Raw genomic sequence first — 142,825 nt, 5'->3', positions numbered from 1 at the left:
AAGTTAATGCAGAGCAGGTATGAGATGAGCATGATGGGAGAATTGTCCTTCTTCCTAGGACTTCAAGTCAGTCAGAAGCCTGACGGTATTTTTATCTGCCAATCTAAATACATCAAGGATCTTCTGAAGAAATATGGAATGGAAGAAGCATCTCCTGCCAAAACCCCTATGCCAACTGCTGTCAAACTTGATCAGGACAAATCTGGTAAGTCAGTTGACATCACGAAGTATCGAGGTATGATTGGCTCTCTCTTATACTTAACTGCTAGTAGACCAGATATCATGTTCGCAACTTGTTTATGTGCTAGATTCCAGGCTGATCCTAAAGAGTCACATCTTATAGCTGTTAAGCGTATTTTTAGGTATCTTAAGGGAACCCCCAATCTAGGGATTTGGTACCCTAAAGATACAGGTTTTAATCTGGTTGGCTATACAGATTCTGACTTTGCAGGATGTAAGATTGATAGGAAAAGTACTTCAGGAAGCTGTCAGTTTCTTGGACGAAGGTTGGTGTCATGGTATAGCAAGAAGCAACACTCCGTGTCTACGTCTACAGCGGAAGCTGAATACATAGCTGCTGGAAGTTGCTGTGCTCAAATCTTGTGGATGAGGAATCAACTACAAGATTATGGACTCATGTTGGATAAAATTCCGATTCTGTGTGATAACACGAGTGCCATTGCCATTGCCAACAATCCTGTTCAACACTCCAGGACAAAGCATATTGATATCAGGTATCATTTCCTTCGCGAGCATGTCATGAATGGAACAGTAGAGTTACACTTCGTACCTACTGATCAACAAATTGCAGACATCTTCACTAAACCACTAGACGAATCCACTTTCTCTAGACTGGTTGGTGAACTTGGGATGTTAAATATGTCTAATTAATTAGACAAGAAATAACTGCAATTTGTTCGTAAGTTCACAAGTTTTAAAATGTACATATTTTCAGGACTTGTGAATTTACAAAGAGCATCCAGTATTTTACATAATTATCTGATAATTAGTTTTAATTATTTGCCATGACTTATATGATATGCATGACTTTATGTGATTATGTGATTAATTGTTAAGTGGTAGATATTTAGAATTAATTTTCTTGAATCATTTAAGTGCTTATATTCAATTAATGAATATTAGTATTTCTTTAATTCATATTTTAATTAAATTTGATTAATGGATTTGAAGCAATTCAGATTATATTAAGTTTCCATTAATTAGATCTTAATTAAAATAATTGCAGCACAATTTTTTATTAATTATTTAACTACTTATTGATAGTTAAGTATTATTAATATTGTTGTGAGTTATCTTATCAATTTAATAGATTATCTCGAGTTAATCGAAATATATCCATTAGAATGATACTTTGTTATTCTGATTCTAAGAGAATTTTGATCAAATTCTCTAAGTGACTGAATTGGGATCTAAGCGCAACATTTGACCTTTTTAAGTCAAACGTTGCGCCTTGCTCATATTCCTGCATATATATGGTCTGTCTACTTGGGATTTTCTCCAAGTACAGGAGTTGCGCCTCTCATACATAGTCTATGTATGAGGGGTAGGTTTGTCATTTCCATATTGGCGCCTGGCATCTCCACCTGTATACAGTGGAGGGGCAACTTGGTAATTGACCAAGTTGCGCCAATTCACCACTGTATACACTTGTCTCAAGTGTGTTTTAAGTCGTATAAGTTGCGCCTTGGGTTATCTGTATGCATAATAGAGGGCAACTTGGTAATTAACCAAGTTGCGCCTCATATTAATCCATATATGTGCTCTCACTTAACCTGTTTTTGTTTCATCTCTTTTCAAAAACTGATACACACATATATACACACGCAACTTCACCTCTCCCCACTGCTTCAAAATCCACGAACTCGTACACTTTCAAATCCTCAAAACTCACATAAATCCTTGTCCATTTTGATTTCTGAGACCTGTTTTGAAACCCCCTCACCGAGAGCTTTCATTTTATACCAAAAAATCAACGATCCATCGTTATTTTTCGTTAGGGCTTTTCGAAACTCTTGATCTTCTAGGACAGATTTCTACGTGATTTTAGCATCGATAATTTGCGAAACCGATACCATTATTCTTAGAATTTCAAGAAGTACAACATACTTGAATTTCATCGAATTCTAAAATTCTTGGAATTAGGGTTTTTCGGAGCGTTATTAATTAATTATTTTCGTGACATAAAGTGAATATTTGCTCGTGTTTATTCGTGAAACGAAATTTATAATCATTTTTAATTCTAAATTAAAAATGGCTGCAAATTTTGATATTCCGAAAACAAATTTCACAATTGTTGAGAATAATAATTTAATTACGCAAGCGAATTATCGACGCTGGGTTCGATATATGTCTGAATTTTCTTTTGCTAGGTTTGCTATGACAGAATCAGTTAACCTTAACAAATCTCTTCTACGAGAGTTTTTGTCTTCTCTTTCTGTTGTAAATGCAGGACAAGTACTTGGACTTACTTGCACAATTCAGGGACGTACACTTTCTATCACTGAGAATACCCTGAACACTGCACTCCAGCTACCTACAGAGAATTTTGAAGCTGTTCCTGACAGTGCTGAGAGAGTTAACTTTTTCTTTGCTATCCACTGTCAGAGGGAGCAAAATGGTAATCTTCCAGCCAAATTGTATGTCAAGCACTTACCTCGGGAATGGAATTTCTTCTTTAATTCCATATCTCATGTCTTTGCACCAAAGACTGGAGGGTTCCATGGGATTACCAACTTCAATCAAGAGATTGGGATTGCAATTGCTCAAAACTCAAGAATCAATCTAGGACATATGATTATGGGAGCTTTTCAGGACTCTCTGAGGAAGAACAGACATGTACTGCTATATCCTCGTTTCTTCCAGATTGTGCTGAATCAGCTGTTGACATCTGCTGAACTTGCTGTCTATCCAAGAATAGACAATGTCATCTGTTCCTTCATGACTACAAGAGTGATCTCAATGCTGGAGAATCATCAAGGGTACACCAACAATGAACCAGTGGTGATCACTGAGGCCATGCAAGCTTTTCTGAATCAAAATGTGCCTCCACCACCAATTCAACATGTTGCTGCCCCTGTTGTTGCTGAAGAAGTCCCTGAAAAACAAGATGAACCAATCCCTGAGCCACTCATTCAAGAAAACATTCCTGAGGCTCACAATGTTCCTAGAGAGGAAGAAGTGATTGTGGAAGATGCTGCAGATGACTCCTCTGAAGCAAATGATCAATCTGATGGAGAGGATTCACTACAGGACAATTCTACTGACTCTGAGGATGAAGCAGACAGTCCTGTCCAATCCACTGTAGCTGCACCAACTGATGATGTGATGGTGGATGTGGATGAACTCTTCACCAATACATACAATCCTCTGCATTCATCAGGTATACCTTCTGACTCTGACAACTTGTCATTTAGTGCACCTGATGATTGGGTCCAGAATTTACTGGATCTTAATCCACTCACTCCACTTCCTCCACGTGCCAGTGAATTTGAAATCCCCCAAATTCATAACCAAGGCACCACTTCCCAAACACTTGAAGCAGAAACTACTCTACCCCTCAGCCAACCACTTATTATTTCTGAGAGAGAGGGAGAAAGTGCCTTAAGTGCACCACACAAGGAGTTTGTTTCTGAAACTGCAGCTCTGTCTCCTAGTCAAGAAAGGAGAATAGAACCTGAGACAACTGCAGAACTGTCTATTTCTTCACCACCTCAGCCAAATATTACTTCAATGCACAGTGAGGTTGCACACACGATGGAAGAATTGACGGTTGCTAACACTTTGTCGTCCATGTCAGGGATAGACACTGTTGTTTCTGATCCTTTTCAGGGTCAAGTGCCTTCACAGGCTTCTGGGGGAAACTTGGATGATATGCCACATTCTACATCCTTGTCTACCCCCCTGGGAGGAACATTCCCAGATCCTTCAAAGGACTCTTCACCTCTCGAAGGTGAACGGCAATCTGTTTCTGAGCCCTTCGTATCAGGAAGTGTGCCAGTTACAGAGGACTTGTCACAAAGTCTTTCGCCGTCAAAGGCAGTTGTGGGAAACCAGGGTGCTTCGCCAGTTCAAGGATCACATCCTTCGAGCCCTGTGTCTACCCACCCTGAGATTCCAACTCAGGATCCATCAAAGGACTCACTACATTCAAGTAGTTGGCAACTTGTTTCTAATGACTCAGATTCATCTGACGAGGAAACTGAGGACGAAGGCTTACGAACCTTCATTGCACCTTCTGTGACCTCTCTAGAAGAGGCTAAGAAGATTTCTTCTGCAGGTACATCTAAGGATGCTGGAATGACTTTGAGTGAGAGGGAAACACCAACAGAACTTGCTATACAGAAACCCTTTGACCCACTGAGTGTTCTAGCATTGAGTGAAACGAGAGAAACACCTACAGAACGCACAAGTGAGAACCCTGCAGCCCAACCTACACCACTTCCAACTGTATCTGTGACAGAATTTGAAGCTCTGAAATTCAAAGTTCAACACTTAGAAGCTGAGAATCTTGTTCTACGGGAGGAGTTGGTAGAAATCAAATCAACAATGGAGCAAAGGTTGGCTGCCCTGGAGGCTAAGTTGCTGGCATCTCAACCTTCCAGAGAGGATTACTCAACTGAGGGGGAGAGAGCAGCAGAAAAAGCTAAAGGAAAAAGGGTGATAACAGGGGTGTCTGAAGAACTGATTGATTCTGCTCTTAGGCATCAATTCAGTTACACTCATGATGAATACATCCCTGAGTTTGTGGATGACAGGGTGATTAGGATGGTTGGTGCTGAGAATGAAGATCTTGAAGAAGGAGAAATCCCAGATGCTGAAGTCTTTGCTGATGAACTTGCATATCACAATGACATCTTTCCTGCTGAAGAGTTTGAAATTGCAAATCCACAAGACATTGCTGATGTTGCTAGGGATTATGCTGAGCAAAGGAAAGCAAGGGAGAAGTTAGAAAACCAAAGACGGATTCGAAGGGAAAGGAGACTTGCCAACTTACATAAAGATGGAGCTGAATGGGATGCTGCTAGATCTGTGTTTGACTTTCCAGAGGTCACTCAAGATAATGATGATAACGAAGTAAAAGATATCTTTGACTCCTTCAGGAACAACTACAAGGATTTACATGATTATCACGAGGTGTTAAATGATATCATTTCTACTGTGTCTGTTGCTGTTCTTCCCAGGAGAGGATGGATGGTGAACATATCATTTGAGCTACAGAGAGAAGGCCATGGACTCAAGCATGTGTCAAGTCAGTTTCTCAGAGATCTTTCTTTAACTGAGCTGTTTGTGGTAAGAAACAAGATCATCTCAACCGGCAGAAAACATAATGAAATATTCAGAGATATGGTGGAAGAATGGATCACTGATATTGGAGTTGAAATTCATGACAAGCCCTCAGTTATTAAGTACTTCAAGGATGGTATGATTCAGAGTATAGGACTCACTAATGAAGCACTATCAACATACAATCCTCGTATACTGAAATATCTGGAAGCTCAAGTCAGGGAGAAGTGCTCAAGGACTAGCAAGGGAAGATTAACTGCTGAATTGTTATATGCTTATCGTCTGAACTTTGCTGCTCTGAGAGATTTAGACTTATCAGCCATCAATCGTCAACCACCATATCCTCTGCCTCCACTCAACCCTGAAATTCCTGAAAATCCAAATGCACCTGTTGTTACTTACAATCCTACATCTGTAATATTCAAGAAGAAAAAAGACTCTGAAGTCACTGCTATACCACTCACAGAGATTGGGAAACTCAATTCCAAAAGAATCACTCGTGCAGTTGCAGCTGTTAAGTGGTCAGTGGTAAAAGAAGACAAGAGTGTGCTCAAAGATTTGGTTGATCTTCTGGAGATAAGAAAAGCTGTAGAGACTGTCCACAACACTTCTAGAGTTCGTGCTCATCCATCAAGGATCATTATGAAAATTGAAGGAATGGAGATGAATGTCACATTTAAGAAGTTGAAGAAGATGGTTCACCTGCAAACTTTAGAGAAGATGAAGAAAAATCTAGAGCAACCTCCACCTGAGAATACACTGGAGCAAGTGGCACTGAGTACCATTACAGCAAGGATTGAAGAGATTGAAAACAAGCTTACTCAGAAGAGAGTAGAAGAAGCTGCAAAGAGGAAAGCTGAGCAGAAGCTGATTAATGCAAGAGCCAAGAAACCAAGGAAAGATTAGTTCAGGCTAGAGGAACAATGGCTGCTTGTATTTACTTTTGATTTCTGGAAATTGTAAGATATAATCCAGACTGTACTTAGCATTATTTCCTGTTTAAAATAGTATGCTTTTTCATTGTGTCAGTTGAGTTATCCTCTTAAAGGATTTGCTTGTCGAACTCTAACAATCAAATAGGGGGAGATTGTAAAGCATAATGTAATGTAACTGTAATTACGATAACTCAACACAACAAAAGACAGGAAACAATACGTAAGTATGATACAGGAATCTACAGGTTGGAGATTCGATACGAACGGACAAAGACAATCAAGATATCTGAGACAAGCATCCGTCCACTGAAAGAAGTTCATTAATATGTTCAAGCCTCAGTGAAGAATAAAGTTCAATGTGTCTGCTATCAAGATTGCCTGAAGATCAAGTATCAAAGACCAGAAGATTCCAGTACAGTTCATTTGATTATTAATAATCAAATTTATCGAAGCAACATCTAACCCGGAATGACTGATCAAGTATATTATCAAGCAAAGAATTCAAGGGATTATTTCAGTTCGAGTCGTTCGTGAACCAGACCAGTGCACAGGACGTCAGGACGTACGAAAGTATTCAATGGATTCGATCAACGAATTAATTGATCAAGTCAATCGAGCTGCTCCAGGATTTATTGCCAAAGGAAATTATTAATTAGATATATATATATATATATTAATTGTGAATTATTTGAGTTTAAATAATTCAAGTAATTAACTTAACACAATTAATTGTATATATATGTATATTTAATTATTGCACAAATGAAAGACCTGTAAAAAATGTCTAAGTACATCACAGGGAACTCAGTTGCATTTAGGCGCAAACTTTGACCATGAAAAGTCAAAGCTTGCGCTTCATACAAATGCACAAGACTTATGTGCTAGAATTTCTAAGTATGGTACAGGGACACAGGGGAACCGCTCTTGAGCGCAACCTTTGACCAAGTCAAAGGTTGCGACTACAAAAGTTCATCTAGCGCAAGTTCACTTAAAAGTTTCTAAGTCACAGGGGTTCACTTCCTGAAGGGGCGCAAAGTTTGACTATGTCAAAGCGCAAGGTTTGACTTAGTCAAAACTTGCGCTTGACAATCAACTCTGTTTTGTGGCTAAGTGGAGATGTACACTCTCATCCTCCTGTATGGCGCAACCATTGACTTAAGTGGCGCCAAGTTTGACCACAGGTGTGTATACATGCATTTTGGGGCGCAACTTTGATATATATATATATACTCACATATATGTATATGAAAGTGGCGCCACTCCTAATACATTCTGTGTTAGATTTATTTTTGTAAATCTAAGTCGTCCTGGACGAACTCGTTAACCATGGTTAGTTGTTGGAAAGTCTATAAATAGGGCTTTGTGTTTTCACTTGAAAATAACTACACACTTTGTAAGTGCACACACTATACACGTTCTCGAGAGTTCAATTAGAAGATCGTATTTATCGAGAGTTTGTAATAGAGTGATTGTAGTCTCTGCAGCCGACACTTGTGTTGGAATTTGTAGCACCCGAGGATTATTTCTAATATAAGAATATTCCCCGACTTGCTGGAGTTATTTATTTACGATTGATTTAACATGGACTGAAACAAAGATTATCCGCAATTAAATTAAATCGAAGAAATTGGTACGACGTATTCAACCCCCCCCTTCTACGTCTGATTGGACCTAACATATATGTACATATATGCAACGTATATGACCATCATCTTCATCCAAATCGTAATAATGGACCTCTTACCACCATTACCAGACGTTTCCATGACTTGCCACCATTGTCTATCATCACCAATAGTCACATACACTTTTCATCATAGCTTACAAAACTAACGACTACTTCCCATCATCATACAACTTCTCTTGCGGCTTCCTACCGCCAAGAACCTTCCTACGGATGAAATTGATCATCTATAATCGATTATCAATAGTTTAGATAAGTAGATTTTCTCAATTTTGATAATAAAAATCGTTGTTTACATACTATATAAAAACAGTGATTAGTGCAGTATAAATTAGTGGTACCCGTAGTTATAAATAGTGGTAGGAAAACTGGTTTCTAGTTTTTATTTTAAGAGTGGTTTCTATTTGATCATCAGCCTATATATATATATATACATATTCGAAGCAGAGGTTGTTATAGACCGCTATGTGGGAGTCGACAAATCCAAACACGGGAGAAGAATATAGTCTTGACATTATATTAATGGATGATATCAATAAATTAACTATTAGTGATGTATGTTTGTTAGTTATTTTTTTATAATATTTGTTTTATTCATCAGACATGTTTGTTGTTGTTAATTTTTATATGATTTACTTTGTACACAGGAAAATATTATTCACGCATTATCTGTTTGCTCCGTTCAAGCAACTTTTAAGTGAAGACTGTTCATACAGTATTAAAAAATAAAGGTTGTTACAAGCAAGGATAGTTATAGACCGTTATCTCATGGATTTTAGTTAGATATTTTTGTGCACAATCAATCCAAAAAAATGGGAGGAAGGTGACAATGTAAGAACATGATTACTTTTTTTAAAAAAACACAAATAAAATTAAGATTCGTCGAGCTTTAAATTATTAATTACGTGTAGAAATTTATTTTCATTTTTTCAACATGAATTATAGTCCAATTTTGCAATTTTATATATTAGTATTGGTATTACATCAAGATTTTTATATTATAAAATTTATTTTATCCTACAAATATTAAGTTTTAATCATTAATATACTTTTAATAGACAACCACAAAATTACTGCATTCTACAAATATTAATATTAAATCATTAATATAATTTTTATAAGCCGCCGTAACGCGCGGCTTCTCAACTAGTTTAATATAAAATTAAGTTATAGATCCTCAAATAATGTAGGTGTTTGGGTGCACTACTTATGGGTTTAAAAGTATCATAAGCCCACTTCTACTTTTTGATGCATGTTTGGCGAATTGATCGAAGCACTTAATTATCTTGAAAAAAACTCATAGAAAAAGCCGTTTGATGCATGTTTGGTGAATTTATCGAAACACTTAATTATCGTGAAAAAAGCTCATAGAAAAAACCACGAAACGTAGCTTTTTCCGAGCCTCAACTTCTTGCTTCTTTGCAATTCATGACTCGAGATGCATAATAAATCTTAGATTTATTATAATATTATTTGATTATTGATTTTTTCTTTTAATGCAGAGTTTAAAATTTTGTATTTGTAAAATATTTCATGTATTAATAATAAAAAGTCTTATATTATTATAATTTATTTTTAAAAGAAACAAATTATTATATTATAAAGTTACGAAACTATACCAACTTATAAGTTAAGTTATCCAAACACTTAAAAATTTATAAGTCACGGTATCCAAACACTTATATTAGCTTATAAGTCAAAACTAATTTTTCACTTCTAATCCACTTCTTTACTTTAAACAATAAATCACTTCTTTTAAGTCCAATCAAATACCTACAGCTTAAAATTCTAATTTATAAGTAAGAACAAAGTCAAACGGTACAAAAAAGCTTATTCATACTTATAAGCATAAGTCTAGCTAAACGGCCCCTAAATTTTCGCATGAATATTGACCTTGTTTATGGACCCAAACTTGACTTTGGATGAAACTATCGTCCAGTTTAATGTTGAAGAATAAGCGGAAAAATGGTTATTCGAATTCAAATGTAGCTGAATATGTGTAGAGAGTCCTATAATAAGATCAAGATGATGATGATAACAAGAGGGAAACTCTTGACAATAAAATCAAATTACACACTTACAAATTTGACTTTGGATGAAACTATCGTCCTGTTTGATGTTGAAGAATAAACGGAAAATTGGTCATTCGAATTCAAATTTAGCTGAATATGTGTAGAGAGTTATATACTCCCTCCGTCTCATTTTATGTGGGCTGCTGTTTTGATTTTCACGGAGATTAAAAAAAAGATAGCAAATATAGTTGAAAAGTGGGTAAAGTGGTGAGATTTATCAATATTTAGTAGTAATAGATTTGAGATACCGGAAGAAAGTGGTGGGTGTAATAGTGTTATCAATCAATCAATCAATATATATATATAAAGGAGGATGCGGGCGGCTCTAGAATTCCTCGATTCAGTCTTCTGATTTTTCTTAAATTTCGGAGAAAAATATAGTTATAATTCAAAAAATCATGTTTAAGAATTCTAAAAGTCATACAATTCTTTTCTTATTGAGTTCCAAATGTAATACAATTCTTTTTCCAATTCAGGAATCATAAGGTAATACAATTCTTATTGTTAATTATATATTAATATAAAAATTATTAAAAAAGTACGATTCTTATTCTCAAAAGTTATAAATTTATAAATTTTTTTGTAATTTTTTTTCAAAAAGTAGTGATTGCAATCTTCTCATCTCTATCGAATATTTATTTATAATTCAGTTTTTTTCTTAGGTATCCTAAAAGTAATTAATAGGATTATATTTATTCAAACTAACAATCATAGAATAAATACTATTTATATTTCCGATTTATTCTAATAATTTTCTTAAATTTCAAATAAAAAAATTTATAATTTAATTTATTTATTGAGCACCGGCGGCGACCAAATTCCCTCCCAAGAAAGTGAACCTGACGATGTCGTTTTATTGACGAAGTAATATTCACTTAAAACCTAGACAATCCCCATCTCCATATAAACCCCTCCTCCCCTCATCAACGGCGCCTCAGGGAGAGATCCCGAGAGAGATAACGGATCGATCAAGATGTCGAAGCGAGGTACGAACATGTAATTAACAACCTCCATGCGTCTAATTTCATCATTTTCATTAATTATCTCTTTCAATTTCCTCTCAGATCGCGGATTATCTTAAATTTCTGAATAGAAATAAAAGATTGTAAAGATAATAATCATAAAAAAAACTAATAGCAAAAAAAAAATAGAACCATAAACGAATAATATTTTTAACTAATAAATAGAAATCATAAAATAAAAATAATAAATAAAGAAAAATAAGATATAAAAAATAGGAATCATATATTGATTTTATGATAATGTAAAATGATTCTCGATTAGTATTGTATTTGACGGGCACGGGAGGCGGCCCATACTAATTTTTATCTATAATTTTTATCCAATTATAATATTTAATTTTATCATAATTAGAATAATTTTTATTAGTATTGTTTTTGACAGTAAAGAGACTCAAACTAATATCTAAATTATAAAGTTTTGTTATTAGTATTGTATTTGACAAGAGAGAGGCTCAAACTAATTTCGATCTAAATTATAATCTTTAATTTTATCATATAAATAATAATTATGGATTGATATTGTCTTTGACGGAAGAGGGTTCGAACTAATTTTATTATTAGTATTGTGTTTGACAGGATGACCACTTAAACAAATTTTTATGTCAATTATAACATTTTTTATTTGTGATATGTTTGACGGAAAGATGACTCAAAATAATATTTATAATATTATAATACGGATTCATATCTAAATTTATCACGCCGCCGCGAAGCGCGGTTTTTTTCACTAGTATATATATATAAAGGAGGATGCGGGCGTCTCTAGAATTGCTCGATTCAGTCTTCTAATTTTTCTTAAATTTCGGATAGAAACTATAATTATAATTCAAAAAATCATGTTCAAGAATTCTAAAAGTAATACAATTCTTTTCATATTGAATTCTAAAGATGATACAATTCTTTTCTTATTTAGTATTTCGTATTGAATTCTAAAGTATATAAAGGAGAATGCGGGCGTCTCTAAAATAGCTCGATTCAGTCTTCTGATTTTTCTTAAATTTCGGAGAAAAATATAGTTATAATTCAAAAAATCATGTTTAAGAATTCTAAAGATCATACAATTCTTTTCTTATTGAGTTCCAAATGTAATACAATTCTTTTTCCAATTCAGGAATCATAAGGGTAATACAATTCTTATTGTTAATTATATATTAATATAAAAATTATTAAAAAAGTACGATTCTTATTCTCAAAAGTTATAAATTTGTAATTTTTTTTGTAATTTTTTTTCAAAAAGTAGTGATTGCAATCTTCTCATCTCTATCGAATATTTATTTATAATTCAGTTTTTTTCTTATTTAGGTATCCTAAAAGGAATTAATAGGATTATATTTATTCAAACTAACAATCATAGAATAAATACTATTTATATTTCCGATTTATTCTAATAATTTTCTTAAATTTCAAATAAAAAAATTTATAATTTAATTTATTTATTGAGCACCGGCGGCGACCAAATTCCCTCCCAAAAAAGTGAACCTGACGATGTCGTTTTATTGACGAAGTAATATTCACTTAAAACCTACACAAGCCCGATCTCCATATAAACCCCTCCTCCCCTCATCAACGGCGCCTCAGGGAGAGATCCCGAGAGAGATAACGGATCGATCAAGATGTCGAAGCGAGGTACGAACATGTAATTAACAACCTCCATGCGTCTAATTTCATCATTTTCATTAATTATCACTTTCAATTTCCCCTTAGATCGCGGATTTTCTTAAATTTCTGAATAGAAATAAAAGATTGTAAAGATAATAATCATAAAAAAAACTAATAGCAAAAAAAAAAATAGAACCATAAACGAATAATATTTTTAACAAATAAATAGAAATCATAAAATAAAAATAACAAATAAAGAAAAATAGGATATAAAAAATAGGAATCATATATTGATTTTATGATAATGTAAAATGATTCTCGATTAGTATTGTATTTGACGGGCACGGGAGGCGGCCCATACTAATTTTTATCTAAATAATAATAATTTTTTCTAAGAGTATTATTTTTGACGGGAAAGTGGCTAAAATAATTTTTTATCTATGTTATAATATTTTTTTTGTCACAGTTCAAAATATTTTTTATCCAATTATAATCTTTAATTTTATTATAATTAGAATAATTTTTATTAGTATTGTGTTTGATAGTAAAGAGACTCAAACTAATATCTAAATTATAAAGTTTTGTTATTAGTATTGTGTTTGACAAGAGAGAATCTCAAACTAATTTCGATCTAAATTATAATATTTAATTTTATCATATAAATAATAATTATGGATTAATATTGTCTTTGACGGAAGGGGGTTCGAACTAATTTTATTATTAGTATTGTGTTTGACAGGATGACCACTTAAACAAATTTTTATGTCAATTATAACATTTTTTATTTGTGATATGTTTAACGGGAAGATGACTCAAAATAATATTTATAATATTATAATACGGATTCATATCAAAATTTATCACGCCGCCGCGAAGCGCGGCTTTTTTCACTAGTTTAATAAAAAGAGAGTATAAGATGAGTTAGTTGATTTTGGGCGTGTAATAATGAAAAATAATGTTAAAAAATAATAAATATTATAGGTTTATTCTTTTTGAGACGTCCCAAAAAGCAGATGACATCACATGGAGATGGAGGGAGTAATAAGATCGAGATGATGATGATCACAAGAGGGAAACTCTTGACAATAAAATCAAAAATACCCACTTACAAATTTAACCAGGTTTATACATGATCGGAATAAATAATAATTATATGACAACAAAGAATAAGTACTGTTTTTTTAATTTAAAAATTAAAAGTCACATACAAAGTTTAATCTAAACTTACTGATTGGGCCCATACTGATAATTTTGAAGTCCTGACGAGAATGCTGTGTGGAATAAAATTTAAATTCATTAGCAGCCAAAAAGGTAACGACAATGTTTAGCTTGATTTTAAAGAGGATAAATTATAAGATAATATATTATATACGAATGAACATTAATTTTTAATTTATTTATTTGAATAATTTATTAGTAATCTATAATATATTAGATTTAAAACTAGTTAATATCAGATTCTATCTATTAAAATGATAATACGTATTTTTATTGGTCAAAATTCAAAGAAAAATGAGTTAGGTAAAAAAATTAGTTTTTTTTACGAAAAGCGAAGAATTCAGTAAAGTACTAAAATCCAGTTGGGAAAAAATCTCCAACCGTCAATTATAACCTGCATGTGAAACAAAAAATGAGCTATTCTTTTCCCAGATCACTTTACACATATGATATCTAAATTTTTTAATTTAAAAAGTATTACAATTATGTCTCAAGCAATTCAACTTATATTCGTTATGAAAGTGATAACATCACAATTCACCTTCATGTGACTATCATCAGAGCATCTCCAATGAGAGGTTGGTTATAAGCGATAACTAAATTGAACCTGTGCTCGATAGTATTGTCTATATTGACTATAATTTAAAAATAATATGTTATTAATATTTAAATTATTACAAATAAAATATATAAGTTTAATGTGGTAATAAATTATGTGTGATCTTTTTACAGATTTCTTAGTGCATCTCCGGCCATTAGTTTGAGTCGACATACCAAAAATATATATATAATATAGTCAACCTCTTCAAATCATACTCCAACCAAAAAATCTGTAGAAAAATTGCAAATCATTTATTACCATACTGAATTGAGATTTTCTATTTTAATAATTTAAAATATTAATAATATACTATTTTTAAATTATAACCAACTAACATAGCCAGTACTATTCAAAATGAGAAGTTGTCAAATAAATAAGGCTGAAACTAGCCAACAAATACATATCTCTACAAATTTTGGCAATAACCATCCACGTCGAATGGGCCCGTAGACGGATCGGATTTGGATCGGATTCAATTAAATCTAGATCTCAATTTATTTAATTTTATCGGATTCAGATCGGATCGGATCATAAGTCGAATCCGGTCCATTCGGATCGTGGATAATCATCCGATTCACTAAAAATTATAAAAAATATTTTTGCGACATGTATTCACCTCTATAAAAAGAAAAAAAGTGATGTTTTGAAGTTATATTAATTCATGAATTTTAATTTAACAATCAGAAAAAGGAACTAGTAAAGCAATATAGTAAAGTCTACAAATTCATGTTATTAACAAAATTATAATTGAAGAACTTTATTAATTGTTTTTAGAAAACCTTCAACATAGAATGTATCAAGTGAATAAAAAAATAATAAATAAGTTGCTTGATACGTAGGGTGGAAACAAATTATAGTATGCTCGGTTATAAGAAAATATGATATAATCACAGATCGAATCGGATATCCGATCCATTTACATGCCTAATCTCGAGAGGAACTTTTTCGAACTTCCGGGTGTTATGAAAAATGAAAATCAGAATTAATCTTCATTGATAAAGAGAACAAATAAATATTAATAAAAAAATTACATAGTTAATTTTTTTTTTAAAAACAAATTACATAGTTACTCCCTCAGTTTTGAAATATAGGTCGCTTAATTTTTTTGCACGCAATTCTAAGTGCCTTGACTGCATGCTAAAAATCATTATTTTAAAATTTTTTTTAATAAAAATATGTGATATATATTTTTATTCAGAAAAAAAATTTTAAAAATAATAATTTTTAACATGAGGTCAAAAGATTTCGAAATACATGCAAAAAAGTTAAACGACCTATATTTCAAAACAGAGGGAGTAATCTACTTATCTACTTATATATATAGTAGCCCAACAGGTTCGTGTCAAGCCTCCCTCCTGAGCAAATAAATTACCTAACTCCGAACCTAAGCCTAACTCCGAACCTAACTCCTCCTCATAAATATAAAAAAAAATGTCATTCATTGGAATTGAACCCAAGACCTCTTGAATACAAACACAACACTCAGACCACTTGAGCTACGCAATCAATTACTTTGTTATTCAAAAGCATTAAGTACATACATTAAAACTGTTTTATTTATATTCTTTTCAATATATTATTTAATTGAGATAACTTATTATTTTAGTGAAGTCTCATATATAGTTTACATGATAGATTAATATCTATAAATTAATTATTTACGTAAATAAATTTAAAATTGAAAAGAATCTTGATAATTGGGCTCGAACCTTGATTCATATTTCTAAAAATATATATAATTAATGTCCGAATAAAAACGAACGGATTCAAATCTAACTTAATAGTTTAAACGAGTACCAATACAATATTATAGAAATTTAAGTCATGAATGTGATAAATAAGCACAAAAACTGAGATTTCAGTGAGCATCTTTGAAAGGGAAAAGTTGATGGACTTTCAACATGGACTATGTCATATTAATTTTTTTTCTAATTATAAAAGGTGATTTATAAAGAGATTACAATATTGTGGAGAGAAATAAGTTATATATATGTGTGTGTGTGTGTATTAAAGTCTTAAAACTATAATTTTAATATGCCATACATCAATATATAACATACCAGTTAAATAAAATGATTCAAACTATAATTAAATTAATTAATCATTTACTAATTATACTAATAAAATATAATTAATTCTGAACCGGATAATCCGACGCGATACGATGAAAACTAATATCTGATTAAACAGGACTAGAACAAGAAGAGTTTTTCCATAATCCAGAATATCGAACGCCTGATTTGATCTTTAACAGTTGAACATTCCTCATCCCTAAGAAATACGAGTATCAAAAATTTTTAAAAATGTGAGTTTGCACAAAACTAAAAAAGTAACTACACGACTAACTAAACTAAATATTTCATGTTTTTATGAACTTCATGGGGCCTAACTCATATCTACACTCTTTTTACTACTTGAAATTTCAGAAAATCATTTTGAGATCTGATTTATAACAATTACATGACAAATCATTAAAAGTCTTAATCAACAAGCTCAGACAACTAATGATAAAAAAAGTAAAATTTTATAACGAGACAATATTATAACACATTGTGTCAAAGTAATCATCTAATGTTTTAAATTAACAATAAAAATCTAAGACACTGAAGTACTATATAATTGATATGAAAATTAAAAAGGTAAGCCACATCAAACGTGTCGGAATTTTTTGGTACAATTATAAGGTTAGTAGTTCGATTGATGCTTATATAATAAAATAAGGTATGAGTCTTTTTACATACAACATACGTTTCAATTTCTATTTATACAAACTATGTGCAACGTATGCTAAAAAAGAATGTGTTGATGATCCGCACATCATGTATCATTTAACTATTACACAAACGTACGTTCGAAAAAGAAGAAATAAATGTAAAACAACGCGGACCACACATCTTCATCTAATCATGATTTAGCATATCGTAATTCACATGTCAAGAACAAGTTTTCATCAAAATCATGGTTATATTAGATGAAATAATTTAATAATTTTCAACAAAAAATTACAAATATTTTTAATGAGGTATAATTAAAATCTAAAAGTTCCAGAATTAGTTTCGAACATAATTTTGAACATGTAGATAATATAGTAGTGACATCTATATCCTAACGAATTTGAATATAGAAAAATCAAGCCAAATGTAGTTTTTGATCCATAATTTTTTTTAAAAATATAGTACTTATTATTATTATTATTAATGCTATTAGGTTGCAAATATTACATTTCATATTTACATATTTTGTCAAAAAATAAAATCTAATAATTATATTCGAAATAATATGATGACACATGGATATTATCTAAAACACAACACAAACTAGAGGCCCGTGCCTCGCACGGGCTTTTATGCTAGTTAATTACTGATAATGTAATCAGTTCAACAGACAGGACATGATTAATAGATAATTAATCGTACTTTTGGAACATTACTTCCCGTAAAAACCTGTGTAAAATACTATTAATCTCCCATAGATTAATATAAAAATAATGCAAGTGAAAACCATATTTAATCATGTGAGTAGGCCATGAACTTGGAGAGACTGCAGGTAGGGACATTTGTAGGTGTTATAATTGTGGTTTAGTTGGCAGAAACAAGCAACAAGTACTCCTAGTAGATGAGAACGAACCAAAATCTAGTGGATGTCTGAAAAATAAAGTGTGTGTGTTTTGTGTGTGAGAGAGAAAAAGAAAAAGAAAGGGTAAAGGCCAGTTGGGCTGCAGAAGCAGCTGCAATGTCTCAGTGCCTGAAAAGATTCAGTGGAATCAATTTCCTTGCTTTCCCCTAATCTTGCAACTTGTTTGCTTCATTTTAATTAATGGGCTTCTCATTTTCTTGATTTTCTTGAACTTTCTTGAATTACCCAATGTGTGTGAATGGAATCCAAAGATGAAAGACTTGCATTAGGGTGAGTTTGGTTTGATGGGTCATTGTTATTTGTTGAATCCCACCTCTCTTTTTGATAAAGTTTTGATTTTTATGTGTGTACATTTATATGAGTGTGTAAATGTTTTCTCTTTTTAACAGAGAGAAATCAGAGGAAGAAGGGGATTGGTGGAAGCAGGTTTAGCCATCAGAGTTTGGCCAATGCTGTGTTTGATGTTATCCATAAGCCCCCCCACCCCCCTCAGTCAGGTACTCAGTCCTCTTCTCTCTCCCCCTTTGCTCTCTTTCATGCATCACTCCTATTATTATATCATATGTTTATCTATATAATATTGTTTGTATGTATATTGGTCCTATCATATTGTTTTGCTTCAACATGTGACTATGCTGGGTAATGTTATTGCTATGAAAATTATTCACTTTCCTCTTTCTTATTTATGTTTTTGAATTTATGATTTTTTTTTGTTATTGAGGAATTATTTTTTTCTTGTTGAATTTGAAATATGGATATGTATTTTTTTTTTGGAGGGAGTTGGAAACTATAGGAATGGAGGTTAGGAAAATTAGAGGTACAAGATAAGGATGATTGATATAAGAGAAGATCAGAATGGAGCGGATGATCATGCTGAAAGAAAATGACGAAATTTGTGATAATTATAGAGTACAAAAATAGAAAGAGTCGGTTTTACACACAAATAACGTAGTCTAGATATGAGTTTAGGAATGGATAATGTGCTTTAATATTATCCAAAAATTTTGGTAATTCATTTCATTCTGTCATTGCATTTCTTCCAACCAAACACTATCTAAGGTTTGAGATGTTCGAGTTTTTCCCCTTGTCTAAGACTTATCTTTTCTTGTACCTTGGATATGTGTTCGCATTTGATATTAGTTGTTTAGTTGTGTGATATATAGATTTTGTTAACAGTGCGACTTACTAATATATTTAGATTGTTTATCATCTTTTTAAATAATTTGTGATACTCATTTCTCCCCTTAGGTGATTATAATTTTTAAAAACATGATGTACCATTTCTGGAATATGCACTTTTTTCATCCATAATCAAACTATCTGGTTTTTCTTGAGGCCTTAGAAAGTTTTTTTTTATTATTATTATTACTTTTTTTTGCATATATGGGTTTGGTAAATAATAATTAGAAATCATCATAAGTGAATTTTTGCCACGAGGAAAGCCCTTACGTATACATTTTTTCAGTTGTAGATAAGTGTTGGTTTAAGCTCATGAGTGTCAAAATATCTATGTCAGCAAATTTTCTAATTCTTTTCTCTCTTATCCGTGCTGGAAAAATCTGATAAGATCATAAGATGTAGGAGGCCAAGTAAGTAGAAATAAAACAAAAGGATGATGTGTGAATGGTAATGGTAAGTTATTTTATCAATTGTAGTGGTGATGCCAACGTATATTAGAGTTTTGATGATGCAATTTCATGGACTTGTTTGTTGGTTATTATCAGCCATCATCCATAACAATTCAAAATGAGACTGGATACGCCTCTAACAATCAATATTTCCATTATTTTTAAGACTAATTTACTCCATACGGGAAGACGGTTAATCAAAATCATTTAATTTGTACAAACTATCCATATGTACATGTTGCCGCCTACCTTTATCGCCCTAAATTTATGTGTGTGTATTTGCTTACATATTCATATAGTAGGACCCATAGATATACACATATTCAAGTGCATATGGCTTGTGAGTAGTTTGTTGCAGTCTAGTTGCATCGTTTTTGGACTAAAATTAGCAGAACCCTCGAAGTTTTGAGCTAATTTTTATTGGCTATTTCTAATTAATTAGAGTATCACAGGGCATCACTTTTATAATCTGAGTCCTAAGATATCTTTTAGTGATTAGCTCTGTAATCCGACCGTGATATGTACTAGAGACTTATAAATGCCCACCGCACTCTGTGCAAACTTTATTATCTTTCTTTTGCTTCTCCATTTCCTCTTCTGATCATATAAATGCTATAGATGCGCATACCAGAGGCACATGCATACAGGCAAGTGTTAAAGGACCTCATGGACCTGTATAGTGGAGCAATGAATGAAAACAATGGAAAGAAACCAGTTGTAATCGCAAGTAGAGTGGTCCAAGCTTGCTTGGAGCCTCTAGAGTGAGAGAAATTTTGAGTTTTAGAACAATGACTTTGAAGAATCTATCAAAGTTTATAATGCAATAATTTTAAACTATAGCACCCTACATGATTATAGCCAACACTTAGACAGAGCTCTATTGATTTGTGCAGTACCTTTAAGTTGTAAAAGAAGTAATCAGCTACTTACATTTCTTATCAAGTTAGATATTGATTTAAGATAGGAAATCATAGTATATAGCTTTTCAGAAGACAATGCACCTAGGGGAGACCACAATTATTTAGCTTGTGCTTAATGAGTTAGTAACAATCGCTAAATAATTGCCTTGATTAATTTTAATCTATAGCAATAGTAGTAAACTACTAGGGATTCTTTACTGCTCCTTTTCCCATTTCTAGATGCAAGGAGTTGCCACGTGAAGGGTTGTGGAATACAACAGTTGATAGTGATTCTTCCTACTTAGATGGTAGTGCACCCTTTTCGATTAGGTGTTTTATTCATTTACTTTACTGATCAATTCTTGTTCGTAGAGTCAATGTTATGGTATGGATACTTATTATTAGCATTTAGAGGCAAAGAACCTAATTTTATACCTTACATACTTTAGTACATCATCCGCAAGAACATGCCTCCACTATCAGTCATTGACATTGTGCCACACTCAAGCCTGAGAAGTTTCGACACCACTAGGACATAGATCTTTTTTTGCCATTTTTACCACTTTTACTGTCAATGAATTTTGTTAAATGAGTTGAGCACCAATCACTCTCAGCTCCAATCAGTGTTGATTTTGGTTTGGAAGAAAACAGCAAGAAAATAAAGAAATTCTGAAACGGAATAGAGAGGGGTATGGGGCTTTTCTGTTTTTAGCAGGCCGTGTATTTTTTAAATAAAGGGTCCAAGTTCTCTGTTTCCTGACCGGACTATAATCATAGCATCTTCAACTATTCAAAAACAGAAATTGCTGGATGTTTATCTATAGGAGTATTACTATAGTCTATATAGTTTCTGTATGTATATATATGTATGTATAGAAGGAAAGAGGGTTACAGCAGTTATAGAGATTTGCATGTCAGTTTCTATAGCCTTCTGCTGAGGTTTCAAGAGCTGGTCCCATCTATAGATTTACAAACAAATATATTAAAAAAATCATAAATATTCTGCGGGAAAGATGCCCTCCTTGTGGTAGCTTTCACACATGGAAAGATTAACCCATGCATGCGGAGAAACATTCATAGTTTCTTTTCCTATACGAGAGTTCTAATCAGTGAATAGAAAGTATTGTTTTTAAATGTATAGGGTTATTCTCGTAGTTACTTTGTCCAAGGAGCATGACCATGGATTCTTGGTGATGTTGTAGCATAATACTATTGTTCTGTAAGTTAATGTGGGTTTAGTCTTATGCAATTTGTAAAAGCTATGGGGGGAGTAGATCCTAGTGCAAGTTGTTGTACCTCCTGGTTCGTATATTGGTTTATATGTCACATTCTTTGTGCAGTTAGTTAGGGACAAAGACTTGAAAGTTATATGTTGCATATAAACGGAGATATGGAATCTAAATCTTTCGTAAACAACTACATATGGCTTTTTTTGGGCGGGTCGGGGGGTTAAACTCTTGTTTTCGCGAAATGAAAAAAATACTCAAAACTTTTATTGCTTTAAACATGTACAGATACTGATGGGTGTGAGCAAGGGTGATTATATAATTTGTGGTAAGATGTAGTTAGGTTGTGCATCTTAGATTGGGTATTTCTGGCTTAATTTCTACAAGCACAATTAGAAAGCTGTGCAAGAGCTTTAGCTCATTTGGTAGATGCATGTGTAAGTTGTGTCGGATTGTCGGACAAACTTAGGTGGAGGAAGTTATAAGAATATTAGACGCTAGAGATCGAAAGATAATTTCACAAATAAAATAAACTATTACTTCTTTATTTTAATTAAATGTGAATCTATTGGCAGAAGCAAAGTCAAAGTACTAAGGCTCAGTTATGATACATATATGCTATTATAGGCAGGGGAATGGATTAATATTGACCATTTAACCAAACCAGAAAAGCAAGGAAAAGGTGATAAAGAAGGCTTTGGAGTCTGTTATTTGGTCGGAAGCTTTCTTGGTGTACTTACGCCACCTGCTGAGTGCTGATTCTTGCCTTGGATAATTTATTATCTGTCATTAAGTCAAAATCTATCGTTCTGGATATATTTTAATGATAATAATTATAAGTGTAATTTTCTATTGAGATTAGGGAAAAGAAACTGACAATAACAAAGTATGTACATTATTACAGCAAGGAGGTAAAGAGATTCCAATCCACTTCTATAAGAATGAATATAGACTTACACAGGATTGTATTATAAATTATATATGAATAAAATAATATATTTCTAATGTTCAAAATGATAGTACAGAAAATAATATAAAATCTTCATGCTGAAAATGATAGTCATAACTACTAACACTGCAAAGTTTCCATTCGTGCCACTATAAATTGTGAGAATTGATACCATGTCAAGGAACCAGTTACTCTAAAACCTCAAGGTGTTAGAGGAGGCCCCTTTATGGATCTTATACCTTATATTTCAACACTCCCCCTCACTCGAAATCCCATTATTTGGGTTGAAGAGTGGATCACGGGCTCCCATCTTTGGGGCATAAATTGCCTTCGTGTCCATTTTAAATGTGAGAATATTGGGGGGTGGCAGGGCTCGAACCCGAGACCTCCTGCAAACCTGAGCTCTGATACCATGTAGAGAACCATTCCCTCTAAAACCTCAAGGTGTTAGAGAAAGGCCCTTTTCAGGATCTATATTCTAACAGTTATAGTGAATTTGGGTTCACAATTGACCTGGCTTTAGTTTGATATATATGTCTTAAATTGGGGTAGTCAAGGAAACAAAGGATGTGTAAATTTAAGTAGAAGTAATAAAATATTTACAGTGTCTATCTCAACTACCTATTTAAAGCTCTGAAGGTAAACACTACATAATAAATAATAAATTATATTTTACCAAAATAGGAAAATTCCTCAATAATTTAAAATCTTAAACTATTCCCTTCTATATATATCATCCATGAGACTCAGCTGTCCTTGCAATTGTAGTTTGTACTTTGTCTATCACATACACATACTTTCCCCACCTGGCCTATTTTTTTCATACCAACACCCCATTACCGTCATCCTTGAAAGTTTGCCTATGAGAAAAGAGGGAAGGAGAGGCCAACTTTAGTGATAGATATGAGAGGAAGATCTTCAAAACAAGGTAGTCCAAAAAGCGAAGTGAAAACAGATAAACATCTCCCTAAAAACACACAAGAGCCTCACCTCTCAGGAGCTTACATCCGTAACCTTGTCAAACAGTTAACTTCGTCCCGAGGAAAAGATACCATGAATCAAAAAGAGCACCTAAGTTCATCTCTGGTGCCTGATGGACTTGATGGAGTTGCTAGCCAACATCAAAATTTAGGAGAATCCCAAGAAACACAATCACCTCAACCACCACAACACAAAAAACAAGTTAGGAGACGTCTTCACACCACTAGGCCCTATCAAGAAAAGTTCCTCAATATGGCTGAGGCAAGACGAGAAATTGTCACTGCACTCAAGCTTCATAGAGCCTCTATGAAACAGGCTAATGAAAATCACTCACAACCAACTTATCAAAATCGGTCGGAACCATTGCAAACCTCCCCTCCACCCCAATTAAAATCCAAATCAAGAAGAAATTCTAGAATTTATGCCTCTAGCAGTAATAATTTCTCAAATAATTTAGGCAGCCCCTCTGGCCAATCTTTCCCTTCTCAACCTGCTCGAACTTCTTACTCATGGCCTATTTGCAGTTCTGCTCCACCTCCTATTCCGGAGAACTTCAACCTCATGCTGCCTAACCAACCCTTGGGCTTAAATCTGAACCTACAAGATTTTAACGATTTAGACACCACTATTTTCCAAAACAGCTACATCCCTTCATACTATTCACCCTCATCCCCATCAACTTCTAGTTCACCCCCTCTTTTAGTGACCAAAGAAGAAACCCCATACACAGGGTTTTCACAAGATCTTTCTGTGGCAGATCCTAGCATCATCCATGAAGGGGACCTAGGCCTCCATCACGCCATGGACGATGAGGAAATGGCTGAGATCAGATCAGTAGGAGAGCAGTATCAAATTGAATGGGATGATACCATGGATTTGGTCACCTCGGCATGGTGGTTTAAATTTTTCAATAACATGGAAATTGAGCCAAATGGGTTTCCATCCTTCGATGAAGGCATGGAACTCCCACCTTGGTTGAATGCAAATGACAATTGCTTTGCACAGATAGATGAACATGACTCTGGTCACTATCATCAAGATCCTATGTTGCCGCAGTAAGCTTGCTTTCTTCATTAATCTTCATATTTCCTTAATAATCAAATTTGTGTGGAGGTGTTTTATGTTCCTAGGATCCTTATCCGTACGGTGTCGTATACTTTCTTCTGATAATAATCATTATTATATTATTCTCGGTATTAAATACTGTAAAATACAATAATACCCAACAAACTCTCTGCACCCATTTATGTCCCCCATCATGTTCATGTTTTATATATTATTATAGCTTTGCGTAGAGATTTAAAACTGCGGAGGAACATAAAGTTTCATTTTCGTGTGATTCATGCAGGATGGACATCGGAGAAATTGAAGGAATGGATGGAGAATGGTTAGGTTGAAGAATTGATTACTTTTTGTATGATCAATTTGATGGGGAGTTTTCTGTTTAGTTTGTTTTTTTGTTTTTGTTTTGTTCGTTTTTGTAATAAGGCAGGCAGGCTAAATCTTTAAAGTTAGAGCCATTTGAGAAAGATAATCAGGCAGCTGTTGTATTTTGAAATTTCTTGCAATGTTCTTAATATATTTATTTTCATATTTTGAATTGTTACATCTATTGTTATGCAATTGTATTGTTTTATTCTAATCGAAAAACGGAAAATGTTAGAGCAGCCAAATTGCTCCGAAAAGTCGTTTGTGATGCATAATAATATTGCATGATTTGTTAGAATTTTCATCAAGTGTATTGCTGTAGAAATATATAGTTACTGGACGAATAGATATTTTGGTTCGGCATTAGGTTCGGTTCAGTATTCGGTTAACCGATTCCGAAACAATATGCTTTGTTAATGAGAATTGAGAACTTATTGTTATCCTTCTACGAGGATCTGCTATAATGCTATTGCAGGTGAAGCTCTGAAGGATCAGGACTCTATAGCTTAAGCTGGTTAACCAGGTACAGAATGTCATCGACGTTTACCGCGACATCAAGCAATTTCCGGCTAAGCATCGACGTTATAGTCCTATCGACATCTTCCAGTGCATTGTGGCACACTTGTCCTTGCAGCCTCATCGCCTCATTCATCGCGGTGTTCAGCTGCTTTGAAGTCGACAGAAGATGGGGCATTGTCTCATCATTTAAATGCCGTAACTTGGTAAGCCTAAAGTGAGCTACAGTCGCGTTTCCTACTAAGCCTGCAACGCAATCTTTAAGTTTTTCTAGCTCAGCAGTGCTTTTTGGAAGGCTTTTGAGTTGAGGGATGGTGTTGATGAATCTTATAAGGTCGTGAATGTCGTGAATGGTTTGGTCAATTGCATCGCGAGCAACTAGTCGTTTGTTGTCATAGCTTTCCTGGATGCAATTCTGGTTCTCAGAATTGCCCGGAAACTGAGACATGACTACATTGTTCGGAGCAATAAGCAAGAAGATGATCAGTGCAACTGAGGATGTAACGATTTCTCGGGTTGCCATTGATCTTGTAATGGAGTTTTCTTGGTTTTTCGGATCACAGTGGCGTTCTGGATTGCATTTTATAGCTGAAAATTGTTTGTTTTAAGTTAGAAAACACAAGATTCTGGGAGCCAGATGAGGGAGTACTTTTGGTGTGTCTCAAATCATGCTCACAACACTTGCGCCTATGCTCAACCAACATTCGACGCCGTTTTCTATCCTCGGACATTTTTGTATCGTTACGTTCAATTGCATCGAGTTTTAGTAGATAGCAGAGTTCTGCAGAATTCTAAGCAAACAGAACATGATCTGCAGTGAAAATGTGGATAGAACCTGATAATATGAGTACATGAAAAAAAATCGCGATAGAAGTTCTTACTAATCACCAAATTACGGGGGAAAAAAAAATTAAAATCAATCCAAACTCGAGTTCTTGAGCCTTCAGAACTTGAGGTTTTTAGCTGCAGTCTGGGGAAATAATCAAAGCCAAGGATTCCTTAAAGGCTTCCTCACGCGGCGCATTGATTTCCAGACAGCACTGTTACATTTAAACCCTGATCCATACGCGAGCTGCCAGATCCTGTCGCCCCTTCTGACGCGCTCATTCGCTTCCAAGTAAGCCAGTTCATACCAAATGCTGCTGCTGGAGACGTTTCCAAACCGCTCCAATGTCATCCTTGAGGGTTCCATGTTCTTCTCACTGAGCTCGAGGTTTCTCTGGAGCTCATCCAGAACCACCTTGCTTGCTGCGTGCATGCAGAAGTGCTCAAAGGCTAGCTTGTAGTCCGGAATATAAGGCTTGGAGGACTGGGACTTGGTCCCTGAGCCCCCTCCAAATAAGTACTTTCTCAGCAGTGTCGTGAAGAAAAGAAGCTGCTCTGAGAAGGGCAGCACCAGGGGGCCAAGAGTTGTGATGTTCGTCTTGATGGCCTCAGCCCCTATCTCCACGATATCTTTGCTGATTCTTAGCCCCTTACAGCGCTGATCGTCTTCTTCCTGATAAACACTCCTGGTAACATAAAAACATCGAAAATTAATCTATGGTACTTAAAGAAAGCAAGCATAGTGAAATTAGAACACTCACCTGAAGCTGCGATCATCTGCACCTTTGTGAGTGCGCACAATGTGCTCAAGCCTATACTTTGCCCTTGCAAAGTCACGACGACGATTTGACAGGAGCACAGCAGAGCACCCCATTCTGAAGAAGCAATTAGGAATGAGCATGGACCGGTCTTTTCCAGGGTACCAATTGTAGCCTACCATCTCAGTACTCACCACCACCGCGTAGTTATTAGGATTGGCCTGTAACATGTCTCGGGCCAAGTCCAACGCGATGATCCCAGCACTACAGCCCATCCCTCCAAGATTGAAGCTCAGGATGTTCCCCCTCATCTTGTAGTGATTAATAACCATGGCAGAGAGCGATGGCGTCGGGTTAAAAATGCTGCAGTTCACCACCAGGACTCCAATGTCCTTAGGCCTTAACCGCGTCTTTTCAAAGAGCTCATCCAGGGCTCCAAAAATCATCATTGAGGCCTCTGCTCTGCCTTCTTTCATGGTACTACATTTCTCTCCAGCCATTAAGGCTTTCGGTATATAAGTCTCGTCTCCAATCCCTGATGATCTCAGGATCTTTTCCTGGAACTCAATGCCTGATTCATCAAATTTCCCTGAGCTCCGCGCTAGCTCAATGAACTGATGCTTCGAGACCTAAATGTTTGCCTTTTATTGTCAGCATTATTCCTAAAAATCTAAAAAAACGTCGTATCATACTAAAATCAATCACAAAAATGACAGACAGAACATACCTTGAGCTCATCATCAGGCTTGTAACACGCGAAATCAAGAAGATAAATAGGCCTAGGCCGCGACATGAAGTAAACAGAGATTGTGAAAACCAGGACACCGAAGAAAGCCAGAACAGTTGCGAGATCATATAAGGCCGTGACATTCCAAATCTTGTCCCAAATTTCTTCCCTGCCGAGGCTCCCAACCTCAGCTCCAAACAAAACCACAAGTGCAGGCAATGTGGCTAAATAAATCCCATGATTTATCAAATAATGGTACCCTAATTTCACGTACTTAAGCTTAACAGACTGCAAAAAGTCCGGTAAGCGTCTCCGGACTCTAACAGAGAATGTCATGGATCCAGCATCCGGTCCTAATGCCTCTATCCCCCGGTTCACAATTTCCGTCGACAAAAACTCCTGTTCCCCTGCCATGACCCTCTGCATGCACAAAAATAATCTCGATAAATTAATATAATTTTGTCACGGGCTCGGGTTTCGAGATTTAAGTGCATGTACAAGGGGGTTGGGGGGTAGAATTTAAACAAGAGGGCAGAGGAGTTATTGAGAGGCATGCAAGGTGGTTAGTGTAATAAAGAAGGGAGAAGTTGGCTTTAAATTTGTGAAGAAAAATGTTTTGGTGTTACTAATAAGCATGTTACTTTTTGTTTCTCCTCTGCCGAAACATTAAATTCAACAGAGTTGTGAATGCGAGCTGAAAGCTTGGTGCTTGCTGGAGACAACCAGGCTTTCTTGTTGCTATCTTAACTTCGAGAAGTACTAATAAAATTCTTGAATTTTGAAAATATTGGTTTATGAAGGTATAGTCATAGTAAGCTTTTCTTGTTTCTTTTTTGAACAAAAGGGCTTATAAGCCTGGAAAGTAGCATTTGTTATAGTGATGATTGTCGGGGAGAGTAGAGTTAACCCAGAAATTTCGGATACTAAATTTGGTTACAGGAGGAACCTTCCGTCTCATTCTTTTAGACTTGTTTTTTTACGAATTTCACAAATATCAAAGAAATTTTAGAATTTAGATGTTCGTAAAATTTTGAATATCCGCATATATTTATTGTATTAAAAATTTAAAGTTTAAATATATTATAAATTTTTACATATCTATCCATATTTGTTATATTAACTTATAAAAAAACTACATCGGAGATGTTACAGATACTCTCCATGTCTTAATTTTTTGTTTGTCTTGTTTAACTGTTTTTATGATGAAATTTACCAAATATTGCACAAAAAATATAAATACAGATTTAATAAACTTTATACCACTAAAATATATTTTATCTAAATATGTATTTTCAAGATATAAATACAGATTTAATAAAATTCGAGATTATTTTTTTATTTATATTTTGTAAATAATCTACTGACAAGAATTCTGTCATAGCTGAGTGAAGCTATAAAAACCTTAAAATCCTTTGTTTTAAGGTCAGAGGTAAAAGCTCCTGCATGACTAAAAGTTGTGCCATTTAACTGGAAAGAAGGTATTGAGCTCACAGTTGAACAATCCTCTTTCCATAATATCATCAACATAGCAGTTGATACAATTTTTTGAACTCTGTATCATTATCTTTCTTCCATGTACATTTTTACAATCAATGAGTACTCGTATAAGAAGTAAATAGCATGAAATATTAGGTTAGTAGTCACAATAACCTGCAAAATAATAAATTTCTTGCCATCTTCATTCGCCATTATTCACGGAACTCTCAACACTACTATGTAACATGGGATGCCTATGCTGTACCCAAGTTGTTCATTACTCTTGTAGAGTACAGGCTGATACAGGTAACATATACAGCTGGAGAAGAATTACTCGGAATTTTATCACTGAGGAGAGGAACGTAATATTTACTCCTACTGATCGGAGTAAACTTCAATATCAAGATATGAAACTGTTCGGATAATAAAATTTAGGTATATTAGCGAATTCTGGTATAGGTAATGGATCACCTTGTAAACATGTCCATCCAGCAGATGGACTGGTAGAGGCTTAGAGCCAGTTAGTACAACAGCATCATCGATGAGTTATTGATACAGACATAGGGAGGTACAACATGTAATTCTGACAGTATGGGGCGGCTAGAGCCAACAGATCAAGAGGTTAGCAGAGAGATCATGTTATCTGATGACTCTTGTCCATGATTGTTTACACTGGGGATAATATTTGCCGGAGATATGAATTTAACAAACTCTTGCAGCTCTGTGAAGCTACTATGCTCACTGTACGGTACTTCATACCTGCAGAAAGACAATGCAGTCAAGGTTATGTAATTGGATCACTCCTGTTCAGGGAATAGTCAAAATCTCGATCACAGTCCTTTGTGAAAGATTGGGAATTGATTGTCCAGTCCTATGATAGGTGCAATAATTGGATCATTTATTGTGGCATCTACTACATGTTCGCATACATAAATCACAGATGAATGCGCATATACACTGGCAGCTATTAAGTAATTAAATCGTTATGTTGTTGGCAAATGCATGTGAAGAGTTTGCAAATAGTTCGGCTACAATTGAATTTGGTAGGAGAAAAATTGCAGTTGTAGGGAAAGAGGCCAAGCAGATCAGTTGGGAGTAACAATATACTGAACTATTAAGTTGTCAAGAACAGGCTAGTGGACTAATTAAAGTATTAGGTACGAAAAAAAGAGTGCAAACCTTAGAGAGTCGAGAGGTTATAACCTTGCAAACATTGTCAAAGAGAAAAATGGGTGCAAGTTTTAAGTGTATGGAAACAATTACACAGAAAAAGAAGAAGAGGAAGAAGAGGCTGTATGTTTTCGAGATCTGACTAGAACTTCATCAACAGTTCTGCGAAACCGAGTGCAGTTATTTTTTAAGAAACAAAGTGTGAGTTTAGGGCAAGGTGATTTTGGATTAATTGATATAGAATAGAGTTTTATTTTGAGCCCTTTGATTTATTGATAAAAGATAATGACACAGGACAGACTAACTGGAATTGAAGTCAAACTACTACAATAGATTATATATCCAGCTCGCTGCTCGCCTATGTTATATAATTTAAAAACAAGAATATGAACCATAGAAAAAACAAGAGTGGTGTCACCTCACAACGGTACCCTTTTGCCACCTTCGTCCAGGAGACTTTTTCTTTCCTTTACCAAATGTCCAGCCAGTTGGAGAGAAAGCAACTATAAGACTGTATCGAGCCTGAACAACAGGATCAAAGATAAATTGGGGAAGTAGCAAGAGATGAAAATTTTAGATATGTAAACAGTCTTTATATATAAATAAATCCTATTTCCTAGATAATCATTGCCATTGATTAGGCTTTGCATATGCTCTGTGGCTACGAGTGAGGTCCAGCCGAGAGTTATCAGTAGCATATGTTACTAATAGGAATTCACAAATTTGGCACATAATCACATATATACAAATTAAGACAGTAAAATGTAAAAACATTTGAATAATGTAAAATTTTATCAATTTTACTAAAATTTTCAAGAGAGTCTTTGTAATTTGTATGCAGCATAGAATTATATTGGTTAGAACAGTCAGCAGTATTCAATTCAAATCCTGGTAAAAAAAAACATGGAAGTGTATAAAAACTCTCCCTGGTGAAACATGCAGAATGTAGAATGATGAAAGAAAATAAGTATGGAATGATTGATTTAGATTTTTTTATAACTTCTAGAAAAAAACAACCTTTTAGCTTAGTCATAACGTATATAAAATCCATCTAACACAATCTGTATGACCCAATCAATAAGATAGTAGTTTGTAGCTTCTTCACAAAAGCTGTAAAAAAGATGAAAGGTAAAATAGGTATTTTGTACGTTTATTTAATCATAGTAATTATCATATAAATGGAATAATCAGGAATGCAAACTGAAAGAAAAGATGCTAACTTCTAAGAGCAACAAATTAATCAATTTCTAAGCTAAAAAACTACATAGCACAATACAGTAGATAATCTTATAATAACTTGTTGACTTGCAATTTCAACAATTTTCTTTAAGTTATTATGCTGGTTGAATTGTTTTACGCAAAATGAAAGTTCTGATACAGACACGCAAAGATTTCACAATGAGTTCGTTTAACACAATCAAGGTCACAAGTTAGCTACAATAACTGAACACATAGCTCAAAAAGTTCTGCACCTAAATACTCTTTGTTTCAGTGAGAAATTCGAGGGACAAGTGCATAGGGAGGCATAGACTGTAAGACTCCTACAACTGCAATAGAGTACACTATTTCACCTAAATCCTAATCGATTTTCTTCTATATTCCCTGACAATTATCATTCAGCTAAACTATTTGCTGACTGACCATTTGACATGTCATGCTGCGATCAATTCAGATCAATCACAATGAACACAGATGGCATCCAACTTAACATTCCTCAAGAAAATCTGCAGTCGATGTCAAAACTAGTATATGGTATTACTGTATAACAGTACTACATTAAACATTTGCAACTACTCACCATATACTGATTAGATATATGTTTCAGTCTTTTAAAGCTTGCTAGTGTCCACATAGGCACAATATGAATGTGGCTCTCCTGTTCATTAGTTGTGAACCACTGCATATCTTCATTGGGAATCCCTAAACATTCCAAAATACGCAGCTTTGCAGCATTAATAAAGACTTTCTTGCGTAGAACACGAGCTACCTCTACATATAATCTTTCTTTTCCTATTTCCAAACAAAAATAATCAGAAGGCATATAATTAGATATATCTTTGGAGATTAGTAAACTGGATAACAATATGGAATGAGCTTGGATGATTGAGGCCTCAGTGCAAGCTGAGAGAGGGAGGGGATAGTTACCAATTGTATAGCTACCAATCAAAAATAGAGTTTTTGGATTGAAAGCTTCAGCTTGTATAGCCTCGATAACAAATTGGATGACTGCCTCCTGCTTTGGAAAGTCATACTGCAATTAAAGTTTATAAGGTTTATGCTGTTCTTAACATCTTCCGAGATTAAATAAGATCATCTGCTTATAATATGTATATAATTTGATGATGAATAATTACTGTTTTCCAACTAGTAGTGGCAGACTGGCAGGGAGTACCTGGGGATCACAATACGTTGTATCTAGAATAAGCCTTTCAACACGACAGTTCTGCAGAGCAGGAATCTTGGTCATTTCCTCGTCAAAACGGAAATCTCCGGTGTGTAAAACAGCCTACAGGAATGAAAAAAGCTTAGAGCTAATTCAAAAATGATGATGAATGACATCAAAAATAAGTAAACAAGCATTTCATCAGAACACACCTTACCACTGGGAGGTTCAAACAGTATTATGATGGAACCTGGACAGTGGTTTGCATCAAAGCACGTCACATCAATTCCAGCAATGCTAATCTTCTGGTTAAGGGGTAGAATATGTATATTATCCCAAGAGATACCAATTTTCATATTTACAAGTTTTGCTGTAATCGAGGAGCAATAGATCTTCCCGTGACAGAATGACCTTGTAAGGCCTTGGTAATCTGCAGAAGAGTTGTGAATCTAAAGTAAGTAGTGCTCTTACTATAAACCAAGTAAGCTTATATGAGTATAAATCTAACACCATCTCCATTTAAATACAGACATGGCTCTTCATATTAAGAAACAAAATTGCAGTTCATGCCATCTCAAAATATTTGTACTAGGATTTTTTGCCCGCTACGCATGGGTAGAGAGATGATTTTTTTCGCAAAATTAATTGTGACCTAATTCTCAAAAATACTGTTTGCAAAATTAATTGTGACCAAATTCTCAAAAATACTGTTTGCAGTTCATGCCATCTCAAAATATTTGTATGGATGAACAAAAAGAGTGATTGTATTCTAGTTTAAGCTCAACTACAGTTTTCAGGTAAACAAACCTTTTTTTTTTTTGCCACAGGTAAACAAACTTCTAATTATCAAATTATCTACTATCTCTTAATAAACTTTATAACCCTAGGGAACAAACAAAGACTAAACCAGATAAAAGATACAAGCTTAATAGACTGAGAATAAACTATGCTTTGTAATGATAGTGATTTAATTTGGAAGCAGATCAAGGACTCTGAAGATATTACTTATTTGATCACAGCAAAAAGTCGATCCATGTATAGATTGGAACAGAGCAAAAAATTAATTATTCTGTATGCATGGAGATTATAACACAATTGCCTTTCTTGGTATACTCAACTACATAAGAACAAATTAAATGCACTTACGATCTAAGTGAAAGTGGGTAAGAAACCAGTGTGAGCAATCTCTTCTTAGATATTTAAATGCATCCTGAAAATCAAAAAGAACTTGGAGATATGACCACATTGTTGAAATCATAATAACATAAAATATACATGTAATAATAGTTTTGACATGTAGAAGTAAAATTAGTGGTGCCAAGTTTACTATAAGGTAGGAATTGCATTATCAATAAGGAGATCTTCCAAGGGTCTGTGACTTGGTATGTTATACTGATGCTTATCAATGAAATATCTTGTAACACAGAACATCAGGCCAGTACATACAAAATTTTTAGACTAGTATATGGTCTTTATAAGTATAAAGAATAATGTGTGATATTGTTTGACGGAATTTACCACTCGAAATGGCGTCTCTGGTATGCAGCACCACACAGGGATATCCCTGAGTTTTTCTTTTCTTGAATTATTTTTCACAGCAGAACGTGTCTTTCTAGTGTTTGGACGACTCTTTTCCACTTCAATCCTCCCACCAGGAGTACTGTTTTTATTTATTTTCTGACCACCAAAGCCTGGAAAGAAATCTGTGATCAATTTGTTTGCAGCTATTTTACTGCTATCATCAGCTACAGTTTTGGAGTTTCTTGTGTCTGTATCTACTGCATTGTTGTTTTCCTTTCTAAGAGCACAAAGAGCATGGATAATCTTTTTCCTTGGGCCAAGTGCAGTAACACCTATGTTAATTAGATCCTGCATGTATTATCCAGTGATTAGATAAAGTAACAATACAAAAATGGGAAGGGTCTTCAAGATGATCGAAGAAGTGACTTGTGAATCCAACTGAATTAATTAGTAAGAGATACTATAAAAACGGGGAAACTATACATTTCTACCAAAATATACTTTTCTTTTATTTAGTCAAGCTACACCACTGAAGATCAGCAAACAGGTAAGGGTAGAAAAGAATATCCTCGTAGAATGAAAGTCATAGTAGGTAGTAGCCTTTTATCGACTATGGGATACATAGATAGCATCACAAATTAGTGTATAACTCAATTTATTTCTTTTAGATGACACTCAGTCAGCTGATAATTTGAATATCTTCTCTAATAAATATAAAGATAAAGCTACAGAGAATTAGAGAGGAAGCAACAAATTCAATCCTATTTACGAACTCCATTTTACCTCCTCTGTCAGCCATTGTAGACTGTCCCAGTCAATTTCCTCTCTGACAAAAATTTCTTCATATTTGGACAATCCCAGACTGCGTAACCATTCCGAAACTGGAGAGACATCTACAGGTTTTTGTGGAGATCGGGCTGGTGAACTATTAAGAACTTGCCCAGGACACTGATGCCCTGGGTTATCATTTGGAAAGACCGGCTGCAAAGATACCAAATAAGTTTCTTCATTAGTATTAAAAAACATTTTTCCTAACAGTAAATTGATCTTCGATTCATTAAATGTTCTTATACCATTCTTATAATATATTTAATCAGCTTTCAGCTAACCTTATGGACTGGATCGACACAAACACTTGCAGACACTGAGCTCTGATAAAAGGTAGGCTCAGATTAGCCCGATATTTCATGTGTGATACCAAATGGTGGTTTCGAACTTCAAATGGTTCTTCATGGTGTAGCATTGTACAATTAAGCCTCAATTTAAACAGAAAAAAGTTGAAACGTAAACTACTGGTTTATTCGGCAACAGATAACCTAGGATGATAGTCTCATAACATATTCTTGGGCTTGATTTTGATCAATTTTTTGTTAGACTACATTTTATAAAAAAGCTAAAGTACCAACACAGTCTTAGTTTAATCTAGGGTGTGCAAGCATTTTAAGAGTATATATATCTTGTATAGCTCAAAATAAGTGTTGTGGGCAGGCAAAAATAAGTACCGAAATTACAAAATATCGTTGTTGATTAGATGGGGAAATGATATCAATTTTAACATCATCGCACTTCAATCAGAAGCCTGTACAACAAAGATGCAAGATTAAGTTATATACCTGACACGCAGCATCCCCTTTGTCAAGGCATTTGTCAAGGCATTCATTCGTGTGAGCCTGCCTTAACTCATCACTCAAACCCGAAATATTAACATCACAAAGTGGACACCTAATCAAACTCTCACTAAAATCATCTACACTTCTTCCATCAACCAACTCATCACCTTCTGAACACAAATTAAGCAACAAATCAAGCTCACATTCATCCTCCAATCCAACCTCCCCAGATCCCCCGTCATTTTCACAAACACTTGGCGCGCAATTCCCCCTAGACTTCAACAACCTTGCCTCAATCGAATTCGAATCATCCATAAAAACACCGCCTTTTGCCTTCAATTTCATTTCCTCCACAACATCCTCAACCCCAACTTCACTCGAACCCGAAACACGATCCACATGACTACAACAAATACTCGAATCAACACAATCCAAATCCAAACTCACCTCACAACTATAATCATCCACTAACTGAGATTCAATCTCCACTGGACCAATCTTTTCTTGATCAGAAGCATTAAAGATTGTATCTTTATCACGCTTCAGGCCTTTCGGCTTTCCGGGCCGATTGAGAGGCTTAAAAGATTGAGAATTGGAGGGTTTTAGGGGTTTTCTTGAAATGGGTTTTTTAAAGGAGGCTTGACTACAAATGGGGTTTTCAAAATCATCATCATCATCATCTAAAGCACAAAAATAAGAAGATGGGGTTGATGTTTTCTTCATTCTCTTGATGTCTGAACAAGCAGCTTTTTTGTGTATAATCTTGTTTGTGTTGAATGTATATCCTATTATAGTGGTCTGGTGGGAAGATATTCAAATTTGTAATGGAGGGAAATATGGTGTTTCTTTGGGCCTGAATTCAACACATGGGCTTTATTCTATTCCTGCTGATCCATGTATTTGTTTTCTTTCAGTCCTTAGTCCATGTAATGGAGTGAATTATAGTGTTGATTTGGGCCTCAAATCCAATGTATGGGTTTTGTTGGACAACCATTTTCTGAGTAAGATAATTATGACTTCCATTCACAGATAAACTTTTCTGCTGATCAAAATTTTCGATCTAGGTATATAATTATTTTTAATTAATTAAAATTTTTTCTCCTAAAAAGTATTCGTCAGTGTGTGACCGTAAATACAAGCACAAAGAACATAACTGAATATTAAGTAATTAGTTAAAAAAATGCATAAAACATGACAAGGCTGCTACCGTATCACAATCTGAAATACAAGGCTCTTTTTTGTTTCTGGTGTAAACTAATTATTTTTAATTTTTTTGCTAACAAAAATGGTTCAATTCCCAAACTGTATTCGTTAATTTTCTCCCATCCTTTCCCTAACCGATCTCAAAATCTTACATACTTCTTAAACAAATAATCTGGTGCTAAAGTAACAAGCAATCAAGAAACACAAGCTTTTTAAGGTATTTTTCTTACCATTTTAAGGTCATGTGCATGTTCTTTGATCAATGTCATTCATATTTAGTTGTTAATGATGATCACAATGTGTTGTTAATGAATGATGATGATTGATGATCAGTATATATTGTTTGTAATCTAGATTTGACCATCATTAGCAATGCATGCATGCCTTGATTTAGCTATCATTATATTGAAATTGTTACACATTTTTTTATAATTTAATGCACCCATCTTCAGTTTGACAAGATTCGGATTCTCGACCTCACTTACGGGGAAAATGAATGCTTGTTAACATAATAATCTTATATTAAGAAAATACAGGCTTTTTTTAAGTTCCTGCTAGTTAGGCAGTGAATCACACATGTATTTTCCAATGATATGTGTGTGTTTGCAGGAGAGGTAAAGAAACAGAAGGAAAATGTCTGCGCCAGAGAGATGGTGTGTAGTGATAGGGGGGAGGGGGTTTGCTGCGCGGCATTTGGTGGAAATGCTCATCCGTTATGATATGTATTCAGTTCGTATTGCGGATTTGGCACCTTCTATCAAGCTAGATCCCTACGAGGAGAAGGGAATCCTTGCTGATGCTCTTCATAGAGGACGTGTTCAGTATGTATCTACTGATCTTTGTGACAAAGCCCAAGTATTGGAAGGTTAGATATTCCTGATTTTCCTGCTTTGAATGACAGGTGCATCTTTTAGTCGTTTTTAACATGATTTGATGTAGCTTGATAAGACGACATAAAAAAAAAAAAAAGGTTTTTCCTAGATATTCCGACTCAATGCAAGTGAGCCAACTAAGATTAAGGTGTAGGTTGCTTAAATCTAACTAGTTCTGTGAATCATTATGGATGTAAGTTCAATGCCTGCAAGGTTTTTGGTATATGTTATGTAGTATATGCTGATATAAGTTAATGCTATCACTGAACTAATAAAACTAAAACCCTTCCACTGTTTATGACTTGTACTCATTTTACTACAATTTTAACTTATAATTATCCCACTAACAAATTCAGATCAGTTTCTGGTTTGTTTGGGGAAATCATTTTATACCATCCTCTCAATAGGGTTTAAAATCCCATTGAGCTGAACTGTAACATAACTAAAATCTAGTCCATAGACGATAGTTCTTTAAAATTAGAGTAAATAAGCAAATAGTGGATCACTGGATCATAATCCTGTGAATAATACATGGCCTAAGTGGATAGTGGCAGTTAGATAAATATTTGCAAGTTCTTCTTCTGTCAAAATTTTTATGGTAGAGCATGTGCATGGAACTTATAATTAATCGTGGCAAGACCCTGAACTTAGGAGTAACCTCTATCTTGAACTGCATTGATTTTAATTTATCCATTTGATGATGTAGGTCTTACTTTACATAAATAATCGACCATATTCTTCTTGCATACTTATCTAACACAACACAGCATAATCAGATAGACGACTAAGACATTAATCATTTATATACCAAACACACTCCATATACTGTTTTTCCCTCTTATAAGGTGAATAGCCTAACTCCTCACTACATATATAATATCAACTGAAATGGAAGATTGTTTAAATGCGTCAGCCTGGAAACTTATATCCGATGTCAACATGTAAAGCATGACAATATCTATATGTCTCCAACCAAATCCTTCTTTTGATGTCTGTTTGATATTATGGCACGTCAGTGATTTTTTTCTAATCAAAGCACAACCTATCATCTTGCAATCTTGTAATTAAGATGATGATGATAGCCGAATCTATGCTATGAACTTATTAAGCGAAGCCTACTACTATTTTACTGTATGCAGTTTGCCACGGAGCTGAGGTTGTTTTCCACATGGCCGCTGCAGATTCATCCATTGATAACTACCAGCTCCATCAGCCAGTGAATGTGCAAGGTTGTTTATCATCCACTCACATACATTATAATGTTATCTTTTTATGGGTCTTTGAAATATGCTTCTCATCTTTATGTCAACTAATTCTTACCCTGACATAATATTTTAATGCTAATCCATAGGCACTGTGAATATAATTGAGGCTTGTGTGGAGCATAAAGTCAAAAGATTAATTTACACTAGCTCTCCTAGTGTGGTGTTTGATGGAGTAAACGGAATTTATAATGGTGATGAATCACTTCCCTATCCTACTAAGGTATTGAATAAAAATCAAGGTCCTATAACATCTTTATTGTTAAACTGCTATTTTCAGTCTGTTTCTTCGTAGCTTGTTAAAATCGCTGTTGGTGAAGTATTTTTATAGATTCCCTATCCGGATAAGGTGCAGAATAAACATCAAGCTCCTTCTTAAATTTTTTTATCATAGAACTACTATTCCCAATCTGTTTCATCATTGTTTTGGAAAATCACTGGTAGTGAAGTTCCCTTTTCTTCTTCATTTTTCTGTTTCTCCTTTCCAATTTTGCCTTTGACTTGTGAAATGGTGTCCAACTTGCCATCATAGTTCTTTTCATTTTCAAATTCTTCATAAACTAGTCTAATTAGTTTACTGTTATTCAGTTGAGTTGATGTGATCTCTATAGTTTCAACTGATTTATAGTACAGCTTGAGCGGAGTTATTGTGATCACTATATTACAAGCTGATGTCTCAAAAGTTGTTTAAGTGCTCTTGAGTTTAGTGCACTTTGACTTTAAAGAACAAGTCACTGGTCGGAAAACTGTTTATTGTTTGAGCAAAACATAATTTAGTACAGAATTACCAGAGTGCATGATCAGTGAGTAATATTCGGTCAGTCCAATGGTTTGGCCAATGAACACTCCGGAGGGTCGCGAGGGGTGGTGCTTAAAAGCTCCATTCTTATAAAGGATATACATAAACTATCGAATTGCTTGCAGTTATTTTCAATGACTTAAAGAATTTGGTCATTGCTACCAAGTTTTGTGTATGTATATGTTTGTGCGTTATAATGCATAGTACCTGTTTCAGCACAATGATTCATATTCTGCAACTAAAGCTGATGGAGAGGCACTAATCCTCAAATCCAATGGTGTTAATGGGCTTCTTACATGCTGCATTCGTCCTAGCAGCATTTTTGGTCCTGGCGACAAATTACTTGTTCCAGCTATTGTTAATGCTGCAAGGGCGGGAAAGGCCAGGGTAACTACCACTTCAAAACATCTACTTATGCTTCCATGATCTCTGTAATGGTTATCATTATAATTTTTTTCTTTTTAAATTGTCACTTGTGTTTCTAGTTAGATGGAGCAGACAGATTCTTATAATTTGTAGTATCTCTCTGTAACAAATCTTTAAAAGTTACGCCATAGCTGAATTATCATCCGTTCAGATTGCTAGTAAATGACTAGAATTGATTTCAAAAATTATATAAAGAAAATGTGTACATCTTTTTCTATACATCAACTGAGGGTGACCCAGCAAGCTATTTATACGTAGTCCGCCATAAGGAAAACAACAAGCCTTGTAATTTAGTGGTCTAATTCCTTATCAATCGGATAAGTAGTCTGACTTCGCATACTTTGTATATTCATAGAGTGACTACAACTAAAACGACTACAGCAACAACTTGAGGTTATAATGGTATATTCAAGAGCTTCTTCCCGTACTATTGAAAGTTGAAACACATCAGGTTCATAAATCAATACAATCTGCACAGTAAATAATAGGTGCATATCCAGAGATGCCCTTTAAAATACCTAGGTTAGCTCTTTATTCAAAACATAATTTTTTTGATTAATGTAGTGAAATGGACTGCTATACTCATGATAATTTGAAAACTTGATGTTCTCTTGATTGCTCTTAACATGCTTTTCGTTCATTGTTAGGTTTCTGGCTAATCTTTACTCTTTAATTTCTCCTCCTTTTTTTGGATGATCAGTTCATCATTGGCGATGGTAAGAACATGTATGATTTTACCTATGTTGAAAATGTCGCACACGCTCATATATGTGCTGAAAGAGCTCTAGCATCTGGGGATAAGGATGCAGAGAGAGCTTCAGGCCAGGTAAATTGACCAAACGAGCAGGAACTTTGTTTTTCTACAGTTCTTGATATAGCAACACGACCTTCAATTGTTATTTGAGTTTTAGATGTAAGATATTTTTTAAGTACAAAGACAAATCTACATATGTTTAAGCCATTGTATTCAGCCTAATTTGAAATGTTTTAAACACAACCAAATTCGCAGGCATACTTTATTACCAATATGGAGCCGATCAAGTTTTGGGATTTTGTCTCTCTTATTCTTACTGGTCTTGGCTATAAAAGGTACACCAAACCCCTCTTTCAGTGACAGAGCAGGATTCAGCCTACAATTATAATTGCAGTATATTACTTCACAAATCATCAACAGTTGTTCAACGTGTAGTACTACATTTCCTTGGTGCCAAGTATGTAATCACATTAATGTATTCGTAATGCACATGATCGTTTGATCTGATTTTATGTAGTTTACAGGCCACGCTATAGAATTCCTGTCCGCATTCTGATGCCATTTGCGCATATGATGGCGGGAGTATATACTGCTTTTGCCCAGTATGGGATGAAGGCTCCTCATTTTACACCTTCAAGAGTGAGACTCCTCTCTTGTAATCGGACATATAATTGCGCAAAAGCAGCTGACAGACTTGGCTACACACCAGTCGTTCCACTTGAGGTTGTCACCTCCCATGACATCAGTTAACTTTGCTAGATCTAGTTTATTGGACACAAAATACTGGAATTTCTTAACTATTATCTTCTTTTGGGGTTCCAGTTCCAAATTATCTCTTTTGGGTTTCCAAATAATCTAAATTCCATTGCATAGTCACCATTTACACTCTACTTTCTCATTCCATTGTTTTACTGTACTAAAAATAAATATACAGGAAGGTATCAACAGGACAATAAACTCATTCTCGCACCTGAAGGCTGAATTGCATCGAAAAGAAGGTCCATCTAAAGCTTCAGTATATCTTGGAAGAGGAAGGGGTACGATCAACATACTGTACTGTTATTGTAATGTGTTCAGATTTTTGATTTTATGCATATGGAATAAACAAAACTCGGTTAAATTTGGCAATTGTAGTTTCTTCCATGTCATAACTATTTTCCTTTCTATCTTTATATATTTGCGGTATTAATAACCTTTTCTTACTGATAATCTAATTTCAGTTGCTGACATACTTCTTTGGAAGAATAAAAAGCAAACGCTTGCCACATTGTTGGCGCTGTTTGTCTTTTACCTAAATTTCATAGCACCGCGCTATACCATAATCACTGCAGTTTGCAAAATACTATCATGGGCAGCAATCTTCCTGTTCATCCATGGAAGAATACCGAAGAAACTGTATGTTTTCTCATACTCACCATTCGATGGAGCATAGATGTAGGAGTGGGGTCACTTGACCCCTCTGGACATGCAAATACATGTACATATACTGTCATACTGAATATATTTGAATTAAAATTTAATCCCTGATTAGTTTAAAATTTTAATCAAAATATTAAGAATTTTGCCCCAGCCAACATAAATTTTCTGGTTGGTGTGCCCCTACTTCTGTGTTTGCTTGTAGACTGAGTTTGTAATCCTAGTCTATATTCATGTGACAGTTTGCTCAGTAGTTCGGATTTTATATCCAATGAACCAGAAACTCATTATATATTAGTAGTACAGGTGTTGCAATCTAGATATGGCTTTGTTTGAAAATATGTATGATATATTAACTAGCTAACAGAAGCTAGAAGTAGTAACTCCCAAAATGTTATCTAATATGACTTTTTTTATGCAGATCAAAATATACAGTTGAGAAAATTCCCGAGTCCAATTTCCATTTGTCAGACGATTGGCCACATAGAGCTGCTTCAGCAATGGCTTCATACTGGAATTCGGGAGTTAATAATTTAAAATCCCTTTGCTGTGGAAATGATTGGAGCCTGTGTCTGAAGGTACTTTTGCTAAGTGCTAAAATTCATATCTTATCATTGATGTACTTTTAATTTGGTTGCTATGGCCTATGAGAACTAATTACTCGACCATTAATGGATGAGAATGCTGGTTAGTTCCTGCCACAATTCAAGTCAAGTAATTAAAACAATATATATTGACAAGTTTCCATATGATATGGAGGAACTGTCTCTTGTATTTACATATTCAATAACACGATATGTATGGGATCCCTAATCAAGCTATTCTCTAATCCACAATCTTGTCTAATTTTCGTAAACTAGCCAGAACCTAGTGATCCTACCTGAGCTCTATCAGCTACGAAGATGATTCTAATGTTCGACTTTTATGATGGAATATTCTAATAGTTAATAGAGTCAGTATTAATGTTGAAGAATATTGAAGCTTTCAGATTCGAATATGTGATTCAGTATCCTTTTTAAATGTTACATTCTCATTCTGATTTGATTTCTCTTTTATTCTCGTCACATTCTTCCATGTCTTGTGTGCCTGGTGCTGGAACAGATGGTAATCTATCTATTAGTTCTGCGCTTCCTTGCATCCACATCACCGCTCAGTCTGTTCGGAAAAGGTTTGTAATCTCTATCTGGTGCTTCTTTCACCATCATCAATCGCTGAATCTGTAATACGAGACAATATAGCATTCTAATACCAGTTTCAATTTACAAAGATTCTGCAAAGCACTCTTATCTAGATCCACCAATCAAGACTCATATGAATTTTACCATTGCAGCACTTCCTTTTGCGTTTGTTGCATTCTTTCTGTACGAATTATATGAAGAAGAAATCGATAGTTTGTTCGTACACTGCTTCTCTTTTGTGTACATGGTAAAGCCGGACAATTTGCAGAAGCTGAGTCCGATCAAAGTTGGCAAAAGTGAGTAATCGATAGCTGCGGAATCTACTATTCAATGACAAGGACATGTATTCTGCAGATCAAGCTAGTTTATGTAGAGGACTGCCAGTATAATATAGCTGTGTATATAATCTTAGAACATAGACCATTGTTTCTGTATACTCTCCTCCAATTCTTGCATGTTAGAGTTCTTGTCAAACATGGTGACATGCAATGGCCTTTGTCTTAAAGTTGTATTTTTTTAAAACTTTACTCCCTCTCTGCTATTTAATTCTATACGTTTTTTTTTCACCGCTCGACACGCACTTTAATGCTCTTCTAAAATATAGATCTATAACTTATTTTTTAAAATTTTTTTCTGAATAAAAATATAACATTCATACTTTTATTCAAAAAAAATAATTTAAAAATAAGTTATAGAACTATACTCTCTCCGTCCCAATGAATTATATACATTGGGATTGGACACGGAGACCAAGAAAAAGTGTAAGAAATGAGTAACTTGAGATGGAAAGTGAGTAAAGTGGTGGGACCCATATATTTTTTAATAATAGATTTGAGATAGTGGAGGAAAGTAGTGGGTGTAATAGTGTTTTTATTATTATAGAATGGAGATAGTGGGAAAATGTAGTGGGTGTAATAGTATTTTATATTATAAAAAGTTGCTATTTTGGGAATGTATAGAAATGATGGGACATCCCAAAAAGTAAACTGTATAGAATTGATTGGGACGGAGGGAGTACTTTACAAGAGTATTAAAGTCCGTGCCGCGTTCCCGTCCCCAATGTATATAACTCAGGGGGCGGAGGGAGTATTAATTTATACCTACAGTAGTTCTTTTTTTGAAAAAAAGGAGACAATTCAATAAATAATGGCCATACGGCATCTATAAGAATGATCGAGTCGAACAAACATAGAAAAAATTAACATGCCTGTCTTCATACCCAAGATGAGACAAATAAGCGATGTTGAAATTGACGATGGTACATGTATAGATTCTTGCTCTGTGTTCAGCATTTTTTCCAAAAATTCCGTTTGAGCTATCGACCACAAATGTAATTCCCGAAAGGCTTTATCTATGAATCCAAACCACTCTCACAAAAGAAGGAGAGAAAAATCACACAGTCTCACCAGGGAGAGAAATCAAACTATAATCAAAACAAACTAATACAATTAGATCTGCACCACGACGCTTAGGAGATAATCGATCCACTCACAAATCCAAAAAGGCCTCTGGAAGCGAATAAGAACGAAAATCGAAAGTTTCGGTGATATAGATCTAAGAAAACTTTCCCCGAAGATGGAGATTTATTAAGAAACTCAATGAAAAAGCAAGAACAATCAAAAACTAGCAATCAAACGAAAAGATTTGGGGCTTTCCACCGGAAACCGATGGAAGCCCCGTCGGAGATGAAAAGAGGAGGCGGCTAGAGAGAAGAGAGAAAAAGAAAACTTATAGGGAAGAGTTTTTGTTTTTGTTTTTGAAATGACATACCTACAGTAGTTCTTGAAATTTAGTTTTGATAGTATTAATAATTTCAAGAATATAAGATTTGATACGGGGGAGAATATAAATGTATCAAACAAAAAAAATTTGTAGTACTTTTTGTGTAAATAATTTATTAGTCAAAATTTCAGAAGTTCAATCTTATCTTGTTTTAGTGATTTATCTTTATTTTTAAAATTCAATTTTATATAAATATATCAATTATATATTAAAAAAATGATTATTATATTAATAATTTGTATACTCAATAAATTATAAAAACTTTTACAAAAATTAAAAATCACTTATTACATGTATTATAAGAAGTGAAAGTTGGACTTAATAAGTGGAGACACGGAACAAGTATTAATCATGAATTAATTGGATTGATTGATCAGAGATTACTTTGATAATTACTTAAATAATAATTAAATATTTTAATTAATTTAATAATTTATTGAATAAAATTAAACGAGGATTATTCGTGATTAAACCAATTTTTTTTTAGGAGGGCTCGCAGCTGATTTTAATCGATTTGATAATTTATCAAACCGACGGCCCTTCTCCAAAAGCGATTCGATTTTATTATTGTCACAAACCAGCCATCAGTGGCGGATTATTTGAATTGAATACTCACAGATCAACAACCTTCCTTCTGATTATATTCATCTGTGTTCTTCACTTCTTACTCAAACCCTTCTTTTTCACTCAGCTTATCCACATCTGTAATAATTCATATTAGATGTAATTTTAATAACCCATTTCAATCTTTTGGAGTTTTGGTTAAATATTGCCTCTTTTTTCAATTTCTCATCATGTTTTGAATCAATATTGAATCTTTATCGCCCCAACTATTGTACGTGGGAAGAAGTACTAGTAGGTTGTTGAAGATGGGCGGTGGGAGAGAAGTTGAGGTGGTTAATAGTAAAGGGTGTTCAAGACTACTTGTGAATTCAATTTCTCCTTCAGTGAGATTGGTTGGTGTTCAAATGTCTCATGATTCTGCTTCTGTTTCAACTTCTTCTACTCACCCACATGCCCCTTTTTCTGGTCTTGTCATTTGTGTTACTGGTCTTTCTAAAGGTATCATCTCTCCCTCTCTCTCTCTCTCTCTCTCCCTCTCTCTCCCTCCCTCCCTCTCATCTCTCTCTCTCTCTCTCTCTCTCTCTCCCCCCCCCCCCCTCCCTCCACTATCTCTCACACATTTCTTATTCATTATGTTGCTGAGTATTTGAATTTGCTTCTTATGATGTTGATACTTTTCTGTTATTTCTCTTTATATATTGGTTAGCTTAAAATGTGTATGTGGTGATGTTGCATCTTTTGATATGTGCAAGTTTTGTAATGTATGTCCATATATATTGACTAACTTGCAGATGGAAGGAAACAAGTGATGGATGTGACTAGGAGATTGGGTGGCAAATATAGTTCGGATTTGCATCCTAAATGTACCCATTTGATAGTTCAGATATCCTTTTTCTTAATCCTGCTGTAGAGTGGAGAAAGTGCCACCATTTTCTAATCATTTAAAATTATCTCTCATTTGTTGATGATAGTTGTTGCGTGTATGTAAATCGCCATCTGTAGTATATCATATTATGTAATCACTCCAAGTTGTATTGAAGATTGATCTTTTTAATATTATGTAATTTCATATCTTACTTATGTAATTGCATTTCGCACTCTGGCACTTGATTGTGTAAACACTTAACCCACTTTACAGCTGTCATGGACTTAAATACGAGCATGCCCTCAAATATGGATCAAAAAACGGTCTCTTCATTGTAACACTAGGATGGTTTATGGATAGTGTCAGAAGAAATGGTAAGAGTTATTTTTTTGTATTGTCTATTTAGGTTTTGTAAGTACATCATAAATTCAAGGCTGATAAACAGGTTCATTTATCATTTATTTGTTCTGTTTATTTTGATTAGAAAATCTTGATCATTAAGAGCTCCAGTTTTATGTATTTTTACTCCATGTTTTTCCCCTGAGTATGTTTACCTAGATCGTATAAAAGTTGTAAGTGAGATCTTACGTTTTAATCATAATCTGGAAGATCTAGTTGGTTTAAATTATCTGTAACTGATATGCATTTCAATGCCTGTCAAACTTCTTGCAATAACTATCATACTTCTGCTTGCTGAATTGAACTATCCTTGATTAAAAGCTGAGTTGGCGCCTGTTTCCAAGCATGCAAAGTATAGTGAATAGGGATATAATTCTCTCTGGAGTGTGTCATTATGTGGATATCCCAGGCATACATCAGGCTTCAGTTATAAAAATATCACCTTCTTTCATATCAGTGTGAATATTCTAAAAAGTGGTAAGCTGAATCTGAGTAGACTATTAACTCACATTTTTTAACATTATCACTAATCTGTTTGTTGCAGTGCGGTTGGATGAATCTCTTTATGGTGTTAAAAATGTTGGGGAGAATGGGATACTTAGAGATGATTCAAATGGGCTTTCTCGTTATGCCAACACAGAAAATTACTGTATTCCTGTAGGTATGCTTGAACACTTTAAGCAGTCTGACACAATCAATCAACTAGATGTGCGATCTACAGTGAGAGACTCGAACAGAAGTATGGATTTGATTCTTTCTGGTTCCTCTTTGTTTATTGACACAGATGTTCCTGCTGAACTGCAAAATAAGGTAAATTCAGTCAGATTTTGTTAAATTTAGAGACTTTTTGCAGCTTAAGAGATCTACTTGCCTTTTTTTTAAAGAATGTATAATGTATTCATCTTTTGTTATATCTGGACAAATAATTTATTGTTGACTTGGGTTCCTGCAAATCTTCTATTTCAGAGTTTCATGTGTTGTAGAGCTTATGTTTGTATTAGACTTGGCCCTGCTGATTTCAGATTCTTTAAATATAAGTGACTTTGAAGTTTGAAACTCTCCTAAATACTAAAATGCATATGTGTTCAGATTGCTGAGGCTGCTACTTTGCAAGGTGCTAAACTAGTTAATCACTGGATCGGCGGTGGTCGCAATGCCAGCCATGTAGTGTGTGAAGGGACATCAGTTGGAAAATATATTGGCCACTCAGATAATCTTGTTACAGTAAGTTCTTGTGTGAAACTGGTATGCGTTTAAAATTATGAACATTACTGTGCAGTAGAGAATTTTTTTTTGGTTCATTTTCCTTTTAAAAGATTTTCGTGTCCTACGTGCATTTCTTTTAGAGGTACACTTAAATTAAAGGCCTGGTAGAAAATTTATAATAATTCTCAATTTTCTGTTTTGTCTACTCTGCGTGTGCGAGTAAAAAGAATGGTGTTATTTTCACCGTTTGGTCTACCTTATATACAAAGTGAATATAGTTTTAATTGGGCTTCAAGCTGATCATAGCATATGATGAATCTGTTTCTGACTTCCCCCTTGTTTTCTTTCGATTATTATTATTTTTTGTGTATGTTTTTGACATATATATGATGTTTCACAGCCATTGTGGGTTTTGAAAACAGCCAAGGAAAAACGAGTCCCGAGATTAGTTCACATATCTGTTGATTTGGCTCGGCAGCTTGGAACTATACTTGAAAATGTTCAAAGTGGCTTAGCAGTAGAGGTATTACCATTTGCTTTCTTTCTTTTATCCATATTCTGTCATGCTAAGATGTACTCTGTTCTGTAGTTTCTTCTATACGCCCAATTGGCCAGCTCATATGTTGATCTTTCTCTTTGAATCCTTTATAGGAAAGGAACAAAGATACTTGCTCCTCTGATGCTCTAAAATCTGGTACTAAAGTCAGCCATGAAGCACGTCAAAATATGGCAAACCTGGCTAAAAGTGGGGTTAGAAAACGTCGGGTTCGCCGTATGCAGGTTTTTTTTAGTAATTTATGTAGTTGACTTTTTTTTTCCAAGTCACTTATGCTTGCTTTTTTTTTTTTTTTTTTGTGTGTGTGTTTATGATAATTAGATGGTCTATGAGACTTGATTATTTTTTCAGAATGTCGACTCACTTGTCTTGCAACTTAGTCTTATGATATTTTTGCAATTAATGCATCTTTTCAGGATTAATTTTGAATCGTTTTACCCATATATGCTATCAGTTTTCAGTTTGTATCAGACAAGCATAGCCGGAGCTTAGTATACTTGCAAATTAACTTATGTCTAATACACACCTAGTGCTTTCAGTAAACATGAAAATTTTGGATGAGCATGTCATTTATAATTAGCGTCCCTAGACAAACTTGGAACAACATAATATACTACAAATGACATAGTTCAACTTTAGGTAAGTGAATATTTGAAGCAGCAGAATATTCTCTTGGTTCTTATGTTTGGCCTTTTGTCTGTTCTGTGGGTATGTGGCCAATTACCTACTGCCCACATTTAATATGAAACACATATGTTACCTTACTTCAACTGTAGTCTGTAGGTATGGAAGAAAGTAAATCTTGCGAATCGTTACAAAATATGATAATTAATGCTTTATCCTATAGAAGTCAATTATTTGCAGAAGTAATCTATGATATTTAATTTTGTTAGTGACCAGGCTAAATATTCACGCGTTGTAAAAGGTGTCATTTTTATTTTTGTCATCGCAGAGATGCCAGACCCCAATACGCCCAATAACACCAAATAGGCTTTTGGAATCAGTCTGCTGGTCAGTATCGGAACCAACCTGTGCTGCTGCTATTTACACGGAATCTTCCGGCTTTGAGAACGCTGGTCAAGATCATGCATCTGTTTTCTATAATGCAAATGTGGATGAAAAGGAATCAATTGCATCATTTGTGAACTTCACTAGAAAACTTACTGAAAGGTTGTTATACGCTTCAATTTGTTTTCAAGCATATTAGAATCATTTTAATCACATTAAGCTAATCCCATAAAACTTACGGTTCTCCTTGCAGTGAAAAAGGTGCAGTGATATTTAAAAACCATTTCCTTACAATACTCTTTCCAGTAGATCGATTTGCTGAGATGGGACCTTGTTCAAGGTCATTTTTTAGCGACAGCGGTTTCACTTGTTTGCAGGTGTTAGATTACATATATGCCTTCTACCAGGTGCTTACTTTTATTCGCTTTCGTCATTGATAATTTTTTGGCGCTTTTTTTTCCAAATTATGGTGTTGATAACTTGGGGAACACAGAATTTATTTATTACCACCGACTCCTAAAACATATATACAAGTCTCTTTTTTACTTCTACTTGCCCTTTTTCTCTGTTAATAGGTAACTAGTGAACTGAATATCTACTGAGTGGTTTCGGAATTTGGGTGCAGGAAAACATGTCGAAGGAGGAAGTAGAGTTGGCAATTCACACTGATTCAGTGCATGCTGATCGGCTTCGATCAATGTACTCCAGTAAAGAAACAGCAGAGCATGGATACATGGAGTTTAAGCGCATTGATTTCCTGGGGAGTCGGAAGAGTTTTGAAATGTTAAAACGTGTTCCTGGAGATGACAACAGCAATGTCTATGAATTACTAATAAAAGCATAAGAACTGAAATCGTGCACAAGGGTTAAAGGATCCTGTGCTGGGAGAATATCACCAGAAAACATATATTGTAAATGTAGCCATATATTGTAATTGCTTCAAACATGTATATTGCAAAATTAAATGAAGTTGTAATCAAATTGGATGTTTGAATTCATTGAGACTGAATGCTTAAAGAGTTCATCAAAAACTAAAATAAATTTACAACTTTAGTAAAGTAAAAATATTACAATAAAATTCACAATTTTTACAAATAACAGAGTTAGGAAAAATGAACCAAAATACCATTTATTAGTGTCGGATAACTATAAAACTTAAAATGGTAGATCATGTATCGTTAAAAGGGAAAAGGATAAACAGTGTACGATATGACATTTTGGATTGCAAAGATGTCGGGCAGCACCCAAGACACCCAAGACAAAAAGGAATCAATTTTTCTCATAATTAAACAAACGATCAAGTACAACTATACCAAAATAAATAATGGTATCTCCTAATCTTTAGAGATGAAGGCTATGTTCCTCCAAGTATGCTGCATGTCAAGGTAGACATAAATCTAACTAGTCGATGAGATTCAACTCATAGTCGTAATCTAAAGTTCCCTACATCCTTGGATTTGATGGTTTACCTATATATCCTTCAGGCTCCATTATATTCTTCAGCTTGAAGCTTTCAAAACCTATATACACTCAGAAGTCGAACTGGTCTGATACATAGCAAGCTTCTTTACAGCAGCTGTGCTAATAGTAGAAACCATACGCAGGAAGCACGTTGCTGCAAACCACCCTGCAGAGTACTGAGTTTTCAGAAGAGAATACAAATACACTGTTATATTTACAAGATTGATGATATTCGGTATCTGAAACTCAATTACTAATTAATGATATCATACCATCAGAGTTCAGACCACGGATAAAGTAAAAGAAACAAAGTTAAGGTCAATACTTCTGTTACCAACGGAGATAACCTGTAGGTGATGCGTGATAAATGAATCTCTTCATCACAATACTGTTTGACAGATGCAACAATGCCCTTCGCCACGACGATAATCACCATCTTCCCAATGCCAGCTTGTCAGAAAGAATGTGTTTTGCTGCTGCTTTTGAATTTGAAGTACCCCAGATTGTGCCTAATTAGTGCATCAATAGGAAAACTATTGACTCACAGATTTATTTAATGAAACAATTGTATATGCATAGACATTGTCACATTGGCATACACAAGAGTGTGTACAAAATTCTACAAGTACAAGAGAGATAAAGGGGTTACTTTCTGCGATGTCTTCGGTTCTTCACCATGAGCTTTGTTTGCACATCATAACATATATTACAGAACCTGGGCTATAATCCGACCGAGTTCAATAAATAGCTTATATACCACCTTGTTCGCAACTGTATTATACATTCAATATTCTGACAAAATTTTAGGCAACTCGTAATTGATTTGATGTTACCAGAAATCTCCACAAGAACAATTCCCGTTGCTAAAGCGATGAAATCGATTTGCATCTCTCAGAATGATTTCACGTTTTGACACCTTGGATATATATTTAATGGCATTATGACAATCCCCGCAAACTCTAAGGTTCTTGATTACTCGGATTGTTGTACATGGAGGAGTGCTTAGCAGCCCGAAAGCTATAGCTAGCTTCTCACTATGGTAATAGAGAGCACGTTCCTTTTCTTCATCCTCCACATCAAGCAAAACATAATCCTTATCAGGCACATATCCATCTTTTTTTATCATCCTAATCATTTCCTCTACTTTGTCATATATCACATCAGCATGAGGATGTGATTTATCATCCACCACAAACAGATGTACTTTATTTTTAATATCTATCCAACTAAACCCAGGATCCTTCTTAACATTCTTGCCCTTCATCATTCTTCGAGCATCAGTTACTTTATCCCATTGGTTGGCAGTCGCATATATGTTTGATAGAAGAACATAAGTAGATGACGAATCAGGTGGCTCCAAAGCTAAAAGCTGGTCAGCTACCCGTTTTCCGGTTTCTATATTGCCTTGACTCTTACAAGCGGCAAGCAGAGCTGTATACATTGAAGAAGAAGCTTTGTATGGCATTGATTCAATCAGTTCTTCTGCCTCTTTAACACGCCCTGCACGGCCAAGGGCATCCACGAGGCAGGAATAGTGCTCAATCTCAGGTTGAATACCATAATCATTATACATTGAATGAAAATAGGAATTAGCTTCAGAAGTCAGGCCAGAATGACCACAGGCGGAAAGAACTCCAAGAAGGGTGACACTGTCAGGTCTTATGCCAACAAATTTCAAACTGTTAAAGAGTTTAAGAGCCTCTTTTCCATGTCCATGCTGAGCTAAACCAACTATCATCGCATTCCACGGGCCAATGTCCCTCACAGTTACTCTTTTAAATAAATTATAGGAGTCTTCTATATTACCACATTTAGCATACATGTCAATCAGTGAAGTCCAGACAAAAGTATCTGAAACATAAAACGACTTGATCACGTTGGCATGGATTTGTCGCCCTTGTTCTAATGCAGTTAAGCAAGAGCAGGCTTTGATAAGAGTAGCAAAGGTGTATTCATCTGGTGCTATACCAGATTTCCTCATCTGATAGTAAATTAGAAGGGCACGATCCTCGTCACCATTTTCCAGGCATCCCGAGATCATTGATGTCCATGCAACTTGATCAGGTATAGGAATCTCTTGGAAAACATTGTGTGCATCTGCCATGGCTCCACATTTAACATACATGTCAAGGATTCCTGATATGACCGTCAGATCTAAATCGATCCCGAACTTTACCACACATGCATGAATTTGTCTGCCTTGTTCTAACCCAGTCAAGCGGCTGCAGGCATTAGCCACAGTAATGAATGTGATCTCATCTAACCTCTTCCCACTTCTGTAAATTTTGGCAAAGATTTCTAACGCTTTTCTGCTATCATCACAATTTATATATCCAGACATAATAGCATTCCAAGATGCTAAATCAAGCTCGTCTTGACCTTTTAGAAAAAACTCTGCCTCGTTCATTCTTCCATTTCTAGAATAAACATCAATAAGAGCTGTGACAACAAATTTATCTGCAACCAACCCAGTTTTCAGTGCATATGCATGAACTTGCTCACTGAGAAACATTTCTGCAAGCAAAGAACATGCCTTTAAAACACTGGTTAATGTGAAATGATCAGGCCATAAACCAACAGATAGAAGATCTAAAAACAAAGTCAATGATTCCTCCTCCAAACCACCTTGTACACAACTTGATATCATCGAGTTCCATGAAACTAAATCCAACTCAGCCATGTCATTGAACACTTTTCTTGCAGCAATTAACGCATCTGTCTTTGAATACATGTTAATAAGACTATTAGCAACACACACATCACTATCAAAACCTGATTTAAGAGCCATTCCATGAATCTGTTTCCCCAACTCTAAATTATAAATATTAGTGATTGCAGATAGCAAAATAATGAGCGTCACATTATCATAGCGTACTGTTGATTTAATCATATCCATAAAACATGCAATAGTAACCCAACTCTCACCATCTTGGTGATGCCTAGACAAGGTTTTGTTCCATAACACAACATCATCAGCACGATCATACATAAATAGTTTACAAGCATAGGCTTGAACCTGGTCCATAAACAAATTTTCTTCTTCAAAATCGACCGTGGAAAATCCACTGAGAAAATACTTAACACTATCAGCGTCCAGATAACCACTCCTATGAAATGACGAAAAAAAATGCAAAACTTGTTTCTGGACACCCATCTCCATGTAAGCCTTAAGCATCACATTCCACAACACTGAATCCCTTTCACTTTCAAACATATTATTAAACAAAACCCGAGCATCCTTAACTCGACCAAACTTGCAATATATATTAACAAGAGCACCCGAAACAAACGAATCCAATTCCAACCCAACTTTAACTGAATACCCATGAACCATTTCCGAAACCCAAACATACCCCGACATCAAGGCCAATTTCAACACTGGAGCCAACGTGTACCTACTCCCCGAAAAACCAAATGGGCTCCCAAGGAAAAGCCTAAAAATACGAAACCCCTCTTCAACATTACAATTATCAATACCACTACCCAACGCGTAACCAGCAAGTATCGAATTCCACGTAACGAGGTCTCTTTCAGGCGCATTATCAAACACATTGTGGGCACACTTAACCGACCCGCATTTTGAGTACATTGTGATCAAATTGTTGGTCAGAAACCGGTCTGCATTGTGACCGGAAGTGACAATGGCAGCATGGATTTTTGTCCCGAGGCGTAAATTGGCTTTCGAGATTGCGATTCGAAGGGGAGTGAACCATGGTGAAGATGAGGAAGATGTTGAGGGGTGGGAATAAGAATCTGGGGCTGAGGAATAAGATAAATTCTGACAATAAATTATTTTAACGTTTCGAGTTCGAGATCGCCGGAGAAGAATTGGCCGGAGGTTGAATTGTAGCTGATGCATTTAGGTACTGAGTTTCCCTCCACTATTTTTGAATTTTAGGCTTATATATTTGACAACATTTATTAATTCCTATATAAGATAAATATTATATTTCAAATTTTATTTAATATACTCTACTTCAAATTATAAAATGGAAAAAATCACTTATTTTTTATATAAATATAAACTATATTTTTTCATACTTCCGTTAGAAAAAAATTTGTTCTCCTCTACAAATTTTACATGCTCAGGGAGTATTATATTTTTGTTTTTATTATTAAAATTATATAAGATTATAACTTAATTTTCATCCTGGTTTCAAAAAAAAAAAACTTAATTTTCATCCATTTTGTTAGAATTTTTAATTGATAAATTTTAAAAGTTGTGTAATTTAATAGTAAAGTAATATAAAAGTTACATTTGATATATAAGAAGACATGTATCATGATCTTCTTTTTAATAAATAAGAGATTAACTTCCCTGATTTAACTTGAATTCAACAAGTATTAAGTATTAACAATTAAAATTTTAAACAACTTGATTCTTTAGCAAAAATTTAGTTCGTAAATTTGCTAATATAATTTTAGATTGTAGTTAACTATTATGAAGGCTACCATATTCTCATAATTTGCATTTCAACCAAAAATAAAGATGTTAAACTAGAAATTTCAACAGCTTTTGTTTCAAAATTTTGTCTTGGAAATTTTCTTATGTATTGATAACTCAAATTCCAACCAACTTCCGTGAAACTCAAAAATTTGTATGCAAACACCATAATTTGTCAATGCTTTCAACAACTACTTTCTATCTAAAAATTACCATTCTCAATAGTCAATCCCCTAACAATATAATATCTGACATGTATACAACATCATGATTTGGCAATGCTTAGAAACCCCCGTTGCTCAAGTTCAGACAACATGAGAAGACATGCAGAGTCGTATGAACTTTTCTTGTCTGCACGTTGATGTCCACTGACAACAATAACGTCGTAATTTGGAATGGTTAAGGTGATCTGCGACACAAAGCTACTGAACCCTTGCCTCATTTCAGAGCCTTCACCGATTTCCATGGGATATCTGCGATAAAAGTTGGCTACATAGTCAAGACAACTGAACGAAAAATTGTAAAGAACACAAGCGTAGTGGAACCATAAAGCGTCAGCTAGGAAACACAAAAATTGTAAAAACACGAGTATAATGGAACTGTCAAGCGTTAACTAGGAAACAATAGCATATGATTTACCAACCTTGACTTTTTCTCAGTTGTCGTAAATTTAGGCAATGGCCATTGTTGTTTCTTGCATACATCATAGAGGGCGTTTCGTGGCCCCCCTTTCGTCATCCTAATTGATTCGAGAACTGCATGAAAGAAAATGAATCAACACATGTAAAAGAGGTCGGTCAGTTTATGCGAAGAAGTTGGGTACTTGAGTGTTCTTAATTAGTGATGAGCTTGGAGAAAAGAGTTTGGCCATTAAGTACAAGTAAACTTGATAAATTAAATAACTCAAATTTTAGCCCAATTCTCGTCTCAAGAATTGTAACATATCTACCTAAAGAAGGTTGCACTTGACGCATTGGTAAGTGTCTACTTGTTATTAGCTAGGACACAGGTTTCATCTCTGAAACATCATCTTTATGTCCAAACTCCGAAAAATCAGGGTAAAACTGTGCTTTTCCCGAGACATTATGATGCATGAGCCTTGTGTTGTTATGTGCACAAACTGCTCATCTACCTTATCAAGATGGACAGGCAACTAAATAATTATATCCTTGCAATTCGTGATATTTTAATTGCTTGTCAAGGGATGTCATAAGATGAGAAATGGCATACTGTCGTTTTGTGGGTCAAGCCGAGTCACACAAAAACAAATAGTAAAGAAGTTTGTAAATCGCACGGGTTTCACAAGCTTTTACAAGAATAAAATCAGGGGATTTAATCCAAGTCTGATCTAAATGCAAATACAGCGCATGCTGTTAGCTCCTTCAATAAGCAGCTGCTGAATTCATTGTTGGTTTAGTTACTAATACGTATGATTACTAAGCAACAGACTCATGCATTATATCTGGTATAGCTATTTTGCAGATTATTGGAAGACATAAATATAGAATGGAACATCATACCGCACATATTGTTTTTAGACCCATTGGTACTAGGAGTTTGAGTTGTGGTTCGTCCGTCATATGCCTTGTGCCTCTTGGGGGATGAAAGATTTGTCAAAGATTCAGTACATGCTTCGTTGCAGATCGGAATTGCTGAATTTGGGGAAGATGAGGCAACAATAGAGTCCACATTTTGTTTTCGCCGTGAAATCCCTCTATCCTGTTTTCAGGGAAAAAAAGAGAGTAATAAACTGTCATCAATCTTAAAATATGACATATTGACATGGTTGGATGATAAACATTATAGTAGGCAATCAGTCTATTATGTTGGAAATTTTACAGTTTTAATTATAAAAAAACCCGATTATACCAGATAATCCAAACACGTAATATGCGTAGATAAACAGATATCAGGATTCAAGTTTAGAAGTAAAGCACACACAATAAGTCTTTCGAGTGCATTTCTATCATGTTTATTAATAAAAAGCCAAGTGCCAAAATAATCTTTTCTGGGAGAAATAGCGAATAGATTAGAAAAAGAAAAATACAAAGATGAAAATGATCCACAGACAAACAAAGAATAGTAGAGCTACAGGTGATTAGGCCATACTTCTAGATCTTTCAGTAACTGAAGAGCTGCTTGAGCCTTTGCAGCTTTCCTGCTTTGCCCCCACCCCTCTCTAAACAACCGTGTATCGTTTAGCTGCACACTAAGCTCAGCAAACACCGCTGCTCCTTTAGTTAGGCAATTATCTTTAACAAATAATCCAAGAGAGTCGCACAATTCGTTTAGTTCACGTAGCGGGGGGAGTTCAAGTTTATCAGGTGTCACAATTGGTGATAATATCGGCTTGAAGATTCTCCACACCTCTTCAAGATTAAGCTTGCTATCAATTAATATTGCCCCTGCAATACTCTCCAATAAGTCGCCAAGTGCCTGTTACAAACACAGTTTTTAAACGGGAGGAAGATAGAGGGGAAAAATGAACTCTGGCTGCAAGCATAAAGATGTACGATAATTAGAGCTGCAAAATTATCCACACATTCTGCAATTTGATGTATTACTAAGATAACTAAAGATAATTGTTAATCCAATAGTATGCATTTAATGTCAAATATATAATGTTTATTTACTTGGATATACTTGTCTGGGGTATCTTAACGATTGCCTTTAAAGTAATTTTCCTTTATTGTGTTTTGATTTCTTATTGTAAACAGAAAGATTTGATGATACGGAAATGCAGTTGGATCATTGTAAGGCATGTCATCTTGATCACAGAAAGTATTTAAAATGCACGTATTGGAGTAGAAGGAACACACAGGAGCTTTAAGATGTGTTCAAAATTATGGACAATTAGCCAGCTTTCGAAATCACATATACTGACCTTGGGACATTTTGCAGGAGGGGATGCCTTGTTGTTGCTATATGAACCTGAAACAAGTCTAGCAAACTCAGTTATTTGATTTTGGAGAAGTCCAGATGAGTGTTGGAGATGAAAATGAAGATTTTTTCTGACAGTTGCAGCTGCAAAATTTTCATTATTGACGGAGGCTGCTCTCAAGTCTGTTAACTCTCCTGGATCAATATCCTTGTGCATTTGGTACAAGTACCATGTAATGAGTAGGTCCAACACAGAGTCGCCCAGAAATTCAAGCCTCTATCAGAGAATTGCAGAAGAAAATGCCGACTCAAACATCACTTGCTCATCAAGCTAGAACTAGATGTAAAAGTATGCAGAAATAAAATCAATAATGATACATTATATACCTGATAACAATAGCCACGGCCGGTCGCTTGCTCCCCCGAAGCATGCGTGATGGCCTCCAGCAACAGACCCTTGACCAAGAATTGATATCCCAACTTAGACTCTACGATCCCAATCTCTATTGCTTTTGGGCTGTAAAGGTTTAAAGATGCATTTGTCATAGCATCATAAAGCAGTGAGTGCTGAACTTCAACATCCATACCGAGCCATTTCATCAGTTGAATTGAGGCGACCAATCCACCTCCGACATAGTATGCTCCTATAAGGGCCTCAACGCAATCAGATATAGTCTTGGAGCTCATCCACCTATGACCCCTATCGCAGCACTTTCCAATCATAACTTTTGTGTCTTCGCTTACAAATTTACTATCTAGAGGGACATCAGCTGTATCCACTCCATGTTCACACGGAAAAAGACGTATAGACTGCTGCCCAGGAGCAGTCCAGCGTCCAGGATCAAAAGGATTATCTCGGATATACCCCTGCCAACGTATAATTCTGCATTAATTACCACAGTAACTTTTTGACCTAAAGAAAATCCACTACAATGCAATACGGGTCTCCCACTAATACTATGCTTTGATGCTAGATATGCAAAAAAAACAAAAAGAATAACCGGATTAACCAACTTCATGTACAAGTAGATATAATACCTGTATCTTTTTATCAGTTCCCAACTTGTGCAAAGTGGAATTACGAATAGCGTTTATGCGGCAATCCGATAATTGTCCTTCATGTTTGTTCGGATATTTAAGAAACAGGTAGCAACTTATAGCATACTTTAAAACTGAATCCCCAAGTAACTCCAGTCGTTCCATGGAGAAACTCTCACCGCATTTCGTAGTTGTTAGAGCTTCCAAGATCTAAGGATAAAACACAATAGTTAAACAATGTAGGTTCATAAGATACAAAAAGGAATAATATAAAGAATTATTAACTTGGACCAACTGATCACAAACCAGTGAGCTTGATATGTGAACGTTTCCAACGTCACTCTTAATCTCTTCTCTAAGTTGGCTGGCCAACATTAAGGACTCCAGACGGTGAACTAAGGATGGTAGCAAGTACACCGACTTTAGAACACTTAATCCCACATCAACAAAAACCAGAAGTTCTGGTGGCATGCGGACAAGGTCATATGGCTTTCTATCAACCTTTTTACTGCTGGTTTCTTTTCTCTTTTTACTTAAAAAACCTGCTATTTGCATTAGAAAATTAAATCAATCAATAAAAGTAGATATTAGTTTTTATCTAGAGGTAAACTAGGAAATAATTGTTAACTAATCCTGATATAAGATGATTAGTCACATAGCAAAAGAACCTTCTTTGTAATCAATGAGAAGATTGTGGGCTTTATGACTTTGTTTCAGCAGCAGTAGAGGCTGTTCCGGACGTAGTAGAGACATCCCATACCTTATCGAGGGGAATGATTTAGATAATAAGTTTAGTAAGGTCACTGATGTTTGCAAAGTAAACAGAAAATTAAGTTAAAGAAGACTTACTGTTTTTGGAAGTAGTCGGTGAAGGACGCGTAATTTATTGGTGCTTCATCAGAATATCCATCAAAAGTACTATCAGCAGAAAGGTCCAGAAGGACTTCAATAACAGAATACACTTTTCCTGTATGAACTGACAAAACAACCATATCTTTGATGTCTGTGACAGGAAGTATTCCGTTTGCAAATTGTATATTACCTACACAATTGACATCGCTACCAATCAGATCATTGTTTTTTAGACCCCCAGTTACACTGCCTGATTGTTCAGCACTTAACCAGGCATTTAACTTAAAAAACTCAATTGCAGAACCATAAGTCTCTATAACTGCCCAATCAATTTTCCAGGTTTCTTGACTAGGTACTTTTGCAGACTCTAGTGGTAAAAGTAAGTACATATATGATGGCTTCCATAAAGACACATTATTCTGAAGCAAAATCTGTCTTCCTTTTTTTGATATCTGGCTGATAATCAACTTCCCGAATATCCCATTGAATAAAAATTCTTGGAAGCACTTTGATTTTCTCACCTGGCACAAATAAAAAACGATATATCGAATTATGCTTCGTAGAGATAAATATCCCAAAAACAGATACCTTAAGATAAAATAATGCATTTACCTGTTCCGCATCCAGAGGTACTTGCCCACATGAAGAAACTGAAGACTTGACAACCCTATCGATCAAGTGCAAATCAACTTCGAAGTTTCCCACATCATCTGCAAGACGCGACTCAACCAAAAGGATGAAACTTGAATAATGTACATCAGGATCGTCACAAACAAAATCTATTTTGTAGGCGAAAAATTCCATGTTGTCAATCATCTCGCCCCATGTCCCAGATAGTGCTTGAATGCAGGTTGTTCCGTGTAGTTCTTTCCTCTTTGTTGTTCCTACAAAAATAACGGAAAAGGAACACTGAAATGATTATGATAGGCAAAAATGAGCTACCAAATTGTGCATATATCAACAATAATACGACATAATCAGGCTTAGGTAATCAAGATGACATCATGCATTGTACTAGCTACTATAGCAAGAGTAGCCACCAAGTGTCATATTTTCTATATATTGAGGCATTGCCTCCTTTGTAATATTGTAGCAGACATTATAATATATCTAACAAAGTCTCTAACAATCTCTTTCTCTCCTCTCTACTACTGTTCCCTTTTATTACTTCCGCATTTCTCAAACTCTGAGAGCTTGTAATGAAGATCTCTATCATATGGATGTTGTCCTACATGCAACCGATGTGAAAATCCACCAGAAAGATCATCTCCATGAAACAAATATATTTAAGAAACGAGATAACAATGATCACGAGACAACAGTCTTGGGGTAGTAATATTGTCTGTGATGGAAGGCAAGTCTGCACAAAGAATACAACTGGAGAAAAGAAACTCATAGAGAACACTAGAGTTCTTTGTTCTTGTATTCAACTATTTTTTGTTGTTGCACTTACTAGAAGAAACACAGCGACGAGATAAAGTAATTGACCATCCAACCCTATCATCATATCGTCAAGCCAATGCCATAAAAATTGGGTTGCAGACTCACGTGAATAATCTTAATAAATAACAAACACATTTCTGAGAATGCAAAGTATTTCCTAACTATCACAAAAGCATCGGCGGTAACTATTTTCAAAATTATTATTTAAAAACTGGAAGTCTACTAACGCACCAGCACTTGAAGCTTTGTTCTTTACAATGGAATCACTTTTCTCTGGCTGTTCATTTATTGGGAGAAGTTGATCATTGAGAGCCCCAAGCTCATGCAACTTTTTACATGCATCCAGGCAGACAAGCTGCTTGGATAGGTGGGTACTTCCACAAAAAGGGCCAATTACAGATTTAAAAGCTGCATTTGGAGGCAACGTCATTACACACTGATAGAAGTTCTCCGACGATAAGATTTGAAAACTGGGCCTTGAACTGTAGTACCTGTGGAGGAATGATTTACATCAAGAGATTATGAATAAGCACCCACAGTCCCTACTCAGTTACAAAATACTAGGTAAAACAGAATTCGAAAACAAAGCATCAGAAGTATACTTGTCATGGGGAAGTTTTTCACAATATCTATAAATGACGCCCACACTAGAATCTGCAGTGACTGATGCTCCAGTAGCAGGCACCACGTATGTACTAATATCTTTGGTATTCCAAGGTTTTAAGCTTGAGGAGTCCTCTTTTCTTTTTAAAGCAGTGTCTCGCATAAGATACTCGCTTTGTATGATATCAAACATCTGGTCTCTTTGCTTTAAATTACCCCTGAGCAGATATACATCGTAAGGAAGAGATGCAGTTTACAAATTATTTGTTCAATGCCAAGTACCAATTGATTCAAAAGTTTTGCATTTAAACAACAATATGGTTTTTTTGTCCAAAATGTCTGTGATAAGATGTAACTATAAGCATTATCCAATAAATTTATTTGGTCACCTCTCTAGCATCATGAGATACTGGGAATTATCCTGACGTGCCCGTCCACGTGATTGAACATAACTACGAACCGTCGTTGGCAGGTCAAAGCGTATCACAGTGGAACAATTAGGCACATCAATGCCCTCCTCAACAACATCAGTAGTAAATAAAAGGTTTACCTGACACAAAATACACAGAGGAAGTTTGAGCTTGTCCAAATTTAGGAATGACAACAATTGTTCTCTCTAGGAGAAGTTAAATATAGATGGAAAAAAATGGTCATGAAATAAGAAAATAATAATGCAAAAATTCAGGAAGCACATAACATATAAGATACTTCTACTTTATTTTAGAAAATACCTTCCCAGATCTGAATGAATCCAAAATTTCCTTCTGCAGTTTCGGCGTTAGGGCATCAACGGAGTTATTGGTCCCAGTTAAATATGAAGCCGATAAATGAGACAAATAATTAATTTTCTTAAAAACTCTTTCAATAGCTTTTGCTGTAATGATTTGTTCAACGAAAACTAGGCAAAGCACTTCTTTAGCTTCCCTGCAATGACACCCCAACAAAGGAAAAGTTTGAGAATAATATAATATTTGATCAAACATAAAAACTTTAATCGATTGACACTGTTGGTTTACCCAAATGACTGAAAAATTTGAAGGAGTTCATATAACTTCGGAGATATAAAACATGTAGATACAGTCTTCGCATAGTCGTGCCCCTCGTCCAACAAACTTTCATGGCCTGAGAAATTTACAAGATATGACTAACAATTAAATATCACATAAATTGCCCTTCACAAAGACAAAAATTAGCAAATTAATGCCAACAAAAAATATAGACACATAAGAGTTTGGAGTCTTTGAAAAAACTATTGTACTAATTTAGTTGTCGGGCAGGAGCATGGAATGTCACACTATTAAAGACTGATAAAATTTTGGTATATAATGCTTGGAATTCTCCGTCCAAACTCCAAAGTATAGAGCAAGATGGCAAATGCTACATCAATAGTTATTGTTCCTGGGCTAAAGTGAAGGGGCTATCTAAAACTTCTTGCAAACGTACAGGATAATCAAAATATGGTTTTATATTCAACTTACCCACTTTAGACCAAACATTCTATAAAATTTGTAAATGCTTCCTACCTCTTGCTTTCACAGTTTTTGAATGTTTATAAGTTTATTATCTTTTCTGTCATGGCATATTCTATCTCCTACTTCAAATTTTCCTCTTAGATTATACATTAACCAAATTTATATGAAGCATCAACCGCTAAGTAAATTTTGAATTTGAATTAATATGGTCTACAGAATGCTTTATTAGTCTCTAGCAGATGCAGGGAACTGGCAGAGCTGCAGAAGCAGACACAGCCTTGCAATCAATTTTTGTAAAGAGGCTGTTTCCAGGAATGGAACCCCTGACCTAGTGGATAGCAAGCAACACTTGACCAACGTGACAAACATGACCCTCTAGTGATCAGCACAACTTAATCAAGAAAACTGTAAGTAAACTGATTCACATATATTTGAACTGGTCCATGTCTTGCACATGCCTCCTGACCAGTTAAAGAAAATTAGTCTCCTAGTCGTAGGATTAGGCTTCAGACAGCTGTGATATATAGTTTCAATAAATCCTCCACACCTGTTAGTCACAGAACAAGCATGAGTGAAACCCATCCGCACTGTGGAGAGGAAGTATAGTCTAAAACTTTCCACACCAATTAGGCAGGGCTAGAATTTTGCTTCAGCACCTGTTAGATGCAAATAGAACAATTCCTTCCACGACTAATAGGTGTGGATGGCTGAGACTTAATTTTCCCCCATCTGGTTCAGGAGAATTGTTAGCCATGGACCAGCTCTTCATATATTAAGAGAGGAGAGCTTCTAAAAAATTGTAAGCAGATAACATACCTTGGGGCAAGGATTCTTCAACGAGACTTAACACCTCTTCTAGGTAATATTTATATTGGAGAGAGCTTTCCATATAAAATTCACAGTCGGTATTGACCTCAGGGGAGTTCTCTGTTAAGATTTTTACAGCCTGCATTTGCACATTAAACAACATTTCCACATTAAAGTAACCAAAAGGAATGTGGAATATGTCATCCCAGCTTATTAGTCAAAAACTGAGAAGTTTGTTAATTTGTAAAGGTTCCGGGGATCCTTTACCATGTGAAGAAAGGAGACATCATAACATGTAAGATGACAAGAGCAGCACAGCTCTTAAAAATGCTTGTATTAAATATCAAAGAGACGATATATTTTGCCAGAAACTCCTGAATGGTCCACTCTAGAATAAATTATGCCTTATGCGTACTGCAGATCAATCTGATATAATCTAAATTTCTTATTATGTATCTAAATTATGGAAAAAGTCAATTTCACGCGAGCAGGGTAACGTGCCTTTCTTATATATGTTTTATTCCCACAGGTTTCTTATATCTGCTCTATGTACCCTCGAGTTGATTACAACATAATGATACCTCGAAAGCACACATGAGACCAAGATCGTTGATACAATATAAAATCTTCTGGTGAATGTTGGACATCCTGCTTCTAAGTAACTTCTGTTTTTCATCCGTATCTCTGAAGTTATCAGAAAGTGACGCTTGCAACTTGAGCAAAGAGCCATCAAACTGTACAAAGAAGATCGAATATAAACTATCATCTTTAATGCAAGTATAATAAAAGTGGCAATATGATATGTTATGTCCAGATTATAAAAATCCTTATTTATAGCTGTAACTGACTGCCCAGTCCATGTAAGCTATGTTACCCGGACTCTCCATTTTTGTGCCTATACCGGTGTCCACCGGACATGACATGGGTGTGGGTATGGGATCTGTGTCGGATCCTTCTTATTACAACCGGACACCTCACCTTGTAACATCCCAGGTCAAAATGAAAACTTAGGTCTTGTTTCAACTTGTTCATAGAGAACAAGATCCATGAATGACTTGTTTCTATGTTGTTCTATTGATTTTATGCTTCAATTTTAGGCGTATGTGATTTATGTGCAGTAGACACTATATTTATGAATGTACCATAAATCAGGCTATATAAAGTTTTACTTGCGTGGAGTTTAAGTGCCAAGTCCCTGTACCCGAGTCTAATACCGGATCCATGTCCACGAATCCTAATTATCCTAAAACTACGAATCTGACTCTTGGATCTGAACCCGTGTCCGATACTCATACCCGTGTCCGGGTAACTTAGCATGTAAGAACCCCGATTTGAATTTTTCTACATGATTATGTTTGATTGAAGGACGAAAATATACATTGCCAGAGACTTCAAAAATTAATTTTAAGAACAAAATATTGTAATTTAAAAAAGCTTAATTAACATCACAATTTGAAGTTTAGGAGTCACAAAGCCAATTATGCTCAAAGTGACCTGTTGACTCTTTTTTCTATCTGTGAAACAAATGGAATAAGCAACAACTTTATAAGCAATTGGTGCAAGCATCTTATATTGAACTAAAACATGTTATTGGTCTATAAGAACTTGGATCGTAACCTTCAACCATGTGGACTCCAATTTCCTTTTTAAATCTGAACTGGAGCACACAGCTGGATCATAGAATCTTAAGAGTTCCTTTGTAGAGGGGATGGCCAAGTCTTGTTCCTTCTTAATCTCAACTGAGTAAATCTGCATATGAAATAATAAATGAATTCACTGCACAACAAATCAAGAAGTAACACATACTGAAGCACAGCTGTGGAGTTTATAGATGTATCCATAATTAACCATCAATTTTGTGATCGTTATCCACAGGTCAGGATTAAAAAAAAAACGCCTGTCCAGCTATTTTTTTAGCTGATAGGTCTCTACCAGCTCTTTTTTTTAGCTGGAAGGACAGTTGCCCAGCTAAAGAAAGAGCTGGTCATGTGTTACTAGCTACAAAAAAGAGCTGGGCGGTTGGGATTTTTTTTTTTTTAATCCTTGATCCGAAGGTCAGAAAATTGATGGTTCTGTATATAATCCTTATCAATGGCCAAGGACCAAAATTGATGGCTCTGTATATAATCCTTATCAATGGGCAAGGACCAAACCCCTAAAAACAAATGGTACCTGAGAATCTAGTATAGATTCAAGTTCTGAAATTTGATGCTCAGAATCATTGACAGAAGACACACCTGGTAACACAACGTCCATTAATCAATAGAAATTAAATGTAAGAAATAATATTGATTTCCACTTTACATTGTTTCTATAAAATATGATTCAATTTCCAGGTAAGCTGGCCTAAACAAGGAATACCTTTATTCTCCAGCAATTATCAGTAACTGAACCTTTTACGACAATTTTTACTAGCTAAAAGTTCCAAATCAAACTGTTCTGAACAAATAACGTGTTCTAAACTGACATCATGCTTTCAACTACAAAACGACTCATAAATCTCTCACTAATATCCATTAATACAATGAGAGCAACGATTTGTCAACCGATAATCCAGCTAATCCATTTAAAATGTAGCCATACCCCATATTTCCGTGCCATATTGACTTGTTTAATAATCTTTCATTGAGCTGAAGTCTGTTACTTCTTAAAAGAAACAGTGTCTCCAGAGTACTTGTACTCGAACTATGTATGGTCATGTACATAAAGAACAAAATCTTACCTTTTTTAATTACAGGGGAAGCAGTCATACCGAAAACCTTTGGCTTGTCTTCAGAGTTGTGATAAAATTCCTGAAGAAATTATTAACCAGTAGAGTCAGCCATATAAATCTAAATACAAAAAAAAAAAACGATAACCATGTATATAACTATAACAACAAGATTAAATAATGAATACATAAATTTACAAGACAAATTGCCTGGACATCAAAAAGTAATTTTACCTCCATCAATTTTGCATAAGGGTGCTTCCTAGTAGCATGGTGGCATTCATCAAATATTAATAAGCATATGATTCCAAATTTCAAAAATGCTTTCCTTAATGCATCTAACAGAATCTGAGGTGTCATAACCATAACCTGCAAGGTAAAAAGGAGACAGACATATATTGTGTATCAATATTAAAATTCTTGAGGAGTACGAAGGCGTTAAAATTTTATCAACAACTTCACAAAAATAGCAATTAGAAACACAGATTCTTACTGCTTGACTTCTTTCTTTTATTTGTTAGAATTTACAAAAGATATAAATCAACAAGTTCACTGGATGAGAGACAGGGAGGGAGAGAGAGGGGGGGAGGGAGGGAGAGAGGGGGGGGGGGGGGGGTGAGAGAGAGAGAGAGAGAGGCACTTAAATAAGGTGGGCATATAAAAAGAATACGAATCGACTCACATCATTTTGATCAATCTCCTTTTCCCATGATCCAGCATCCCAAAAATCAACTCCTTTGGCACCATAATATTCATCAACTTCAAGCTCAGTATTATCCTTTATAAACTTGTATTGCTGTATAATACGAAAGATTGATTTTCCTCAGAAATTGAGAGAACACACATATGAAAAAAAGTTTTATCTAAGGACCGCCTTCAAAGTAGATGGACACTTCGAGAAAACAAAACATAAATAACATATAAGAAACTTAATTTGTTGAGACTGCAAAAGAGCACTTGAATACAAAAGATGAAATATCCAACGAGCGGTATAGGAGAGTTGAGAATTGATGAAAACCAACTCGGATATATAGAAATGCAAAAGGGGTGGAACACTATTATCATCGTTAATAGATTAAAACAAATCAAATTTCGGAGAACAAATACAAAAAGAATGGGTCCGGACTCTTGGAAAGATAACAACAACACAAACTCAGATAAGAAAACAAAAAAACCTTACAAGGGACACTCACAAATTAAGACAGCACAGATTAAGGAAATGTCAAACTTAACAGTTGATATATCATTGAAAAGAAAATGAAATTAATAAGCTACAATAACCGAAATGAAAAAGAGATTACACAACATACCTGGTGTACAAGCGCAACAGTGGGTGCCAAGAAAAGGATCACTCTTTTTTCCCCACTCAACTTAACAGATTTAGCAACTTCTTTAATCAGCATTACAGCAATTAATGTCTTTCCAGCCCCGGTATCTAAATGTGCAATCGTATTTCTCTTTGTAGCAACTTTAAAAATCTTCCTTTGATACCTATAATAAATTATCAATAAAAATATATTCAAACATCTTTAGATCACCTTATACATAAACATTAACTATAACATCGAGAAGCACTAACATATGCATGTACATCAATGATAAAGTAATATGTTCCCCGTCCCAATAAAGGCCTTTCTTACTCGGAATCGGCTAATATTTTGATAATGTACATGTTTTTTTGTCTAAAATAAGTGTCCTAGTAAAGTGCCCATGTGGCCATGTCCGAGTGTCGAGTGTCCAACAAGGTACTTCTAGACAAAATGAAAAGTCCGGGTAACATAGGTTCTTACCCTCAATAAAATATTAAACTCAATAAAGTAAACTTTTTCCCTTAGTTTATAGTAAAGATCAAAGAAGCATACGGAGAAGAGCTTACATTCGAGGCGTAAAGCCGGGAAGAGAAGGGATATCCACGTCCATTTTCTCCACCGGAGCAGGAGGAGGGTTGTGATCCAAGCTATCAAACCTTCTTTTCTTGGACACCCTGTCTGCTTCAGAAGTCTGCATGACTATAATTAGTTATCACAACAAAGACGTGTGGCTTTAAGTTCAAACTATAGATTATTTAAGAATGTTTTGATCTTGTCATAAGCCTTGGATGATCAAGAATGAGTGTTGCATGAACAAGGAAACATACAGTCCTGCATACATGTGTGTCTATACGCATACATACATATACACGCAAAAAGATCAACGTCGTTGAAAAGACGTTTAAGCTGCGAGGGATGTGATTACAGTAACGGAGGCGAAGAAATTAAATTATAATTTTTGGATATTTCGGTTTTCCGGAATAAAAATGAATTTAGGATATAAATAGAGGCATACTATGAATAGGAAAGCAACAAGTTGGCTCGAAAAAAGAAATTATTTACGTTGTGGGATAATTTTTTTTTGTTTTTTTGCTTGTATCACGAACGAAAAAGAGGTGTGAATGGTTTGATCAAAATTAGGTAATTTAAAACAAAAGTTCAAAATTTGTATTTTAGTAGATATTATCGAGATTAGTATCATTATTATTTATTTCCTATATTTTAAAGAAAATACGAAAAGTATCTATCTCAAATTAAATGTTTCACTCAGTGTCTGGATATTTGATATAGAAATCAAATATATAATTATTTTTTAAAAATTTGAGACATGAATAAAATATAAAGTACCTATGTAGATTTATCTTATAATAAATAAAAGTATATTCCATTCTGAAATTTATGTGTATAAACAATAATATTTATATACATGTCATATGTAAGTGATGCACAATTTTGTCCTCAATACATATTTAGCATATGTGAAAATGTTATTTTAAACCAAAAAATTGATATTTTTTAACTACAAAGTAATTTCTGTAATTGTATAATATAACATAAAATATGTGCAATAAAGTATTATTTATAATTAAGTGTAAATAATCATTTAATCATTGTCTTGGTTAATTTGGAACAATACGGAGAAAAGAATAAAAAAATATGAGAATTAGAAAAAAAAATTGAATTATTTTATTATTAATATTCTTTTCGCTGAAAATATTTCACAACATTAGTCTTTTGTTTATCAATACTTATAAAATTAGACGAAAGAGGAAAAAATTATGATTATTTAACATAAAATTATCGATTTCTGGTTGTTGACTCAATGAATTAATTAATATAAATTATAATTTTAGAAAATATTGCCTAATATATGTACATACATTTAAATTAATAACAAATTACCTGCACCACCTATATTCCACATATTCATCATTCCAATTAATTGCATTTTGCGAACCAAAGACTATGATTATTGAATATAAAATCCATATGAAATTATTATTTGCTTATATTTAATTATACTTGTGAAACACCTCTAATTATTAGCAAAAACAAAATTAACTTCAAATCACCCAATATTGTAAGAATTTAAGTTTCAACTAATAATGTGTGTATTTGCTTACCAAAAGCCATGGTTATGAATCATGAATGAAAAAATTTCTAATGTATTGATAATCAGAAATACTTAGGAAATAGTTTCTTAATGAATGAAAAAAAAAAAAAAATCAATTCCAGTTGAAAATGTACCCATTCTTAATAGCTTATATTAAACAGATAGACTTTGATATCACAACTAATTCCAAATACCTGAGCATATAACACTCACCTTTCAGAAGCAAAAAATGTGTCTGCATTTGAAATGTCACATGTTATTGGTGCCTGGTGGCATAGTTTGGTATAAGCTAACAATGATTATCATAAATAGTTCTCACCTCTCACCTGGTTGGTTGTTTTAGAAGAGAAGCCTGAACAAGTTTGCCGAGTAACTCTGAACTTGATATTACCTGCAACCACAAAAGTTAACAACATCAACAACTCTGCTCAAAGTCAATTAAAGAAGAAAATCTTGTCAAACTCAGCATTCAAATAATAACTGCTATTAATGAAGAACAATGACAGTATATACAGAACTCACAAAAAACGAGAAAACAAATTTATTGTGAATAATCTAAGAAGAATTGCAGCAAACCCTAGTTTAAGCTTCTAGATGCAATAATCAATATATGTTTCTTTCTTGAATAAGAGCAAGTGACAAGAAAATTAAGATAAGAGATATATGCATATAAGACAAGAAGAGAATGGCAGCATATAGTGAAAGTATGAAACAGGGGCGGCGCCTGAGTTTCTTGACAACAACAAGGCTTCCGACAAAGTTTAAAATACAAATTTATCGCGCCGAACCAAGATTGACCTTCAAGATGCAAACATTTACTTGGCCATTAAGATGCGACAATCAATACAGCACAGATGACTATAAAATTTGTAGACTCTAGATTAAACTAATGTGCGACAACCAATATCCGTAGGTACGGTAACCTTTCAGGAGTGAACAAAGAGTATTGGTAATCCACAGAATTTGAAACCTTATGATGAAATCAATGTAACTTATTTAAAATCAAATAAACAGAATGAAGAAGAAATGAGAAAAGCATCCTTACAGATATAAGAAACTGAGAACGGCTGAATGGGACGGCTGCAACCAATTGCTGCTAACGAATATTTATACCTGATAATTTAGGGTCTAATAAGGGTTAACTTAGAACACGCTGGATAACAAAATGACATTTATACCCCTAAACATCGATTTTGTTTCAATATTTGAAAATTTGTCATTCATAGATATGCGTGACATAAAATCACGTCACTGATGAAACTAGACTGCATTAGGCAACATCAGTTTACATAGATAAGGGTAAAATAAGATGGATATTTAAAGATAGCTTACCAAACCAGGGTGAAATACCAGCTTGCTTCTGATGTCTGTAATGATGCACCACTAATCACAATGATACACACCAAAGTGATCAAACAAATGACATACTTGAAAGCCAACCACAATTTTATACCCTGCTATTCCTCAAGAGCTGTTACAATGATAACACCCAATTTTAAGGGGGTTAATATAAACTAGAGTTTATATGATTTCTCTAGGTCTGACTTATCTTATGTTACCATTCATTTTTTCACGAACATGGGTAAAATTAAGACATTAACAAATTATATTTAATCATCCAATTAAAGAAGGAAACAAATTAGCACAAGAGGAAGATAAGTATGAATTCACACTGGTCATACTTTTTGTATAATTTTGTTTCTGAACCCTCTTTTATAATTCATGCTACTGTCTGTTTTCAAGATCAAGAAAGACCATTCTAATTCTGTCCCTCTACTATAAGTGCATAGATCCATTTAATTTACATGGTATAAGCCACAGAAATATAAGAATATTAATCTAAGTTCACTCAAGATCAAATTAAGACCCGTGAACAATGGTAAAAAAGTTTCAAGTGACAAGTGGGTTGTACTAACTATTATTTCCTAAAAGCAGAAACCACAACTACTTTGCTTACAGAAATTTCATTTCTCAAATAAATATGAATTACAATCTTATACTTATATTCTCCATTTCCCAGCATGTGTGAGATAATAGAAACGTATCAGCATATATAGATATACAAATCCTGTAGCTAGTGCAAAAGATAGACAAGTGACATATACAACTGTTGAATAGTACTTGCTGATGAGGCTGATTATTAATAAAAGGTTTTGCTAAAACAAGTATAAACTAAATAAATCTAGAAAATAAGAAAACGTACCTGATATCTGCTGCTCAGTCTCTTCAAAATTTGTGGAAAGTTTACTTACAAGCTTTCATGTGTTTGAAAAGATGCAGGATTACATTATCACACTGCAATGCTTGTTAGTACTAAGAATATTTAACGGAACAAGAAGAGTTGGTGAGAACAAAAGTTTTTTATACACAATATTATTTTGACAGTAACTCATAATTTGCTTCAAAGTTACCAGAATTTTCCACAACAGCATATTCCACTGCTAAAGCGATCAAAGTGATTTGCATATCTCAAAATGAATATACATTTTGAAAAATACAATGACTGCACGATGACACACATTGTCGTAAATGTAGCCTGTAGGAGTTCTTAGTAGCCCGAAAGCTAATAAAGAGAACATTCCTCACAAATGAATGTCCAGTAGATAAATAATCTCAATAAACCAATATTTTCCTACATTACAGACAGTGTATTTTTAAACTCGATAAATAAATAAAATTCTCTCAATTCCATGTATTCATTTATCGAGATTAAAAGTACATTAGCCGCGGTATAAGACCTCTCGGGATATATATCAAACACATGGTCTGCATTCTGAGAGTTCCGATTTTTCAAGTCACGGAGATGAGATTGTCGGTGAGGAACCGGAGTTGAAGAGCGAAGGAGGCTTGTGTTATGAAAAATAAAGTTTTTTTGAATAGGTATCGCCGGAATTGGGAAAAAATGGCCGGAAATGAAGTGGGAGTAGCTGCCGGAGAGAGAGAGACAGATTTCCCTCCAAATTTGTCAAAAGTTACTGTCTTTTTAACCAACTGTTTCATGAATACAGGTGGTGACCCAGTCCTAAAGTCAAACTTCGAAACTAATTGTTATTCGATTTATTTATTTTTAAATTTTTCATAATTTTATGTTTATCCAGTTTTTATGCACCTCGACTAATTCATGAAAACTATTAACACATTTGCATCCATCAAGTATGGATTAATTTACATACTCGTATTCACTAAGCATGATATCCACTTAATTCTATGTCTTCTAATAAAATCGAACTTATAATCTTCATATGGACAAACCCCTTAAGTTACGATAAATTTGTGTGCACATATTAAAGTAGAATATGAATTTTGGGAAGATAAATAATTTAACTAGATATTTTATAATTTGAAAGATTAATATGAACACTAGTCATTTGATATTTGGAGCATGGATTTTGCCATCATATAGACTATCTTTAATACGTTCAAGTTAGATATATTGTTTTCCAAACTTCATACTGGAAATTTCGTAACGTATTAGATCAATCAACTCAATTTGCTTGTTGTGAATCCTTAGATATGAGAACAAATATAGCTTTTTTACCCGTGGGAAAGGTAAAAATATAGAAATGTCCCCAATGAAACGAAGAACAATTTGCAACTTGTCGGGTAATTTGAGCCATCACGAAATGGATTTTATTATGGCCGATAAAAAATCACGACAAACGCAATTCAAAAATCGTACTTATTTTTCTGCGATAGGCTAAGCCAAACACCCTCAATATATATTAAAAATTAAAATACAGGATCATTAAGGCAAAAACGAACAAGGTTATCAAGAGGTGACCAACCAAGCTCCTTCCTGACCCTCCGAGTGCAGGTTCAAAAATTGTGTCTGGAGCAGATATGAAACAACAAACCTCTGCTGATAAGCGGCTTCCTGAACCTTAGCATGTCCTGCCTTTTGTGCTCAATTCTTTATCCAGTGTCTTGTTACTGGCTAAGTATGTCAGTTGCGAGTACAGCGATTCACAAAGCAACGTGTCTGCAGTCATGTAAAAGTTTTGCTTTAAATGACGATGAGACAGAGGTGGGGATTGAGCTTCCTGGAGTGATTTAGATGACATAGTTGATACTTGCTACCATCCCCAGAAAACTAAGGCATATATATGCAAAAGGTACCCCCAACACTGAAGAATCATAGAAACCAAATTCTAGGCTCGAGAAAATTACCCACTGCTTCTTCCAGTTCAAGCCAACCAAAAGCTACACGAGCCGGATTTTGACCTTACCCTGTATCACCATTAAGGCTGCTCCTTGCCCTTCATTGTAAGAGCTAGGTGAAACATAAGGGTTCTACTGGAGTGACCGGACACTCGCATCTGCACAAACATTTCCATCATACATCCAAATACCAGAAATCCCCAGACACCATCTCACAGTTGAGGCAATATCAATGACCCTCTGGATGAGCTGGATTTAAATACAATCAATTTTTCCTTCAGAGACAATCAATAAGGACTGACACCTTGTTGGACCATCTACAACAATGAGTGCAGGAAACTCAAGTGCATTTAAAGCTTTGGGGCTGACGATGCTTTTAAGATGTGATTCTCACTTATAGCACCTTTGACTTGAAGCTATATGAACAATATATTGCATTATGAGCTTATGACAATTTAAGCAGATATCAGATACGATAGGTCAAAAGATATATGCAGGTCACCACAGAACGAGAGAGAGGATAGGACTTGAACATATGCATCCAGAGAGGATAGCAGTGCAAAACATATTTCATTTTAACCATGGTTTGACAAAACTTTATGTAGTGAAAGAGAACTAGTATTTTTTTTACTTTTTGGCTATTTCATTTTATTTTTTGCTACTTCCTTTAAAAGTAAAAAGGTAAAAGATTCAATATTAGGACATACCCTCAAGCTGACTGAGAATATCAATGGTCAAGTTCAAGTCACCACCATTAGCACAGTACACATCTGGAGGGCTTTTGGAGGCAAAGCCAGGACATCGGGAAGCCAAAATCTCAAGATGGCGCATATCTGAACTCTCCAGCATGTTAGAATTCCAATTGAAAGAGGCTCCCTTCCTACCACCAGACAAAATATTATCATTGCTCGTCCCAAGGTTTATTATGCAATTTAAGATAACTGGGTAAGCAAGGTGTTTGGTGCAATAGAAAATCACATCTTTTGAGCCAAGCTGCCACCGGTTCAATAAGGAGACAGTTGAGTTTCTGCTGTTTCTTCAAGATCACAGTTGAGCAGGGAACGCCATTAAATTCTGGGACCTCAACATTATCAATTACCTTAAAGTCAGTCAGAGTCCTTTTGTTGTACAAGCTCATTATGTCTCTATAACTGAAGCAAAAATTATGTTACATGCATACGGACGAATAATCTGAAAAAATCTGCCTGTTGTGCGGATGCACCCAAATCCTGCAATAGAAGAAAACATACGGAAATATAGTTAGTCCAATCTACTTGAAGGTTTTTTTAAATTGTCTTAATGCACTTGAAAACAGCTTTCCATGATAAGAATTCATGGCATCAAATTTGAATAGTTACAAGTTCTACACACCAATGCCAAAATTTCAACAAAAAAAGACGCAAGACGATTTAGACTAATGTGCTCCTACATAGAAAGTCACAATGCAATCATTAATGAGTCTGGATATAACATGAAATACGTAAAGTGTTACCACAACTAGCTCAGGCCTCAGAAAACTCAGCTGATAGGCAAAAAGCAAATTGTAACAAAAACAATCACGAAAGTACAGCCCTCCAATACGACAAGCAATTGAAGGAGAATTTGGCTGATTTCTCTCCAACGTCATAATCTTAATGTCACATACTTTTGTGAGCATAACATCACGAAAATTGATTGTTCTGCATACCATCATACAAAGTTCATTTCCATGCTAGATTTCATCACACGTCATATCTGGATAAAAGAAAAAAAGAAGAAGCGAATCCTACCTGATTATTGTAATGCGGCTAAGCTGAGGTTTGCATGCTAGAACGTCATTGCATGTCACATCTAAAAAGTCATGAGGGTCACATAACAATACTGAAACTTCAACAATAAAAGTCGGGGCAAGTTGGACTCCATTACACAATATCATACGCAACGCAATCATAGAAGATATGGATTCATAATTCTTCTTTACTGGCTTAGGGTAAGTCAGGATATAATCTAAATGCCCCAAAGTGTTACCACAACTAGCGTAAAACACTCAACAGATAAGCCAATCACAAGTTATGAACACAACAGACATATATATGGCCCTCCAACACGTCTAGCTATTATAGGAGATCAACTTTGTCCGATCAAAGTATCCTTCCATCACATGCTTTCGTGAGCATAAAATTACCATCAAACCAAATTCATTTCCGCTTTAGGATTCTAACTTCTAAGTAACTCCATAATTTCCGTACATACACAACATCACAAAATCTAGTGTTTTGAAGTGTCGACAAAATACTAAAACTCATCAACCAGATGACTCTGAGCTCCACAGACTAATATATCTAACATAGACAAAATCATTGATATATAGCATTTAGCCCTTAAACTAAATACTTGATTCAAACAATACTGAAGATAAAAATAGGTATACAACTACACAACTGAAGCAAATCCCGGCATATGCATATGCATGTGGCCAGGAGGCCAAGCCGCTTATGCTAATGAACAAGAGCACCGCAAAAAATAAACATTTCATCTGCACATCCTTGACAAAAATATACAGGACACAGTTAAGAACGATATGCTTATAGACGTTGATTATGAAAGACTCATGAATGAATTTATAACTTTACTCGACATCTAATTTTTCAGGGCAGGCCCTGTGTATGTCTCATTATAAGTGCAAATTTTTCCCGCCCCAATTCAACTAATTAAGATGTTGCAATACAAGAAATTCAACTACACATTATAACCCACAAGGCCACAATATCAAAATGTGAATTGAATTTGAACAAATTTAAACAACAATCACATATAGTCAGAAGTAGAAAAGTTGGACTCAGTTTTAACAAAGGTATCAATGAATATGTACCAGACAAGAAGCAACGAAAAGGGAAAAAAATAAAATCAAAGAGAACAAAAAATAAGGCATATGATCTGATCAGAGCTAAAAGTTGTAGCTTTATACCTTTATGAAGCTTTCCCATAGCAAATAGATTTATCACCCGGGGAAAAACGAAGATGGGGATGAAGCAGGAAGAAAACGCACAAAAAACACGCAGTGAAGGTGCAAAAACAGAAAGTTTTGCTTCGAGGTTCGAGCTTCTTGAGTTGCAATGTGACTCTTGCAACCCAAAAATGGTATTATTTTTGAGAATAAAATATTTTTATTTCAAAAATGATTATGTATTTTTATTAGTTGAATATGATGAAAAATTGTTTACTTTAATAAAAAATTTAAAAATAAAATTTTTGTTTAATAATTACTTATTTGTCAAAAGAACATATAAAGTTTTTCATTCTTTCTCTATTTCTTCTCTAATCATATTTATAACTTTTTTAAAAAAATATGAATTCCAACAAGATTTTGATGATCAAGAAAGTATATAATTATATTTAATTCAAATTTAAAGTGTTTTATTACAATTTTTAATTATTCTGAAATTTTGTAGGTCTTCAATCAATCAATAGAGATTATTTATAGTCCTTAATCCATAAGATTTTATAAAAATTGTTGTTTTAAGAGTTAGTTCCAAAAAAAAAAAATTGCTATAAGAGTTCTAACTAATAAAAATAATAAATATTCCGAAAATTATTGAAATTTCCTTCTCAAATATTGATGTGCGACGTATATAAATGATAAAATTTCAAGTAAAAATATTATATTTTTTATAATTTTTAATATTTACTTGATACACATTTTAAGATTTATATAGAATATAATTTTAAAAATTATTTATTAAGAAAATTTATGTAATTATATTTTATAAAAAGTTTAAAATATGTGTGTATATGCGAAGATAAACAATCTAGAAATACAAGGGAGAATAATTTTTAACCCAGAATTGTCACTTATTTATTGGCAAAGAAAAAATAAAAAAAAATGTGACAGCCTTGGAGGCCGGAGCCATTCATTCCAACTTCAGTTACATTCCAATGAAATTAGAAACCACGTTGCTAATTGGAGCAAGCGACTGACGTGCACGTACAAAAGACAGCGAGTGATCTGACAAAGACAAAGGCATATTTGCTTTCACCACCAGCAATAGTACTGAGAGCCAGCTGGATGATGTGATGACTGGATCGGTCTAATCATGTGGGCCATGGACCATCTGTCCGATTCAGATAATCCAGCTCTATAAATCTCTTTTATTATTCTGAAAATGACTTTTCAACATAATATGTATAAGCAGCTTGAAGTTCATTGTACATGTTAAGAAATCACATGCGCATGCAATTGGAGATACAGAAGGCGATGTTGATTTGAAATTTCAAGACTTATCGAAATTGTATCAACTCGAAAGTATTAAAATTTATGTAGAAATACTTTCGAAAATTTTAACCTTATGTAGATTCAGGGTATATTGTTTATCTCATGGTGTATTAGATTGTGATCTACAATTTGAATTATTCTTATATTTTGAAAAGTGTATAATAAGTTTAGTTATAGGATTAATTATCAAATAAATCATATTTTTGTTTGAATATATCAAATCATTATCGAATATTTTTTGATTTCGTTTGTATCACTTATCTAAAATAAATTAAAACTGTATATAAATTTTTGAAATTTTCATAAATTAAAAAAAAGTTGTGCTGAATTTTTGTAAAATAAACATATGCTCGTCTTTCTCACTGCTCCCATTCTTCTCTTTTTTTTTTAAACTAAAATGTGTACTCGTTCATTTTCAATTCAATTGATGCTCTATTTTTGTACTCCCTCCGTCCCCTCCAATTCTTATCGTTTGGAGGGGACTCCTCGACACGCATTTTAAGGCTCATGAAAAATATGGTTCTATAACATATTTTTAAAATTTTCTTTTTCCGAATAAAAGTTTAATGTTTAAATTTTTATTCAGAAAAAGAAAATTTTAAAAATACGTTATGAAACTATATTATTTATGAGCCTTAAATTGCGTGCCGAGTACTCCATTTCAAATGATAAGAATTGGATGGGACAGAGGGAGTATGTTTCTCTAATCTAATTCCTAATTCTTACATTATTTTTTTATAAATTTACGTCAAATCACAATCGAAATTTTAATGAGATATAATATAACCAAAAATTTGTCACTGATAAATTTGATACATTGAAACGAAGTAGGTTATGTGAATCATGATTAGCTAGGGTTAAAAATAGGGCGGGTTCGGTTCGGGGCGGGGACTTCATTTCCCAGCCCCGTCCCATATATATTTTTCCTGCCCCGTTCCCGCCTCCATTTCTCGCGGGGATTTATTTTTAATCCTCATCCCTGCCCCACTGAGGATTTAGCATAATTTCGCCCCGCCCCGCTACTATAATATTATATTTTAAATAATTATTTAAAAATTTATAATTTTTTCTTCAGAATTTATAAAAATATACAAGGCACGTATAGTAAAAGTAAAAAACTAAATAAAGCATGCATGTCAAATTAGAATAACAATATAATCACACAATCTTTTTTTAGTATCCGTTTTGCATATAAAAATATCAAAAAAGACATTTTACTAACATAAGAACTTTCTAATACTTTAATACTTTCAAGTCTCAAGATCTGAACTACTTAAAATACTTCACAAACTAAAGACATTAATGACATAATAGAAAAAGTCTTCATCTTCTCCAAATTAAATAGATTTTAAAATTATAGTTTTATGTATTATAAAATAATAATATTAAATATAATAAATATGTTATACTAAATATACTAAATATATTATATCAAATATAATTATTTATTTATATTAAATATATGCGGGGCGGGGCAGGGAATCCCCGCGGGGATTCAACAAATACCATACTTGCCCCATATTTTGGCGGGGCATAAAATCAATCCCCGTTACTACCCCATTACCCATATTAGCGGGGCGGATCTGCCCCATTCGGGGCAGGTTCCCCATTTTCCTCACCCCATTTTTATCCCTATGATTAGCTATCTAATTATATGATTAAATAAATATAATGAATAAAATTTTCTTATTCGAGTTTTAGAAATTTTCTCAAATTTCTTATTTTATAAAAACACTATATCTTGTATTTATTCTTGATCTCAAACATTATCAAGATAGTATAACACTATTTTTTTTTATTGTGCCTGTTTGCCAAGGACTTCCGGCTTGTCTATTTGACAACGGCTTCTATTTTTTGACCTATTTGTGTAAAAAACGAGAAACACTTATAAAAAGTTGTAAATGTTAATTTTTTTCTCATAATTTTTAAAGTTTAATCACTTATGAAGCTTAATTTACCTCTCATTCTTACTTCATCTCTTTATAAAAGAAATACTTCTTTTAAATTTATCTAAACCGTCCCGTTATATAAAATACACTCTATATTGTATTTACACCTGATCTCAGCGACGCATAGGGTGCATCAGGTTAGTATTTTAATTTATAAATTGTACTCTAATCATTTTATACCAGCTTAAATCATTATAATTGATTTAACTGATTCAGCAGGTGAGGTTGAGTGACATGTAACTCAAAACGAATGATTGGCACATGTTCCTTTCTAAACATATTAGTCAAATAATTAGCAAACTTATTAATTGGGTGTACTTGATTGAGCCAATTAACTACTCCATCTGTCCCTCTCATTTCTTTACAGTTACTATTCTGGGATGTCCCTCTCATTTCTCTACGTTACTATAAATAGTAAGTTTTTCTCATCTACTATTAGAGCATCTCCAAGAGGCTCTTTATTTAGGCTCCTAACTTGAGATTTGAGGAGGGAGAAGCAAAATGTTGCTCCAAGAGACTCTTAAGTGGCTCTTAAATCTTAAGAGCCTCTTGTTTCTCTCTCCTCTCTCCTCAAAGTTAAGAGCCACCACATGGCTCCTAACTTATTTTTTTACAATAAAAAAATCCTTCCCTCCAATCAACCTCCATCTTTCCCTCTCTTTTGTTATAGTGGAGCCCAATATATGAATAAAATATGAAATAGAGAAGAGATGTAGAGAGCATTGTTGGAGTTTACACTCTTAACTTTGTCCTAAATTACTAAGAGCCACATTGTTTATATTATATTTAGGAGCCAACAAGGAGGCTCTTGGAGATGCTCTTACACCCACTACTTTCCTACACTAACTCAAATCTATTATTAAATATTGATAGGTCCCACCACTTTACCTACTTTTCATCTAACTTACTTTCCTCCACTAACTCAAATCTATTATTAAATATTGATAGGTCCCACCGCTTTACTTACTTTTCATCTAACTTTACTCATTTTTCATACATTGTCTTGGTCTCCGTGTCCCTCTCCAATGTAAACAATTGAGGGGGACGGAGGGAGTATATAGTACGTATTCTGGATTTGCAATTATTTAAAACTTTTTGTCAAACTTATAATCATCACTCGGAAGACAACTACACATGCTTATGATCCATATTTTTTCTGTTTTCAAAAATTAAAATTTACATCTAAAGATCACACATGTTTTTCAATAAATATTTTCATATATTTTTTGATTTTAAACATAAATTTCCATTAAATTTTATAAAACGGCTAAACTAAAAGAATATACAGTGATATGAAACAATGTCCCATGATCACATATACTTAACTCAATACAATTTGAATAATGCAATTTTATTTGTCGTGTCAATTGATAAGATTTATATGAATAAAAAAGTCCACTAAAACAAACTAGGCCCACTAAAAATATGATTTATGAACATCTCTATCTAATTAAAAATTTCTGTTCGATTATGTATTATAATAACTCATTTTAAGCATGTATGTGAACTTGAAACTAAACCCTGAAAAAAAAATCCTCTCAAACTTCTTCCTTTTCCCTAGCCGTCGTGAGGGGCTTCCATCGGTTTTTACCGGTGGAAAGCCCCGAATCTCTTTGTTTTGCTCTTGCTTTTCAATAATACTCCTCCCCGGTAAGGATTTCTATCTTTCAAGATTGTATCTTTGTTTGATAAAATCTTTTTTGGGTGAGTTTTGTTCCCAATATATTTGGGTTTTGTTTATTCTCTTCTTGTGAGAGCTTGGTGTGTTTTTTGGTGTGTTTTGGTGTGATTCAATATCCAGGACGTTAGATCTGCCACATTTTCAAGGAATTGATTCAGTGGTAAAGATTTATATGGGATCACAGTTACAATCGATAGCTCAAACGAGTTTTGATAAAGTTTTGATGAAGGCTATATGTGTATATATCAATTTCAACAAATCGCTTGATTGTGTCTTTATAAAGACTAGATTAATCAGCGATATGATCTGTTTATGTTTGTTCGACTCGATTGTTCTTGTAGATGCCGTATGGCTTTTCATTATTAAATTAATTTCTTTTTTTCAAAAAAAAAAATATGATATAGTAACACTTAACAACTAACCCTTGATATAATTAACTTATGAAATTAGCTAAATATAATTGAATAGTTATGTGCTTATCCTTTGTTGTCCCTCCTCAATTTTGGCTCACCTTATATTCCCTCCATCCTGAGTTGTATACTTAGGTGAGCGACACATATTTTAATACTCTCTAAAATATAGTTTTATAACCTATATTTTAAACTCTTTTTTATGAATATAAATTTAATTATTAAATTTTTATTAAAAAATCTTCATAATAATAAGTTAATGAACGTATAAAATTAAATGAGACGGAGCGTACTCATTCCTGAGGCATATAAATCAAAATTATCATAAACAATTAAAAAAATACTAACATGGTGGAATCAGCACAGTTAAAATGTGACCAGAACCAAGTGTTACTGCGGCAATCATTGGGGCACAGAGCAAAGAAAGGATACTACAACACAACACACACAGACACACACTGCAACAGAATAAAGGGATAGAGATGCACACTACACACACAGACGTCCTGCCCCTCACTTTCTAAATATAAAGCGCAAACTGATAAGCATTGCGAACGCACTCGCGCTCCTAGAAATTTCTCAAGCCTCGGTTACATTACAAACTGCCAAGAGCCTCGAGCGGCTCTGAGATGTATATGATCTCATATCTCTTCCTTATTTGTACTGAGTTTGTCGAATCTGAAGGCTCCGACTGGGAGAAAGAGAGATAAATTGCGTAGAGTTTGTTCATTGTTTCTCATTCAATTCTCGGTTTCTGTAAGTATTTCTCGATTTGATATTAATTAATATTGTTTCGTGTTTGATGTTAGTGAAATTGTTGTTTTAGGAATGACGGAGAAGGAGGAGAGTGCGGTTAGGAAGACCGGAGGTGAATCGCCGGAGGTGAAGACGCCGGCGGCGAGCAAATCGGCGGTGGCGGCGGCGACTCCGACGGAGGTGGAGGTGGTGAAGTGCGAGTGCTGCGAGTTTACGGAGGAGTGTACGATCGCGTATATCGCGCGTGTGCGGGAGAGGTACGAAGGGCGGTGGATCTGCGGGCTGTGTGCGGAGGCGGTGAAGGATGAGATCGGGAGATCTGGCCGGAGGATCAGCGAGGAGGAGGCGCTGGAGCGGCATGCGAGTTTCTGTGAGGAGTTCAGGTCGCCGCCGGAGAAGCCGGCGGAGGAGCTCATCTCCGCCGTGAAGCAGCTGCTGATCAGGAGCTTGGAGTCGCCGACCAGTGTCAGGTCTAATCCGAGTAGTCCGAGGGGCAAGGACGGGTCGGATCTTGCCCGAGCTACGTTCGGGAGGTCCCAGAGTTGTTTCCCCAGCATGGATGCCTGAAACATCACCGAACTAAACCGAACGTGCTCAGTATATCTCGTTCCCGATCCCGAAGAAAGATGCTTCATCGAAGGCTGATGCGCCAATTGCAATGAATAAACGATTATTGTAAAATAAATAAATTAGTTTAGGAAAATAAAACGAAATTGAATTAGAGGAAGTGAAGGTTCTTGGCCAATGCAATAGTTAGGTTCTGGATCTTACTAATTCAGATTGTTGAGTTGTATTTCGAATAAATTAGCCATGGAAATGAATAAATTTGATAAATGTAGTGTTTATGTACTTATCAAAAACATGTGGTGAAGAAGATGATGGGTCCGGAGCTAGTTCATGTTTGTACAATTCTGTTGTGTAATTGCCTTCAGAAATCAATCTTTCACCTCACCAAGTTCAAGAACCATTCTTATGCTTATTTCATCAATAGTCTTGTCAGACTTGTTAAAACTCTCACGAACTTATACTCTCTCTCGGCTGTCTTTGTCCGCATATTAGTCTGTTTGGGCAAAGGACAGGAGCCGTTTGGATTAGTTTAAAAAAAATTACTTTTTAATTAATTTAAAGAAAGTTAAGTAGAAATGAGAAATAAATATGTTAATAACGTGTTTGAAAAAAAAAAAGCAGAAGCTGTGAGAGAAAAGATAGTGTGGATGTTTGTCAACCCTGCTTCTGAGCTTATTTATAAAAGAAGTGCTGCTTTTTGATAGCCTGTTTGGCAAATAAATTTAAATACTTATCATGGGTATTAAAAGCTCAAAAAAAAAAGTTATGGATCCTAGCTTTTTTTGATTCACCAAAACTTCTTCTTGTTTTAATTAACTTCAAACTTATAAGTCACCATATCCAAATACTCCTAACAACTTATAAATCCAAATCAACTTCTCATTTATAATCCACTTCTTTATTTTAAGCAATAAGTCACTTTTTTTAAGTTTAGCCAAACGGGTGCTTCCACTTATTTACACAAACGGGTAAAAGAAGTAGAAGCCATGAGAAGTTTTTGCTTCTTCATCCCAAAGATGCCCATAGTCTTGTAAAACTCCCTCCGTCAGAGTGAGGAACGAAGACGCGACACGTATTTTAATATCTGTGTAAAGTATAGTTTTGTAACTAAATTTAAGATATTTTTTCAAAAAAAAAATTATATCCAAATTTTTACTTTGAAAAAAATATTAAAAATAAGTTATAAAACTATACTTTATTATAATACCAAATGTGTGTTCAACATTGAAAAAAATGTGTAGAATTAAATGAAGCATAAAATTTACTTGATAAACAATTAAGGTCCTTGGCTAAGGGTTAAAATCTCGAATAAAATTAAAAGATTTATTTTTATAAATAATTAAGGTCCTTGGCTAAGTGTTGAAGAGAATTAAAATTTTGAGATTTAATAGAATATGGAGGTGTTTGATATTTACATAAACGAAATTCAAATTGTACGTAAATGATAATAGCATTCAATCTTTCCGTACTTATCATCTTATTTGGTTAAATTTTGATTTGTTTGTATATGAAAATTATATTCAATTGTTTGTTCATGCTATTTACAGAAAGAAAAAATATGTGATTTTGTATTATTTTTTTCGGTTTGTTAATTCCTTTTATTATGTCACGTTATTACATACAACACATATTCTTCGGAGAAAAAGGTAAAATGTCATGTATTATATTTATATATTTTAGATCATTCTGTATAGGTTGTTTTGAAAAGTAAGTCAAACGTTATTTTGTATTTTTACATATATTTTAGATCGTTCACGACAATCAACTACATTTGTATTTATCTTATTTTTTAACTGCGATGTTTTTATAACACGTCACATAAAAGTCTCAATTGATGTATAATCATAAATAGATGAAACTCTCATACGCCGGAAAAAGACACAATTGCTACTTGATGAATCCTTAAATTGCTGAAAGAAACCCTAATTGCTAATTGCAGAACTCTAAATCCGTGAAACTTCAATTATTTATTGAGATTCTTCGTAGACTAAAAAATGTCTAGACTTGTAGATTGTTATTTTCCTTCCTCGTCGTCATTGTGTATTGGCTTGAGAGAGTGAAGAACGGGAGAGAGCGAAAAGTGTAGATTGTTATTTTCCTTCCCCGTCGTCATTTTGGCTTGAGAGAGTGAAGAACGGGAGAGAGCGAAAAGTGGGAGTGTGAATTGTGTTGTTTTTAGTTCATGTCTTGCCTATCCACTGTCGTTAAAATATTTGATATCTAACCCGTTGAATTTTGTGACACTTTTTTAAAGACCAACAGTGATACCGAATCACATGTTATCAATGATACGGTATATCCAATCATGTATAAAGTGACATCATTTGACAACGCAGAAAACAAGTGTCGGATTAGTTTTTTTTTTTTTTTTTTCATTTAAACCAACACTTTTGCTTAATACTAGGAAAAATATTGTCTAAATCCATATATGTAGTGAGCGAAGACGGAGGAAAATCTAATATTAATTTTTTTAAGACTCTTCTTTATTTGAAATTTCATTAGATGATCAGTATTAAAACACAAGAAGTCCGTCCTAAATTTACAGGTCTAATATTTAACATATACTATGTTTAGAATATGTTCACTTTGTCATACAATCTGTTATCCTTAGCCTTCTCATTCAAAATTACGGGATCAATAAAATAAATTCACTCATATATACTAAATATACAACAACGACACAAAAAATTCAATACCAAAATAGTTAGAGTTTTGTTAATAACTTTTACAAACAAAACAGTTTATAGTTAATTTTTACAAGTGAATATAAAAAAATTACATCCATCGCATGCTCTCTCTATATATATTATATATTACATTTAGAATATGTATAGTATGTCATACGATTACTTATTTTTATCCTTTTTTTTTTGTAAATTGATGGATCAGTAAAATAAATCCAGATCATATTACTGGTATTATATGGAGAATTCAAATATGAAAATATTTAGAATTTTGTAAATTTTTTCTTATGATTAATTCCGTCTACAAAAGAAAAATTAACAAAATCACATCTACCATATACTATATTTAACATTTCTCATGTGTCATAGAACATATCAAATGGTTGCTTATCCCCTATTATCTCAATCCTAATTCATTCAATAAGATAAATCCATGTCATATTAATTAGTTGTACTAGCACACAAAATGATCAAGAGATATATAAAATGATCGAGAGATAATTTTAAAAAACTTCTAATCAAGCTTTAACAAAAAAAGAAGCTAACAAAATAAACATATAGAATACAGCAGATCACATATAAAGAAGCATATGTGGCCAGGACGATGGCTAGCACAGAGAAAAGAAACTAAGAAAGCATAAGAATTGTATACGGTGAGCAGATAGTACAAGAGAAAGAAGGGATAGAGATGCACACTACACAAACAGACGTAACGCCCCTTACTTTTTCTAAATATAAACCACAAACTGATAAGCATTGCCAGTGCACTCGGGCTCCTAGAAATTTCCCAAGCGTCGGTTAATTACAAACAGCCAAGAGCCTAGAGCAGCACCGAGATGTATATGATCTCATACATTTTCCTTATTTGTACTGAGTTTGTCTATTCTCAAGGCTCCGAGTGGGAGAAAGAGAATATAAATACAATAGCGTTTGTTCATTTGTATTTAATTCAGTTCTCGGTTTCAGTTTGTGCATTGAATACTTTTTTCACTTAAATTAGTCATGATGGAGACGGAGGAGACCGCAGTTGTCGAGGTGCAAGGAGCTGAATCAGCGGAGAATGATGATGTGGTGAACAGACCGCTTGAAGTGGTGAAGTGCCAGTGCTGCGAGTTGATGGAGGAGTGTACCATTGCGTACATTGCTCGTGTTAGGGAGAGGAATGAAGGCTGGTGGATCTGCGGGCTGTGTGGCGAGGCGGTGAAGGAGGAGATGAAGAGATCTGGCTGGAGGATCAGCAAGAAGGAGGCTTTGGAGCGGCACGCGAGCTTCTGTGAGGAGTCCAGGTCACCACCAGAGAAGCCGACGGAAGAGCTCATCTCAGCACTGAAGCAGCTGTTGATGAAGAGCTGTTTCCCCAGCATGGATGGTTGAAACAACGGATCTCAAACCAAACATACTCAGTGTATCTCCGGAAAGAAAGATACTCCAAAGAAGGCCGATGCTTCAATCACAATAAATGAACTATTATTGTAAAATAAATAAATTAGATTAGGAAAAAAAAAATTGAATTTGAGGAAGTGAAAGTGCTTAGCTAATGTAATAGTTAGGCACTGGATCTTTACTAATTCAGTATTTAAGTTTATTTGTCTCGAATAATTAGCAATGAATGAATTTGAATAAATCTTTCTGCTCTCCAAGTTGAAGAACCATTTCTATAGTGAGTTTATCAATAGTCTCATGTAGAAGCCCGGCTTCTCATTTCCCCGACATGCACCGTATCGATAAAGCTATAGTTATTTTGTTATATTTTGATTTGTTCGGCTTCTCATATCTCCAACATGCAGTGTACCGGTAAAGCTAGAGTTATTTTGTTATATTTTGATTTGTTCGGCTTCTGATTTCCCCAACATGTAGTATATCGATAAAGCAACATTTATTTTGTTATATTTTAATTTGTTTTTGTGTTAAAAATAATTTTAGTATATAATATATAAACACGATACTAGAAATAAGGCAAAATTATACACCTGAACGCACTTTACGTAAATATCATATTAATTCTACACAATAAAGCGAATTCTGCTTGAGAAACCTAATTTATACTACAAACAAGGTAAATGTTGTTGCAAAACCCAAAATTTTGAATAGAATCTTTGAATTCAATTGTTAAAATCTCTCATGATTTCAATACTAAATACAAAATTCAACTGGAGAATACAAAACTATAAAATAAGACAAGTTCTCCTGCGAAATCTTAGTTAACTTACCTAAGAGATGCCCGCAAGGGTTGGTTCAGTTGGTTAAAAAAGGGGACTTGTATCCTCTTGGTCACAGGTTCGACTCCCGAAGGGGGCAGAATGTGTGGCTATGCCTCTTGGATCAAAGCCTGCCGCACTTAAGTGCGGTTTACCTTGGTTCACGTAGTTTGTAGGCTATTACGTGAGCTCGTGGGTTTACCTCGTGCGCACCCGAATGGTAGCGGCTGCGGGTTCTACTTTAAAAAAAAACCTGAGAGATATCAGTTTTAAAAGTTATTAGGCTAAGAGTTCTATCAGTAACATGAACTATATATATATAGTTTTATTTTAGTACAAACTACTAAATAGTTTGTGGGCCCGAAGATGAACTCCAAGCTGGGCCTTGATAAGACCTAGGTGGGGCCTAGTAGGAGAGGATGGGGCCTAGTGGAACGGAGGATCAAGGATTGGCTCTTTAACTTGTCTGGAGCCCTTTTCATTTGGGCCTCTTCGGAGTCTCACTGAGGTTTTAGTGGACTCGAGGTAGATTGGGTGCAAGCTGAGTGAACCGGGTGGGTATAACATCTTGAATTTATGTATAAAATTCTCAAAGTTCTTGCTTCTCGTGTTATCCGTCTTTTTATTTATATTCTTTGAACTACCTCATCCTTAAATTCTCAAATCGTTCGTCGTCATCGCCGATATAAAAATCAAGATCTGATTGATTTCACTTTATATACATCACTAAACCGTCTTTATATTTATATTCTTTAAACTACCTCATCCCTGAATTCTCAAATCCCCATCGTCATCGTCATCGCCGATCTAGATCTTGATCTGGATCTAGATCTGATATACATCACAGAACCACACATCCCCATCGTCATCGTCATCGCCGATCTAGATTTGGATCTAGATCTGATATACATCACAAAACCACACGTAGTTCTCGTTTTATCCTTCTCTTTATCCATAATCGTTGAGCAACATCATTCATTAATTCTCAAATCACCAGTATATATGTGATTGATCATTTTATATATATCATACAAATAATTGCATCACTTTAATCTTGTTCCAACACTGATTGAGTGTAAGCTTGTATATTCTCAGGTCTAATCTCACTTCCAGGTGTCTTGCTCCTCTTATATCGTGATCCGATTGAATGAAGTTTAGACCTAGTTCAACTCAAAAGTTCTTCGTGAAAAATGTAAGATTAAATATCTGTATTTTTCTTTGAGTGTTTACATGTCAAAAGTCATTTATCATATTTTTTATGCTGATTTATATGAAATATTTGCAGTAAATAATGAAGAAAATGCTCCATAAAAATCAAGATGGATGGCCGGACCCTGACTTAGGAGGTTAGATTAATTCAGCTGTGTGATTGCTTTCATGAATCAATATTTCACCTCACCAAGTTGAAGAACCATTCTTATGCTTATTTCATCAATACTCTTGTCAGACTTGTTAAAACTCCCATGAACTATACTCTTTCTCGTCTGTCTTTGTCCGCTACTCCCTCCTTGCCTCTGAGTAATATATACTCCTGCCCGGTGTCGAGGAACGGAACGCGCAGGCATTTTAATATTTGTGTAAAATATAATTTTGTAATTATTTTAAAAATATTTTTATCTATACAAAATTTTAATATCTAAATTTTTATTCCGGAAAAAATCTTAAAAATAAGTTATCAAATTATATTTTATAAGAGTATTGAAATACTTGTTGAATAGTGAAAAAAATGCATAAAATTAAGTGAGACATATGGATTACTTGATAAATCAACTTCTTAATATCGGTCTGAAACAAGGTTCTTGGCTAAGTGTTAAAATGTTGAAGAAAATTATGTCTCTAGAACAATTAAGGTCCTTGGCTAAGTGTATAAGAGAATTATAATTTTGAGGTTTCATAGAATATGGAGGTGGTGTTAATAGGGGTGGCAATTTCGGGTAACGGGTCGTGTTAGTGTCAGCAATGGGGTCGATTTCGGTTCAAGCTAAAATTACTTAAAATTAAATAAAACTGAAAATTGAAGTTATTAGAAACGAAATTCTAATTTCGGGTCCATTTCGTGTCAATCGGGTGATTTTCGGGTCACTTTCGAGTTTTGTCTCAGTAAATCGGGTTGCGGGTTCGGGTTGGGTTCGGGTCGTGTCTGATATTGCCACCCCTAGGTGTTAATATTTACATGAACGGAATTCAAATTGTTCGTAAATGATAATAGCATTCAGTTTTTTGTAATTATTTATTTGGTTATATTTTGATTTGTTTGTACATGAAAATTATATTCAATTGTTTGTATATACTATTTCCGGAAAGAAATATATGTGATTTTGATTATTTTTTTTCAGGCACGGTAATAATCTTTAATTGTGTCACGTCATTACATAAAGTCCATATTATTCGGAGAAAAAAGGTAATACGTCAGGTACTACATTTATATATTTTAAATCATTTCGTATATGTTGTGTTGAAAAATAAGTTAAACGTCACTATGCTTATATTATTACATATATTTCAGATCGTTCACGACAGTCAACTATATTTGTTTTTATCTTAATTTTTAATTGTGATGTCTTTATAACACGTCAGATAAAAGTTCCAATTGATGTATAATCATAAATAGTTGAAACTCTCGATCGCCGAAAAAGACACAATTTGCTACATATTAAAACCCTAAATTGCTGAAAGAAGCCCTAATTGCTAATTGTATAACTCTAAATCTGTGAAACCTCGACTATTTTCTGAAGATTCGTAGACTCATAGATTGTTATTTTCCTTCCCCGTCGTCAATGTGTATTCGCCGTTGAGAGAGAGTGAAGAACGGGAATATTCATTGCTGAGAAAGAGTGAAGAATGGGAGAGAGTGAAAAGTGCTCAAAGAATTGTGTTGCTTTTAGTTTGTGTTCGAAAATTCATTGCCCATCCACGACGCTAAAATTTTTGATATTCAATCCGCTAATTTTTGTGACACTTTTATTTAAAGACCGACGGTGATACCGAATCACGTGTTATCAATAATATGATGATATTCATGTATATAGTGAAATCATTTGATATCAATGATAACACAGACGTGTGATCTCCGATCAATTTTTTTCATTTAAACCAACACTTTTGCTTTTAACACTAGAAAATATATTGTCTAAATCCATATATATAGTGAACGAAGAGGGAGAAAGATCTAATATTAAATTTTTCAAGACTTTCTTTATTTGAAATTCCATTAGATGATCAGTATTAAAATACTGGAAATCCATCCTTTTAATTTTACAAGAAGTGATGGACTTGAATATAGGATTATATTAACTTAAATTTTTTTTAAAAAAATAAATAAAATATTTAAAATATGTATGATGTAGTATTGTAAAAAGCGAAAATCACAAACAATCGATTAGTGTTTTGTCAGAAAATTGATGACTAGTCACAATGATTATTCGATTTATTAATCGGGATTAATTTAATAATATTTATAATATATATAATTATTTTAATTTTTTAAATTCTTTTCCCCAAATTTTTACAATTTTAATATTTTGACAGATTTTTGACCGATTAATATGATTTTTGACCGAGTTTTATATCCACTTATTTTTAACCCAAAAAATTAGTTGTACTAGCACACGATCAAGATATATATATTTTAAAAAAATCTTTTAATCAAGCTTTAGGCAAAAAATAAGTTAACAAAATCAGCATATAGAATACAATAGCGTTTGTTCATTTGTATTTAATTCAGTTCTCGGTTTCAGTTTGTGCATTGAATAATTTTTTCACTTAAATTAGTCATGATGGAGACGGAGGAGACCGCGGTTGTCAAGGTGACAGGAGCTGAATCAGCGGAGAAGGATGATGATGATGAAGACGTCGTGGTGAATAGACCGCTTGAAGTGGTGAAGTGCCAGTGCTGCGAGTTGATAGAGGAGTGTACCATTGCGTACATTGCTCGTGTTAGGGAGAGGAATGAAGGCTGGTGGATCTGCGGGCTGTGTGGCGAGGCGGTGAAGGAGGAGATCAAGAGATCTGGCTGGAGGATCAGCAAGGAGGAGGCTCTGGAGCGGCACGCGAGCTTCTGTGAGGAGTCCAGGTCACCGCCAGAGAAGCCGACGGAAGAGCTCATCTCAGCGCTGAAGCAGCTGTTGATGAAGAGCTGTTTCCCCAGCATGGATGCATGAAACAGCGGATCTCAAACCAAACATACTCGGTGTATCTCTGGGAAGAAAGATACTCCAAAGAAGGCTGATGCTTCAATGACAATAAATGAACTTTTATTGTAAAATAAATAAATTAGATTAGGAAAAATAAATAAATTGAATTTGAGGAAGTGAAAGTGCTTAGCTAATGCAATAGTTGGGCCCTGGATCTTTACTAATTCAGTATCTAAGTTTATTTGTCTCGAATAATTAGCAATGAACGAATTTGAATAAATCTTTCTGCTCTCCTTGTTCAAGAACCATTTCTATACTGAGTTTATCAATAGTCTCATATTAGTCTTGCATATATGAATGAGAAGCCCGGCATCTCATTTCCCCGACATGCACTGTATCGATAAAGCTATAGTTATTTTGTTATATTTTGATTTGTTCGGCTTCTTATTTCCCCAACATGCAGTATATCGATAAAGCTACATTTATTTTGTTATATTTTAATTTGTTTGTACATGATAATTACATCCGATATATATTTTGGTGCTTGTTATTCCAGAATAAATGAACATATCACTTTGTATCTTTAATTTACTCCCTCCGTTTCAAAATGTTAGGCGTCTCTGCAAAATTTGCACATGAAATACTCGTATCATCAGATAATTATAAGAAAAGATCAAAGAAAACAAAGAATTATATATGGTGAATAGATAACTACATAATATAAGAGGATGAAGACACTACAAGAAAACAGGGCATTTCCGACCGCAAAAATCGGTCGGAAATGACTCAATTCGGTCGGTTTTGAGGTCATTTCCGACCGATTACCGACCGATGGGGTTGGTCCCTTAAAAACGGGTCGGAAATGACAAGTCGGTCCGAAATGAGTATCATTACCGACCGACGTCCGACCGCCAAATTCGGTCGGTAATGTGTTTCCATTTCCGCAAAACATGGCCCCACCTGTGACTTGGCATACACGTGGACTGACACAAAACCGACCAGCGCGTAGTCGGTAATAACTTGGTCGGAAATAAGAATTTAAAACCGACCGACAGGTGCTCGGTTATGAGTCGGTCGGGAAGGTTTTTTTGGCCAGCTCCTGAGCTTCTGTTTTAAATCTGACCAAGGGTTGGTCGGTTATGAGTCGGTCGGTTTTCTTATAGTTGGTCGGTTATTAGTCGGTCGGGAAGGATTTTTTGCCAGAACTTGAGCTTCTGCTATAAAACCGACCACGGAATCAACACACATTTTGGTCGGTTTTAGTGGTCCAACCTCAGGATTCATTACCGACCGATTTCATGAAGAATTTGGTCGGTTTTCTGGGACCAAGTACGACCAAATTTGGTCGGAAATGTGTCCACTTGGTCGGTTTTCTGTGTTTGTTATTACCATATTTGGTCGGAAATGACCAAAATTGGTCGGTTTTCTGGGCACCAAATTTGAAAATTTGCAGTGCTTACAGTATGAACTATATACCTTTTCCTGTCATTTACCAAACCCAACAAAACACAACCAAAACACAAATAATCTAAAATTCTGAACCAAAAACAACATCCAATATGCATTAATTTAAAACATCATTCAAATACAAACAAACACCTACAATTATCCATACAAATTATCCATACAAATTATCCAACAAAACATAAGATACAATTCTTTTAACACAGCGAAACCATGCAAATTCAGTTTGCATCCCCAAAATTATCCAACCAAACAATGTCATTAACAAAAGCAATAATAGTTAGCTAATTAAAAACCAATATGCTAACTATCACCATCGGAAGCATCATCGGAAGCATCTTCACCAGCACCATCTCCATCATCCTCACCGAGGTCGTTCTCCGAACTTTCACCATCGGTAACATCCTTGTTGGCCTCTGCAATTGCCTGCAACAATTCATCGTTTATAATTACCTCCTCCCACATAAAATTCAAACACACAAATATACATTGCACACACACACACATACACTCATATAAATACTTATCTACTTACAGCTTGGGTTCCAGCCTCGTATTTATTGCAGATGTCACTCATGATTGTCGTGACAACATTCACAACCTCCCTAAAGAAAATGGAGTTGAAGTTGCCTCTACTCTCCGGATCAGAAACTTCTATAAGGTTCCTAGCAAGACCTTCTAGCTCTGCAGTGTCCAACTGTTGCTGGAAATTAGTAGGATTTGCTTGTGCGTTTGTGAGAGCATTGCGAACAACTTGCACAAACAGAGGGTCTGGTATATTTGAGCGGTTGGAGACAGAAGACGAGGAACTTGCACCTCCCCTAGTAGTTTCTCTGAAGCGGTGAGCCAAATTCGGCAACAATGTGTTTGCAGGCACTGTTGGAAATCCAATGAGCCGATTCTTTTTAGGCGTATTTGCGCCGTCTGTTGTTGCTTGCAACCACCACTCTATAGGCTCAGAGTAATCTGATCCGGGAGTTAAGTCAACCCCTGAATTCTCTAGAATGGCACTATAGCGAGACTGAAATGAACATAAAACTAAAGTTAATTACGTGTATATATGTATATATGTAGACAAACAAATTAAACATTCTTATAACTAGATATATATGATCAAGTTGAATTTAAGTACAAGTACAATTATATGAATTCAACTACAATTATATATAGGAATAATTAAGTACAATTAAGTACAAGTACAATTATAGGATAATTTCATATGTCAATTCATGTAAAAGTACAAGTAAAACTAAATTTATATACTAACCGCTATGGCCATCGCCCCTGGCGTAGTATAGACCAAAGGAGGGCATTTTTTCCCCTTGCTAGCCTCCCTCTCCTTCCTCGATGCTTTTGTTGTATGGGTCCTTTCCCACAATTCGAGGCACTTCGGTTTCTTCCCCTTTTTTTCTGCCGTCATTTCCTAGAACAAGGGAATTATAATTAATCACAGTTGTTCATTAAAAATGTTTTGAATTACCATAAGCATGTACAGTATAATTACCATAAGCATGTACAATATAATTAAACAAGAAAATAAGCATGTGGCATTATTAAATAATTAAGAAATATAATTGAACTTGATTACTCCTAAATTGTATAATAAAAATGTTTTGAATTACCATTTCAATCGCTTCAAAAGATTTTGCACCGGCAGTGTGCAAGGTCTCCACCTTTTCTCGATTTTGTGATCCAACCTTGGACCGATGCTTGTGAGTGTCGCTATCCCAATATTTCAACAGATTTTCCCAAAAAGGGCCTTGAAAATACCCCGGCCTCAGATCCTTTGCCGACTTTCCAGTTTCCTTCATTTTTCTCACCAAGCGGCGCTTCTCCTCATTCATCATTTTTTTACAAGTTCTTTTCACGTGCTCCCTTATACTCCAGTTGGCCTCCGTCCGACTTTGTCCCCTCAAATTTTTGTAGAAGCACTGAAACGAAATAAAAAACATGTTAATTATATATATAGCAAGCATTACAAGGAATATATGTATGTGTGTGTGTGTGAGTATGTAATATATATATATATATATATATATATATATATATATATATATATATAAGGAATAGAAAATTAAGTTAAATATATATACAAGGAACATATGTATGTGTGTGTGTGTATATATGTAATATATATATATATATATATAAAGAATAGAAAATTAAGGTACATATATATACAAGGAAAATTGTACATATATGTATATACCTTAAACTCATTAACAACATCATCCATCCAGTCCGGCTTTTTTGCTATAATATCGGTATATGTGTATGATCCAACTGGCCAAAGATCACGAAGTATTGCAAGCAAAGTCTTCTTTGCTTGGTCATCAAAGATACTGTACAATGATGACAAAAAAATCTTATGACAAAATCCAAAAACAAAAAATACATTATAAATGTAAAAATATAATGATTAAGTAATTAAATTACCGCCCGCCATGAATGTCAATCCGGGTAGGTTTTCTAGGAAGCTCTTCCCCGAACCTTCCCATAGAATTAGTTCTGGGCCTACGTATCAAGCGAACAAATTCAGTTTGACTTCCCGCCGGACTTGGCGGAGTAGCTGGACTTGGTGGGCTTTGATCATCAGCTGCTTGAGTTGGAGGAGTCCGTGGCGGGCTTTGATCTTCACCTTGAGTTGTAGAGTTGCGGCCTTTCTTGCCACGATTCGTGCTACCTTGAGAAATGGCGATCTTCTTTTTGCCTTTGTCTTTTTTTGGCGCCATAGCCTATACATGAACAATAATGACATATATAGTTAGTCAATTGAAATTAATGATCATAAGATATATATATACTAGTTAAACAAAATGCAAACACTTATGTTAAATAAAAACTATTTACATGCAAAAAGAAATTGAACTTCTGTAGAACAAGGGCGTAAAACTAATAAGAATATGCAAACCACACAGCAAACATACAAGGATGAGAAACACAGCTCAATTACTTGAAATCTCTCGTCTTTTAAGGATATTAATACACAATATATATACTCCAGCTCCTTACCAGCCAGAAATCCTTGATTTTTCAGAATCACTGGTTTAACGCATCTTTGTTTTAAGGAAAATGTTGACAGAAGTACAAAAACTGATAAAAACACTTAGCAAGGGAAAAAACTGATAAGAAATGAAGAAGTAGCATCGTTTTGGGAAAAATATAGAAGCTATATATTCATTTTCTTTTCTGGCAGTTGACACTTATAATTACATTGCTTTGATTTATAATTAGTATGATTAGTAATTTATACTTTTTCCTATATTGTACTATCCTATATTGTCGCATTAAAATTCCTATATTGTACTATCCTTTGTTACTGATTACTAGTACTATGTATGTAAACACCAATTGAAATAGACCGCCATGAACGCTTAGGAGTTTACAATTTAAATGGCCTCAAATACTAAAACATACATATATAAATGTAGCGCAACTGGACTCGTTTACGGTTGCATATCCCAAACTTGTGTAACATAACAGCAGATTCACTCAACAGATTGGCTGTACAAATTTACTCAGCAGATTCACTCAACAGATTGGCTGTATAAATGTAGCAGAACACATGAAATAACAATACCCATACATTACGTGCACAGAACACCCACAAATGCATGCACAAAACACAAAAACATACGAAACAAACAACACATACAACACAGGAGCCAAAACAAGATAGATTGAAGCAAAACAGGACACAAAAACAGAGCCAAAAATAATCACATCAACAGATAATAAAACTGAAACAACTAAAATTCAGCCAGATTAAAGCAAATATAAACATATAAACACCAGATTAAAGCAAAAAACACCAGATTAAAGCCAAAAAAAATCGAAACCCTAAAATTAGTACAGAGAGAGATGCGATAGAGAGAGAGAGAGAGGGGCGGAGAGAGAACATAAACTAACACATGTATAGAGTATATATAAACCCTATGATAAACCCTAATTTAAGGATAGTACAGAGAGAGAGATACACACACAGAGAGAGAGAGAGAGAGAGACGGAGAGAGGGCTTACAGAGAGAGGGGGTTGCAGAGAGAGAGCTTTGAGAGAGACGAGAGAGAGCGTTGAGAGATGCGAGAGAGAGCTGGGAGAGACGAGACCAGAGAGACAAGCTGGGAGAGATGAAAATGAGAGACGTTAGGTTAGTTTTAACTTATCTGGGCGGGGGTTTTAACTTTTCGTGGGAAAGAACCCGGGAAAGGGAAAAAAAAAGGGTCAGGCGGAATCGAACCCACGACCCATGTGTACGAAGCACAACGCTCGACCACCAGACCAGCCACAATGTTAAGTTAAACTTCAAGGGACTTAAATATATACCTATCCTTATTTTACAAAATAAAATAAATAAAATTCAATATTTCATTATAATATTCCTTCAACTAATGTTCAAAATGATTGATTTTAATGACCCATATAAGTTAAGTAATTATATTCATATCCGTACGGTTGGATCATTTAAATTATTTATTTATTTTTTTAAAAAATTAACCCTACGTTCATATTTAAGTATAACCTAATATTTTTGTTATAATATCTCAACAGATAAAATCCTATTGATTTGATTTTTGGTATACAAGTATGATAACTACTTAATTTACGATCCGTACGGTTGGATCGTCCAAAAAATAAATTGATATTTCGAAAGTGTAAACCCTAGGATATGTTCAGATAAAATCCAAACCCTGAACTCCGACATTCACTGCAATGCATGATTCGTAACAGAATAGCGTCTTTATAATTTTTTTATATTTTTCTTCTTTTGTTATCGTGATTAGTGCCTTAAATTATACCATATTACAAATATTCTACATTTTTCTGTTGTTTGAATAATTAATTTGAACTTAGTTAGTTAGTATTTATAAATTGTTATGAAAATAAAAATATTTTAAAATTCAAATATTAAGTGATGAATATTTTTATATTAATTTAGTAACTAATGAAAAGCTAGTTTCAATTTTTTTAGTTTTTTTTAATAGTTTACTTAGCCGTATATTTTTTTTTTGTTTTTCTCACAAGCCAAAACCGACCGCCAGTTTGGTCGGAAATGAAGAAAAAAATGGTCGGTTTTCTGCACTGAGGAGAATGGTCGGAAATGATTTAAATTTGGTCGGTTTTCTGTGATCAGTTTATGAGTTTGGTCGGAAATCTGTTGCTTTTAGTCGGATTTCTGTGTTCGGTATATGAGTATGGTCGGAAATAGGTAGCAAATGGTCGGTTTTCTGTGTTTAAATTTTTGTTTTTTTTACAAGTCAAAACCGACCGCCAGTATATGCTGTTGGTCGGTTTTCTGAAATACAATAACCACAATTGGTCGGAAAAGTGATGAGTTTGGTCGGTTTTCTGTAAGAAAATGACCACAATTGGTCGGAAATGACCCCGAATCGGTCGGTTTTCTGGGTGTAAATGAAAAAAAAAGGATCAAAATGACCATGATTTGTCGCTTTTCTGCGTATACAATGACCAAATTTCACAAAAAAAATCTCATAACATTTCAATTTTGAAGCATAACATTACAATTTCAATTCCATGATACTAATTTAGTTAATTACAATATCTAGCCACTAATCAATATCTTCATAACCTTCTTCTTCTTCCTCTTCTTCTTCTCCTCCTCCTATTTCTTCTTCATTTTCTTGATCTTCCTCATCAAACTCTTCATTGTTTTCATCTTCATCATCGTCATCAACTTCATCATTATCATGATCTTCGAATCGAATTCTCGGAATTGGCTCATATTGTGCAAAGTCAACGAACAATGAAAATATTGAAGTGGATGCATTAGATATATTTTCTTGGTAGGGATTTTCGGTAGAAGGGGTAGTTGATTCATCAAGAGGACTATTTTTAATTGAAATAACCGTATAGAAGTTACTACGAGGATTTAATACACTTGGTGCATAATACACTTGAGTCGCTTGACTTGCTAAAACAAATACCTCGTTCGACCTCAGTCTTGACTTTATGTCTATACTAACAATTCGATTTTTGTCAACACGTACACCGCTTCCCGCGGAATCAAACCAACAACATTTAAACAAATACACATGATTTCCCCCCCTATAAACAAGTCTAATAATTTCTTCTAATTGACCATAATAATTTTCAAGGGCATTAACATGAGATGTACCTTTGACAAGGACACCGGATTTATCCTTACAACGAAATTTATATCCATTAACCTTGCAAGATTGAAATGTCATAATCATGCGAGATGGTCCATTAAGTAGATCTTTGAACCGTGGATATATTGCAACATCATTCTCAATCTAAATATAATAACATACAAATCAATACAAGATCAAAACAAAAATCAATACAAAATCAAAACAAAAAATAATAAATGTGTTACCTTTTTTTTGAACCAAATTTTGAAGTTAGTCTTGAGAAGTGATTCCAATTCTTCGGGCGTTGCACCCGTATAAGATGCGTATTCTCTACACAAAAGTGTGGATAGTTAAAACAAGATTCAAACGTACATTTTATGAATTTTTTCACAAAATAAACATACCGAATATATGGTTGAACCTCTGGCATGTTCAAGAGAACATAATATTCCGCAATGAAGTATTCATCATCATCCAAGTATCGAACAACATGTTTTCCCAAACACTCAATTGGATATCTAAAAACCTCCAAAATACTATCATCTTGTTTCTCAACCGCAACTTCGTTCCTTCCCACGGTGTTATGAACCGTGCCAACATTGGACTTAAAGTAATATGAACAAAAGTTGACGGTTTCTTCTTCGACATATTTTTCCGCAATTGAACCTTCCACTCGTGCCTTATTCTTGATCTTATCTTTCATAAACTTTAACAACCGTTCAAAAGGATACATCCATCTATAGTGAACGGGTCCCCCTAGACGACATTCTTCGGCCAAGTGTAAAACCAAGTGTTCCATAATATCAAAAAAGCTTGGGGGGAAAATAGTTTCTAGCACACATAGTGTCTTTACTATGGATTTCTCTAGAAGTTCTAGATCACTACGTACTAGAATTGTCGAACAAATATCGACAAAGTAATTTGATAGTGCCGCAAGGGCATCCAAAATATCACGAGGTAAAAACTCACGAAAAGCAATACTCATCAATTTTTGCATAAAAATATGACAATCATGCGATTTTAACCCGTGAAACTTGAGAACATCCATTTTGACACATCGAGCTAGATTTGAGCAACACCCGTCGGGAAGATCTAATGATGATACCCATTCACATAATTGGCGAAGTTGGGGTCTTGTAAGCGTAAAACGTGCCTTTGGCTTCACCCCATTATTTAACCATAACCCGGACATCACACCAAGTTCCTTACAATCCATCCTAGACTTGTTGTGATCCTTTGACTTGAAACGGTCATCCACAATTGTGTAAAATACATTTTCAAAAACATTCTTTTCGGTATGCATAACATCAATACAATGACGTAACCTAAGTGACGACCAATATTCAAGTTCATAGAAAATTGGCCTACTAGTCCAATTGTGTTCTTTGCCATAACCCAAAGCTCGTTGTTTGGTCAATCTTCCGGGAGGAGGGAATTGCAAATGATTAAATGTTGATATTTCATACTCCCCACTCATCCGACCCCTAAAAACGGCCCGCTCCGTACTTGCGAACTTGGGTCCTTTTTTCCGTAAAGAATCATTTTCATTCAAAAAAATTCGATTAGTCCCATACCAACATGGCTTTCCACAATTTTTAAGTTGGAAGCCTTTTACACTTCCAAGACAAACCGGGCATCCACATTTGCCTTTTGTTGACCATCCTTTGAGTTGTGCTAAAGCCGGAAAGTCACTTATAGTCCACATCAATGCCGCCCTCATGTGGAAATTATTTTTTTGTGATTGATCAAATGTCTCAACTCCACTATGCCACAAAATCTTTAACTCGTCAATAAGCGGACGAAGAAATACATGAAGATCCTTCTTTGTATTATCCGGACCCGGAATAATGAGAGTCAAAAACATGTAGGGTTTTTTCATTGACATCGATGGAGGAAGATTATACACAACAACTACTACCGGCCAAAGACTATATACTTTATTACCGGAATTATCAAAAGGATTAAAACCATCGGTTGAAAGACCAAGTCGTACATTACGAAATTCCTTAGCAAACGAAGGGTGTTGCAAGTCAAAATTTTTCCAATCATCTCCGTCCGAGGGGTGACTAATTTCTCCCTCTTTTACCTCTCTATTCTTGTACCATGTCATTTGTTTAGCCGTATGCTCCGACATAAATAATCTTTTGAGACGATCTATAAGAGGAAAATGTCTTAAAATCTTACGAGGAATTGTGGTACTCTTTTTTCCACATGCTTCTTTGTAACGACTCTTTCCACAATGATCACAATCTTTTTTGTCTTTATCATCCCCATAAAACAACATGCAATTATTTTCACAAGCATCAATTTTGTTGTATGAAAGCTTCAATTCCTTTACTATTTTCTTCAACTCATAGTAAGTAGATGGTAATGTGTGTTTTGGTGGAAGAACATCGCCAATAATCTCAAGTAACAAATTAAAAGATTTCTCACTACAATGGGATTCATTCTTAAAGTGCAACAACCTTGTGGTGAAAGATAGTTTTGTGTAATTGGTATTTCCCGGATATATTGGTGTTCCACATCTATTGACTTCTTTGTAAAATTCGGAAGCATCCGCATTAGGTGGTTCTTCTACTCTACTAGTACAAGCCTTAGGTTCGGCTCCAACATCTCTTAACATCGCTTCCATGTCTACCGGTTTTTCAACTTCTCTTTGAACACGATTATTTTTTCTTCGTGATGACTCCCCATGAGATGTCCAAATTTTATAACCCAAGCAAATTCCATTAGCTATCAAATGATATCTAACATTTTCAATGGTCTCCCATGTCCCATTTTTACAATTAACACATGGACACTTCATCAAATCTTCAACTACACCTTTATTCTCAATTGCAAATTTTATAAATTGCTCAACACCCAATTTGTATTCCGGAGTAAGTGTTATTCGGTTACTTTCTAATCGACGATTCATCCAACTACGATCATTGGTCGACATCTACATACAAGCATACACAAACAACTCAAAACAATATACACACACATACACATATATATACACACAATTATATACACAATTATATACACAAATATATACACATATATACACATATATACACATACAAACATTTCATACCTCCAAGTTCAATTTCAACTTCACCTCCTATTTCAACTTCACCTCCTATTTCAACTTCACCTATAATTTCAACTTCACCTTCAATTCCAAAATTACACATTTCATAATTAGAAATATATTCAAAAAAGAAGACAAACATTTTAAGGTTAGTTCATACCTTCAAATTTTTTTCTCTTCCACAAATATATAATTATGCTAAATTAACAATAAGACTTGGTGAGGTGAGGGACTTAATCTAACTAAAAAAGTTGAAAAGTCATTTCCGACCGCTATATAAAGATAAGGCGGTCGGAAATGTCACGGCGGTCCCCACAGTTCATCTCCTCAGCCAATCACCGGCTGACACAGGCAAACACAGCCAGGTTGGTCGGAAATGTCAGAACTTGGTCGGAAATGATTTCGTCGGAAAAATAAACAGGGCACAACTGTGAAGCTTCTGGTCTAAAACCGACCGATAATGCGCGGTCGGTTATGTGGTCACAGCTCATCCCCTGAGCCAATCACCAGACGACACTTGTAACACACCCAGGCTGGTCGGAAATGTCACAACTTGGTCGGAAATGACTTGGTTGGAAATGAAAATCCGGGCTCAGATGCGAAGCTTCTGGTCTAAAACCGACCGATTTGTGGCGGTCGGTTATGTGGTCTCGCTGACGCGGCGTCCATGTCAGCTGAGAAAAAGCAAGGGAATGGGGCCCACCCCCTTTTAACCGACCGATTTTGGGTGGTCGGTAATGTCGGTCGGAAATGACCCTCACATTTCTGACCGGAGTTGTTTTGGTCGGTACGTCGGTCGGTTATGTGCTCTTTATTTCCGACCAAGTCCGTCGGTCGGTTTTATTGGTCGGTTATGTGCGCTTTTCTTGTAGTGAGAGATAGAGATGCACATTACACACATACACGTACATACTGCCCCCTACTTTCTAAACATAGTGCAATATACTGATAAACATGAGTTTTTTAGAACCTAAGGGGTGATAATACACATATATCGCGGAGGAGTAAGCACAAGCGGCATTCACAGGAAAATTAACAGAGGGGGAGTTCGACTTCGAGTGGCTGCTTCTGGTGCAATATCGTATAACGAAGAAACCAAACTGAAGAAACTCAGGCATCTGGTTCATGAAGAAAAATGCTCCAGCTAAAGGCCGATGCCCAGCAATATTAGTAAGAAATAAATAAATAAATAAGTTTAGGAGAATAAAAAGAAACTGAAAAAGAAGAAGTGGAGGATGAATGCCGTTCATTTTAAATATGATCTAATGTCCGTCAACATAGTTGTTTCTGTATAACTTTTCTCTATTATTACTTTGGACATTCTTGGCTCTGCACTGACTTGTTATAAAAAGGAGAATGTCCCTTGTAAAAATATGTTATTCTGAAGAAACTTAAACAAAGCGTTGCAGCATAAATAAATTGAACTCGCGTAGAATATAACTCCATAATTGTGGATATAGTTGATCATCAATGTTAGGATCCAAGCGCTTACCACTACACCAAAACCAGCTAATTCTTGGAGATAGCTCAACTATAACCTTCATAGTGTAGCAGTCAGCGCCACGTTTCGAGTTACGGATATGCTGGACACCACAACAATAAATATGTTATTTATAGGCAACAATGAAGATTTTTGGTTTTGTTCTAAGGTCCTTTGGTAATTGTTGTTGCAGGTTTGCTGTTTCTTTATTGCTTGAAATTATAGAGCGAGGTTTAAAGAACAACTACTACTGTAGCTTGAGATCAATGGAATAATGTGGTTGGCTGTATTTTGGGAAAAATGCAGAACTTTCAAAAAAATTACACAGTTCCCTGACTGGTTGAGCCATTACGCCACCCCTCTGCACCTTCTCCTGCCTCTCCCAGCCACCCCACGCCCTACACGGCTACGCCCCCTTCTCTCCACTCTGCTCCCTCTCTCCTTCTCATCATCTCTTTTTTAAGTGAAAAATTTACCAATATTTTTCAATGTCTTATTCATTATGTTTATAAGCATGTTGAAAATAGATGAGGAAACATCACTACTTTCTTATAAACAAAACAAATAATTTTTTCATATAACTTGTGCTGAACACGCTTATGAGGAATCAATATCATGTGTCACCATGGTTATCGTTATATTAAAAAAATTATATGTAAATATCATATTAATAATACAAAATAATTTTTGCATCGTTGTGTGTTCAAAAATAATTTTAATATATAATATATAAACACGATACTAGAAATAAGGCAAAATTATACACCTGAACGCATTTTACGTAAATATCATATTAATTCTACACAATAAAGCGAATTCTGCTCGAGAAACCTAATTTATACTACAAACAAGGTAAATGTTGTTGCAAAACCCAAAATTTTGAATAGACTCTTTGAAATCAATTGTTAAAATCTCTCATGATTTCAAATACTAAATACAAAATTCAACTGGAGAATACAAAACTATAAAATAAGACAAGTTCTCCTGCGAAATCTTAATTAACGTACCTAAGAGATGCCCGCAAGGGTTGGTTCAGCTGGTTAAAAGAGGGGACTTGTATCCTCTTGGTCACAGGTTCGACTCCCGAAGGGAGCAGAATGTGTGGCTATGCCTCTTGGATCAAAGCCTGCCGCGCTTAAGTGCGGTTTACCTTGTTCACGTAGTTTGTAGGCTATTACGTGAGCTCGTGGGTTTACCTCGTGCGCACCCGAATGGTAGCGGCTGCGGGTTCCACGTTAAAAAAAACCCCTGGGGTTCTATCAGTAACAATGCATATATATATATATATATATAGTTTTATTTTAGTACAAACTACTAAATAGTTTGTGGGCCCGAAGATAAACTCCAAGCTGGGTCTTTATAAGACCTAGGTGGGGCCTAGTGGGAGAGGATGGGGCCTAGTGGAACGGGGGATCAAGGATTGGCTCTTTAACTTGTCTGGAGCCTTTTTCATTTGGGCCTCTTCGGAGTCTCACTGAGGTTTTAGTGGGCTCGAGGTAGATTGGGGGCAAGCTGAGTGAACCGGGTGGGTATAACATCTTGAATTTATGTATAAAATTCTCACAGTTCTTGCTTCTCGTGTTATCCGTCTTTATATTTATATTCTTTGAACTACCTCATTCTTAAATTCTCAAATCGTCGTCGTCATCGCCGATATAAAAATCAAGATCTGATTGATTTCACTTTATATACATCACTAAACCGTCTTTATATTTATATTCTTTAAACTACCTCATCCCTGAATTCTCAAATACCGATCGTCATCGTCATTGCCGATCTAGATCTTGATCTGATATACATCACAGAACCACACATCCCCATCGTCATCGTCATCGCCGATCTAGATCTGATATACATCACAAAACCACACGTAGTTCTCGTTTTATCCATCTTTTTATCCATAATCGTTGAGCAACATCATTCATTAATTCTCAAATCACCAGTATATATGTGATCGATCATTTTATATATATCATACAAACAATTGCATCACTTTAATCTTGTTCCAACACTGATTGAGTGTAAGTTTGTATATTCTCAGATCTAATTTCACTTCCAGGTGTCTTGCTCCTCTTATATCGTGATCCGATTGAATGAAGTTTAGACCTAGTTCAACTCAAAAGTTTTTCGTGAAAAATGTAAGATTAAATATCTGTATTTTTCTTTGAGTGTTTACATGTCAAAAGTCATTTATCATATTTTTTATGCTGATTTATATGAAATATTTGCAGTAAATAATGAAGAAAATGCTCCATAAAAATCAAGATGGATGGCCGGACCCTGACTTAAGAGGTAAGATTAATTCAGCTGTGTAATTGCTTTCATGAATTAATGTTTCACCTCACCAAGTTCAAGAACCATTCTTATGCTTATTTCATCAATAGTCTTGTCAGACTTGTTAAAACTCCCATGAACTATATTCTTTCTCGTCTGTCTTTGTCCGCTACTCCCTCCTTGCCTCTGAGTAACATATACTCCTGCCCGGTATCGAGGAACAGAACGCGCAGGCATTTTAATATTTGTGTAAAATATAATTTTGTAATTATTTTAAAAATATTTTTATCTACATAAAATTTTAATATCTAAACTTTTATTCCGGAAAAAATCTTAAAAATTAGTTATCAAATTATATTTTATAAGAGTATTGAAATACTTGTTGAATAGTGAAAAAAATGCATAAAATTAAGTGAGACATATGGATTACTTGATAAATCAACTTCTTAATATCTGTCTGAAACAAGTTTCTTGGCTAAGTGTTAAAATGGTGAAGAAAATTATGTCTCTAAAACAATTAAGGTCCTTGGCTAAGTGTATAAGAGAATTATAATTTTGAGGTTTCATAGAATATGGAGGTGGTGTTAATAGGGGTGGCAATTTCGGGCAACGGGTAGTGTTAGTGTCAGCAATGGGGTCGATTTCGGTCAAGCTAAAATTACTTAAAATTAAATAAAACTGAAAATTGAAGTTATTAGAAACGAAATTCTAATTTCGGGTCATTTCGGGTCCATTTCGTGTCAATCGGGTGATTTTCGGGTCACTTTCGGATTTTGTCTCAGTAAATCGGGTTGCGGGTTCGGGTCGTGTCTGATATTGCCACCCCTATGTGTTAATATTTACATGGACGGAATTCAAATTGTTCGTAAATGATAATAGCATTCAGTTTTTCGTAATTATTTATTTGGTTATATTTTGATTTGTTTGTACATGAAAATTATATTCAATTGTTTGTATATACTATTTCCGGAAAGAAATATATGTGATTTTGATTATTTTTTTTCAGGCACGGTAATAATCTTTAATTGTGTCGCGTCATTACATAAAGTCCATATTATTCGGAGAAAAAAGGTAATACGTCAGGTACTACATTTATATATTTTAGATCATTTTGTATATGTTGTGTTGAAAAATAAGTTAAACGTCACTATGCTTATACTATTACATCTATTTTAGATCGTTCACGACAGTCAACTATATTTGTATTTATCTTACTTTTTAATTGTGATGTCTTTATAACACGTCAGATAAAAGTTCCAATTGATGTATAATCATAAATAGTTGAAACTCTCGATCGCCGAAAAAGACACAATTTGCTACGTGTTGAAACCCTAAATTGCTGAAAGAAGCCCTAATTGCTAATTGTATAACTCTAAATCTGTGAAACCTCGATTATTTTCTGAAGATTCGTACACTCGTAGATTGTTATTTTCCTTCCCCGTTGTCACTGTGTATTCGCCGTTGAGAGAGAGTGAAGAACGAGAGTATTAACTGCTGAGAAAGAGTGAAGAATGGGAGAGAGTGAAAAGTGCTCAAAGAATTTTGTTGTTTTTAGTTTGTGTTCGAAAATTCATTGCCCATCCACGACGCTAAAATATTTGATATTCAATCCGCTAATTTTTGCGACACTTTATTTAAAGACCGACGGTGATACCGAATCACGTGTTATCAATACTATGATGATATTCATGTATATAGTGAAATCATTTGATATCAATGGTAACACAGACGTGTGATCTCCGATCATTTTTTTTGCATTTAAACCAACACTTTTGCTTTTAACACTAGAAAATATATTGTCTAAATCCATATATATAGTGAACGGAGACGGAGAAAGATCTAATATTAAAATTTTCAAGACTTTCTTTATTTGAAATTCCATTAGATGATCAGTATTAAAATACTAGAAATCCATCCTTCTAATTTTACAAGAAGTGAAGGACTTGAATATAGGATTGTATTAACTTAAATTTTTAAATAAATAAATAAATAAAATATTTAAAATATGTATGATGTAGTATTGTAAAAAGCGAAAATCACAAACAATCGATTAGCGTTTTGTCGGAAAATCGATGACTAATCACAATGATTATTCGATTTATTAATCGGGATTTATTTAATAATATTTATAATATATATAATTATTTTAATTTTTTAAATTCTTTTCCCCAAATTTTTACAATTTTAATATGTTGACAGATTTTTGACCGATTAATATAATTTTTGACCGAGTTTTATATCCACCGATTTTTAACCCAAAAAATCAGTTGTGCTAGCACACGATCAAGATATTTTAAAAAACTTTTAATCAAGCTTTAGGCAAAAAATAAGTTAACAAATCAGCATATCATATTGTAGATCACATATAAAGAAGCATGAAGAGTATGAGACCAGGACGATGGCTAGCTAGCACAGAGAAAAGAAAACATAAGAATTGTATACGATGAGCAGATAGTACAAGAGAAAGAACTCATAATGGGATAGAGATGCACACTACACAAACAGACGTAATGCCACTTACTTTTTCTAAATATAAACCACAAACTGATAAGCATTGCCAGTGCATTCGGGCTCCTAGAAATTTCCCAAGCGTCCGTTAATTACAAACAGCCAAGTGCCTAGAGCAGCTCGGAGATCGATGTATATGATCTCATACATTTTCCTTATTTGTACTGAGTTTGTTTATTCTCAAGGCTCCGGGTGGGAGAAAGAGAATATAAATACAATAGCGTTTGTTCATTTGTATTCAATTCAGTTCTCGGTTTCAGTTTGTGCATTCAATAATTTTTTCACTTAAATTAGTCATGATGGAGAGGAGGAGACCGCGGTTGTCAAGGTCACAGGAGCTGAATCAGCGGAGAATGATGATGATGTGGTGAACAGACCGCTTGAAGTGGTGAAGTGCCAGTGCTGCGAGTTAATAGAGGAGTGTACCATTGCGTATATTGCTCGTGTTAGGGAGAGGAACGAAGGCTGGTGGATCTGCGGGCTGTGTGTCGAGGCGGTGAAGGAGGAGATGAAGAGATCTGGCTGGAGAATCAGCAAGGAGGAGGCTCTGGAGCGGCACGCGAGCTTCTGTGAGGAGTCCAGGTCACCGCCAGAGAAGCCGACGGAAGAGCTCATCTCAGCACTGAAGCAGCTGGTGATCAGGAGCTTGGTGTCACCAACCAGTGTGAGGTCTAAACCAAGCACTCCGCAGGGCAGAGACGGGTCGGATCTCACCCGAGCTAAGTTCGTGAGGTCGCAGAGCTGTTTCCCCAGCATGGATGCTTGAAACAGCGGACCTCGAACCAAACATACTCAGTGTATCTCCTGGAAGAAAAATACTCCAAAGAAGGCCGATGCTTCAATCACAATAAATTAACTGTCTTTGTAAAATAAATAAATTAGATTAGGAAATTAAAAAAATGAATTTGAGGAAGTGAAGGTGCTTAGCTAATGCAATAGTTTGGCACTGGATCTTTACTAATTCAGTGTCTAAGTTTGTTTGTCGAACGAATTGAATAAATCTTTCTGCTCCCTTTGTTGATCAAGAACCATTCGTATGCCGAGTTTATCAATAGTCTCATATTATCTATATATTAGTCTTGCATCTATAAATGTAGAAGCCGGGCTTCTCATTTCCCTCACATGCACCATATATTAAAAAAGCTAGAATTATTCTGTTATATTTTGATTTGTTCGGTTTCTTATTTCCCCAACATGCACTATATCAATAATTAAAGCTAGAATTATTTTATTATATTTTGATTTGTTCGGCTTCTCACTCCCCCGACATGCAGTATATCGAAAAAGCTTGAGTTATTTCGTTATATTTTGATTCTTTTGTACAGGGTAATTACATCCGATTTTTCCGTGCTTGTTATTTCTTGAATAAATGAACACGTCATTTTGTATCTTTTACCCCCTCCGTTTCAAGATGTGAGGCCTCTTTGCAAAATTCACACATGTGATTAGAGATGCACAAAAGATTTCAGATTATACAATTATAACAAGAAAAGAAAGGAAACAAGAATTATATATGATAATATAAGAGGATGGAGAGATAGAGATGCACATTACACACACATACGTACATACTGCCCCCTACTTTCTAAACATAGTGCAGTATACTGATAAACATGAGTTTGTTTGAAACCGTAGGAGTGATCAATACACATATATTCCATACAGTTTTGGATTTTATCTTAATTTCAGGTCATTATAATGTTTGAGATATATGCTTGCAGTGTATTGCTTTGTTTTTTGGATGTTATTTAGCAATCACGGAGAATATTGTGGATGAGTAAGCACAAGCGGCATCGACAGGAAAACCGAGGGGGAGTTCAAGTGGCTGCTTCTGGTGCAATGTCGTATAACCAAGAAACCAAACTGAAGAAACTCAGGCATCTGGTTCATGAAGAAAAATGCTCCAGCTGAAGGCCAATGCCCAGCAATATTAGTAAGGAATAAATAAATAAATAAGTTTAGGAGAATAAAAAAGAAACTGAATAAGAAGAAGTGGAGGAGAACTTTGGACATTCTCGGGGATGCATTGACTTGTTATAAAAAAGAGAGTGTTCACCGGTATTATGTTATTCTGAAGAAACTTAAACAAAGCGTTGGCTTACAGCATAAATTATCGAGGAATAAAATATAATGATAGTTTAGTCTTTATACCTGCCAATACCTACTTAATTATAAAGACTAAACTAACCTTATATTTTATTCCTCCATATAAACATATTGATAAATTATTGAGGAATAAAATATATTGATAGTTTAGTCTTAGTAACTGCCAATACCTACTCAGTTACAAAGACTAAACTAACATTATATTTTATTCCTCAATATAAACATATTGAAATCGGATAAGAATATTACTCCATAATTGTGGATATAATGTCGTGATCATAAATATGTTATTTTTAGGCAACAATGAAGATTTTTGGTTATGTTCAAAGGTCCTTTGGTTATGTTGGCAGGTTTGCTGTTTCTTTGTTGCTTGAAATTATAGAGCAAGGCTTAGAGAACAACTACAGTAGTTGTTCACTTAAATACGTTTTTCTCCTCTCAGTGTTAAAATTCTTATTTAACTCATGCTCAACTCTAGTGGTGTATATGTAATAATAACAAATGAAATATGGCGAATTGCTGCTAAGCTAGACTATTATGTGATACTGCCTTGACTTATGATCTTACAGCATCCACAAGGCAATTTAGACTCTCACTGTTAGAAATTTGAACACTAGAATAATATACTCCTATTATTTATGCTAAACTACTCTTGTATTAATTATTATTTATTATTAATTATTATGTATGAATTTCGTACATTAATTTATCTTATTTGTATATTGCTTTTATATTTGATATTTATCGATTTTGTAACCGAAATCGAGCCGATTATAACCGAACCGGGATTTTTAAACCGAAACCGAATCCAAAACTGAACCGGCGGTTGCGGTTTTCGATTTTAAAAACCGAACATATATGATTCCGGTTCCGATTTTGTCCAAAAACCGAGCCGAACCGGCCCATACTCTCCCCTACAACTACTACGGTAGACTCGGCTGTATTTTGGGAAGATGCAGAACTTTCAAGAAAAATTACTCAGTTTCCTGATTGGTTAAGATATATACTATTTCAAAACTCGAGTATAAACCTTAATATAAATGTTATTTAGGAATGGCTCGAAGAAACGGAACTGAAGATACTCATATTGCCAGAGAAGGCTCCGACTGGCCACTGTGCCACCCCTCTGCACCTCCTCCTGCCTCTCCCAGCCACCCCACTCTACACCCCTTTCTCTCCACTCTGCTCCCTCTCTCACACTCATTTGAAAAATTTATCAATATTTTTCCGATGTCTAGCTGATTATGTTTATAAGCATAGTTGAAAATAGATGAGAAAACATTTCTACTTTATTAAACAAAAAAAAATAATTTTTTCATATAACTTGTGTTGAACACGCTTATACGGAATCAATATCATGGATCACCATGCATGGTTATAGTTATATTAAAAATATATATATTGATAAGTAGATTATTGTCCGATAAACCATTGTCCCAACAAATTATGTTGCACTTAATTTATCTTCTAATTGTTCAACAAGTAGAATATTGTCCAACAAACCATGTTGCACTCAATTTATATGTTAAACCTTTGTCATTAAATTATTCAAATATTCAAAAAAATGAATCATAAATAATTTTTTAAAACAATATTAATTGTTTTTCAATTACTTCTAAGAAAATAATTAATTGATAAAGATTTAAAAGAATTATAATTAAAACTTAATAAATTATTATCATAATCTTATTATATATGTATATTAGTACAAACTACTAACTAGAAACTAAAATATGTTCATGGGCATGAGTATGAACCTTGAGTTGGGTCACGATAGGGTTTAGATGGGCCTGATGGGTGGGGATGGGCCTAGTGAAATGGGATGGGATCAAGGATTGACGGTTTAACTTGTCTAGAGCCCGTTTAAGTCTCTCGAAGTCTCAGCGAGGCTCTAGAAGGTTCGTGCGATACCGGGAGTGAACCGACGGATGATGATACTAGTTTTTGTTAATTTATATTTAGTGGTTTGTGTTTGAGTAGCATTTAATGCATACTTTTTTCACAATTATTTCAAGTACAATATATTGAATATCTACGTTTCGTTCTATCTGTACTTTTAAGTTTAATATGACTTCGTAAATCTCCACTAACATATTTAGAGTATAACTTAATTTTATCATACGATCTCATATATACACATATTTATGTATGAATTTCTCACCTTTCTTGCTTCTTGTGTTATCCGTCGTTATATTTTTATTCCTTCAACTACCTCATCCATAAGTTCTCAAATCTCCATCGCCGATCTAAATCTGATTGATTTCATTTTATATACATCACAGAACCACACGTAGTTCTCGTTTTATCCGTCTATTTATCCATAATCGTAGAGCAACATCGTTCTTTAATTCTCAAATCACCAATCTAGATGTAATCAATCATTTTATATATATATCACACAAACAATTGTATTACTTTAATCTTGTTTCAACATAGAGTGAGCGTACGTTTGTATAATCTCAGATCTGATCTCAGATCTAATCCCAAATGTCTTGCTTCTTTTATATCTTAATCCGATTGAATGAAGGTTAGATCTAATTCAACTCAAATTAATGTTCTTCACGGAAAATGTAAGATTAACTATTTATATTTTTTTTTAAGTGTTTATCTTTCAAAAGTCATCTTTCATATTTTTATGCTGATTTATATGAAATGTTTGCAGGAATAATGAAGAAAATGCTCCATGAATATCAAGACGGATGGCCGAACCCGGGCTTGAGAGGTAATTTTTTTTTTCTATAGATATTTTAAATTAAATCCATGTATAATAATGGTATATATTAAATTCATTGACATTTTTCACAAGAAATATAATTAAATATGATATATATATAATGAATAATTCATCTTGTAGTTTTTTCTTAGCTAGAAAAAAAAAGTAAAACAACACATTTATGCGTTTATGTGGAAAAAATATATCTAACATTTTTTTAAAATAAATTTCTACTTTCCTGTTGGTTAATTTGACTTTTTTGCTGCATATAATTTTGCTCACATAGGGAGACCCATGGTAATTAAACAGTAATTGAATTGCTCATGCTGATCTATTACTGATATGAGCACTGATAAGATTAGGCCTTCACTTTTTAGCAAACATGCTCCTTTTATTTGCTCACTGAAACTTAAGTTTTAGCCTTTTCTTGTTGCCTGCTAATTACTCGGTCCATGTCTCTCATTTTTTTACAATTTTTTTCATAATTTGATACACATTTTTAAGTGCATATAAAATATACTAGTTACCAGCAAAAATTTGCAAGTAGAATTGAACAATGGAATGCATGTGGATAGTCAAGAGGGTTTTAGCCTTTTCTTATTGCCTACTCCTAATTAGTAACTTCATCACTACAGGGGAAGTGCAAGTGCAACACACTCAGCTGATCAGGTCATGTTGAATAACTGCGAGGGGTCTTCAGTAAAGAGTGGTAGAGAAGAAAGCGGAGGAGGTTCGAGCTGATTGAAGATTCAGTTGTGCAGCATCCTCTCATTCGGTGCCCTCAAGTTCCTCAGAGGTTGTTTACTTGCTTTGATCCTCAGGTTTCCACCCAGGGGCCTGTGTGTTGCCACTAGCACCACTTGGGTGTGAACCAGGTGACGGTGCAAACATGCTAATCACATCCCTTGGCTCAATAGAATTCTGACCGGAGAAGTGCATGGCTCATCTTTTCTTCTTTGGGCAAGGTGTAAGAAGGTCACCATGGTTCTAAAGAACAGAAGATCCCAGTTGATGTTTCTTAATTGGATCTTGCGAGTATGTGCCCAACAACTACATTTTATTTAGATGAAATTTTTTTATTAGTAGAGATTTTTGTGCACATAAAATCAGCATATAGAATACAGTAGATCACATATAACGAAGCACGAAGAGTATGAGACCAGGACGATGGCTAGCACAGAGAAAAGAAAACATAAGAATTGTATACGATGAGAGCAGATAGTACAAGAGAAAGAACTCATAATGGGATAGAGATGCACACTACACAAACAGACGTAATGCCCCTTACTTTTCTAAATATAAACCACAAACTGATAAGCATTGCCAGTGCACTCGGGCTCCTAGAAATTTCCCAAGCGTCAGTTAATTACAAACAGCCAAGAGCCTAGAGCAGCTCGGAGATCGATGTATATGATCTCATACATTTTCCTTATTTGTACTGAGTTTGTCTATTCTCAAGGCTCCGGGTGGGAGAAAGAGAATATAAATACAATAGCGTTTGTTCATTTGTATTTAATTCAGTTCTCGGTTTTAGTTTGTGCATTCAAGAATTTTTTTCACTTAAATTAGTCATGATGGAGACGGAGGAGACCGCGGTTGTCAAGGTGACAGGAGCTGAATCAGCGGAGAATGATGATGATGATGTGGTGAACAGACCGCTTGAAGTGGTGAAGTGCCAGTGCTGCGAGTTAATAGAGGAGTGTACCATTGCGTATATTGCTCGTGTTAGGGAGAGGAATGAAGGCTGGTGGATCTGCGGGCTGTGTGGCGAGGCGGTGAAGGAGGAGATCAAGAGATCTGGCTGGAGGATCAGCAAGGAGGAGGCTCTGGAGCGGCACGCGAGCTTCTGTGAGGAGTCCAGGTCACCGCCAGAGAAGCCGACGGAAGAGCTCATCTCAGCGCTGAAGCAGCTGTTGATGAAGAGCTGTTTCCCCAGCATGGATGCATGAAACAGCGGATCTCAAACCAAACATACTCGGTGTATCTCTGGGAAGAAAGATACTCCAAAGAAGGCTGATGCTTCAATGACAATAAATGAACTTTTATTGTAAAATAAATAAATTAGATTAGGAAAAATAAATAAATTGAATTTGAGGAAGTGAAAGTGCTTAGCTAATGCAATAGTTGGGCCCTGGATCTTTACTAATTCAGTATCTAAGTTTATTTGTCTCGAATAATTAGCAATGAACGAATTTGAATAAATCTTTCTGCTCTCCTTGTTCAAGAACCATTTCTATACTGAGTTTATCAATAGTCTCATATTAGTCTTGCATATATGAATGAGAAGCCCGGCATCTCATTTCCCCGACATGCACTGTATCGATAAAGCTATAGTTATTTTGTTATATTTTGATTTGTTCGGCTTCTTATTTCCCCAACATGCAGTATATCGATAAAGCTACATTTATTTTGTTATATTTTAATTTGTTTGTACATGATAATTACATCCGATATTTTGGTGCTTGTTATTCCAGAATAAATGAACATATCACTTTGTATCTTTAATTTACTCCCTCCGTTTCAAAATGTTAGGCGTCTCTGCAAAATTTGCACATGAAATACTCGTATCATCAGATAATTATAAGAAAAGATCAAAGAAAACAAAGAATTATATATGGTGAATAGATAACTACATAATATAAGAGGATGAAGAGATAGAGATGCACATTACACACATACACGTACATACTGCCCCCTACTTTCTAAACATAGTGCAATATACTGATAAACATGAGTTTTTTAGAACCTAAGGGGTGATAATACACATATATCGCGGAGGAGTAAGCACAAGCGGCATTCACAGGAAAATTAACAGAGGGGGAGTTCGACTTCGAGTGGCTGCTTCTGGTGCAATATCGTATAACGAAGAAACCAAACTGAAGAAACTCAGGCATCTGGTTCATGAAGAAAAATGCTCCAGCTAAAGGCCGATGCCCAGCAATATTAGTAAGAAATAAATAAATAAATAAGTTTAGGAGAATAAAAAGAAACTGAAAAAGAAGAAGTGGAGGATGAATGCCGTTCATTTTAAATATGATCTAATGTCCGTCAACATAGTTGTTTCTGTATAACTTTTCTCTATTATTACTTTGGACATTCTTGGCTCTGCACTGACTTGTTATAAAAAGGAGAATGTCCCTTGTAAAAATATGTTATTCTGAAGAAACTTAAACAAAGCGTTGCAGCATAAATAAATTGAACTCGCGTAGAATATAACTCCATAATTGTGGATATAGTTGATCATCAATGTTAGGATCCAAGCGCTTACCACTACACCAAAACCAGCTAATTCTTGGAGATAGCTCAACTATAACCTTCATAGTGTAGCAGTCAGCGCCACGTTTCGAGTTACGGATATGCTGGACACCACAACAATAAATATGTTATTTATAGGCAACAATGAAGATTTTTGGTTTTGTTCTAAGGTCCTTTGGTAATTGTTGTTGCAGGTTTGCTGTTTCTTTATTGCTTGAAATTATAGAGCAAGGTTTAAAGAACAACTACTACTGTAGCTTGAGATCAATGGAATAATGTGGTTGGCTGTATTTTGGGAAAAATGCAGAACTTTCAAAAAAATTACACAGTTCCCTGACTGGTTGAGCCATTACGCCACCCCTCTGCACCTTCTCCTGCCTCTCCCAGCCACCCCACGCCCTACACGGCTACGCCCCCTTCTCTCCACTCTGCTCCCTCTCTCCTTCTCATCATCTCTTTTTTAAGTGAAAAATTTACCAATATTTTTCAATGTCTTATTCATTATGTTTATAAGCATGTTGAAAATAGATGAGGAAACATCACTACTTTCTTATAAACAAAACAAATAATTTTTTCATATAACTTGTGCTGAACACGCTTATGAGGAATCAATATCATGTGTCACCATGGTTATCGTTATATTAAAAAAATTATATGTAAATATCATATTAATAATACAAAATAATTTTTGCATCGTTGTGTGTTCAAAAATAATTTTAATATATAATATATAAACACGATACTAGAAATAAGGCAAAATTATACACCTGAACGCATTTTACGTAAATATCATATTAATTCTACACAATAAAGCGAATTCTGCTCGAGAAACCTAATTTATACTACAAACAAGGTAAATGTTGTTGCAAAACCCAAAATTTTGAATAGACTCTTTGAAATCAATTGTTAAAATCTCTCATGATTTCAAATACTAAATACAAAATTCAACTGGAGAATACAAAACTATAAAATAAGACAAGTTCTCCTGCGAAATCTTAATTAACGTACCTAAGAGATGCCCGCAAGGGTTGGTTCAGCTGGTTAAAAGAGGGGACTTGTATCCTCTTGGTCACAGGTTCGACTCCCGAAGGGAGCAGAATGTGTGGCTATGCCTCTTGGATCAAAGCCTGCCGCGCTTAAGTGCGGTTTACCTTGTTCACGTAGTTTGTAGGCTATTACGTGAGCTCGTGGGTTTACCTCGTGCGCACCCGAATGGTAGCGGCTGCGGGTTCCACGTTAAAAAAAACCCCTGGGGTTCTATCAGTAACAATGCATATATATATATATATATATAGTTTTATTTTAGTACAAACTACTAAATAGTTTGTGGGCCCGAAGATAAACTCCAAGCTGGGTCTTTATAAGACCTAGGTGGGGCCTAGTGGGAGAGGATGGGGCCTAGTGGAACGGGGGATCAAGGATTGGCTCTTTAACTTGTCTGGAGCCTTTTTCATTTGGGCCTCTTCGGAGTCTCACTGAGGTTTTAGTGGGCTCGAGGTAGATTGGGGGCAAGCTGAGTGAACCGGGTGGGTATAACATCTTGAATTTATGTATAAAATTCTCACAGTTCTTGCTTCTCGTGTTATCCGTCTTTATATTTATATTCTTTGAACTACCTCATTCTTAAATTCTCAAATCGTCGTCGTCATCGCCGATATAAAAATCAAGATCTGATTGATTTCACTTTATATACATCACTAAACCGTCTTTATATTTATATTCTTTAAACTACCTCATCCCTGAATTCTCAAATACCGATCGTCATCGTCATTGCCGATCTAGATCTTGATCTGGATCTAGATCTGATATACATCACAGAACCACACATCCCCATCGTCATCGTCATCGCCGATCTAGATCTAATATACATCACAAAACCACACGTAGTTCTCGTTTTATCCATCTTTTTATCCATAATCGTTGAGCAACATCATTCATTAATTCTCAAATCACCAGTATATATGTGATTGATCATTTTATATATATCATACAAACAATTGCATCACTTTAATCTTGTTCCAACACTGATTGAGTGTAAGTTTGTATATTCTCAGATCTAATTTCACTTCCAGGTGTCTTGCTCCTCTTATATCGTGATCCGATTGAATGAAGTTTAGACCTAGTTCAACTCAAAAGTTCTTCGTGAAAAATGTAATATTAAATATATGTATTTTTCTTTGAGTGTTTACATGTCAAAAGTCATTTATCATATTTTTTATGCTGATTTATATGAAATATTTGCAGTAAATAATGAAGAAAATGCTCCATAAAAATCAAGATGGATGGCCGGACCCTGACTTAAGAGGTAAGATTAATTCAGCTGTGTAATTGCTTTCATGAATTAATGTTTCACCTCACCAAGTTCAAGAACCATTCTTATGCTTATTTCATCAATAGTCTTGTCAGACTTGTTAAAACTCCCATGAACTATATTCTTTCTCGTCTGTCTTTGTCCGCTACTCCCTCCTTGCCTCTGAGTAACATATACTCCTGCCCGGTATCGAGGAACAGAACGCGCAGGCATTTTAATATTTGTGTAAAATATAATTTTGTAATTATTTTAAAAATATTTTTATCTACATAAAATTTTAATATCTAAACTTTTATTCCGGAAAAAATCTTAAAAATTAGTTATCAAATTATATTTTATAAGAGTATTGAAATACTTGTTGAATAGTGAAAAAAATGCATAAAATTAAGTGAGACATATGGATTACTTGATAAATCAACTTCTTAATATCTGTCTGAAACAAGGTTCTTGGCTAAGTGTTAAAATGGTGAAGAAAATTATGTCTCTAAAACAATTAAGGTCCTTGGCTAAGTGTATAAGAGAATTATAATTTTGAGGTTTCATAGAATATGGAGGTGGTGTTAATAGGGGTGGCAATTTCGGGCAACAGGTAGTGTTAGTGTCAGCAATGGGGTCGATTTCGGTCAAGCTAAAATTACTTAAAATTAAATAAAACTGAAAATTGAAGTTATTAGAAACGAAATTCTAATTTCGGGTCATTTCGGGTCCATTTCGTGTCAATCGGGTGATTTTCGGGTCACTTTCGGATTTTGTCTCAGTAAATCGGGTTGCGGGTTCGGGTCGTGTCTGATATTGCCACCCCTATGTGTTAATATTTACATGGACGGAATTCAAATTGTTCGTAAATGATAATAGCATTCAGTTTTTCGTAATTATTTATTTGGTTATATTTTGATTTGTTTGTACATGAAAATTATATTCAATTGTTTGTATATACTATTTCCGGAAAGAAATATATGTGATTTTGATTATTTTTTTTTCAGGCACGGTAATAATCTTTAATTGTGTCGCGTCATTACATAAAGTCCATATTATTCGGAGAAAAAAGGTAATACGTCAGGTACTACATTTATATATTTTAGATCATTTTGTATATGTTGTGTTGAAAAATAAGTTAAACGTCACTATGCTTATACTATTACATCTATTTTAGATCGTTCACGACAGTCAACTATATTTGTATTTATCTTACTTTTTAATTGTGATGTCTTTATAACACGTCAGATAAAAGTTCCAATTGATGTATAATCATAAATAGTTGAAACTCTCGATCGCCGAAAAAGACACAATTTGCTACGTGTTGAAACCCTAAATTGCTGAAAGAAGCCCTAATTGCTAATTGTATAACTCTAAATCTGTGAAACCTCGATTATTTTCTGAAGATTCGTACACTCGTAGATTGTTATTTTCCTTCCCCGTTGTCACTGTGTATTCGCCGTTGAGAGAGAGTGAAGAACGAGAGTATTAACTGCTGAGAAAGAGTGAAGAATGGGAGAGAGTGAAAAGTGCTCAAAGAATTTTGTTGTTTTTAGTTTGTGTTCGAAAATTCATTGCCCATCCACGACGCTAAAATATTTGATATTCAATCCGCTAATTTTTGCGACACTTTTATTTAAAGACCGACGGTGATACCGAATCACGTGTTATCAATACTATGATGATATTCATGTATATAGTGAAATCATTTGATATCAATGGTAACACAGACGTGTGATCTCCGATCATTTTTTTTGCATTTAAACCAACACTTTTGCTTTTAACACTAGAAAATATATTGTCTAAATCCATATATATAGTGAACGGAGACGGAGAAAGATCTAATATTAAAATTTTCAAGACTTTCTTTATTTGAAATTCCATTAGATGATCAGTATTAAAATACTAGAAATCCATCCTTCTAATTTTACAAGAAGTGAAGGACTTGAATATAGGATTGTATTAACTTAAATTTTTAAATAAATAAATAAATAAAATATTTAAAATATGTATGATGTAGTATTGTAAAAAGCGAAAATCACAAACAATCGATTAGCGTTTTGTCGGAAAATCGATGACTAATCACAATGATTATTCGATTTATTAATCGGGATTTATTTAATAATATTTATAATATATATAATTATTTTAATTTTTTAAATTCTTTTCCCCAAATTTTTACAATTTTAATATGTTGACAGATTTTTGACCGATTAATATAATTTTTGACCGAGTTTTATATCCACCGATTTTTAACCCAAAAAATCAGTTGTGCTAGCACACGATCAAGATATTTTAAAAAACTTTTAATCAAGCTTTAGGCAAAAAATAAGTTAACAAATCAGCATATCATATTGTAGATCACATATAAAGAAGCATGAAGAGTATGAGACCAGGACGATGGCTAGCTAGCACAGAGAAAAGAAAACATAAGAATTGTATACGATGAGCAGATAGTACAAGAGAAAGAACTCATAATGGGATAGAGATGCACACTACACAAACAGACGTAATGCCACTTACTTTTTCTAAATATAAACCACAAACTGATAAGCATTGCCAGTGCATTCGGGCTCCTAGAAATTTCCCAAGCGTCCGTTAATTACAAACAGCCAAGTGCCTAGAGCAGCTCGGAGATCGATGTATATGATCTCATACATTTTCCTTATTTGTACTGAGTTTGTTTATTCTCAAGGCTCCGGGTGGGAGAAAGAGAATATAAATACAATAGCGTTTGTTCATTTGTATTCAATTCAGTTCTCGGTTTCAGTTTGTGCATTCAATAATTTTTTCACTTAAATTAGTCATGATGGAGAGGGAGGAGACCGCGGTTGTCAAGGTCACAGGAGCTGAATCAGCGGAGAATGATGATGATGTGGTGAACAGACCGCTTGAAGTGGTGAAGTGCCAGTGCTGCGAGTTAATAGAGGAGTGTACCATTGCGTATATTGCTCGTGTTAGGGAGAGGAACGAAGGCTGGTGGATCTGCGGGCTGTGTGTCGAGGCGGTGAAGGAGGAGATGAAGAGATCTGGCTGGAGAATCAGCAAGGAGGAGGCTCTGGAGCGGCACGCGAGCTTCTGTGAGGAGTCCAGGTCACCGCCAGAGAAGCCGACGGAAGAGCTCATCTCAGCACTGAAGCAGCTGGTGATCAGGAGCTTGGTGTCACCAACCAGTGTGAGGTCTAAACCAAGCACTCCGCAGGGCAGAGACGGGTCGGATCTCACCCGAGCTAAGTTCGTGAGGTCGCAGAGCTGTTTCCCCAGCATGGATGCTTGAAACAGCGGACCTCGAACCAAACATACTCAGTGTATCTCCTGGAAGAAAAATACTCCAAAGAAGGCCGATGCTTCAATCACAATAAATTAACTGTCTTTGTAAAATAAATAAATTAGATTAGGAAATTAAAAAAATGAATTTGAGGAAGTGAAGGTGCTTAGCTAATGCAATAGTTTGGCACTGGATCTTTACTAATTCAGTGTCTAAGTTTGTTTGTCGAACGAATTGAATAAATCTTTCTGCTCCCTTTGTTGATCAAGAACCATTCGTATGCCGAGTTTATCAATAGTCTCATATTATCTATATATTAGTCTTGCATCTATAAATGTAGAAGCCGGGCTTCTCATTTCCCTCACATGCACCATATATTAAAAAAGCTAGAATTATTCTGTTATATTTTGATTTGTTCGGTTTCTTATTTCCCCAACATGCACTATATCAATAATTAAAGCTAGAATTATTTTATTATATTTTGATTTGTTCGGCTTCTCACTCCCCCGACATGCAGTATATCGAAAAAGCTTGAGTTATTTCGTTATATTTTGATTCTTTTGTACAGGGTAATTACATCCGATTTTTCCGTGCTTGTTATTTCTTGAATAAATGAACACGTCATTTTGTATCTTTTACCCCCTCCGTTTCAAGATGTGAGGCCTCTTTGCAAAATTCACACATGTGATTAGAGATGCACAAAAGATTTCAGATTATACAATTATAACAAGAAAAGAAAGGAAACAAGAATTATATATGATAATATAAGAGGATGGAGAGATAGAGATGCACATTACACACACATACGTACATACTGCCCCCTACTTTCTAAACATAGTGCAGTATACTGATAAACATGAGTTTGTTTGAAACCGTAGGAGTGATCAATACACATATATTCCATACAGTTTTGGATTTTATCTTAATTTCAGGTCATTATAATGTTTGAGATATATGCTTGCAGTGTATTGCTTTGTTTTTTGGATGTTATTTAGCAATCACGGAGAATATTGTGGATGAGTAAGCACAAGCGGCATCGACAGGAAAACCGAGGGGGAGTTCAAGTGGCTGCTTCTGGTGCAATGTCGTATAACCAAGAAACCAAACTGAAGAAACTCAGGCATCTGGTTCATGAAGAAAAATGCTCCAGCTGAAGGCCAATGCCCAGCAATATTAGTAAGGAATAAATAAATAAATAAGTTTAGGAGAATAAAAAAGAAACTGAATAAGAAGAAGTGGAGGAGAACTTTGGACATTCTCGGGGATGCATTGACTTGTTATAAAAAAGAGAGTGTTCACCGGTATTATGTTATTCTGAAGAAACTTAAACAAAGCGTTGGCTTACAGCATAAATTATCGAGGAATAAAATATAATGATAGTTTAGTCTTTATACCTGCCAATACCTACTTAATTATAAAGACTAAACTAACCTTATATTTTATTCCTCCATATAAACATATTGATAAATTATTGAGGAATAAAATATATTGATAGTTTAGTCTTAGTAACTGCCAATACCTACTCAGTTACAAAGACTAAACTAACATTATATTTTATTCCTCAATATAAACATATTGAAATCGGATAAGAATATTACTCCATAATTGTGGATATAATGTCGTGATCATAAATATGTTATTTTTAGGCAACAATGAAGATTTTTGGTTATGTTCAAAGGTCCTTTGGTTATGTTGGCAGGTTTGCTGTTTCTTTGTTGCTTGAAATTATAGAGCAAGGCTTAGAGAACAACTACAGTAGTTGTTCACTTAAATACGTTTTTCTCCTCTCAGTGTTAAAATTCTTATTTAACTCATGCTCAACTCTAGTGGTGTATATGTAATAATAACAAATGAAATATGGCGAATTGCTGCTAAGCTAGACTATTATGTGATACTGCCTTGACTTATGATCTTACAGCATCCACAAGGCAATTTAGACTCTCACTGTTAGAAATTTGAACACTAGAATAATATACTCCTATTATTTATGCTAAACTACTCTTGTATTAATTATTATTTATTATTAATTATTATGTATGAATTTCGTACATTAATTTATCTTATTTGTATATTGCTTTTATATTTGATATTTATCGATTTTGTAACCGAAATCGAGCCGATTATAACCGAACCGGGATTTTTAAACCGAAACCGAATCCAAAACTGAACCGGCGGTTGCGGTTTTCGATTTTAAAAACCGAACATATATGATTCCGGTTCCGATTTTGTCCAAAAACCGAGCCGAACCGGCCCATACTCTCCCCTACAACTACTACGGTAGACTCGGCTGTATTTTGGGAAGATGCAGAACTTTCAAGAAAAATTACTCAGTTTCCTGATTGGTTAAGATATATACTATTTCAAAACTCGAGTATAAACCTTAATATAAATGTTATTTAGGAATGGCTCGAAGAAACGGAACTGAAGATACTCATATTGCCAGAGAAGGCTCCGACTGGCCACTGTGCCACCCCTCTGCACCTCCTCCTGCCTCTCCCAGCCACCCCACTCTACACCCCTTTCTCTCCACTCTGCTCCCTCTCTCACACTCATTTGAAAAATTTATCAATATTTTTCCGATGTCTAGCTGATTATGTTTATAAGCATAGTTGAAAATAGATGAGAAAACATTTCTACTTTATTAAACAAAAAAAAAATAATTTTTTCATATAACTTGTGTTGAACACGCTTATACGGAATCAATATCATGGATCACCATGCATGGTTATAGTTATATTAAAAATATATATATTGATAAGTAGATTATTGTCCGATAAACCATTGTCCCAACAAATTATGTTGCACTTAATTTATCTTCTAATTGTTCAACAAGTAGAATATTGTCCAACAAACCATGTTGCACTCAATTTATATGTTAAACCTTTGTCATTAAATTATTCAAATATTCAAAAAAATGAATCATAAATAATTTTTTAAAACAATATTAATTGTTTTTCAATTACTTCTAAGAAAATAATTAATTGATAAAGATTTAAAAGAATTATAATTAAAACTTAATAAATTATTATCATAATCTTATTATATATGTATATTAGTACAAACTACTAACTAGAAACTAAAATATGTTCATGGGCATGAGTATGAACCTTGAGTTGGGTCACGATAGGGTTTAGATGGGCCTGATGGGTGGGGATGGGCCTAGTGAAATGGGATGGGATCAAGGATTGACGGTTTAACTTGTCTAGAGCCCGTTTAAGTCTCTCGAAGTCTCAGCGAGGCTCTAGAAGGTTCGTGCGATACCGGGAGTGAACCGACGGATGATGATACTAGTTTTTGTTAATTTATATTTAGTGGTTTGTGTTTGAGTAGCATTTAATGCATATTTTTTTCACAATTATTTCAAGTACAATATATTGAATATCTACGTTTCGTTCTATCTGTACTTTTAAGTTTAATATGACTTCGTAAATCTCCACTAACTTATTTAGAGTATAACTTAATTTTATCATACGATCTCATATATACACATATTTATGTATGAATTTCTCACCTTTCTTGCTTCTTGTGTTATCCGTCGTTATATTTTTATTCCTTCAACTACCTCATCCATAAGTTCTCAAATCTCCATCGCCGATCTAAATCTGATTGATTTCATCTTATATACATCACAGAACCACACGTAGTTCTCGTTTTATCCGTCTATTTATCCATAATCGTAGAGCAACATCGTTCTTTAATTCTCAAATCACCGATCTAGATGTAATCAATCATTTTATATATATATCACACAAACAGTTGTATTACTTTAATCTTGTTTCAACATAGAGTGAGCGTACGTTTGTATAATCTCAGATCTGATCTCAGATCTAATCCCAAATGTCTTGCTTCTTTTATATCTTAATCCGATTGAATGAAGGTTAGATCTAATTCAACTCAAATTAATGTTCTTCACGGAAAATGTAAGATTAACTATTTATATTTTTTTTTAAGTGTTTATCTTTCAAAAGTCATCTTTCATATTTTTATGCTGATTTATATGAAATGTTTGCAGGAATAATGAAGAAAATGCTCCATGAATATCAAGACGGATGGCCGAACCCGGGCTTGAGAGGTAATTTTTTTTTTCTATAGATATTTTAAATTAAATCCATGTATAATATTGGTATATATTAAATTCATTGACATTTTTCACAAGAAATATAATTAAATATGATATATATATATATAATGAATAATTCATCTTGTAGTTTTTTCTTAGCTAGAAAAAAAAGTAAAACAACACATTTATGCGTTTATGTGGAAAAAAATATATCTAACATTTTTTTAAAATAAATTTCTACTTTCCTGTTGGTTAATTTGACTTTTTTGCTGCATATAATTTTGCTCACATAGGGAGACCCATGGTAATTAAACAGTAATTGAATTGCTCATGCTGATCTATTACTGATATGAGCACTGATAAGATTAGGCCTTCACTTTTTAGCAAACATGCTCCTTTTATTTGCTCACTGAAACTTAAGTTTTAGCCTTTTCTTGTTGCCTGCTAATTACTCGGTCCATGTCTCTCATTTTTTTACAATTTTTTTCATAATTTGATACACATTTTTAAGTGCATATAAAATATACTAGTTACCAGCAAAAATTTGCAAGTAGAATTGAACAATGGAATGCATGTGGATAGTCAAGAGGGTTTTAGCCTTTTCTTATTGCCTACTCCTAATTAGTAACTTCATCACTACAGGGGAAGTGCAAGTGCAACACACTCAGCTGATCAGGTCATGTTGAATAACTGCGAGGGGTCTTCAGTAAAGAGTGGTAGAGAAGAAAGCGGAGGAGGTTCGAGCTGATTGAAGATTCAGTTGTGCAGCATCCTCTCATTCGGTGCCCTCAAGTTCCTCAGAGGTTGTTTACTTGCTTTGATCCTCAGGTTTCCACCCAGGGGCCTGTGTGTTGCCACTAGCACCACTTGGGTGTGAACCAGGTGACGGTGCAAACATGCTAATCACATCCCTTGGCTCAATAGAATTCTGACCGGAGAAGTGCATGGCTCATCTTTTCTTCTTTGGGCAAGGTGTAAGAAGGTCACCATGGTTCTAAAGAACAGAAGATCCCAGTTGATGTTTCTTAATTGGATCTTGCGAGTATGTGCCCAACAACTACATTTTATTTAGATGAAATTTTTTTATTAGTAGAGATTTTTGTGCACATAAAATCAGCATATAGAATACAGTAGATCACATATAACGAAGCACGAAGAGTATGAGACCAGGACGATGGCTAGCACAGATAAAAGAAAACATAAGAATTGTATACGATGAGAGCAGATAGTACAAGAGAAAGAACTCATAATGGGATAGAGATGCACACTACACAAAAAGACGTAATGCCCCTTACTTTTCGAAATATAAACCACAAACTGATAAGCATTGCCAGTGCACTCGGGCTCCTAGAAATTTCCCAAGCGTCAGTTAATTACAAACAGCCAAGAGCCTAGAGCAGCTCGGAGATCGATGTATATGATCTCATACATTTTCCTTATTTGTACTGAGTTTGTCTATTCTCAAGGCTCCGGGTGGGAGAAAGAGAATATAAATACAATAGCGTTTGTTCATTTGTATTTAATTCAGTTCTCAGTTTTAGTTTGTGCATTCAAGAATTTTTTTCACTTAAATTAGTCATGATGGAGACGGAGGAGACCGCGGTTGTCAAGGTGACAGGAGCTGAATCAGCGGAGAATGATGATGATGATGTGGTGAACAGACCGCTTGAAGTGGTGAAGTGCCAGTGCTGCGAGTTAATAGAGGAGTGTACCATTGCATATATTGCTCGTGTTAGGGAGAGGAATGAAGGCTGGTGGATCTGCGGGCTGTGTGGCGAGGTGGTGAAGGAGGAGATCAAGAGATCTGGCTGGAGGATCAGCAAGGAGGAGGCTCTGGAGCGGCACGCGAGCTTCTGTGAGGAGTCCAGGTCACCGCCAGAGAAGCCGACGGAAGAGCTCATCTCAGCGCTGAAGCAGCTGTTGATGAAGAGCTGTTTCCCCAGCATGGATGCATGAAACAGCGGATCTCAAACCAAACATACTCGGTGTATCTCTGGGAAGAAAGATACTCCAAAGAAGGCTGATGCTTCAATGACAATAAATGAACTTTTATTGTAAAATAAATAAATTAGATTAGGAAAAATAAATAAATTGAATTTGAGGAAGTGAAAGTGCTTAGCTAATGCAATAGTTGGGCCCTGGATCTTTACTAATTCAGTATCTAAGTTTATTTGTCTCGAATAATTAGCAATGAACGAATTTGAATAAATCTTTCTGCTCTCCTTGTTCAAGAACCATTTCTATACTGAGTTTATCAATAGTCTCATATTAGTCTTGCATATATGAATGTAGAAGCCCGGCTTCTCATTTCCCCGACATGCACTGTATCGATAAAGCTATAGTTATTTTGTTATATTTTGATTTGTTCGGCTTCTTATTTCCCCAACATGCAGTATATCGATAAAGCTACATTTATTTTGTTATATTTTAATTTGTTTGTACATGATAATTACATCCGATATTTTGGTGCTTGTTATTCCAGAATAAATGAACATATCACTTTGTATCTTTAATTTACTCCCTCCGTTTCAAAATGTTAGGCGTCTCTGCAAAATTTCCACATGAAATACTCGTATCATCAGATAATTATAAGAAAAGATCAAAGAAAACAAAGAATTATATATGGTGAATAGATAACTACATAATATAAGAGGATGAAGAGATAGAGATGCACATTACACACATACACGTACATACTGCCCCCTACTTTCTAAACATAGTGCAATATACTGATAAACATGAGTTTTTTAGAACCTAAGGGGTGATAATACACATATATCGCGGAGGAGTAAGCACAAGCGGCATTCACAGGAAAATTAACAGAGGGGGAGTTCGACTTCGAGTGGCTGCTTCTGGTGCAATATCGTATAACGAAGAAACCAAACTGAAGAAACTCAGGCATCTGGTTCATGAAGAAAAATGCTCCAGCTAAAGGCCGATGCCCAGCAATATTAGTAAGAAATAAATAAATAAATAAGTTTAGGAGAATAAAAAGAAACTGAAAAAGAAGAAGTGGAGGATGAATGCCGTTCATTTTAAATATGATCTAATGTCCGTCAACATAGTTGTTTCTGTATAACTTTTCTCTATTATTACTTTGGACATTCTTGGCTCTGCACTGACTTGTTATAAAAAGGAGAATGTCCCTTGTAAAAATATGTTATTCTGAAGAAACTTAAACAAAGCGTTGCAGCATAAATAAATTGAACTCGCGTAGAATATAACTCCATAATTGTGGATATAGTTGATCATCAATGTTAGGATCCAAGCGCTTACCACTACACCAAAACCAGCTAATTCTTGGAGATAGCTCAACTATAACCTTCATAGTGTAGCAGTCAGCGCCACGTTTCGAGTTACGGATATGCTGGACACCACAACAATAAATATGTTATTTATAGGCAACAATGAAGATTTTTGGTTTTGTTCTAAGGTCCTTTGGTAATTGTTGTTGCAGGTTTGCTGTTTCTTTATTGCTTGAAATTATAGAGCAAGGTTTAAAGAACAACTACTACTGTAGCTTGAGATCAATGGAATAATGTGGTTGGCTGTATTTTGGGAAAAATGCAGAACTTTCAAAAAAATTACACAGTTCCCTGACTGGTTGAGCCATTACGCCACCCCTCTGCACCTTCTCCTGCCTCTCCCAGCCACCCCACGCCCTACACGGCTACGCCCCCTTCTCTCCACTCTGCTCCCTCTCTCCTTCTCATCATCTCTTTTTTAAGTGAAAAATTTACCAATATTTTTCAATGTCTTATTCATTATGTTTATAAGCATGTTGAAAATAGATGAGGAAACATCACTACTTTCTTATAAACAAAACAAATAATTTTTTCATATAACTTGTGCTGAACACGCTTATGAGGAATCAATATCATGTGTCACCATGGTTATCGTTATATTAAAAAAATTATATGTAAATATCATATTAATAATACAAAATAATTTTTGCATCGTTGTGTGTTCAAAAATAATTTTAATATATAATATATAAACACGATACTAGAAATAAGGCAAAATTATACACCTGAACGCATTTTACGTAAATATCATATTAATTCTACACAATAAAGCGAATTCTGCTCGAGAAACCTAATTTATACTACAAACAAGGTAAATGTTGTTGCAAAACCCAAAATTTTGAATAGACTCTTTGAAATCAATTGTTAAAATCTCTCATGATTTCAAATACTAAATACAAAATTCAACTGGAGAATACAAAACTATAAAATAAGACAAGTTCTCCTGCGAAATCTTAATTAACGTACCTAAGAGATGCCCGCAAGGGTTGGTTCAGCTGGTTAAAAGAGGGGACTTGTATCCTCTTGGTCACAGGTTAACGGCATCATGGTGGACACCCAACCATTGCTGACTGGAGATCCCAAGAACTTGGTTCAATGGGACAACTAAATCATGATGACCTAATCACTGTGGGGGTAACCCCTGGCCTGTTCCTATGATGAAGAAACAGTGAGACCCGTAAGGTACGAGGTTAAGCCTTGAGCTTTTAATGATCTTTGGTGAATACATGGAGTGGTACACGCATGGAATTCAGTTGAGTAACCGCGGGTTACTCTAGAAGATAAAGATCACCTATGTAGGAGAGAAGTGGGGCCGCTTCAAAGGAGAATTGCGAGGCACAATTCTTTAGAAACTCCCGCAGAACCAGGACGATGTTCCATGGCCAAAATGGACATACTCATGAGAACTGAACAAGTCAGAAAGGATATAGTGATAAGTATATCATCGTTTACACAAACGGTCGAACAGTTCAAGGACAAGCACGTCCACTGTCTACCAGTAAAGTCGATGTGCTTAATCGAGCGAAGGTTCAAGGAGCATTCTCTACCTATCGTATGCTATATCTGATCGCGGAAACTATCACCAAAAGTCAAACCCCGTGTCTGTCTGTCTGGTGTGTGCTACTGAAAATCATCAATCTCACCCATGTGGGGGATTGTTGGAAATTTGTCATTTTGAGCACCAATTTGAGTGAGGCTCGGCTACGTGCTCGTGGCGGGTTATGCTTGGATTATGTTCTCCTCCGAGAGAGCTTTCCAATGCATGTTTATTCACTCAAAACGACTAAGGAATGGATGAGTTGTGATGATCCAAAGTTGCTTCCTTGGTAGTGGAAAATTAGAAAAGAGAGCAAGTATCCCACATAGAAAAGAATATGGGCCTTTAATGGGTTTATATAGTAGAACACTCTTGTAGTGTTTAACTTGTGTTAGTGTGTTATGCTCCACCACCTACGTGCGCGCAGGGGGGGGTGCAAATTGTGGGATTTCGAGGGGAGTTTCGTGGCTTCGCAAGCCTCGGGCTTTTCCGCGTGTGCGACCTGCGGACACGAATGCAGCAAAATTTGGGCCCGAAGAATTACGGACTAGTTTTGCTGAATTTAATTTTCCACTGGGCTTGGGCTCAATTAAATTGACAGAAATTAATTCCGATTTGATTTCGGATTAATTGTTTGGTTTAAATTAATTCGATTTGATTTCGGATTTAATTTATAACCGTGTGAATTAATTAACGCGTTTTAATTAATTACAAAGCGTAGCGCACAAGTCTTGCATTGCCTATATATATTCATTATAGTTTAGGGTTTATATACACGAAAAATACACAGCCTCTCTCGCACCCAAAACCCTAGCCGCGTCGGTGATAGTTTCAGTCCTTGTTCAAGTTCGTCGAAGGTGCTTCTCGCATCGTCAATCCGTTTTATCCTGGGAGGCGATCGTTCATCACACACGGTGAGGGCGAAATACGCTTTAAGGAGACAGTTACGCACTGGACTCGGATCTCTGTTCTTATATCCTTCGTTCTATACTGCCTCCTTACGTACACTGTTTCTCGCGCACACACACAAACGCGGCCTTATACTTATCAATGGTTCCGTCAGGTTTCAATTTCTTTTTGAAAACCCATTTGCTGCCTAGTGCTTTACAACCAGGTGGCAAGTCCACTAACTCCCAAGTGTGATTCTGTAGGATAGAATCAATTTCGCTTTTGATGGCCTCTTTCCACATAGGTCCATCAGGTGAGGTGACCGCTTCCTTATAGGTTTTCGGATCACCTTCTTCGAGCAAATAGGTCATAAAGTCAGACCCAAAGGATTTCTCCGTTCGTTGTCTTTTGCTCCTCCTCACAACCCCCACATTTTCATCTTCACTTTCATCATTCTCATTTTCATCATCTCCAGATTCATGAGTTCGTTTAGATGTCGTAGGGTGCTCGTTTCTTGGATTACAAGGAAACGTAGTCTCAAAGAATGAGGCATTTCTTGATTCCATGATCGTATTCTTTTGAATCTCAGGAATCTTAGAGTCATACACAAGAAACCGATATGCTGTACTACGTGGAGGATATCCGATGAAGATACAATCCACGGTTTTTGGACCAATCTTCACCTTCTTAGGTGTAGGGATCAGTACCTTAGCAAGGCACCCCCACACTTTCAGGTGTTTGTAACTCGGTTTCTTTTTCTCCCACATTTCATAAGGACTCACATCCTTATTCTTGCGCATAGTAATATTTAAAATATTATTTGCGCTTAAGATGGCTTCCCCCCACATCGATTGCGGAAGTCCAGAGCTTAGCAACATCGCATTCATCATCTCTTTGAGAGTGCGATTCTTCCTCTCAGCCACTCCATTTGACTGAGGGGAGTATGGTGCAGTGACCTCATGGATTATACCATGTTGTGAACAGAATTCCCCAAACGGTTCAACATATTCACCTCCACGATCGCTACGAATCCTTTTGATTTTCTCAGTTTGTTGTCTCTCGACTTCTTCCTTATAGATTTTGAATTTATCTATAGCTTCATCTTTGCTTTTCAGCAAATATACATAGCAGTATTTTGTACAATCATCTATGAATGTAATAAAATACTTATTTCCTCCTCTTGTTGGAGCGAATTTTAAATCACATATATCGCTATGTATTAGGTCCAGCACCTTGGTGTTTCTTTCCACACGTTTAAAGGATGATCTCGTTAATTTTGCCTCAACACAAGTTTCACACTTATGTTTTGAATCGATAGTTAATTTTGGTATGTATTCTTTTGCACTTAATCTTCGTAAAGTGTCATAATTCACATGTCCTAATCTAGCATGCCATAAATTAGGAGACTCAAGCAAGTAAGCAGAAGAATTCTTCATTTCATTATTTTCCTTAATGGACATTACATTGAGCTTAAACAGCCCATCACTAGCATAGCCCTTGCCTACAAACATACCACTCTTAGACAAAACAACTTTATCTGACTCTATTACAATGCGAAAGCCATGTTTACTCAACAAAGAACCGGACACAAGGTTCTTGCGAATATCAGGCACATAAAGTACATTCTTCAAAGTCAGATTCTTCCCAGAGGTCATCTTCAGAATCACCGTGCCTTCCCCTTCAATGGTAGAAGTCGCAGAGTTTCCCATGTAGAGCTTCTCACCAGCATCAGAAGCTACAAGGCTAGAGAAAGTCGCCTTGTCGGAGCAAATATGCCTAGATGCTCCTGTATCAATCCACCATTCTCGCGGATTAGATCCAACCAGGTTCACTTCAGAGACCGTAGCACAGAGGTCTATATCACCTATCTCCTTGGAGATATCATCAACCATGTTTGCTTCTTTCTTCTTGGTCTTCTTAGGCTTCCTACAGTCAGCAGACCTATGACCAACTTTGTCACAGTTGAAGCACTTTCCTTGGAACTTCGAAGGCTTCGAAACTCCTCCTTTGGGTGCCAGTTTAGTCCCTTTCCCGGAACTGGTCTTCTTGGACTTGGAGCTTTGAGCATGCTCCACCACATTTGCCTTTTCACCGACAATAGGCTTCTTTCCGGATCCCTATATATATATATATATATATATATATATATATAGTTTTATTTTAGTACAAACTACTAAATAGTTTGTGGGCCCGAAGATAAACTCCAAGCTGGGTCTTGATAAGACCTAGGTGGGGCCTAGTGGGAGAGGATGGGGCCTAGTGGAACGGGGGATCAAGGATTGGCTCTTTAACTTGTCTGGAGCCTTTTTCATTTGGGCCTCTTCGGAGTCTCACTGAGGTTTTAGTGGGCTCGAGGTAGATTGGGGGCAAGCTGAGTGAACCGGGTGGGTATAACATCTTGAATTTATGTATAAAATTCTCACAGTTCTTGCTTCTCGTGTTATCCGTCTTTATATTTATATTCTTTGAACTACCTCATTCTTAAATTCTCAAATCGTCGTCGTCATCGCCGATATAAAAATCAAGATCTGATTGATTTCACTATATATACATCACTAAACCGTCTTTATATTTATATTCTTTAAACTACCTCATCCCTGAATTCTCAAATCCCGATCGTCATCGTCATTGCCGATCTAGATCTTGATCTGGATCTAGATCTGATATACATCACAGAACCACACATCCCCATCGTCATCGTCATCGCCGATCTAGATCTGATATACATCACAAAACCACACGTAGTTCTCGTTTTATCCATCTTTTTATCCATAATCGTTAAGCAACATCATTCATTAATTCTCAAATCACCAGTATATATGTGATTGATCATTTTATATATATCATACAAACAATTGCATCACTTTAATCTTGTTCCAACACTGATTGAGTGTAAGTTTGTATATTCTCAGATCTAATTTCACTTCCAGGTGTCTTGCTCCTCTTATATCGTGATCCGATTGAATGAAGTTTAGACCTAGTTCAACTCAAAAGTTCTTCGTGAAAAATGTAATATTAAATATCTGTATTTTTCTTTGAGTGTTTACATGTCAAAAGTCATTTATCATATTTTTTATGCTGATTTATATGAAATATTTGCAGTAAATAATGAAGAAAATGCTCCATAAAAATCAAGATGGATGGCCGGACCCTGACTTAAGAGGTAAGATTAATTCAGCTGTGTAATTGCTTTCATGAATTAATGTTTCACCTCACCAAGTTCAAGAACCATTCTTATGCTTATTTCATCAATAGTCTTGTCAGACTTGTTAAAACTCCCATGAACTATATTCTTTCTCGTCTGTCTTTGTCCGCTACTCCCTCCTTGCCTCTGAGTAACATATACTCCTGCCCGGTATCGAGGAACAGAACGCGCAGGCATTTTAATATTTGTGTAAAATATAATTTTGTAATTATTTTAAAAATATTTTTATCTACATAAAATTTTAATATCTGAACTTTTATTCCGGAAAAAATCTTAAAAATTAGTTATCAAATTATATTTTATAAGAGTATTGAAATACTTGTTGAATAGTGAAAAAAATGCATAAAATTAAGTGAGACATATGAATTACTTGATAAATCAACTTCTTAATATCTGTCTGAAACAAGGTTCTTGGCTAAGTGTTAAAATGGTGAAGAAAATTATGTCTCTAAAACAATTAAGGTCCTTGGCTAAGTGTATAAGAGAATTATAATTTTGAGGTTTCATAGAATATGGAGGTGGTGTTAATAGGGGTGACAATTTCGGGCAACGGGTAGTGTTAGTGTCAGCAATGGGGTCGATTTCGGTTCAAGCTAAAATTACTTAAAATTAAATAAAAACTGAAAATTGAAGTTATTAGAAACGAAATTCTAATTTCGGGTCATTTCGGGTCCATTTCGTGTCAATCGGGTGATTTTCGGGTAACTTTCGGATTTTGTCTCAGTAAATCGGGTAGCGGGTTCGGGTCGTGTCTGATATTGCCACCCCTATGTGTTAATATTTACATGGACGGAATTCAAATTGTTCGTAAATGATAATAGCATTCAGTTTTTCGTAATTATTTATTTGGTTATATTTTGATTTGTTTGTACATGAAAATTATATTCAATTGTTTGTATATACTATTTCCGGAAAGAAATATATGTGATTTTGATTATTTTTTTTCAGGCACGGTAATAATCTTTAATTGTGTCGCGTCATTACATAAAGTCCATATTATTCGGAGAAAAAAGGTAATACGTCAGGTACTACATTTATATATTTTACATCATTTTGTATATGTTGTGTTGAAAAATAAGTTAAACGTCACTATGCTTATATTATTACATCTATTTTAGATCGTTCACGACAGTCAACTATATTTGTATTTATCTTACTTTTTAATTGTGATGTCTTTATAACACGTCAGATAAAAGTTCCAATTGATGTATAATCATAAATAGTTGAAACTCTCGATCGCCGAAAAAGACACAATTTGCTACGTGTTGAAACCCTTGCTGAAAGAAGCCCTAATTGCTAATTGTATAACTCTAAATCTGTGAAACCTCGATTATTTTCTGAAGATTCGTAGACTCGTAGATTGTTATTTTCCTTCCCCGTTGTCACTGTGTATTCGCCGTTGAGAGAGAGTGAAGAACGAGAGTATTAACTGCTGAGAAAGAGTGAAGAATGGGAGAGAGTGAAAAGTGCTCAAAGAATTTTGTTGTTTTTAGTTTGTGTTCGAAAATTCATTGCCCATCCACGACGCTAAAATATTTGATATTCAATCCGCTAATTTTTGCGACACTTTTATTTAAAGACCGACGGTGATACCGAATCACGTGTTATCAATACTATGATGATATTCATGTATATAGTGAAATCATTTGATATCAATGGTAACACAGACGTGTGATCTCCGATCATTTTTTTTGCATTTAAACCAACACTTTTGATATAGTGAACGGAGACGGAGAAAGATCTAATATTAAAATTTTCAAGACTTTCTTTATTTGAAATTCCATTAGATGATCAGTATTAAAATACTAGAAATCCATCCTTCTAATTTTACAAGAAGTGAAGGACTTGAATATAGGATTGTATTAACTTAAATTTTTAAATAAATAAATAAATAAAATATTTAAAATATGTATGATGTAGTATTGTAAAAAGCGAAAATCACAAACAATCGATTAGCGTTTTGTCGGAAAATCGATGACTAATCACAATGATTATTCGATTTATTAATCGGGATTTATTTAATAATATTTATAATATATATAATTATTTTAATTTTTTAAATTCTTTTCCCCAAATTTTTACAATTTTAATATGTTGACAGATTTTTGACCGATTAATATAATTTTTGACCGAGTTTTATATCCACCGATTTTTAACCCAAAAAATCAGTTGTGCTAGCACACGATCAAGATATTTTAAAAAACTTTTAATCAAGCTTTAGGCAAAAAATAAGTTAACAAATCAGCATATCATATTGTAGATCACATATAAAGAAGCATGAAGAGTATGAGACCAGGACGATGGCTAGCTAGCACAGAGAAAAGAAAACATAAGAATTGTATACGATGAGCAGATAGTACAAGAGAAAGAACTCATAATGGGATAGAGATGCACACTACACAAACAGACGTAATGCCACTTACTTTTTCTAAATATAAACCACAAACTGATAAGCATTGCCAGTGCATTCGGGCTCCTAGAAATTTCCCAAGCGTCCGTTAATTACAAACAGCCAAGTGCCTAGAGCAGCTCGGAGATCGATGTATATGATCTCATACATTTTCCTTATTTGTACTGAGTTTGTTTATTCTCAAGGCTCCGGGTGGGAGAAAGAGAATATAAATACAATAGCGTTTGTTCATTTGTATTCAATTCAGTTCTCGGTTTCAGTTTGTGCATTCAATAATTTTTTCACTTAAATTAGTCATGATGGAGAGGGAGGAGACCGCGGTTGTCAAGGTCACAGGAGCTGAATCAGCGGAGAATGATGATGATGTGGTGAACAGACCGCTTGAAGTGGTGAAGTGCCAGTGCTGCGAGTTAATAGAGGAGTGTACCATTGCGTATATTGCTCGTGTTAGGGAGAGGAACGAAGGCTGGTGGATCTGCGGGCTGTGTGTCGAGGCGGTGAAGGAGGAGATGAAGAGATCTGGCTGGAGAATCAGCAAGGAGGAGGCTCTGGAGCGGCACGCGAGCTTCTGTGAGGAGTCCAGGTCACCGCCAGAGAAGCCGACGGAAGAGCTCATCTCAGCACTGAAGCAGCTGGTGATCAGGAGCTTGGTGTCACCAACCAGTGTGAGGTCTAAACCAAGCACTCCGCAGGGCAGAGACGGGTCGGATCTCACCCGAGCTAAGTTCGTGAGGTCGCAGAGCTGTTTCCCCAGCATGGATGCTTGAAACAGCGGACCTCGAACCAAACATACTCAGTGTATCTCCTGGAAGAAAAATACTCCAAAGAAGGCCGATGCTTCAATCACAATAAATTAACTGTCTTTGTAAAATAAATAAATTAGATTAGGAAATTAAAAAAATTGAATTTGAGGAAGTGAAGGTGCTTAGCTAATGCAATAGTTTGGCACTGGATCTTTACTAATTCAATGTCTAAGTTTTTTGTCGAACGAATTGAATAAATCTTTCTGCTCTCTTTGTTGATCAAGAACCATTCGTATGCCGAGTTTATCAATAGTCTCATATTATCTATATATTAGTCTTGCATGTATAAATGTAGAAGCCGAGCATCTCATTTCCCCGACATGCACCATATATTAATAAAGCTAGAATTATTGTGTTATATTTTGATTTGTTCGGTTTCTTATTTCCCCAACAATGACTATATCAATAATTAAAGCTAGAATTATTTAATTATATTTTGATTTGTTCGGCTTCTCACTCCCCCCACATGCAGTATATCGAAAAAACTTGAGTTATTTCATTATATTTTGATTCTTTTGTACAGGGTAATTACATCCGATTTTTCCGTGCTTGTTATTTCTTGAATAAATGAACACGTCATTTTGTATCTTTTACCCCCTCCGTTTCAAGATGTGAGGCCTCTTTGCAGAATTCACACATGTGATACTCATATTATCATACAATTATAACAAGAAAAGAAAGGAAACAAGAATTATATATGATAATATAAGAGGATGGAGAGATAGAGATGCACATTACACACACATACGTACATATATACTGCCCCCTACTTTCTAAACATAGTGCAATATACTGATAAACATGAGTTTGTTTGAAACCGTAGGAGTGATCAATACACATATATTCCATACAGTTTCAGATTTTATCTTAATTTCAGGTTATTATAATGTTTGAGATATATGCTTACAGTGTATTGCTTTGTTTTTTGGATGTTATTTAGCAACGGCGGAGAATATTGTGGATGAGTAAGCACAAGCGGCATCGACAGGAAAACCGAGGGGGAGTTCAAGTGGCTGCTTCTGGTGCAATGTCGTATAACCAAGAAACCAAACTGAAGAAACTCAGGCATCTGGTTCATGAAGAAAAATGCTCCCGCTGAAGGCCAATGCCCAGCAATATTAGTAAGAAATAAATAGAGTTAATTACACTTTGTAACCTCTAGATTTGCTCCAAACGCAGTTTAGTACCTGAAATTCAAAACGTGGCAATATGCACCCTACACTTAACATTTCCGTGCAAATTGTAACCCCTAGTCACTATTCCGTACAAATCTGCCGTTAACTTTAACTGTTTAAGAGATAACACTGTGTATATTAATTTCTAACAGCTACTTTACCCACTGTGACCCCTCAAAAATTATGTATTATATTTTGAAATTATTTCTAAACACACACAACGATGTAAAAAAATTTAAAATAATTTTTAAAATATGTATCTAGCTAAATTTGGAATCTGAAAATTTATTTATTATTACATAAACGATGTAATTTATTTTAAAATTTTAAAATAAATACATATTTTAAAAATTATTTTAATTTTTTTTTACATCATTGTGTGTGTTCAGATATAATTTCAAAATATAATACATAATTTTTGAGGAGTCACGTGAGGTAAAGTAACTGTTATAAACTAATATACACACTGTATACACACTGTTGGCAGGTTATTGTTGGCAGGTTTGCTGTTTCCTTGTTGCT

At 34.9% G+C, this 142,825-nt stretch overlaps 15 protein-coding genes and 1 long non-coding RNA gene across 23 annotated transcripts; 10 read left to right on the top strand and 6 right to left on the bottom strand.

Annotated features, from left to right (window-relative positions):
* Positions 1 to 17,966: 17,966 nt before the first annotated feature.
* On the top strand, positions 17,967 to 25,360 carry LOC108204448 (uncharacterized). Of its 2 annotated transcripts, XR_001803807.2 has the most exons (3): positions 17,967 to 18,341; positions 18,461 to 18,568; positions 25,103 to 25,360. XR_001803807.2 is itself a non-coding variant. In XM_017373885.2 (2 exons), the coding sequence occupies exons 1-2, from the start codon at positions 23,677 to 23,679 to the stop codon at positions 25,149 to 25,151; spliced, it is 1,182 nt and encodes a 393-aa protein (XP_017229374.1). In that variant the 5' UTR covers positions 18,718 to 23,676; the 3' UTR covers positions 25,152 to 25,360. The 2 variants fall into 2 exon arrangements, 1 of the variants encoding a protein (XP_017229374.1); XM_017373885.2 differs by lacking the exons at positions 17,967 to 18,341; positions 18,461 to 18,568 and adding an exon at positions 18,718 to 24,809.
* A 1,190-nt stretch (positions 25,361 to 26,550) lies between these two features.
* On the bottom strand, positions 26,551 to 28,594 carry LOC108204447 (3-ketoacyl-CoA synthase 10). The gene is made up of 3 exons (XM_017373884.2): positions 28,009 to 28,594; positions 27,285 to 27,910; positions 26,551 to 27,209 (listed from the first exon to the last, which is right to left on the bottom strand). Exons 1-3 carry the CDS (start codon positions 28,432 to 28,434, stop codon positions 26,681 to 26,683), a joined length of 1,581 nt encoding a protein of 526 aa, XP_017229373.1. The 5' UTR covers positions 28,435 to 28,594; the 3' UTR covers positions 26,551 to 26,680.
* An 895-nt stretch (positions 28,595 to 29,489) lies between these two features.
* On the bottom strand, positions 29,490 to 36,945 carry LOC108213287 (uncharacterized). The gene is made up of 10 exons (XM_017385070.2): positions 36,172 to 36,945; positions 35,342 to 35,539; positions 34,556 to 34,906; positions 34,184 to 34,247; positions 33,250 to 33,467; positions 33,047 to 33,160; positions 32,800 to 32,905; positions 32,453 to 32,664; positions 31,073 to 31,176; positions 29,490 to 30,243 (listed from the first exon to the last, which is right to left on the bottom strand). The coding sequence occupies exons 1-10, from the start codon at positions 36,889 to 36,891 to the stop codon at positions 30,099 to 30,101; spliced, it is 2,232 nt and encodes a 743-aa protein (XP_017240559.1). The 5' UTR covers positions 36,892 to 36,945; the 3' UTR covers positions 29,490 to 30,098.
* A 1,059-nt stretch (positions 36,946 to 38,004) lies between these two features.
* Positions 38,005 to 44,604, top strand: LOC108197988 (3beta-hydroxysteroid-dehydrogenase/decarboxylase). Its single transcript, XM_017365739.2, has 12 exons — positions 38,005 to 38,236; positions 39,383 to 39,472; positions 39,595 to 39,728; positions 40,521 to 40,691; positions 41,431 to 41,556; positions 41,740 to 41,819; positions 42,009 to 42,207; positions 42,419 to 42,521; positions 42,705 to 42,879; positions 43,322 to 43,478; positions 44,002 to 44,068; positions 44,231 to 44,604. Exons 1-12 carry the CDS (start codon positions 38,005 to 38,007, stop codon positions 44,380 to 44,382), a joined length of 1,686 nt encoding a protein of 561 aa, XP_017221228.1. The 3' UTR covers positions 44,383 to 44,604.
* Positions 44,605 to 46,391: 1,787 nt separating this feature from the next.
* LOC108205745 (uncharacterized) lies at positions 46,392 to 51,456 on the top strand. 2 transcript variants are annotated; one of them, XM_064090947.1, is made up of 10 exons: positions 46,392 to 46,922; positions 47,216 to 47,308; positions 47,562 to 47,663; positions 48,233 to 48,498; positions 48,778 to 48,912; positions 49,295 to 49,417; positions 49,546 to 49,674; positions 50,403 to 50,620; positions 50,712 to 50,865; positions 51,084 to 51,456. In XM_064090947.1, the coding sequence occupies exons 1-10, from the start codon at positions 46,730 to 46,732 to the stop codon at positions 51,300 to 51,302; spliced, it is 1,632 nt and encodes a 543-aa protein (XP_063947017.1). In that variant the 5' UTR covers positions 46,392 to 46,729; the 3' UTR covers positions 51,303 to 51,456. The 2 variants fall into 2 exon arrangements, with proteins under 2 accessions (XP_063947017.1, XP_017231297.1); XM_017375808.2 differs by lacking the exons at positions 47,216 to 47,308; positions 47,562 to 47,663.
* Positions 51,457 to 51,719: 263 nt separating this feature from the next.
* On the bottom strand, positions 51,720 to 55,818 carry LOC108210480 (pentatricopeptide repeat-containing protein At4g33170). 2 transcript variants are annotated; one of them, XM_017381803.2, is made up of 3 exons: positions 52,569 to 55,818; positions 52,267 to 52,428; positions 51,720 to 52,085 (listed from the first exon to the last, which is right to left on the bottom strand). In XM_017381803.2, the coding sequence occupies exon 1, from the start codon at positions 55,776 to 55,778 to the stop codon at positions 52,749 to 52,751; it is 3,030 nt and encodes a 1,009-aa protein (XP_017237292.1). In that variant the 5' UTR covers positions 55,779 to 55,818; the 3' UTR covers positions 51,720 to 52,085; positions 52,267 to 52,428; positions 52,569 to 52,748. The 2 variants fall into 2 exon arrangements, with proteins under 2 accessions (XP_017237292.1, XP_017237283.1); XM_017381794.2 differs by having other exon boundaries at positions 52,267 to 55,818.
* Positions 55,819 to 56,459: 641 nt separating this feature from the next.
* On the bottom strand, positions 56,460 to 70,616 carry LOC108205702 (endoribonuclease Dicer homolog 3a-like). Of its 2 annotated transcripts, none has more exons than XM_064090934.1 (25): positions 70,045 to 70,616; positions 69,479 to 69,659; positions 68,851 to 68,964; positions 68,403 to 68,537; positions 68,181 to 68,250; positions 67,631 to 67,695; positions 67,076 to 67,207; positions 66,040 to 66,192; positions 65,468 to 65,597; positions 64,196 to 64,301; positions 63,911 to 64,103; positions 63,569 to 63,729; positions 63,179 to 63,397; positions 62,808 to 63,067; positions 61,746 to 62,017; positions 61,131 to 61,654; positions 60,950 to 61,041; positions 60,588 to 60,826; positions 60,282 to 60,491; positions 59,631 to 60,110; positions 59,248 to 59,520; positions 58,473 to 58,799; positions 57,884 to 58,082; positions 57,007 to 57,118; positions 56,460 to 56,836 (listed from the first exon to the last, which is right to left on the bottom strand). In XM_064090934.1, the coding sequence occupies exons 1-25, from the start codon at positions 70,173 to 70,175 to the stop codon at positions 56,629 to 56,631; spliced, it is 4,986 nt and encodes a 1,661-aa protein (XP_063947004.1). In that variant the 5' UTR covers positions 70,176 to 70,616; the 3' UTR covers positions 56,460 to 56,628. The 2 variants fall into 2 exon arrangements, with proteins under 2 accessions (XP_063947004.1, XP_017231218.2); XM_017375729.2 differs by having other exon boundaries at positions 60,588 to 60,823; positions 70,045 to 70,615.
* Positions 70,617 to 75,289: 4,673 nt separating this feature from the next.
* LOC108215682 (uncharacterized) lies at positions 75,290 to 78,937 on the bottom strand. Of its 4 annotated transcripts, XR_001805973.2 has the most exons (5): positions 78,697 to 78,937; positions 77,519 to 77,579; positions 76,728 to 76,978; positions 76,457 to 76,629; positions 75,290 to 76,165 (listed from the first exon to the last, which is right to left on the bottom strand). It is a non-coding gene; the product is annotated as an uncharacterized LOC108215682 (long non-coding RNA). The 4 variants fall into 4 exon arrangements; XR_001805975.2 differs by lacking the exon at positions 77,519 to 77,579 and having other exon boundaries at positions 75,290 to 75,998; positions 78,697 to 78,935; XR_001805971.2 differs by lacking the exon at positions 77,519 to 77,579 and having other exon boundaries at positions 78,697 to 78,926.
* A 5,566-nt stretch (positions 78,938 to 84,503) lies between these two features.
* Positions 84,504 to 85,631, top strand: LOC108205805 (uncharacterized). Its single transcript, XM_017375890.2, has 2 exons — positions 84,504 to 84,797; positions 84,868 to 85,631. Exon 2 carries the CDS (start codon positions 84,870 to 84,872, stop codon positions 85,362 to 85,364), a length of 495 nt encoding a protein of 164 aa, XP_017231379.1. The 5' UTR covers positions 84,504 to 84,797; positions 84,868 to 84,869; the 3' UTR covers positions 85,365 to 85,631.
* An 8,391-nt stretch (positions 85,632 to 94,022) lies between these two features.
* Positions 94,023 to 94,406, top strand: LOC108216502 (uncharacterized). Its single transcript, XM_017389279.1, has one exon. It carries the CDS (start codon positions 94,023 to 94,025, stop codon positions 94,404 to 94,406), a length of 384 nt encoding a protein of 127 aa, XP_017244768.1.
* A 7,004-nt stretch (positions 94,407 to 101,410) lies between these two features.
* LOC135149955 (uncharacterized) lies at positions 101,411 to 109,020 on the bottom strand. The gene is made up of 6 exons (XM_064086244.1): positions 108,850 to 109,020; positions 106,522 to 106,612; positions 105,004 to 105,110; positions 102,358 to 104,894; positions 102,199 to 102,283; positions 101,411 to 102,115 (listed from the first exon to the last, which is right to left on the bottom strand). The coding sequence occupies exons 1-6, from the start codon at positions 109,018 to 109,020 to the stop codon at positions 101,411 to 101,413; spliced, it is 3,696 nt and encodes a 1,231-aa protein (XP_063942314.1).
* Positions 109,021 to 109,355: 335 nt separating this feature from the next.
* On the top strand, positions 109,356 to 112,057 carry LOC135149954 (uncharacterized). The gene is made up of 2 exons (XM_064086243.1): positions 109,356 to 109,396; positions 111,586 to 112,057. The coding sequence occupies exons 1-2, from the start codon at positions 109,356 to 109,358 to the stop codon at positions 112,055 to 112,057; spliced, it is 513 nt and encodes a 170-aa protein (XP_063942313.1).
* A 5,627-nt stretch (positions 112,058 to 117,684) lies between these two features.
* Positions 117,685 to 118,059, top strand: LOC108216493 (uncharacterized). Its single transcript, XM_017389267.1, has one exon. The coding sequence runs from the start codon at positions 117,685 to 117,687 to the stop codon at positions 118,057 to 118,059; it is 375 nt and encodes a 124-aa protein (XP_017244756.1).
* Positions 118,060 to 124,461: 6,402 nt separating this feature from the next.
* On the top strand, positions 124,462 to 124,929 carry LOC108216483 (uncharacterized). Its single transcript, XM_017389255.1, has one exon. The coding sequence runs from the start codon at positions 124,462 to 124,464 to the stop codon at positions 124,927 to 124,929; it is 468 nt and encodes a 155-aa protein (XP_017244744.1).
* A 5,632-nt stretch (positions 124,930 to 130,561) lies between these two features.
* Positions 130,562 to 130,936, top strand: LOC108216474 (uncharacterized). The gene has a single exon (XM_017389243.2). The coding sequence runs from the start codon at positions 130,562 to 130,564 to the stop codon at positions 130,934 to 130,936; it is 375 nt and encodes a 124-aa protein (XP_017244732.2).
* Positions 130,937 to 140,624: 9,688 nt separating this feature from the next.
* LOC108216463 (uncharacterized) lies at positions 140,625 to 141,092 on the top strand. Its single transcript, XM_017389231.1, has one exon. It carries the CDS (start codon positions 140,625 to 140,627, stop codon positions 141,090 to 141,092), a length of 468 nt encoding a protein of 155 aa, XP_017244720.1.
* Positions 141,093 to 142,825: the final 1,733 nt, after the last annotated feature.

Source organism: Daucus carota, chromosome 1, assembly GCF_001625215.2.
Source record: "Daucus carota subsp. sativus chromosome 1, DH1 v3.0, whole genome shotgun sequence".
NCBI lineage: Eukaryota > Viridiplantae > Streptophyta > Magnoliopsida > Apiales > Apiaceae > Daucus > Daucus carota.
This window is presented reverse-complemented; position numbering and strand designations above follow the sequence as displayed.

Coding starts and splice junctions, on each gene's coding strand:
- LOC108204448 (XM_017373885.2), top strand. CDS start 23,677: ATGAGAGGAAGATCTTCAAAACAAGGTAGTCCAAAAAGCGAAGTGAAA. Junction 24,810..25,102: donor CAAGATCCTATGTTGCCGCA/GTAAGCTTGCTT, acceptor TGATTCATGCAG/GATGGACATCGGAGAAATTG.
- LOC108204447 (XM_017373884.2), bottom strand. CDS start 28,434: ATGCAGAGGGTCATGGCAGGGGAACAGGAGTTTTTGTCGACGGAAATT. Junction 27,911..28,008: donor AGCCTGATGATGAGCTCAAG/GTATGTTCTGTC, acceptor GCAAACATTTAG/GTCTCGAAGCATCAGTTCAT. Junction 27,210..27,284: donor GCAGATGATCGCAGCTTCAG/GTGAGTGTTCTA, acceptor TTATGTTACCAG/GAGTGTTTATCAGGAAGAAG.
- LOC108213287 (XM_017385070.2), bottom strand. CDS start 36,891: ATGAAGAAAACATCAACCCCATCTTCTTATTTTTGTGCTTTAGATGAT. Junction 34,248..34,555: donor CAGAGACGCCATTTCGAGTG/GTAAATTCCGTC, acceptor TTTGATTTTCAG/GATGCATTTAAATATCTAAG. Junction 30,244..31,072: donor CAAAAGGGTACCGTTGTGAG/GTGACACCACTC, acceptor GTCTTTCTGCAG/GTATGAAGTACCGTACAGTG.
- LOC108197988 (XM_017365739.2), top strand. CDS start 38,005: ATGTCTGCGCCAGAGAGATGGTGTGTAGTGATAGGGGGGAGGGGGTTT. Junction 42,208..42,418: donor CACCAGTCGTTCCACTTGAG/GTTGTCACCTCC, acceptor ATAAATATACAG/GAAGGTATCAACAGGACAAT. Junction 42,522..42,704: donor ATATCTTGGAAGAGGAAGGG/GTACGATCAACA, acceptor ATCTAATTTCAG/TTGCTGACATACTTCTTTGG.
- LOC108205745 (XM_064090947.1), top strand. CDS start 46,730: ATGGGCGGTGGGAGAGAAGTTGAGGTGGTTAATAGTAAAGGGTGTTCA. Junction 48,499..48,777: donor CTGCTGAACTGCAAAATAAG/GTAAATTCAGTC, acceptor ATATGTGTTCAG/ATTGCTGAGGCTGCTACTTT. Junction 50,866..51,083: donor ACATATATGCCTTCTACCAG/GTGCTTACTTTT, acceptor ATTTGGGTGCAG/GAAAACATGTCGAAGGAGGA.
- LOC108210480 (XM_017381794.2), bottom strand. CDS start 55,778: ATGCATCAGCTACAATTCAACCTCCGGCCAATTCTTCTCCGGCGATCT.
- LOC108205702 (XM_064090934.1), bottom strand. CDS start 70,175: ATGCAGACTTCTGAAGCAGACAGGGTGTCCAAGAAAAGAAGGTTTGAT. Junction 68,965..69,478: donor CTGTTGCGCTTGTACACCAG/GTATGTTGTGTA, acceptor CGTATTATACAG/CAATACAAGTTTATAAAGGA. Junction 64,104..64,195: donor CAAATTTTTCAGTCATTTGG/GTAAACCAACAG, acceptor GTGTCATTGCAG/GGAAGCTAAAGAAGTGCTTT.
- LOC108205805 (XM_017375890.2), top strand. CDS start 84,870: ATGACGGAGAAGGAGGAGAGTGCGGTTAGGAAGACCGGAGGTGAATCG.
- LOC108216502 (XM_017389279.1), top strand. CDS start 94,023: ATGGAGACGGAGGAGACCGCGGTTGTCAAGGTGACAGGAGCTGAATCA.
- LOC135149955 (XM_064086244.1), bottom strand. CDS start 109,020: ATGCCTGCGCGTTCTGTTCCTCGATACCGGGCAGGAGTATATGTTACT. Junction 102,284..102,357: donor GAGGTTCAACCATATATTCG/GTATGTTTATTT, acceptor ACTTTTGTGTAG/AGAATACGCATCTTATACGG. Junction 102,116..102,198: donor AAATTTGGTTCAAAAAAAAG/GTAACACATTTA, acceptor TATTATATTTAG/ATTGAGAATGATGTTGCAAT.
- LOC135149954 (XM_064086243.1), top strand. CDS start 109,356: ATGGAGGTGGTGTTAATAGGGGTGGCAATTTCGGGCAACGG. Junction 109,397..111,585: donor GTGGCAATTTCGGGCAACGG/GTAGTGTTAGTG, acceptor CACTTAAATTAG/TCATGATGGAGAGGAGGAGA.
- LOC108216493 (XM_017389267.1), top strand. CDS start 117,685: ATGGAGACGGAGGAGACCGCGGTTGTCAAGGTGACAGGAGCTGAATCA.
- LOC108216483 (XM_017389255.1), top strand. CDS start 124,462: ATGGAGAGGGAGGAGACCGCGGTTGTCAAGGTCACAGGAGCTGAATCA.
- LOC108216474 (XM_017389243.2), top strand. CDS start 130,562: ATGGAGACGGAGGAGACCGCGGTTGTCAAGGTGACAGGAGCTGAATCA.
- LOC108216463 (XM_017389231.1), top strand. CDS start 140,625: ATGGAGAGGGAGGAGACCGCGGTTGTCAAGGTCACAGGAGCTGAATCA.